General features: G+C 41.1%; 5 protein-coding genes across 5 annotated transcripts in view; 2 read left to right on the forward strand and 3 right to left on the reverse strand.

The window, feature by feature from the left end:
• The first annotated feature begins 19,574 nt into the window (after positions 1 to 19,574).
• LOC139217603 (neurexophilin-2) lies at positions 19,575 to 57,366 on the forward strand. The gene is made up of 2 exons (XM_070848974.1): positions 19,575 to 19,628; positions 56,548 to 57,366. Exons 1-2 carry the CDS (start codon positions 19,575 to 19,577, stop codon positions 57,364 to 57,366), a joined length of 873 nt encoding a protein of 290 aa, XP_070705075.1.
• A 2,722-nt stretch (positions 57,367 to 60,088) lies between these two features.
• Positions 60,089 to 82,063, forward strand: shmt2 (serine hydroxymethyltransferase 2 (mitochondrial)). The gene is made up of 12 exons (XM_070846191.1): positions 60,089 to 60,184; positions 67,603 to 67,794; positions 70,084 to 70,163; positions 71,519 to 71,719; positions 71,977 to 72,058; positions 74,218 to 74,340; positions 76,178 to 76,317; positions 76,615 to 76,777; positions 77,381 to 77,480; positions 79,165 to 79,320; positions 79,992 to 80,099; positions 80,329 to 82,063. The coding sequence occupies exons 1-12, from the start codon at positions 60,152 to 60,154 to the stop codon at positions 80,454 to 80,456; spliced, it is 1,506 nt and encodes a 501-aa protein (XP_070702292.1). The 5' UTR covers positions 60,089 to 60,151; the 3' UTR covers positions 80,457 to 82,063.
• Positions 82,064 to 90,775: 8,712 nt separating this feature from the next.
• Positions 90,776 to 96,857, reverse strand: LOC139218987 (cytochrome c oxidase subunit NDUFA4-like). The gene is made up of 4 exons (XM_070850752.1): positions 96,816 to 96,857; positions 93,872 to 93,957; positions 91,843 to 91,906; positions 90,776 to 90,832 (listed from the first exon to the last, which is right to left on the reverse strand). The coding sequence occupies exons 1-4, from the start codon at positions 96,855 to 96,857 to the stop codon at positions 90,776 to 90,778; spliced, it is 249 nt and encodes an 82-aa protein (XP_070706853.1).
• Positions 96,858 to 111,005: 14,148 nt separating this feature from the next.
• Positions 111,006 to 119,221, reverse strand: fam210b (family with sequence similarity 210 member B). The gene is made up of 3 exons (XM_070843027.1): positions 118,580 to 119,221; positions 113,818 to 114,011; positions 111,006 to 112,065 (listed from the first exon to the last, which is right to left on the reverse strand). The coding sequence occupies exons 1-3, from the start codon at positions 119,084 to 119,086 to the stop codon at positions 111,849 to 111,851; spliced, it is 918 nt and encodes a 305-aa protein (XP_070699128.1). The 5' UTR covers positions 119,087 to 119,221; the 3' UTR covers positions 111,006 to 111,848.
• A 7,156-nt stretch (positions 119,222 to 126,377) lies between these two features.
• Positions 126,378 to 132,773, reverse strand: part of ppp1r16b (protein phosphatase 1, regulatory subunit 16B) — a 54,847-nt gene continuing 48,451 nt past the window's right edge. Inside the window, exons 6-10 of the mRNA XM_070843017.1 lie at positions 130,834 to 130,959; positions 130,671 to 130,746; positions 130,158 to 130,287; positions 129,490 to 129,637; positions 126,378 to 128,516 (exon numbers count right to left, since the gene is read on the reverse strand). Coding sequence (XP_070699118.1) covers positions 128,043 to 128,516; positions 129,490 to 129,637; positions 130,158 to 130,287; positions 130,671 to 130,746; positions 130,834 to 130,959 — 954 coding nt within the window. The 3' untranslated portion in view covers positions 126,378 to 128,042. The remainder of the gene's footprint in view (positions 128,517 to 129,489; positions 129,638 to 130,157; positions 130,288 to 130,670; positions 130,747 to 130,833; positions 130,960 to 132,773) is intronic.

Here is a 132,773-nt window from a genome sequence, read left to right on the forward strand (position 1 = left end):
AAACACAGCTCATTACAGCCATAAATAAAATCACTGAATACATAAAAACACTGTAAAACACCCACTTTTCAATTCTGTCTTGCATCTAAGGAATGGCTGCTCAGTCAACTACTGCTGTGATCATGTTAAGCAATGTCCTCTCATGCCGAATAGGAATTTGAATAAAATTATGAGTTTTTTTAATTCTGCATTTCAAATCCAAATGCTCAGCGAGGCTTGTGTGATTCAGGAAGGCGATAGGGGATCAGACTAGCTTCAGTTTAAGCCGGGGGCAATCACAGAATATTTCCTACGCCATAGATCCAATTCCTTTGGTGCTGTATATGACAAGTTCATGATGACATGTAATTAGCGCACTTCAATTAGTGCCACCATTAGTGGCTCATTAAACAGGTGTGCTGTCCCTACATCAGAGACCACTTGGAAATGTCACAATATATACACACAGATCAGCTCTGTGCATGGTAGAGACCCCTCTGACTCCTCTGTTTTTTCTGCTGCTTTCTCTCTTTCTTTTCTGTCCCTATTCCTCTAATAGAGATAAAGAGAAAACGCCACCATCACGAGCTAATTCATTAAAGCCGGGGTAGGCAGTTTATTTTTGGTGTCACTGGACAAAAATTCCATAATAACCTTTCAGCATTTTGTAATTCGAGTGGTCTGAGAGAAAACTAGACTTATGCACCTCCTCTTGGCCCCTGTTTCCAGGATTTAGAAAATCTAGCCTATGACGGGATACTTTGGCCAATCACAGTCCTCTCAGAGAGAGACAGAGGGTTCCTATTGGCTGTTCTACAGTGTCCCCTTAGTAAAAGCCTGATTCACCGTCGGAGAGGTCTGCAGAAAAAGTTGCAATTCAAGCGTCAGCAGCAACTGCCAAGTGAAACACAATAGTGTTTCAGAGATGAAGCGAACTTAGCGCGGTTGTTATCACAAACAGTTTGAAGCGTGTGAAAATGCCACTATGGCTGGTCCGTGCTCGTCTGGTGGAAGGGGCTCAGGACAGAGAGGGGAGAGCTGTGTCTTTTTAATTATCGGGTTTTGTGAGAGAATGAGCTTTCACAACAGTGTCCCACACTAATTCAATATTCACACTGTATCTCTTACAGTATACGAGGGAATCAGCCTGTTATTCGATGCGATCTTTAGATTATCCCCTCATACCTTTTCAGGTCACTGTGCCTCGTTGTTGATACCATTTATGCTACATTCAGCCTGTGTGTTAAATTACTTCACTGGATGGATATAAACCAAACATGAAAGACAAATGTCCACATATGGTGAAATAGCATTTTAATCAAAATTGTATTTGCTGTCACAAATTACACATAAGTTACGGCTAACCAAATCTATAATGGCATGAAACGCATGCATTATGAGTGAGAAACTCTCGATTGAATAGGAAATCCTTAACATTTCAGTGCTTAACATTTTAACAGTTTAATTTGCAGTGTGGCACCCGTACTGTGGTGGATCTACTTGTACCACTTCAAATGCAATGTCTCAGCAGTCTTCACAGCTTCCAACCCAACCCAAGCTGTGTAGTCTACGCTCAGAGGAAACGGTCCCTCAAAATACCTCAGGACACATGGTAAAAATAGAAAAAAAAAAAAAAATTTAATGGAACAGGCAACGAAAAATCCTCCTCCTTCCAAGAATTATGGTCCCAAATTGTGACCACTGAAAAGGTACCAGGTACCAAACCTCTGTTATACATGTATGACAGGGAGTGAGATTCTGCCATTCAAGTCCCTGAACTCTGGACCCAACGTGACACCCTAATCGACATGATCTTTTTATAGAGTTATAGTGTTTAATAAGCCTGTCACCGGCCCCTGCAGCCAAACAACCAGCTGGGCCCACCAGGACTCTTCCTGTGTTTTCCAAATAGCCTCTCCATTCCTGAATGTAACATAAGACACCCACCCCCACCTCCCTCTGTCTCTGTCTGCTTGTGTGTGCATCTGCACATCTCTCTCACTCTGTTTGGACAGAACTGACATGTATTTGGAATAAGTATGTAAATTAAAAATCACTATCGCAAACAGCAGTGATACCATTTCCAATAAATATTATGGGGAAGATGGGCAGATTAGTGGGCCTCCATTTTTAGCATCTATGCCAAAGTGGGCAGTGCCTAGTTGCTGCTGTTGTTATAACTTGATAGGAAGGACTTTGATACAGTGATCTGTGACAAATGAATGTGGGGCATTAAGTGTGGGGCCAGTGGCCCTGTCCCTACTTTCTACCCCCCCCTCTACCCCCCTCTTCCTGAGGTTTCTTCCACTTTTTTCCCATTAAAGTTTTTGTGGGGGATTTTTTCCCAATTTGAATCGAAGATTGAAGGAATCAAAGGTCTAAAGATGTCGTATGTTGTACTGAAGCTCTGTGAGGAAAATTGTGCTTTCTTTCTTTATTATATTATTTATTGGACCATAAAAAATAAACCTTGAATATATATAGACATGTATGTTATCTGATCCATTCACTTTTATTTTGCACCTTTGTTAATTTATAAAGCCTTTCGGAGCTGGGGACATCTTTTGAACAGAAAGAAGGTTTTCTTACCATTGGTTGATTTTCGCTAAAGACAGGGTTGTTTGCTGATACACATCTGCTTTTACAGAAATATGGAACAAATGTGGAGAAGAATGAGAAGCTACCCTGTAGGCAAGACTAGTTGGTCTATTTATATCTGTATGTATTCATGCTGCTAAAAACATATTCAAATATCAAAATGATGGCACTAAGATAAAAGAAAAAAAAGTTACTCTTCTTAGAGTCTGGATTGGATGTAATAGATTTGTGCATGTTGCTGCTCTTAAAATACTCCCTGGCATCACATCTGTCATACAGCATACATCACTCTGACTTCCTCACAGAAGCCACTTTATTTGGAAATGTTTTGCTGTCAGGCGCCTTTATTATCATCTGGTTTAGTCTCTACAGTTTCACATTTACGCTGAGATGCTCTTTAATACGGAGCAGAAGAGGTGGGCTGCATTAACGCTTTTCAAACTTGTTAATGGTCACCCCCTTGCTCTCTGTGAAACATCCTCACACATCTCATTGATGCCACAGCTTTAATAGCCAGCCTATTCCTGTGTTAAAGGCACGACTTGAAATACAGGGAGGTAAGTAAGTAAATAAGAAAGACAACAGCAAAGTACTCAGTTTTCAAACTACCGTATTTTGTTTTCCACAACATGTACCTCAGCTAGCTTCAAATAAAAATGCACAGATTAGGTGCAACCTAACGGCAACCTTGTTGTCTGTGGCACCTGAACTTTTGTGTTCTCATAGATTTTACTTTAATTTAACAATATATTTCTCTCTCACTCACTCTCTCTGTTTCTCTCTCTCTCTTTCTTTTTAACTTCCAGTCCCATCACTGTGTATCTAGTTTCTTTTAACTCATCTCCTACATTTATGTGCAGCTGTTTCACGTTAAGAAGTCTAATCTCAAGGGAAATATAAAGCCACCTGGGTTTACTGTTTTCTTCAATGTATCAAAAACAGTATTGGATGTATCTGCATCTGTTTCCCTGCCAATATTTGTTTGCTGGATATTCCTTATTCCTTATTTGAATGGCTGACCGTCAACAACTATCTTAGCTCCAGTGACTGCACGCAGCACCCCCGATCCCATCTGCACGGTTCACATTTGTCCAACTCGGAAGAAACCCAGGCGATTCCTGAATGACTTCACTCATAAACCCCCGAGATTAGAGGACAAAACATGTTAATAAGACAATTTTGGAGTTATCAGAGAGTATATGTTTCGTCTTTTGCTGGAGGCTTTCTGCCTTCCCTCACCTCCAGGATGAACTTCACCAAACAACCACTGTCTGTCTCCTGAAGGCTCAGAGATGAAACTGATCAACCTTCCCATCTAACTAAAAACAGCAGACCACACAAGAAAGTAACAGAACTTTACTGGGATGTGCTACTGTGTTATCTCCTAGCTTTACCTGTGACAGAAAGAAGTCTTTTTCTACTCTATTTCACTATAATGTAATACCCTAGCTAACAGCTGCCTAGCTGCTTATTTGTTATGGGTTGTGGCAGCTCATAATAAAAACTGATTAGTCAGAAGTTAAACGCCCTCCCCTTTTTCTTGCTGAGGCTCTGTGTATGAAACAACACCACATATAGTAGTAAACGTGTTCGATGTCTGTGAGCATTTATGAGCAAGAAACAAAATGTCCAGACTTAAGAAATGAAGCCTGCTAAAGCTGCAAGCACAGATCCCGATATATTAAATTGTAAAACACAGTTTGCAGGTGCATGTACAACTGTACAAGGGTATAAAAAAAATATTACAAATATAGAACTCTATGTTCAGGTGCATCTTTTGGACTGATAAAATATTCCACATTTTCTCAGTAATATGATTCTGTACATGGGACACGATGTGAGCCCAGATTGCCAGGAAGGATGGCAAACACTTTTTTTCACAGCTGTCCATTACTGTGATCTTTTCATGTGATATACTTCTTACATTTGCACAGAAGCTCGCTCCTGAATATAAATCCTTAATGCAAATCCAGAATTGCGGCATATGAATGTCATTTTTAGGAGGCAAGGTTGCTGAATAAAGCCCTTGTCTTTCCCAATTCTCTGTTTTACTTTCATTTGCAAATCCATCTACTTTATTTCTTCTCCTCCACCATGTCCATCTCTCACCACCCCTCAACAGTTGAGGTGCACACTGTATGTATATACCTCTTGTGGCATTTCAGCCTGCTCTCTTCCCTTCTCCTCTTCCTGTCATTCTGATCCCTCTTAAACATGTCAGCCTCTGGATCTGCTCCCCAGGGAAGCCACCGCCACCAATCTGAATACTGAGCAAAATGCCTGAATAGCAGGTGATGTGGATGTCGGGAGCAGATAGTGAGACGAGTTGGGAAAGAGATTCATGTGAGGGGGATTAGCGAGGCTAACAGAAGAGAGAAACAGAAGATGTGACATATATTAACTTTGGAAATATAGACAGAGAAACAGGGAGGGGATGATTGCTGGCAGATTATTGTTTTAAAGTGAATGCCTTTTAACAAGCTCCCAGGATGCCATGTAAAGGGAACCCAGCACTGTGCTGATGGGGAGGCACGAAGGAGCTCATTAAGAGCCATAGCCCATCCCTGCTAACCTGCCATCTCCTGCCCTACTCTGCTCCATCCACATCTCAAAATGAAGGACAGGACCTCAGCATTGCCTCCCGCTTTGGACAATGCATGCTAATGAACTGCATGCACGCTGCGACGGAGTGTTTGGGCAGACGGTTGTTGGTAGGTTGGTCGTCTCTTTGCTCAGGCTGCAGAGACTCTGTACTGTTGGTTGTTTGCACCTGTGGTATCTGATATGTTATGTGCATCTGCTATGTTATATGTATGTGTGTGTCTTCTCTGTGAATGTTTAGGTAAGAGAGTCAGAGAGGATGCATGGTATGTGTTAACGTATAAGGTCAGGGTGCTGCAGGATGACTTCCCAAGAGGAATAGTAACATATAGGATGTGGTGACTTCCCAAGAGGGACAATTTCTATACATCCCTCCATATTAGGGCAAGACCTCTTTGGGCCTTGCTACTGAGGGAAACCATATGGTGAGGTAAGCGGTTCTAAAGGTATAAAAGATGACATTCAGAGAAGCTCGGGGAAGACGTTAATTTGGCAAGGGGATACTCTGTAAGAGACAAATAATTGGGTTACGTCTTTCCAGGCAACCATGGAGCCTGTTAGACAACTGATCTTTTTGTAATAAACCTATTTTTATGCAACAAGTCGTTGTCAGCAGACGTTTTTCCTCCCATTATCTGCACACCATCGGCATCAGAGAAGACACAACAAACACACCAAATGCTGACATTTTGAGTGAGCTGCCATCTCAGGTCGATCATGATAAATTCTATGATAAATTCATGGTACTTGCAGTGTGAAGCTCTGCCAGTGACGTGATTACTGTATGGACACTACACTGACTACACTCTTTCTGGTGGAGGCTGACAGTTGTGGCTTTTAGCTTTAACAGAGGAACAAAAATAAGATTTAGTTCATAACTGCAGCTGAAACGAAGAACTTTTTCTTCTTTCTTTACTGTCTTATTTGTTTCCTTGTTTCCTTTCTTTGGTCTTTCTGTATGCTTTACAGTTCATGGTGTAAAAAATGTCTTCTCCAGTCAAAGACTTTTTTTCACTAGTGGCTTGCAAACACATTTAATTGCTTGTGCTATGTGATGTTGAGGGCTCAAAGCCTTTGTTGTAAATAGAGAAGAGAAGAACACTGGACCATCGTTAGCTGCATTTTCTGTTGTAAATGTGCAGTGGGTGTTTTTTCCCCTTCAACCACAATACAACAGGCAGCCAAGGGCCCTTTATACAGAAGTCGTTATGTGGACCTTTCAGCTTTAAGCTGTCATGTAGAGGTCAAAGCTGCTGCTCTGAAGCTGTTGATTAGTTCTGCTGGAGGATAGTGTAACCAACTATTGTTACATGAACTCTAACTTCCATCTGTTTCACTTTCTTATTGTCTTATTACTACTGATGAAATAGCGTTTAAAGAAATCAAAACCTAAAGGTCAAAGTGACGATTGTCCAGGCAGATATATTGGCTGATATTTGCTTATTGCCAACATATTGGTTTGTATGTCTGCCAATAAGTAACAAGAAATGTTATTGCAGAAATATCAAACTCTGTTTCAGCAATTTAGAAACCATGTCTGCCTAACATTACTTGCCCACCAGAGAGCATTGAGACTTTGATTTCTATACTATAAAATGTCCCACTCACTATGCATCTGGGTCAAAAATCGAAGGGATCCCTATAAAGATTGATTGTTTATGTTAAAAAGTACAAACATTATTTGATTTTTGTTTCTTTTACCTGAAAGATCCAGTGTCAGTCGAGCCATTGCCTGCTGCAGGATATGGCAAAATAGAGAAAAGCTTTCATTTGCCATGTAGTCTCACAGACGTCATCTGGAAGCTAAACCAGCTTCACCGGCAGCAAAAACACAAAATCGAGTAATGTTTTTCAAACAAATGATTTTAACGCAGTCAGTCGGAGTTCAGCTCCCACTGACATTAATCCAGATAAGTGATCATGTTGCTCTCGAGCACTTTACCTCTGTAAGGCCAGACAGGTAGATTAATACTTTTACTTTTTTTTTTTTTTTTTTATCTCTCTCTATATTTTTTGATCAAATCTTTTTAATCAGATCTTTATAACATTGCTCAAGGATATAAAAAAAATACAGACAATATACAGCCATTGAGCACATGTGAGTCAGGCGGCATCTCTATAGTAATAAAGTATGTTTTTTTTAAATCACAGCAAAAATGTGCTATCAGTTCAACCCCAACAAAGTAAACTAAAATAGCCCGGCAGTGTATAAGTAGTACATTTATAAGGTGGACAAAAAAAAATACAGTCTCTTTCCTCCCTGCTTGAAGAGTAATAATGAGGGCCAGGATGGCACCTAAACTTGCTTCTGGCTGGCAGCCTAGGGGAGGTTCACACTAATCAGCCTGGTGTGAAGGCATTAGCCTTGCCTGTCTGCTTGGACCGCCTCATTAAACTCCTCACCTGATGGGTGCCACCAACCAGAACCTTAGCTTAAGTCCCTCAGCTTGGCCTTCTCCTCCTCTAAATGTCCCTGACAACATGTGCTCCTTGGCCACCATTCACAGTGGTGAATGGTACAGTGCTATTTAACGCACATCTGCACTATCGTGTCTTATATTTTCAGATGCAACATCTCTGTGGCTTCAAATGCAGGCCAGGTTTAATGTAAAGTGTCTGTAGGAAAGTTTAGATTCTTTGCATCACAACATTGAAATGGCTTTCTATCATTTATTGAGCTTAGTTGTTGCGAAACATTTACACCTAGAGATGCAGAGAAATCCATCTTGACTCATTGATGGCATAGGTGTTAGGCCTGTCACTTTTTTGAATGTGGAAAAAAAAATTACTATTCAAATGAATTCAAATCATTTCATTACACTACTGTATTTGTGTTTAAATTGATCTGAACCAATTAATTCAAGATAGATAGATGTGGTGTGTAGTAGCTAATAGTAGTAATAGTTGTGATAGCAAATGTTGTAGAATGACAAAAAAATGAACCATGTACAAAGGAAACACAACACTGCCCTAATACTCTCTGACCGGCCTGTATTGTTGCTATTAGATAAGCAGACTGAGGACTCATTGCCAAACTGCATGCAAAGCCTTTGCATTAGTATTAAAGGCAAGACATGCCTCCATTGTGGTAGTTATTGAAAGCTCCATGAGAGGCAAAATATGTTGGACGTAGAAAACTGTATAACGTTGTATGATTAAAGGCCTCACAGTAAATATTGTGGGATAGAACAGAGCAAGCACGGTGGCCGTCAGGCTCCTGTGGAAGACAAACATAACTTTCAACCTCTTACAAAATAATACAATCTAAGGGTAACAAGAATACCCCCCTTCCCCTTCCTCCCCCATTATAGCTGCTGTGGGGAGCTGAGTATTTGATTCAACAACATGGCGGATCAGGAGTCAAGTGGCCAGATTCATTTGTTGGAGTGCAGAGGGAGTGCTCAGAGTTAGGAGTGTCACAGAGAGAGGAGGAGGGGGAGTGAGTGTTAGAGGATAAAGAGAGTGGCAAGCCGTGGGAGGTGAGAGGTAGATAAGCCTGGAGAGAAGAAAGAAAGACAGTCAGACAGTCAGACAGTCAGACAGACAGGGCAACACAGGTAGTAAGAGGACGAGAGAGAGGGGGAAAGAGAGGCTTCAGTTCCCAGTGCACTCTTCCCCAGAGACTTTTTATCTACAGGGGGCATCTTTGACTTGATAATCCTGCTTCTCGTCACTTTTACCACCCTGAACCACCCCCCCACCACCACCACCACCACACACATACACACACACACGTACACACCTCCACCTCTGCACCCCTGCCCAGGGCCCAGGGGAGTGAAGAGCTACCTGTCACTGTGCCTATACCTCCAGGCAGCTTGTGGGGCAGGGGGGGGAGGAGTGGGGGGGGGTTGTCACTGTGCCCGACTAAGAAGTCACCTTTCGGGGATATGAATCTTAATAAGGTGGGGATGAAGGGGGGCTTGAAGAGGTGGGAGCAGATGCATGCTGCTGCTGTTACAGTGTGTGTGTGTGTGTGTGTGTGTGTGTGTGTGTGTGTGTGTGTGTGTGTGTGTGTGTGTGTGTGTGTGTGTGTGTTTGTGTATGTGCGTGTGTCTAGATGTGTGTGTGTGTGTGTATGTGTGTGACAGATGGGGAGTTGTGGAGTGCTGACAGGCCCTGTATGCTTCCTGGCTGCCAGATTATTTTTGGTAATTTATAACCATTGCTTAAAGGGGCTTTTATCTTCAATGGTTCAACACTCCAGCGACAGCAATGCAACCGGCTCCAGTAGACTGCATCTCCGGCTATGTGTTTGTTTATGCTTTCTGTGTTTCGTGCAATTGTGTGGTCGTGTTTGTACTTGTATGTGGTAGAGCACTGAGGTGAGGGTGCTCTCACTCATAGAAATGAGTCTTTGTGAGAAGGTGCACAGATAAACAAAGCAACAGGAAATGTACAGCACAGTACTGTGTGTGAGCATAGAATGGGTCAAATAACAAAACTGCTTGAGTTTATGAAAAATTGCAGGACTTGTTTGTTTTGTGATCACTGTGATTTATTGCACGGAGCATAGTGTTCATTCAGACATAGCACTGAAGTCGCTGTTTATTGGCATCAGCTGCTTCGTTCATGCATCACTCTCACTGCATCATTCGTCAGCTGCTTGGCTACCAGCTTACTAGCAACAACTATTCATATTCATACAGACGTACAGCGTAGCTATTATAACCTTATACTTCTTGCTATTACTCTGCTGATGGCTGCAGCAACGCTTCCTCACCACCCCAAGCTTCTCCTGTGCGTTAAGGTTTGGGTATCATTGATTTAACTGAGAATTTATATTATAATTATTATTATTATAATATGTATATAATGTGTTCTTTAAATCTAACCAGTTTAAAACAGTTTAAAACATTCAAAAATCAACTAACAATTTCAGACAACAAAACAATATCTTAATCTACAATAACAAAATGACAAAGACTTCTATGCACTGTGTTGCAAGGATATCTACTGAAGTTAGCATGCTAACCAGTTAGCCCTGGCTTGTATCTTCATATAATACCAGTGAGTCCCTGTAGCTTCCAGTCTGCCCTCTTTTCAACATGAGATGAAGAGGAAGTAGCCTGCCCCGGCTAAGAGCTAATGACAGACCAATTCCAACGGGCAGTGTGACCACCCCAGGAGGAGAGGACAGAGAGACAGGATAAGAGAAGACGAAATGGGACAAAGGCTGCCCAAGCAACAGGAAATCACAGGCTGCTTGTGGCCATGCAGGTAAGATGAGAGGGAGGTGAACTCTGTGTTTCAGTCAGTCAAAGTTGATGGTGCATTTTACTTTTAATGTGAAGGTGAAGACCACATTTTCATCACTGTCACTGCTGCTGTTAATAGTCCCCCGCATGGAAATTCAATTTTAAGTATTTCTTGGGAATATATGTGTGTATATATATATATGTGTATATATATATGTGTGTGAATAACTGTATATATTGTTTTTATTTCATATTTGATACTTTACACACAGATAATCAAATTTGTAAAAGGATGTTCTATGTATGCATATGTGTGTAGCACAAAAGAACTACAACTTTCAACAAACCTGTGTTGTTAATAATATAAGCAACTTTCAATGGTTAGCAGGAGGCTAAACTATTAGCAGCATTCAACATAGCCTCTCACTGCCAGCTGCCATGGTAAATCTGTGTCCATAACATATGGATGTCTTATAAGAGGTCTGATAATACATCCATGACACAACCTAACAAACCACTAAAAATGAACTCTTCAGCTTCACCATGAAGTTCTGTCCATCCCTGAAACATTTGCCAATATTGACATGTGTTTTATTGCGTTTAGTGTCAGCCTCTCATTTAGACTCTCTTCCTGTGAAGTCCCTCTACATTTGTTGTTGTTGTTTTGTAGTGTAGGCAGTTGTTGCCAGTGCTGGAAGAGCACATTTTTCTGCAGGATTTTCCACCATTGAATCAGACTTTCACCGGCATCTGAAGGGATGTCCGCACACACCTGCATTTCTAGAACAGCCAATAGGAGCACGAGCCAAGAGGAGCCAACATTGGGCAGAGAAGTGGGCAGATCATCTGTGCCCAATGCTGTGAATGTATCTGTCAAAGGGAACAGAAAACATACCGTGTGCCAAGCACAAACTGCACAGTTCAGTCTGAGAAACAGCAGCTAAGGAATTGACCATTTATAGCAAATGGTTCTCAAAGATACTAGCAGCATTATGTGGGAAAAATACCCTCCCGCCCCCCCCCCCCCCCTTCTAATGACGGCCTTGCAGATTATTTTTGGTGTCATTGGCCAAAAATTCCATAATAACCTTTCAGCATGTTGTAATTTAATTTGTCTGTAAAACTCACATATCAAACCGCTGTTTGAAAGACATCATTAAAAAGTTATTATAAAGTGCAAATACATTTGCAGTCAAAAGTTAATATAGACGTAATGACGACTGCTTACAGGCAGAACGTAAATAACGGCAGCGTCAGATTGACACATGATTGTCACTTGGAAATTGCAGACTCCCCACAGGAATCTCACACACTATAATATGTCTTTTGTTTTGATTAGTGAAACTTGTCAAAAGACAAGAGGAGAGGAGGTGGCCTCTTGTTCCAAATCACAGTTTGCATATGCATATTTATGTCTATGTGTGTGTGAAGTGTGGAAGAAGGAAAGCGATTCGTTGTAAGGGTCCTGTAGCACCAGACATTCATAGAGTCATTGTGTATATTTGGCAGAAGTACAACATGCACCTGAAACAGTTCCAATCAAATGTGGGCTCTGTAGAAACAGAAATATGTGTGTGTGGGAGAGTCCGATAGGAGAATCTGATGTATGTCTGATCAAAGTGATTTTTATATGAATTCATTTTAGATGTTTTGTCTGTAGCCTCAATGTGACTTGGTGGATTATGTGCACGTTGTCAGGTGAGTTTGATGTTGTGCATCATGTGATGCATGTGGACGCATCAGCGATGTGAACTGAGGTCACAAAGTGTTTAGGGTCTTTCAACATTAGAAGCATCCGCCCATGCCTCCAGGCTGGAATCGACCAGTTTCAAGCTTGTTTCCAAACCTTATCTGTAGTCCATGGATCAGTCTTCATTATTCATGGCCATCCTGAGGCCTTGTATACTGTATAAAGTCTGATGATATCAGTGGTAAATAAGTTAAATTCAAAAAACTAATTTCTCTACCTGCCAGAGGAAAACGGTCGTAAATCACAGCAACGTTCTTCAAAGACTTTGAAAAGGTAATGTACAAGCGCTTCTTAGTAACTCAAATGTAACAAAACTAAGGACATTGCTCAGACCAGCTTCATCTCTGCATGAAGAATAACGCAGCCCTCTCATTCATCTGTGAAAGGGCAGTCTGCTGAAAAACAACACAGGGTCGTCCTGTAAAAAAAAGATGAACTGGGCAACCGCAACTGGGACCGCAACACAATGTCATCCAGCAAGGTGCTGTGATGGCCAATAAAATACTTGCGATCCTCACGGTGATTATTGCCGCTGTGATCATTTTCCAGAGTTGTAAAATCCTGTCTCAGATCATGACAGATGGCAGTGCAATTTTTTGCTGTGAAAATGACGTTTGTACCAATTCCATGATAATCTTTCCCTAGCTGACGGTACTCAAAAGCTCAAATGTCACCCCGATGGCGGCACTAGAGGAAAAATCAGGGGATCACCCAAGTTGTACAGCCAGGCTCATCCTCTGGGCACCATGAACATGTACACAAATATTCACTGAGTCTAATTAATAGTTGTTGAGATTTTTGTGTCTGGACCAAAGAGTTGGACAGACTGACCAACAGATGGACACTGCCATCCCCAGAGCCACGCTGACAGCGAGTCAACAAATCTCACTGGAGACAATTCTCATTCTTCGCTTCGAGCCAACGTCACAAACAGTCATCCACATTGTGACACTGTCAAAATAATTCCAGCTGCATATTATGTCCTGTCCTGTTCTGACAGACAGACGTAATCAAATCCAATTATACCACTTCTCCCTTTGCTCCCCATTAACGCTCATCTCCCATTCTCCTCTCAAATTCCCTTCCTGCTATAAAACATTTGAATGACAATGGCATAGTCCGCAACACGCCCGCAACAGGCATGCCGCTCATGCTCCTCTCCTCTGCCTCTCTCACCCTCTCTCCTTTCCACACGTTCTCCTTTCTAAAATCGATAGAAAGGAAAACAAAATGACAGGGTTTCATATCACTGCTGTGATACCACGAGACTACACAGGGAAATGACTATTTCCACACACAAAAGGCTCCATTACTGCCAGGTGACCTCCTGTCATTGTGTTCCTTAACCTCCGAGGTAGACACCCCAGGATCGGCTTCTCAATGTATGTGTTAGCAGGTGTGCATCCGCGGTGTGTGTGTGTGTGTGTGTGTGAGTTGTGTAATTGTGTTTCTACTTTTTTCCTCACACTCGTTTTGCTCTCATGTTTGCATTTACTGTACCATCTTCTGTTTTTAGCATAAAAAAATTCCAGCTTTTCATAAAATATCAAGCGCATAGCGAATTATACTTTTCCTATGTCCTTTGTCCTTTTAAGGCATGCTTACTCATAATCATCCTCAATGAATGTTTTATCTTATTGAGAAGATAAGGGACTTAATTCTGGAGACTAATGATGGCAAATGTGAGTGTTTTCCAGCTCTGCAATCTAATTCTGCTTCATTATTGGAGCGTGCCTACTGCTGACTGTTTGCGGTTTAACACGTTAGCAAGCACATACTTCCACAGACAGAAGGGTTTTTTGGCATGTGTGAGTATGTTTTACCGAGATAGTGTTGATGCACTGAAATAAGCAGCGTTCCGAGTCGACCTGTCAGGCTGCCCTGTAGCTGATGCATGCCTCCTCAAAAATGTAACTGCACGTCAGTGGCTACAGAGATACCACTTGGAGACCACAAGAGCTTTGAATCAGCTTGGGCTGATTGTCTTTTGACCCACAAGTTTATGATTCCGGTGGGGAAATTGTCTCCTTTTCAGTAACACACATTTAGCAAAGCCATTTCCACGGCAAACCATTTCCTCCCCATGATTGTCACAGTCAGGGAAATAAAATGAACACGCTGATTGTTGAGTGAGGAGACAAGTTGACAGAAGTTTCCTCAATGTAACTCCGCTTAAGCTTGAACACAATCAAGAAGCGTTCAAGATGGACTTACATGCAGTAGGGATGTGCATTTCAAGCAAAAATACCATTCGATAGTCACAGTGAACTATTTGGAGATTAGTTCACCCCCCACACATGAGCATGTGTCCGCGCACGTAGACAAACACACACACACACCACACCACCACTAAGATGCAACGGGCGTAACTTCTTCACACTTCACTACATTGTTTTTTTTTATTATCGGCCAGTTTGTTTTAAACTATCCAATTTTTTCTAATTTAACGAAGATTCGAAAATCATGACCCATCCCTAAAAAGCAGCTGGTCAAACAGCGTTAGGATGAATGAGATGCATTCTGGTCAGATGTTAAAAAGAAAAGAAACATAATCTTTAAGAAATGTAAGAGAATAAAAACATGACTTTCCCCATGATCCTCCTCTCCTCCCTCTTCTTCACCTCTGACTCCTCCATTGTCCTCCTCCTTCCTCCTCCTTTTCTCCCTTTCCTCCTCCTCCTCTGTTATGGATCATTGTACTCTTTAAGTCTAACTACATTGGTAAGGTGTCTGTGAAAATAATCCCTATAGTGTTTGTCCCCTGATCTGATGAACACACCAGCTTCCTGTATGGTTGTATGTGTATATGAAAACACATACAATCATACAAGAAGCTGGTGTGTTCATCAGATCCCTGATCAGTTCAGTCACTCCGGACATTGATCTATATGTGTGAGGGAGTTATTCATCCATGTGTTTGTCTTATTAATTTATAGATAGTAGTTTATAGATAGATTAGCTCATAGATAGTTATTCAGTATGTTATTGTTGTATCCAGTGATGTGAACTTGATGTGAGTGCTGAACTTATTCTTCTTTGTAGTCACTAAACAGTGTCAGGTGTATTACCACCACTGGCACTGACCCTGAATCGTAAATTAAACTGTATTAAAAAGTCTCACAGAGACACTTGAAAGAATAAGTGTTGCAGTGATGCTAGGTGGAATAGGAATCACTGTGATCATGTATGCTTTGAATCCCCAGAACCACTTCCCTTTTTCACTTCCTTGTCTTCCTCCCTCCCCTGTATCTCCCTCCTCTCCACTCTCTCTTCCTGTGCCACCACCTCCTATTGGTCCTGCTCGTCTAATTTCTACTTTTCCTCATTTGCTGATTCTCTTGTTTCCCCTGCTGCTTTGTTGCTCCTCCATCACATTTTTGTCTTCCTCACTTACCATTCTTTTCCACCTCCTCCTCTACCTCCACCTGTTTTTTTCTCTTAATCCATCAAAGGCTATAAATGGCGTGTGTTTTAAGGGTGGTTAATGGTAAGATATGCATAAATTTATACCTGCACCTAGTATTGACTGTAATTTATCATCTATAATGGTGCATATTTCTAAATAGTTTGCAAACAAGAAGATGATAAACAGGAGCAGATTTGAAGTATGCAGTTTTGGAGATGATAAAACTTTCTCCTGACATTTGGGGAGGAAAAAGAGGAATAATAATGTGAGGATGATATTTGTGAAAGTGGATGCACTAGGCTCTTGCTTAGAGCATGCTCATTCATTTACTATAACCATGCGACGACCGAGTGACTCGGAACAGGAGCGTTGCTGCTAAGTGGAACAGAGGAGGGGAGCAGCTGGGCGAAATTCACCTGCCACTTCCAATGTGGATCAGAAATTGCACTCACACCAGCAACCTCTCTCCGGCAGTGGGAAAAAGAATTAGGGGAAACAGGGGGACAGAGAGTACTGTGGCCATACAAATCACAGACAGTAGATTGAATGGAGGGCAGTGATGGAAATGGGAAATGGTCACATTCTTTGAGACCTGCTGTGTTTGATAGACAAGGTTTCATGGTCGATGGAAGATGAAGCAATGGGTGTAACGCACTGAATTACAGCGGCTGTTAAGACTGACAGAAACCTGAAGAGGAACTTGCTCTGATGGCCGCAATTAAGCACTTTTCTTTATAGTTGAGGAAATGTTAAGTGGTGTTAGTTTTACTGGCATTGACATTGTATTAAGCTAATTCCAAGTTTACTCCTTTTAAATTACTAATACATTTTAGGTGTCATGTCTACATAAATTGTGTTTAGAGGCAACTGTTTCTGGTGTGAACAAAAGTGCTGCAGTTTTGTACTACAGCCAAGTTGTATGCAGGTGGTCCAGGTGGATGCTGGGAGTACTTTGAAACCGTATCTGGGGTTTGTCTCACATGTGGTTCGGTTCAAATAGCTTAAGTTACGTTTAGGGAACGATCATGGTCTCACTGTATTCGATACTAATGCAGTAAACACGTCATGCCTCAAGTCAAAAATACGATCTTTGCCTAATCCTGACAAAGTGCTGCGAGTTCCTAAACACAAGTATAAAAACAGCTATCCATCCATTCATTGGCTATGCTGCTTATCCTTAAGGGTCATGGGGCGGCTGGAGTCAATCCCAGCTGACATTGGGCGAGAGGAGGGGTACACCCTGGAGTGGTCTCTTCTTTATTTATCTATGTTTATTTAAATCTTTAAGCATAATTTGGGTCATATTTTGTTTCTATCAAAGCATTTTTTGTTGTTAATTAGTAGCATATACAGTATAAATATCATTTATATCAGATTTTCTCCCTGTTATACACTACTCTGAATTCCTACTGTCCTATGGAAAATGGAAATGTGACATTTCATTATAGTATAGTAGAACATTTTAAGTGTCACGTCCTGTAGAGTTGACATTGACTGACCCTGGTTCAGGTTTTAGAGTTAAAACTTTCTCGGTATCTCATGTCTTGGCCAAGCAGTACTTTCAGCGAGACTGTTGCATGTTTTAAATGTTGCTTTGACATGTATGTTATTAGAAATAACCATCTCACTGCCTCTTTTTGGCTCTGCATGTTGATCATCCAGTCTACTGCAGACTTAATGTATTTCATACTATAATTGTCTGTTCCCATTCCTGAGCTATGCACTATTAGTGCTTAGGATTCCTGGTGCTGCCTCTGCCTGCAGTGACTCTTATCCTCGCAGGGAGGCAGTGCTGTGTCATTCTCACAGTGATGAGAGACACAGACAGACTGCAAAAAGCCTGCATTTCAAACAGCGATAACAGATTGCTAAAATACAATATTTAGAGTCACACATATGCACAAAGCAGCTCATTTTACACAGACACTCCACTCCATCTGTGGCAGGGTCTCACAGGACAGGCCAGCCCAACTACGCCACCTCTGAGCCCGTCAAGATGATGCCCACTTAGGCCAGCTGTCCCAGTAACTGGTTTTGTCAATGTGAGGATACAAGCAGGAGGACGTGCGACAGGTGAGCTATCTGATATTTGAAGAAGAAGATCCTGCAGTGCGTGTGTGTGATCTGCAAACGAGCATCTCTGGGTCAAATAGTGTAGTTCTTCTGAGAGACAGACAGTGAGAAGTGGTAAAAGTTGGTGTACTGAATACATGCTGTAAATGCTCAGAAAAGCCACAGATACAAGAACATAAGAAAAACATGAAGACAGACAGGTAGCAAAGGGACAGTGGGAGAAACAAAGCATATAATAGTCATTCAGGCAGACATTTTTCCAGAAGGAACTCACTTCATCACACACAGACAGAAAGTCGAGACAGATATTACACTCATACAGAAGAGACACCCGCCAGTCACCCAGTCAGATACGTCTGACTGATTGTCACCATTATATAATAATACACAGACAGTCACGCTAACAACCCTGCAGACTGACACACTGATCTCCATACAGACAAACTCGCAACATAGGCGAGCAAACGCTGTGCATCCCAGATCAGTTTATTTTAAAGGTCCACAATCAGGCAGGCAGCAGCTGGGACCGGCCATCAGGGAGAGATGTGGAGCCACACTGCCCCAATATATCCATGCAACATTAATATTTCAAAATTGTTTTTCTGGGAATTTATAGTCTGGCCAGATTGTGCTGTTGGCCTCCATCACACACAGTCACTTAAATGAAGCAGTCATGGTTCATGTTTTGTGTAAGATAATGTTTGTTTTCCATTTGCTGAGGTATATTAGAGTCACATATTACTGTAGTTGGTGTGAAGCCTAAACATACTATTGAGTCTAACACTGGTATCTATGGTGTCCTTATTCCAGTTCAGGAGGTAGTTTGTAATGGCGTCAACATTTCAAAACACTTGTGTGTGTATCTATCTATCTATCTATCTACTGTTTAGTTGGTTTTCTCTTGTGTGTAAGATATAAAACCACATCTCTTGTTGACTTGATTTATTTTCAATTCCAAATTACACAGACTGAAGCAGATTTCATAATGAAACGTCAAATGAGAGGTGGCAGAAATAGGGCTGCAACTAATGGCCATTATTTTCATTATTGATAAATCTGCTGATTCAAATTGCTTTTTTTGTCCAGTCATCAGGAATAAAAAACCCAAATAGTAAATTTACTACGATACAGACTACTACTATGACAAAGAAATGTCGTAAATCGTCACATTTGTCAAGCTAGATCTTATGTTCTAGCTTCAAAATGATCAGTTGTCAAAATAATTGCTACTAAGTTTTCTGACTCTCTAACAATAAGTGAGAAACGATGGATGGATACAATAAGAGTAAGTCAGCTTGTAAAAGTCATGTTTTAAGCCAATCGCTTTCTTTTGTGACACCACTCGAACTTTAAGGAGTCTAAAACAGAATTCTTCGCATCCTCTCTGATTAAGTCATTTGGAGAGATTACAGTCATCTCATTATCTCATCAGTGACAAGATAAAATGTCGTGCGTGCAGTTGTGGTCAGTGTGGTTGCCAGTAAACGAGCGCTGCTTCGCGCCGTGACGCGCGCAAGGACAGAGCCTGAAAGAGAGGGAGGGAGGGAGGGAGAGAGAGAGAGAGAGAGAGAGAGAGATCTCATCTCTCTAAATCAAGCAGTCAGTATCCCAAAACACAAGAAGCGCTGATGATCCTCACTGAAACCCCCTCTTTTCTTCCGCCCTCCAAACTGACTTCGTCTCCGCGTAAACTTCGAGCAAACGTCCAGCATGAGCGGGGGCAGACACCATGGATGTGCCACATGAGGCGGACCAGACAAACTGAAGCCACCTCTCAAAGTTTGCCTGCAGAAACCACCGTGACACTGACTGAACTAACACACAACTTTACGCTTGTTTTTCTGCTCTCCTAATACTTTTTTGCTGGTCGCCTGCCTGTTGGGATTGCTTGGATTCCGCGGTGCGTCTTTATATGTTCAGCCGGGGAGACGTGTAGTTTTTCGGGGTGGTCCGCTATAAGGAAGGTGACATGCAGGTTCTCGGTTGGACCTTAGTTCTCCTCTGCCAGTGGATCCTACAGAAGGTGAGTTTATTGCCACCCCGAGAAGAAGGGGGGAAAAACAAACTAAAAATAGCCTATTTTATATATCCAGCCACAGAGACGTGGCTGGTGCTGCGTTTGGAGAGAAACACCTGCCTTCTCCGTCTCAGAGGGTCAGTTTCCTAGAAATCACTCAGCGGAAGAAATGATAAGTACAATGACGTTTTTTTTATCGGGTCACATAAAGATTTTCATCGAAATCAAACGCAGCATTAGTTTTAATTGCGCCTTATTTCAACTGTATTTGCGGGATCTCCATAAAATCTTTGTTCCCTGGAACTTGATTTAAAGTTTTTACGTCCCCACACCACCTCATTAGAGGACAATCAAACCGCAATGTGCGAATCAATGAGGTTTAATTTTGTTTTCTTAGTTTGAATAAACGGGTGTGCGACTCCTGCCCGATCTCCAAACGCGCACATTTCTGCTGTCTGAGCGTTTCCCCTTTACTCCCAGTTAAGCAGCCCCTCTTATCTATTTATCTATTTGCGCTCCCAGCAACTTCCTCTAATTTTTCTTCAGAAGTTAAACACGCCCGTGGCTTGTTTTATTATCGCAGCATCGCTGTGGCAAAGAGTTTGTACGCCTAGTTTGGCTCTGATGCTGCTGCAGCTGCTGATTATGTGTGCTTAAATGCGTGCGTGCGTGCGTGCGTGCATATGTGCGCGCACTCGTCTTTGGCTGTTTGCGCATTATATTAGAGTGCTTTCCTGATTGCTTTACACTGACAGCATTAATGCAGTTATTATGTACAAACATCCAAACATAGCAGAATGGAATAGAGTACAATAGAAGAGAATACAATAGAAGGCTGCCCGTCCCAGCAGATACACACCATCTGTACCCAGCATGCCTTTGGCCTCAGCAAGAAATGTAAGAGAATAAAAACACGACTTTCCCCATGATCCTCCTCTCCTCCCTCTTCCTCACCTCTGACTCCTCCATTGTCCTCCTCCTTCCTCCTCCTTTTCTCCCTTTCCTCCTCCTCTTCTGTTATGGATCATTTTACTCTCATAGATTTTCATCAAAAAACCCTCTCTGTGTCTTCAGTTGTGGGCAAAAATACTTGATACTGTTAATTCCTGTTGAGGTTTGACAGGAAAGTGTAAAACAAGTCTCATTAGCAGAGGAACATCACTTGATTTAGTGACAAACTGGTGTTAGGACAGTAAAAAGCAGAGGTGGAGGACGGGTGAGGAACCTTCACTGCTAACTGATGTGCTTGGTGGCCCACAGTAGCCGTCATTCTCTCCAAACACACATACACACACACACCAAAAAAAAGGTAAGAAGGGGGGGGGGGTGTTTAGTGTGTGATTTTTTAAAAAACACCCTGGCTGCTGGCAGATTGAGGTTAGGTTGTATTGTGACAGGTAATAACACATACGCTTCTTTTGAAGATTGAATGCAAATCATGGCTGCTCCGAAGTGGAGCTGCTCTGCCTCACTTCCGCATGAGAGTGCGACTCGGGTTCAAGTTTAAGACTCGACTTGGTATTAGATTATATGAGCCATGCTTTTCAGCAATGTGCCATTTGAAACGGTGTTAGAGCTTGTTTCTTTCTTTCTTTTTTTCTCTTGTCCAGGAGAAAGTGGGGATAAGAGTGTGTGCGGTGTAGATGACGCAGTGATTTGACTGGCATGAAATAACAAGTTGCATCCTTGGGAGTAGTATTAGCTTGAGGGGGTTAACAAGTGAAGAGGTGACGGAGGCAGTGAAGAAGTGAAGGCAGGTGAAAAAAATCAGTAAACAGAAGACAAGATGAAACAGTGGAATAGAGGTCAGTGGAGGGGAAGAAAGAAAAGGTAACTAACCATCTCTCTAACTTAATTTCATGGTTGCTTTGAACAAAACCCACCCTTAGTGACCATTTATAGTGACTTAGAGGCCTGTTGAAGCACATGTGAAAGTGCATAAGTGAGTGTTTGCAAGAGAAAAGGCGGAGACGGGGTGAGAAAGGACAAGAATCCTCGAATGATATTTTCAAACCATCTACATTTTGTGACTTCATTCAAAATGTAAAACTGCGTGTTTGTTTTTGCATTTTTTGTTAAGAGCGTTTTGTGGGTGGGTTCTCACCCACAGTATTTGTATGGAGGGAAAAAAAAAGTGTGTCCTGCATAAGATGTCCAATGCTGCAATATTATAATTTTTTCCACCTTGTACTTTGAAATGATATCTACAGTAACAGCACTACAAAAGAAGAAAAGATGTGTGAAAAGCTTCTTTGCTGTTTTATGCTCCCAGTAGGAACAATAGCATTAGTCGGCATCTCAACCTGACAAAATCCTCTTATCTCCCCCCATAAAACAACTAGCTATATACCCCAGGGATATTACAGCAACTGAGTCACTTTAATTTCATTATATATAGTCCTACTTCCTTTGCAATTGTGTCTCATATATTCTGCACAGCTTTGCATTTCACTACAGTCTCTTTCCCGTCAAAATGTGTGTGAGAAATACAGCTGTGCATCTCCATGCTCATGCTCATGTTCGTGCCCACATGCTATGCACTTATTCACGCCGTTGCGGGGAAAAAAAAAATCTGAGCCATCAGTACAGCAGGATCAGATGTTTTTCCACCACGGATTAAACCAGGTGGTTGGTGGTTTCCCTCCCACTCTTGCTGTCTTTTTGTCCATCCATCTGTCCGTCTGTGGACGATCTAAACTGTCAAACGGCCCAGATTCAACAAGCAGGAAGCACCACTGGCCTGTAATCAGTGTAAATTATATTCACAAACCGATTAGATATGTAATCTGTTGAATCACGATGACAGAAGCAATCACATTACTGCTATATCTATCGCCTCTGAAATTGTTCCCAGAGATCAAAGCATTCTTTAACCTAAAAAAAAAAGCACAGATTCATGCAGTATTTTAATGGATTCTAACATGGTTTGCTTAAGGTTAAGCAACAATCCGTTTTTATTTAATTTGTTTTCTCCCCTGTTCAACAGCCCTCTGCCCCATTTTTGACAAGCCATTACTTTTAAAATGAGTTATCACTGCCTCGGTGCAGCGAATAGTCCTCAGGCTTTGTATTAGCCTTAAGGAGAGGGAAATTTAATTTAAATGTGTGAAGATGTCATATATTTTAGACTAATGTAAAATAAAGCTTCATTATGGATATGTAGCTTCTGCTTTGTACAAGCATCTGTCATCGCTGCTCAGGTTATGGAGCTCATGAAGGACTTTAAACGCCAACTTAATTGCAGTTTTGGTGATTTAGTGGAAGCATTCTTTTTTACCTTTAAAGATAAAGTTGGGTTTGTATGATGTATGCCTTATAATCCAACCACTATTTTGCAGTTTCTAGATGATCCGGTTACAATAATGGAGGCAGAGAGCAGACACAGAAATGAATACTGTGGTGCCAAAATTCAATTACAAACAATGTGTGCACTCTCTGTTTGACTGACAGCTTGACTTCACCTGAAGTTCCAAGAAAAGGAGCATTATGTCTGAAATTATTGATAAGGCGATGGTGTTATTTTTAAGGCACAAAGGAACAGAAACCCAGAACATATTCAGGAGCATGAACGGAGCTGCTGCTGCTGCTGCTGCTGCTGCTGCTGCTGCTCTCACTGCTGAACAGGCCTGTGCTGGGTGGTTGGTTCTCTTCCTGTTGGAGCCACCTGTTCATGTTTGATATGTGAATGTTAAAGGTGTTCCTGGGTCAGAGATTCAGCTACTTTTCATGCATAGTAAATGTATTTCATCCCTTCTTGTTACTATTTTTCATTAATCTCTATCACATGATCACCAGTGGTGGTAGTATTTTGATCCTTTTCTCAAGTAGCAATGCCACACTGTGAGAATGCTCAATTACAAGTTGATCTCCTGCATTAAAACTATTACTCAAGTGTTGTTAATATACACAAGAAGAATTATTTATAATGCAGAAGAATTATCCTGGTGGGTAATATTCTATTGTGTAATATATCACTGGATTATTATTACTGATACGCGTGTGTAAGTAGCATTTTATCGTCGTATTTCATTGAGGAAAAGCTCATTTGAACTACTTTATGTACAGCTTGGTGTGTGAATCCATAACAGTGCATTACATTTTACAAGTTGATCAAATATTTTGTATGTAAAATCCGAGACTGCAGTGTTGTGGATTAAAAAGAACAACATTGCCCTCTGAAATCCAGTGGAGTAGAGGTATAATGCAGCATGAAATTGCAGTACTACTGTAAAGTACAAGTACCTTAAATTTGTGTACTTAGTTACATTCCACCACTGATCCTCACTCTGAGGTTGCTGCAACAGAAAATGAGCCACATTAGGGTTTTTATAGGCATATACAGAACCTGGTACTAACACATTTACTAGTTGTAGTCCTATTTTTTTGTTTTGTTTGTGTTTCATGTGATGGCCTTGTACAGCACGGGAATTTGCATTCAAACGGTGTAACGCAACAGATCTCAGGCTTAATTAATTTCAAGGGTTTTGTATTTTCTGTCACTTTCAGTGCAGATGAAACAACATGTATGGTACATGAAAACTGTATTCTGGCCTTGTATCATCTAGAGCTCACCCCTCTTCTCATTCTGGCCCTATGGAGCCTCATGACTAATAAACTGAGGTTGTTGCTGGGTGACAGACAACAGGAGACATCAGGAGTATAAAATCATGTTCATGTTGTCAAGTACATTTCATTCAAATATATCTCAAAGTTCAATTGGAAATGGTCAAAAAGCAGGAAACGCATATGTTGGAATAATTAAGGGGTGTTTTTTTTCATGTGCAGAGCTTCTTTACATTTTTCTTCAGCCAGCTCCATTTGAAGCCAGTGTGGAGCAGAGCAGATGTGCCTCAGGTTTAAATGCTGAGGCAGATCACACTTTCGGCAGTCAGGAAACAGCAGGAAACAGGCCTGTGGAGTTTTCACTGTCACACATTGAACTTTCTTTGGAAATAATTTTAAAGCTGGGTCTTTAAACTTAAATCAAGTCCTAATCTGGGACCACTGGACCATCAGACATACGTAATAAATTTGTCCGTGCCACGTTTTGGTTGTTGTCTCATATTACGAGTGTGATTAACATCAGTTTTTCATAGCTACGCCTTTTAGATGCATTGCGATGAAACAGGTCAGAAACACCATGACACAGTTTTATTGAGGCAGCGTTATCATCTTCATTTGACTTCAACACCATTTCAAACTACCCAATTTTATTTGGTTTTCATTTTATTGTGAGCAAAATAAAAAGATTAAATCTAGAATTTCAATCATTATTTTCCAAAATAATAATAACTGTCTCTTTTTGAGCTAATGAAAAGTGGCCTTTGACATATCAAATCAGCGCCCATTAGATCAGCTCAGATTATGAAATTACAGTGGTTGTGATATGCACATGGGAGCTCCTCTTTTTCATTCAGGAGATTTGGTATCCATTTGGTGCTTTTCTCCATAAGAATGAAAGAAAGATAAACAATTGATGGAAACAGCAATAAAGCGACCAGATTCCCATGTTACTATTTAACCATGAAGCAAAAAAATCATAAATTTTTTTTAATAGTTGTTTAATTAAATGCAAAACAATTAATCTCTCCATTGTTTTTTTGTTTTTGTTTTTTTGCTTTAACATTTAGTTTGCGTCAGTCTGGATTATACTGGGCCAGTGTACTAAATCATGTGACAGAACTAATTAAAAAAAATCAAACTATGATGATATAGATAATAGATGCATAAAAAGCACATTTCAATTTCATTTTGATATATAGAATGGGGATAAAACTGAACATTTTGGTGAAAAGTCATCTATTACAAGTTCAACCACTGGGTGACACAAATGTTTGTACAAAATTTCATGGCAATCCATCCTTTAAAGCGATCTATCTCAGTAATGTCAGACCAAGTGATTGACATCCTTAATAATGCCCCTGACATGCATTGCTAACAACATTAGTAAAAAGAGTAGGCCATGCAGGCTGGGCACCTAATTAATACCTCCATCATAACACCAATACATGCTGATGGAGTCATATCCAAACACAGGAATATGGGATCTGGCAAACTCATCACAGTTAAATGATCTACTGGCACCCTCCACCCTGTTAGTACCATCTCCCATTAGGCTCAGTTTTTGTTTACAGTGCTTTAATAATATAGCATAATCTTATGAGGTGTTTGCTCTCCAACTATCCCATGTTTTAGCAGTTTTTCATTGTTATTTTGAAGTAAACGCTTTTTAGAACAAGGCACTTGCAGTCAGAAAAGACCGTATTTTGTGAAAAATCAAGTTAAATTTTCTGTTTAATTTTACAAACCAGCCCCCAGCTGTCAGAACAGTCTTTTCTGGATTGACTAAACTGTGGTTGCCAGATGGTGGGCTCTCACATAACTGCAAATAACGTTGGCGATTGGTGGAGGCTTTTGGTTGTTGGTTGTTGGAAAGAAAAATATGGAAATCAGAGAAGCAGAAGCAAACAACTTGAATGAAATGTCCCCTCCTGTCTCGTCTGGGCTCTTTTTTGTTCCAGAAAGCTGAAATTAATATAAAACGGTAAACAGAATGTCTTTTCTATAGTAACAGTTTATAGCATGATGGCAGCATGGAGATACAACAAAATGCGCTTCCACTGGTTTCTTGTTCAGCGATTTACTACCTTTACTGGCCGGATTAAAAGTCTCTGAATTTGTTTTCTGTGTTATTTTGAGATCAGTGGAACCAAATGAGAGTGAAGTCATGCTGAAAACTGGAGCTTTTAAATGGCTGCATCTCTGAGAGTCGTGTCGTTACTTTAAATACCATCCCAGGCACACAAAGCCTAATTAGAATAATGCAGTGTCATGTTATTTGGACAAATTATGTGAACGCTAGTATTTTGCATAAGTATCCAAGTAAATAAGCATCCAAATAAACATGCATTAAAACCATGAACTGGTATAACTGTTATGCATATCGTGATGTGGATAATGTCATATAAAACCAATATGTAGCACTTGGGAACTGAAATAATTTGACTGGCGGGGGAGGCTGAACCTTATGTGTCACTTCAGAAACTTCAAAATCAGCCCCATCTGTGGGTGTTTATGATATTTTCTATAAACCGTTGGCTTGACTTAGAAAAGATCTGCTACTCCCTCCCCAGTGTTTTACTTTATTATATATGTTACAGTATATTATTGGATTATTATTACAGATGCACTAACATGTAAGCAACATGTTGGTTTTGCAGTTTATGGAGAGGCACACACTAGTACTTCATATAGTACTACTCAGCTATATACTATTGGGTAGTTTAATTGTAAGCAATGCGTCATATTTTCATGTAACACTTTCATCTGCAAAGTAGCTAGTAAACAGAGCTGTCAAATAAACATTGGGGAATAACAAGTATCATATTTAAACTTGAAAATTAGTGGAGTTGAAGTATAAAGTAACATTTTATATGGTAATATAAAGTGCGAGTACATCAAAATTGTACATAAGTGCGGCGCTTGATTAAATGTACTTTCCACCACTGCTAATTAAACAATAATAAGCACTCTCTAGAAGTGAAACTCTTAAGTGCCAAATGTATCATAACGCGATTGTGTCATATATCAGAGCACAATAAAACTGTGAATACTTCCACTGCTCTGTGTTTTTGAATAAAGAGCTCAGGGACAAATACAAAGCGGTTATTTCTGCCAGTGAATGAACTGGGCACAGGAAGTGGCTGAGATTATGATGTTTCAAAATGCATGTGCATCAAGTAAGGTAGGCCAGACAAATGAAACCAGCGTGACGTCTGAGTCACGTAACTGCTCTGTTCTTTGCGTGGTGGCAACATGCACCATTATGAACGATGGCGCACAAGAAAGCCGTCTTTTCAATGTAACTAATTAACTATATTCCAGAAGAAGCTTGATGAAATATGAAAAGTTCCGTTCATTCAACTTTCAACAAATGCATTAAAGGTTTCAAGTCACTGCGCAGCACAAGCTACCAACAAAAGCACAAAATATCTCTGACCTGTTGGTAAAATTAGCTCCTGAGCTACAGTGAAAACATGGCCAGACAGAGAGAGAAGCAGAACACTGGGCTCCACATCAGACCACACGACCCAGGTTTCACTGCCAGGGTAATCTGGGGAAGAAGGCCTGTGCACAGCTGTTGCCTCAATCTCAAGAGGGTCTCACATCTCACAGTCTGATCCACCGCCCAACCTCCGACACAGCTCTCTTTGCAACTGCCAGCTTGCGCAGTGAAGGAGGAAGTGGTGATGATTGAGATTTTTGGTGGGCTGGGATGACAGGGAGCAAACAGGAAGTCTAACTCTGCCCAACTCCATGTTTCTCATCGTTCCAGTTTTTGTATCGGTTATCTTTTCTGTAATTTTCCTTCTCGGGCCTTCACACTGTTTTCTCTGTATCCTCTGTTTGCTCTCTCCGTCTTTCTGTGTCTCCTTCCCCGAGTGAAGGGAAGGAGGGTGAGGGCAGAGCAGGCAAAGCACATATGGAGGTCCAGGTCAAGATAACCACACCTGATCTGTCTTGAACTGAGCTCTACTCACACTGCAGAACACACACTCACACAGCATTTTAATGCAGTCCCACCTACCTAAATTGATGGGCTACCATTATTACAATAGTACTGTGTATGACTCACCAAGCCTTATGGAGCGACTGTGGAAAATTGCTCCCTGAGAGGAATTGTGGGGGGGCAAAAAAAGGGAATGTCTGAGCATACGATAACGCCTGAAAAGGAATCAATTTGAAATTGTTACTCGTAATCTGTTTTGCCGAAAAGATATGTGAGACAGACGTACTTGTATAGAATGTAGCTATGATAAACTGAATTATCCCCGAGCACAGGCATAAACACACGTACACAACCAAGAGGTAAAATTTTGGGTACACAATTGTTCAGGTTGTCATGACTAAGGTGTGATAGATGAAGAACTTATCAATTACACAGCAATTACGATTGGGGTATTGTAACCATGATGGCAGAGGGGAGAACATGTACACTTAACTGAAGCCAATAAAGGGACATTACAGCTGGGTGTGTAACAGCTCTGTAATGCTGTCAGCTAAGAAGGCAGACATCCATCACTGCACCATGTCCTCAGCAGAGCACAAGGCTACTGGAGAGCTCAACTTCATCGATCATTTTAAACAATGACTATGAAACCAAAATCATTAAGTCAATTGTTTTAAATATTTCTGCTTTCATATTGTGTTCTGTGCATGGGTCATTGACTATAGGCAGCAGGCCCAGGTGTCGAACCTATATACTTTTTTGGTGCAAACTCAAATGTATTGAAATTATCATGAATGTCCGATTGGTTTGATTGTGTTTGATCACATCTAGCAGTCCACTGAGACTAAAACATTCATGATCTCCGGAGGATGAATCCGAATGACTTGGTGACCTGCTGATTGTCCCTACAGCTCCACCATGAGGTTATCATATCTTTTTTCTTTTTTTGTGTGTGTGTGTGAAATTTCTTAACAACTATCGGATGAACTGCCATGCAATTTGGTACCAACAGTCATGTCCCCTTCAGAATAAACTGCAGTAATTTTGGTGATTTTTGGCGACTTTTCATCTTGAGCCATCATCAGGTCACAATTGTTTCCAGCACTTGGAATATGAATAAAATCCCAGCGTACCTTAAGACATTAGTGCACATTAGCAATTAGCTATCTTGCAAAACTATGATAGTGAACATGGTAAACACACCTGCTAAACATCAGCATGCCACTGTGAGCATGTCAGCATGTGGATATCAGCAGGGTTTGGTAGAAAAACCTGCTGTGTTTTGTATTGTAATGAAACTCAGGTATCTTATTAACACTAGTATTGAAAAATGTTCAAGTTGCAAATTATTGCCAATTTTTTTTTTTTATTGCCTCTTTTTTTTTTGAGAGGCTCTACTGGGGTTTTGTTGTTGATGTTGTCCTCTTTTGCATGACTTAATAAATAACGCAGCAGAGAGAGAGACTCTGGGTGTGAAGTGGTCAGCCCTACTTTGGATTGCTCTACTGGTGTTGCTCCACTTTGAGAGGTCCCCAGTCATCTTCATGATGTGAGCAGTGTGTTAATCTCTCTCTCCCCCTCTCTATCTCGATCTCTCCCCCACTCTCTCTCTCTTTCTCACTCTTTTTCCTGGCTGGGAGGAGCAGAGTGGAGCTTTGGAAATGACTCACATCAGAATGGACGCTTGGCTCCTGATGATGGGCACAGTGTTTGTTTCATACATGCATGATGAGTAGCTCAGCTCTCGACGGGGGCCACCAGTTATGGCATAACGCCGCTGCCTGTGGTCAGTGTGTTGCCTAGTCTCAGCTCCCCCTGGGAGAAATCACACGCTGTGCTTCATACTTTTGCTATTTGATATAGCAGTGTGTATTCTGATGCATTCACGTGTGCTTACTGATGCGCGAGACAAGCATGTGAACTGAGCACGGACTCACACAGAGTGCTGAATTGTTGCAGAATCTTCAGAAATCGACAGGTTGTACGTGTGTTGGCGTATGGCTGTTTACGAGCGCAATTTATAATTACCTCCACGGTATATATGCCGTAGATGCACTTGTGTGATGTTTCTTTTCTTGTTTTTTCCACACATGCACAAAATATAAAGGTATAAGACGGCCTTGGGTTTTCACAACGTCTTGTGATTAATAGTGACAGACCTGTGGGAGATATATAGAGTGGGATTTTGTGCATGTAATGAAATATTAAAGTGTAATCCGAGCGACACCAAATATCATAACTCATGGGGCAGACGGCAGAGAATGCTCAGGGTCAGCTCAGTGTGAAGACCCTGCCACAGATGGGACTGTGGAGGACGGATTAGTTTTTATCATTTTTTAATATCTCCAGCATGGCTTGTAATGCATTAATTCAGACATGCATTGAATTTATTGGAAAACTGAAGCAGGGTGAAATGAAAAAAATAGGACATAGGTAACCCAGCTAGAATAGTGACCCCTTTGGTAATCCTCAGTATGCACCGAACCTCTGTAATCACACTATCTTAATAAATAAAAGATCCTGCGGAAATCTGCTGGACATACAAACATCTCAGGGGTTTGATGTTGTTTTTTTTTTTAAGATGACATAATAATGAAGTCTTGTTTGCTTTCTTGTTGGTCCTTCCGGGATTTCAGGAGCTACACGGGATGCATTATTGAGATGAAAAAACAATATGCTTGTAGAAGCTGTTTTTTTTTTTTTTGGATTTGTTTTCTGCGGACTGTTTTCCCATGTCAAAACTTTCTTTATATATTGTTTCCTGGACTAGAGCTTAATGGAAGAGTGGTCAGGAGATTTCGAGCACTGCTCAGAGCCATTTGGTCACAGATCCCTCGCGCCTCTCTCAGTCTATTTCTCTGTCTTTCTCTCTCACTGTCTTTCATCTTACACCTCTCTCACCTGCCACCTGCCTGTCAAAACCTTCACAATCGAGCCTCTATCTTTCACTCCATCGCCCCATGCTCTTTCCTCCTCTCCCCTGCTCCTCCCCCCCCCGCCTTGATGCTGGTCATGCCGGGCCTGCAAGTACTTTGGCAGTGTGTCTGATTAAAATGTAGCCCTGGAAGAAATAAAATATGCGAGGAGAATTTCATAGTTTCAGCTTCTAGCTCCTTGTGCTGGTGGAGACGAGATCTGCACTTTATTTTTTCCCTTTCCTCTCCCGGTGGTTTCTGGCTCCAGTCACCATGTTTCTCTCTGGGTGTTTCTGGATCAAGACATGGCAGTTCTCGCTGCTGAATTATATAAAATCTCTGCTTGGTTTTTAGTTAATTAGCCCGAGCAATGAAGAAGCAGGGGGGATGGGGAGATTGATGGCAAGAGGGAAGGAATGGTGTGTGCGGAGGCGGCGAGGGTAGACTTTCCCTCCTTTAACTTGGTCCAAGTTGGCCCAAAGGAGGCTGCTGGGGAGGGAGTCTAGGTCAGGGCTAAGGAAGGAGAGGAGGGCAGAGCAAACTGAACTTGAGGCTGTGTGGGCAAATGGGAGCATCAGAAAATCATCTCACATCTTAACTGCCCTCAATTTGGCAAATTGCATTATACTCGTCATGTGGAGCTGAACTGTCAGCGTGTGTTAGAGGAGCTTGAAATGCAAGTTTGTGACGATATTACATCTTAATGTTATTACAGATTTGGAACAAGGGAATTATATATCGAAGGGCTGTAGCTGTCACTAAGGAAGTTACTCATATGTGAGAAGCCTTGTAGAAACAGCCCACAATTTTTATTTACCCACAGCTATGTGATCAGATTGGCTATGTGTTAGTTTGGGTGAGAGGGGCTGGTGAAGACCGAAATCCCTTTGCAGGTGATTGAATGCACCTTAAATAATGGGCAGGTAATTTACAACCTGAAAGGAGGAATGCATGCTGCTCTTGGTGGTGCTTGACTAGTCAGAACCGCATTGAAGATATCCTGAATTTGTCTGTTTCGGAGAGGAGACTTGTGATTGTAGATACATATAATCAAATTCTCCTTAAACTCAAAGGTTCTTTCTAACTATGGCATGCTATAAATGCATTGTGAATATCTTAAATGTAAATCTGTCAAACCTGACATCATCATGATCATCGTCTCTCCCAAACTTTAACCAACAACCTTGTGCTGAGATTGTTTTATCAATTACTGCTGAGATGAAAAAAACTTTCTTTTGAGCTCAGAAAAATGGAAATTTCACCATGACAGCTGGGCGAACTCCATCTGCTGTGCCTCATGTGATATGATTGAAACCTCCAGAGCAGCTACTAAATAAAACTTGTGGTGAGATTATTTTGTCATCCAAGTAGTTCACGATCACAGTTGTTCCGTGGTTAAATGAAGTAGTCACAGTTAAGAAAAAAAATCCTTGTTTTCCCCTTAACAGTCATAGAAGTAAATTTGTAAAGCACTCACAAACAATGTCACACCGCCGATATATAAAAGGACCAGACCAGAAAACCTTTATGTGGGTTGTTTTGAAAGGGCAGCATTGATATGACAATTTGTTGGTTTTGTTCTATCTGAAAATGTCAAATTTTACTATTATTAACTATTCACCAAAACTGTCTCAGTCTGAGGTGATGAAAATATTGGCAATGCATCTTTTATTTTAGATCTGTTGGGCCTCCTGTAGTTTAAATTCAGAAGTGGTGCTCAGTTCAAATTCATAGTGCAGCTTTACTGCAGAAAACTTCTCTTAAGTGTCTGATCAGTCCAGAGCCCAGACTTGATTCTCAGTTAATGTTTTCAAGACTGCTGTATCATGAAAAAATGTAGCTTGTGAGATTTAGGTTAAGGTTTGTAACTGGAAGTTGCTTAAAATCAGTGTCACCATTTCAATGTAACTTAAAATAGCTTTTCTTTCCCTCATTGAAACCTTTATTTACCAACAGAATTAGCTAATTAACAACAGCCCAATAGTTTTCAATTAAGTGCATTGGAGGAAAGTTCAGGTTATGATGCAAATTCAGACTCCATCCTTAATAAAAGCATCTGGAGCTGCACTCATTCTGAGTCACAGCTGGACCACACATGCTCATGCGTTCTCTCCGTGTCCTGGTCAGAAAAGCGTAGATGGAACCAGTTTCCTGAAGCTTCAGTTCACTTCGCTCACCAGATGTCACCCTCCCCTCGGTAAACACTTGGACCAGACCCCAACCTGCATGTAGCGACATGATCAGTCAGTGACAGTGACATAATGTGGCACCTAGAGAAACAGACAGACAGAGACACAGGCGGAGAAACAGAGACCAGCGAGAGGCTGGACATCTGACTGCAGAGGGCTTCTGTACGTTCAGCCGAGGAGAGTGTGAACGCTGTAATGCAGCACAAACAAGGAGGGCAACAGCAACACAGAGTAACCCCTGAAGGAGCAACCGGGCAATGCTGATCCAACTCTTCTTCCTCTTCTCATGACTTTGGCCAGAGAAGTTGGCAGCAGCATAACCTTAAACTCTCAGCGCATGTCGGCTGTAGTGAAATAAGTTGCATGAGTGACTGCAGGAAGTTCAACTAAATACAGTTTAGGGATGAAAAGACAGTGATCGCTTGGATGAATCAAGTTAATTTGCGAGCTCTGTGATCCATCTGACTCATCCTGTACATACTACAGGGCTTTGGAAGTCTTCATTTCTTTCATTCTATTTTTATTACTAACTTTTCAGTCCTGTATTTTATATTTATTGAAAATTGTGTGGGTGTTTGTTCTGCTACAGGATACAGATCTGCTCTGTTAAGAAAAAAAAAAGTCCTGTGTTCTAGTTTGAGAGAATAAATCTGTACCCGAAAGGGAACAATTCATGTTTTACATTTTTGGTTTCATGACAATGTGCCTGGTGCCTACCTAGACAGAAATGATTTGCATATAACCAAGCAAATCATTTAACTTGAATATCTATAATCTGCTGAAGGTGACACTGCTTAACAAGAAAAGTGATATTTGCACATCTGTGTTCAGAGGGAGGAGTAGGAGAGTAAGAAGAGTCTATTAAATGTATTCAACAGCTGCATTTCAGTCAAGTGTCATCTGTCAGGCGTTTTTCCATCAAAAATAACAATCAGACTTCATATATCTCTACAGCGCATTCTTGCAAAGAAGGGAGAGTAGTACACCAATGTCTTTTCACAGGTTAGCGAATTAGCTAGTCAGCTGTAGCGCATTCAACAGTTAAATAAGTTACCTGCAAATGTCAACATCGGTCACTTTAAGTGCTAAATGGCGTTGTCCTTATTCTTCTGTATCATTGCTAATTAGACGCTGGCTGTCCTCAGCTTGTAAGCTACAGTGCTGCTAAGCTGTAAGTCAAACACACATTTCTGACGTTCTTCTTTTCTTTTGATGTTTTCAGAGATTACTGTTATTTTTTTATTTTTTTTATTTCACTGAATCCCATTAGCTCCTTGATCCACCTTGATTTTTGACTGTGAAAGGGGGCGACTTTGCTGATCTCTTATTGGCATTACTAGCTGTTCCACATGACAAACAGAGACTGGTCAGTGCTTGTTTTAGCACATGATTCATCCTAATAACTACTGGGGTTTCCTGACTCCTCTAGTACCACCATGAGGTTGATGATTGTGAGCATGTTGCCATGTTAGCATTAGCATTTAGCCAAAAGCACCAGCTGTGCAAGAGAACAGCCTCAGAAAGCTGCAAGTGTCTAGTTTTCTGCCCCATCACCTCTTCTACTCCTACTACCTCTTCTGCTCTCCAATGGTATCCCTGTTCCTCTTGTTTTCTCGGTTTTCATTTCCTTCATATTTCTTCTCCGTCACCCTGTACGGTTGGATGTTTTCTTGTAGTTGTGATAAGGAGGCCAGCGTGATCTCATGTCTTGCTACATCAGACAGCAGAGTACTGAGTGGCCAGCATCATGTCCTGATGGCCTGCTGAGCCACATAAATCAAACTCATGTGCACACAAGGACAGAAAGAAAGAGATTAAAAAGATATCTGGGAGAGATTGACTACCCTGTTGCCTTGTAAAGTTGAACTGCTAAAAGGTTAAAAAAATACTACTATATATACATACCTTTGCAGTAGTCTGGTATCACAGATCCCTGTGCAGACCTTGAATGAGTAAACCTTCTCTTCGAGCGCAACACACACCCAGAATTTATGGCGTAGTTTATCAGCCGAACATCATTCTTGAGATCGACTGGAGGACTTAACCTTAAAGTAATATCAGAAATGATGTGTCCACAAATTTTGTCCTGCCATTATTGTGTGCCTCAAGGTTTATCACATTTTACGAAATCATCATCAGGCAAAGCAATTTGTATTTAGCTGGATGTGCATTATTTGGAGATTGCCACATCCACTAAAAAGAGATTAAATTGAGATTTACAAATGAATGTTGCTGATAAATGTTTTCTTTCTAATTTTCCTGGATGTTTAATCCACAGGGTCAGTGCTTCCCACAAACCCCGCTGTGTCACCCATGTCAATTCTGTAATTCACATTCCTCCCCCTTTTCAGCATTTTTATATCAGACATACTACCTGTTCCCAGTTATTATCTTTTGCTGGAATTACAAAAAGCTTTAAAATGTAATGTTGTTGTGCTTTAAATACTATGAAAGTGAAAACTATTTTGGAAATGTGAAAAGGTCTTAAATCAAGCTACCAGCTAAATAGATGCACCAAACAGCTCTGGTGTCTTTATGCACATTGCCTCTGCAATGATTTCTATTTTGGTAAGAATTGATTTTCATCTGCGATAACAAATGTTCTTCGTTGAGATATCAACACACCCTCCCATTTTCATTTACCACATCTTGATGTAGCAAAGATTGGATTCTGTTGCCAAATGGTTTAGTTAATGATTTCATTCTTGTTCTTCATTGAGATATCAAACCCCAGTGTCTCCTTTTCATTGTAGAAAAGGAGATTACAATCTGTTGCCAAATCGTTTCCTACTTGTTTCATAGATCAGACTGAATGTCATGTTAGATAAAGAGGCGTCAATCCTTTAAGTCGCAGATGTTTTTCCATATGTACATGCAGCAGTGGATTTGTGTAGCACACTGACTTGGAATTTCTGTTTTCTTTTTTTAGACATCAGAAAAAACTGGAGACTCATCATATGCAACAGAAGTTATTAGATATGATTTTTGACATGGGCATAAGATATTTATACATTTAAATTTCATAACAAGCTCACCATTGATTTTAGTTAAAGAAACGTAATTCAGTTGACAGTTTTGTCTGCGCTTTATGTCAGTCACTTAAATTCACTTAAATTCAGTCATCTGAATTTTTCCATGGTTTGTGTGTGTGATGTTATGATTTACAGTACAAAAGCAGTTTTTCAGAAGAGCCTGTCATTTACTTTTACAACATTAGTGTCTCTTTGCAAAAGTGGAGGAACACATAACCTGTTTTTTCTCTCTAGCAATGCACCTTTAGTACCTGTTGAGGGTTATTTTTCACGTGTTCACAATGCATTTACTGCATGTTATTTTCTAACAGCTTACAAGGAGGTATCAGTGCTCAGAACCAAATGCCAAACGTATTTTGAAAATGGAAAAAAGGGAAGCTAGAAGTTACAATATTGGGATGATCCCCTGCATTATCGATTTCTATCCAACACCAAAGGGAAGTTTGAGAGGGTACAACGACAATAAAGTTCACAGTAGAAAAATATCCACACTGCATTTTATTTTGTAAAACCCTCCAAACAGTTGATGATCAGTAGAGCAGCTTGTACACACAGTATGATTTTTTTGGCTACTCATTTAAAGTAGATCTAGTCTTTGTGTGGATTTGTAATAATTCTGGCACTGTCAAGACGGCCCCATTTCAGTTTAGTTTTCAATTAGCAGCTAATTGGGATTTTCCAGAAGGCCTGTGAAAAGCTTTACCAAGACCACAAACAAAAGTGTCATGCCAAAGCCAACTGTAACAAAAAAAACTGAAGAGCTCTGACGGCCGCTGGAAAGGCAGCAAAAGGTTTTATGTTCATATGTTAGTGGTTAGCGGGGGAGAGAGAATAATATGGTCCTCACTTCTCACTGCACCTATGTAGCTCTTACACTGTGGTAGAGGTGTTCTTATTCTGAGGTACTTGTACTGCACTTCAGTATTTTATTTTATGCTTCTTTATACTTCACTGCATATAGAAAAGGGGAATGTTGTACACTACATGTATCAGCGCACTAGTTATCATCATTATACAGTAAATTAAAGTACCCAGCAGCATATAAAATCACCAAAATTCGTTTCACCTCTGCCAAGTACAGAATTAAAATTCTCCAGTTTATGTTAATGCATCAAAAATAATCATCCAAAATTGTGATATAATATTAGCACTGTGATCGAGGCCATTTGGTACTTTTATTCTGTCACTTTAACTGATAATATTTGAATTAATTACAGTTTTAAATGCAGCATTTTTATTTTATTTATTTTTTTTCAGTCTGTCTGTATAAATAGCAACTTGAACATTGTTTATGGAAAGACACTTTCAGAAGCATGTAGAAAAATGTTGATGATTTGGGTTGGTTGAATTTGAATAGAATATCACATTTCTTTAATTTTTCCAAAACAGTGTAATTTCTAAATTATATTTATGGCTATTAATCAAACAGATGAGTTGCTAAATGGCTGTTTAGTTTATTTTTGTTCACTCTGAGAAAAACAAAGATATAGGTGTTTTCACAGTGTGGATATCCCCCTTTCCAGACTCGGTGCAGTGAGGGCATAAAATCAGATTGCTAGAAGTTAGTGTTTGCTTTGCTGAGAGCTTCAGAGTGCGAAATGCATAATGTCATTACTGATTCAGTCAGCAGAGGGGGTTGTCAGGAAGGATGGAGAAAGTGGAGGAGGAGTAGGAAGGAACAAAAAAATCTCACCTAAAATTAAAAAAATGTCACAAAATGAAATAAAGATGAGTGCTCAGACCGACTGCATATAAAAGACAATCCTGTGAAATATACATGGCTGGTAGGAGAGTTGAGCAGAATGCCAAGCTCCGAACTCTACCTGTATCCCACAATACCAGCCGTGATCTTGAGCCCGATGATCATCCCAGAACATTTAGGGATCAAGCCAACCGCTGCGATCTGTCCAACGCAGCGCTTCCCTGCTCACCAAGGCAACAAGAGACAAGAAGACATAGAAGGGAAGAAACCATTTCCCATATTTAATAAGATTTGGTGTTATTTTTCCCTGTCTGTAATGCCTTTATTATTGCGAATTGGCTTAGCAGTGAAAGGTATTGATTGTGAGCCAGAGCCCCAACTGGGACTGAAGAGAAGAAAGCAGAGATGGAGGGTGTGGGCTGTTACCAGCAGGTGATTTGTATGTGTTTAAAAAGAACACTTTCCCCGTCATGTAAGGTGTTATTTTCCAGCGTACTTTACTCAGACATGCTGGGTGCATTTATGTATTTGAATAAATCAAAGCAGGACTTCAGTCCCACACAAACTACTTCTACTATATCTCTTGTATAACAGTATAACAACAGTAGCAGTATAACAATTGGTGTGTGGCACATGTAGGAGCATGACCACCGAATGCTAGCAAAATTCACAAGCTTATTGAAGGGGAAATGATTCTTTTATTCTAGTTGATTTGAGAAAAAAGAGACATTACACACATGTGCATGTGTAGTTACTGTAATGTAGTTTAATTATGTTGAATTTAGAGCGGTTCTGCTGCTCATTTGATCCCACTTAGGCCCACATGTGCTACAGCAGGACATTGTTTTAGTTTTTCCAGACACCCTTGACCAAAACGAATAAATTGGAGTTGAAAAAAGTCTGAAGGGAAAGATATATGGAGATGATGAGTGAGTGATTGTGTTCACGTTCCTATTCTTAGCCTTGCAGTGGGGAAGCAGGACTAATGATGCTTCCTGACCTTAATGCCTAGCACTCAAGGTCAGCCCTCCACTGATGCATTGTGGGCAAGGTGTCCTGGACTGCTGAGGAGCATTGCCAGATTGAGTTTGTTGTTGTTGTGGTTTTCTGTGACTTTGCCCCAGAATTTATCACTGTTCTTCCTGAAAGAATAACAGATACAATCACAGAACCAGCAATTCATTCAGCAGTGCAGCTCTGAGGGGAACCACCAGCTCTTGTTGTGCAAGTTACACACCCCATTTTTTAAAAACTTTTTTCCTGAAGTTATACACTGATAATTTCCCACTAATGCTAATGGGAAAATAATGTAAGTCAGACAAAGGATGCAGGTCTTTCAAATAGACTGAGCAAGCTGTAATTTAACTACCTGGCTAGCTTTATTCATACTTGTTTTTTGCATGGTAGAATCATTCCCTCCAAAAGAAGAGACAGATCCAGAGTCTGATTTATATTTCACGCTCTCAAGCACAGCTGCAGTGGCAGCAGAGTTCTCCCATCCAACAGTTGAAAGTAGTCTACGTGACTGTTTAAGTTATTCAGTCTCAAAGCGCTAGTCTGAAATTAATTATAAACATAATTTTAACTCAATGTTTGCTTCTGTCTGACCTTCCCAGTCTGGATGTCAAAGTGGTGTTTGGAGTTGCTTGTTAAAAGATATGCAGAGTGGTGGCTCGTCACCAACCTCATGTAAACAGAGTAGGTTCAGTCATTATGTGTCTCTGGTCGGTCCTTTATTGGCATGCCAATGGTTTAATGGAGCTTTATGAAATTAGAATTGATTTCATTGTGGCTTTTACATTCTGTGTTTTTGACCAGAGTATCTGTTTGTTTTTAATGCAGCTGATAACCACACAGAACAGAAGAGATGTCTAGTCGCCTGTTGAACTTGGACTACGTATTGCTGAAAAGCTTTTCACATTCAACCTTTATTTTAATGGCATTTGATGACTTAAACACGTAAAAACTCTCCAGAATCTCCTGGAGAGATTTCATGGAAAAATTAAAACCCTACATTCATCACAGTTATTCACAGGTTTATAAGTGAGGTGCAACCACAGTAATGGTGGCTTCCGCCTACACCCCGCATTTGTTTATAGCCCCGTTGAAACAAAACCTGAGTATGCAAATGATGTATACTTATGCCTTTTTTCTTAGATGATGAATTTGAAATAGGTTGTGTTTGCAAGCTACTCTTAGAGTGTATCTCTCACCTGTCTTGGAGGATGAGAAAGTGCATAACGAGACAAAGGGAGAAAGGATTTCTGACAAAACAAAGGGGGAGAGGAATAAGAATGAGGCAGCAATGCAGATCAAGGTGCAACTGGGAGGAAGGCTAAATGTTGTCTAGAAGGACGGAGAGTCAGCCTGTCTCACTTGCTTGGATCATTAATTTGTGTTCTAATTAGCAGGAATGCCACAGTTGGAATGTGACGCCTGCGTAAGGATGAGGAGTGTGTGTGTGTGTGTGTGTGTGTATGACCTGCCCTGGCTCCAAGTCTCCTGGCTTGTTAGAAATGACAGATTGACGCTCTCCTGCACCCCCCAACCACCAGGCCCACCCGACTCCCCTACCCAACCCACCCATCTGCTCTGGAAACACGCCAGATCCTCAGACCCTTCTTGTGTTTACACCAGGTGGGTGTTTGTTTGTGTGCGTGTCAGCCAGTTCAGTTTTGTCATTGTAGGTCTGTCTGGACCACAATGGGAGCTCAAGGAAATTGTAGTCATGGATTTGTTGCATCCATCATTTTCTTCACTGTGAATGCCAAGGCCGAGCTGGTTTTGTTGATATAAGCTGTTTTTCCTTTTAAGCGCGTGCTGTCCAAACTGAGGCTATGCTACACAGAACATAATGTCATTGACATCTGCCTAAGATGCACATTATGAGTCCTTGGATTCAAACGTGCTAAAGACTGGTTGCCAGCCGAGTTAAAGGATTCAGCTGAAACTAAGATTCCCACCCAAAAACTATCCTAAGAGTTCTGTGAAAGTGCTGGCATTGACTTCACAGGTCACTATTAATTTCCTGTGTGTTCTCTCTCATTGTGGATAAACTGCTCCAGCCAAGCTTTTCATCAGCTGTCCCCTGATTTTTAAAGACCCAGACGGTGCAGTGAGCCTTGCCTCCCCAGGGCTTGAAAAACATTCATTTAGATAGTGCCAATATCCAATCTCCCATTACGTTTCTTCTGGACATATCTTTAAGGAAAAAACGAGGGAGAGAAATGTATCAGTGTTGATATCCTTTGGTCAGTGACATCACATTTATAAAGGCTGTGTGTCTGTGTGTGTGTGTGTGTGTGTGTGTGTGTGCGCGCGCGCACATGGACTCTGGGAAGTGCTGTGTGTGTTTACTGAAGCTATTCCAGTAAAGCATCTAGCCCAGGGACAGAGGAGAGCTGGCCCACGCGGTAATTGAACCACAGATCCTGTTGGACTATCAGTCACAAGTCTTGGTCTGTCCAGAGCCTTTTATCGCTGTTGAATCAACACAAGCAATGTGAATGAGAGCAGGTCAGTAATACAAATGTAGCTATCATAGCAGTGTCACAATTTGCCTTCGTACGAATCTTCTGCTACAGGTTATCTGGACCTGAGAAAAACGGTTTTAAGTTTTTGCAGGAGTCACAAAAGTATGATGGGTTAATGTGCAATAGCAATTTGTCAACTGTCATACACTTTATCGTGTATACCAAGCAGTGTATTTAAAGACTAACATAAATGTTTTTTTTGGTTTGGTCATCGTTTTCTGTTGGTTTTGAGAACATTGTACTACACTAATCTGGGTACAGAGAGACTTTGTTAAGAAGTCAGGTGGGCAAAAAATGAGAACTTAAATGGTAAGATTAAAAAATGTAACTCAAATTTACTTGAAAAGGAAAAGGAGGGTGAACAGGTAAAATATTACACAAACCATTAAGTTTCATCACAATTCATAGATCAACTTCTTGGTTCGACAACTTTAACCTACTTTGCTGCCTTTCTATTTACAGGTCCTCGCTTTAAACCTGGCTGTAGCAGTGTCAACGTGTTCCCAGATCTCTCCAGTACAGCCAGACTAACAGCCAGGCCAATATTTCAGACAATATCATAGATTTATCTGTATCGCAGATGTTGGCTGATAAGTAAGAAAGAAATAGTAGTTTGGAAAAGCCACAGATAGAAATGTCAGCAGGACTGCTTTATGGCATTATTGTTTTTAAGGATATTTACATTGCAATAAATAATCAGCAATCAATTAATCAATCAATGAGCCATTTTAGTAATTTTTCATTATTTCTTGACTTTTTATAGACCAAATGATTAATCCATGAACTAATTTGCTGAGTAATTGGTCTTGAAAAAACTCTGTAGTTGCAGCCCTATTCATGATATAATATAACGATAATATGATAATATCCCATCATAATTATGCGAAAGTTACAACATTTTCAGATTTTTAATTCATCGGTTTTAACAAGAAGGCATCAGCATCAACACCACACATCCAGTATGAGTATCACTATATAATCCTCTCTCCATAGGGTGCACAGATGTGTTTTTCGTTGAATGTATGCATGTGGGCATCTGTGGTCAAGGATGATGCCTATGTGTGTGTGTGTGTGTGTGTGTGTGTGCACATCTGGGTGCTGACAGTGACCAAGTGATGAGCCACCAGGCAGCACCCTGCAGGTGAGATGACCTGAGCTAAAACAAAGCGACTGTCCTATCAGGTAAAGAGGGAGAGAGAGAGGAATACTGCCGACCTTGGTAATGTTTTCGGCCTGATGGAAAGACAGCAGGCAGGCAGGCAGGCAGGCGGCCCGGAGAGACATAGGCCTACTTACACTGGTGGATAGCATGACACAAATAACCGCAGTGGACACAATTGTCTGTGGAAAGACAATCCTGTGTTTCTCATTTCTGTACATTTCTACTTTGATATTGGGTCTCGGAGTGTGAAACCAAGTGAATGATGGAAGGACACCGTTTCTGAGGCAAGGCGAGTAAAGAGGAAAGACAGAGGGAGGGAGCGTGTGAATGAATACCTCGGACAGTTCTGGGTGAGCAGAGACACTGACAGCTTCTCTCTCTTTCTGTTTGTTTTTCCTGGCCTCTGTCTCTCTCTCATTCCCTCTCAAAATATCATTACTGCTCAAGTCGACTCCTCTTCATCTCCAGAGAGGTTTCTCTATGAAGTCCAGTCCACGCTAAGCAGTCGCTGGATTGATTAGGTTTCTATCTACAGTATACACCCCCCTCCGCCCCTCTTGAGCCTCATCCTGAGGAACAGAATGAGAGCAGGGCTGCTGGTCAGCACTCCGGTTTTCTGCGTCCAGATGGTGGATGTGAAAGATCCCAGTTAGGGGTCCCAATGCTGCGTCCTTGAAGCCTGGTGATTTATACACTGGCAAAGGCATCCAAAAGGCAGAAGAGGAGAAAACTAAGTATACATTGTACACTCAAAATTGTATGTGTTGTGTTATCTTCATTAAAATTTTCTATCATTTCCAGTTCCTTTTAATCAAATTACTCTCCCAGACAAAGTCATGCTGGAGCTCATCTTGTGCTTTCTATGCAAATAATACTACAGCAGCCTTGTCGCTTCAGCCTCAGTAGCAGGTGTGTGTTTTCATGTGTGTGCATAACCTTGAAGTGAACAGGGGAATGTCGTAGTGCCCTGCTGCCAGCATCTCTGAGGGGTTTTATTCATTTGGCACCTCCCACTGTTTTCTCTCCAATTAACTCTGCCATCAGCTGTGGTGAAGACAGCCCGCCCCAAGCCGGAGAGCCATGCATCCCCTCGCAGGTTTGAGCTTTGCCCCTGAACAGCCCCTCTCAGCCCCACCCGACATAGGCCCCAAACGCACAGAGAGCATCCTTCACAGCAGGGAGGGAGCAGACATGGAAACGCTTAGTCGTTTCATCTTTGTCTAATCACGCTATTACATCCCAAAAGTCAGCTGACTCCCAGAGCAGGGAGAGAGACTAGGAGGGTGGGACTTTGGCAGCAGGATGAAAGCAAAGTGGGAAGTAAGGATGAATGGGGAGATGGACTAAAGCTTGAGGGGCAGAAGAAATTAAGGAAGGATCTATCAGGAGCCAGTTACAGTTCATGGATGGGTGGATGTATGCTTGCAAGGAAGTAAGGGAAGGAAGAATGGAAGGATAAGAAAGTGAAAGAAGAAAGGGCAGAGGGATGAAAGGAGTTTATGAAGGAAAGACAAGGGAAGCTGTCAGGAGGTGGTTGTTACTAGTCGTGTCATTGTCACGGAACAGTGAAGAAATAAATGGACACCAGGAAAGAGTAAATAAAGCAAAGAAGGGTGGAGGGATGAGGACATTAAAGAAGGAAGTAAGGATGGAGGAGAGGTAGAAGTGTGAAAGAAGTTGCAATTCTAGTCATGGATGAATGAACAGGATAAGAGGAGATAGAGGAAGGAAGGGTGGGAATGAGAAAATGGATGAAGAGGTGAAGACTTGAGGGATGGATTAAGGAAGGTGGAAGGAAGTATCAGAAGCTGGTTATAACTAGTCTTGTTTTCATCAATGGATGGGAAAATGAATAGAAGGATGGAGAAAAGGAAGGGTGAATGAAATAACTAAAGAAGGGCAAGAGATTGCAGAAATCTGGGGGATGAATGAAGGAGGATGTATTCGGAGCAGGTCACAGTTCTCATAGTCATATACAGGTGGACTGATGAAAGGATGGAGATGTGGAAAGCAAGTTTGGATGGAGAAACTTTAGGAAGAAACAATGGATGAGGGATCAAAATATTGAGGAGAGTATCAGTAAGAAGTTATAATTCTAAACATGGATAAAAGGAATGGAAAGATGAAAGGAAGAATAAAGGGAGAGAGAGAGAGAGAGATGAATTAGGGAAGGAAGCATAGTGACAGGTAGTCTTTTGGCCATGGATAGATAGAAGGATGTAAACATAGCAGGACATGAGGAAGGATAGAGGGATGGAAGGTAGAGGGAATGATGAGTTGTGATGCCACTGATGGACTGAAGGATGGCAAAATGGATCAATGAAGGAAAGGAAGGAGAATGGTGGGATTAGATTGACGATGAGGAATCAAGAAACGAATAAAGGAACGAGTCATAATTTTGGTCATGTCATCATAGTTGGATGGGTGGATGAAATAACAGAGGGGAGGATAATGGAAAGAGTGAAGCAAGAATGGAGGGAGGTTGGACAGATAAGATATAGAAACTTTGGGAAGGAAAGAGGGCAGGAAGTGTCGGGATGAGGTCATAAATCAAGTTTTATGAATTGGATGGATGGATGGATGGATGAATGGATGAATGGATGCAAGAAGTAAACGAAGGAGGGATGGATGGACAAACAGGGTAGAATTAAGGAAGGAGAAATCCAGAGCTAGTCATAATTCTTGTCATGTATGGATAGATGATGGATGGATGGATAAAGACATGGAAAGATACAAGGAAGAGAAAGAGAGAGAAAGGATGGGGGGACTGAGGGGTGAAGGAAGACACAAATAAAGGCAGATTGAAATGAAATGAAATGGGTTTTAGGCAGTGGGACCGCAGGTGGCTGGTAAAAAAGGGAAGCGAATGGAAGGAAAAAGAGCAGGTCTTTATTATGGTGAGTAACTTTGACACGCTCGTGTTGTGCCCAGCGCCAGTCCATCCGTCATCCAGCACTCCTACTGATGAGCACTGGAAACAAATCTGAGGCTTTATTTTGCCGCCTGGGTGACTTGTCGGAGTCGTCACAGACCCGTGTGTCCCTGTATCCCTGTATCCCTCCCCAACTGACGTCTCCCAGGCTCGGTTTCACCCGCTGGGAATCTCTGCCTCCCCTCTCCTCCCTCCTTTGCTTCTCGTCTATTCATTATGCAGATGGTTGCCCTTTTTTCTTCTTCTTCTTTGCCAGTCCCTCGTGTTTATTTGATTCTTTATTTATCTCAAATGTTTCTGCTGTTTATCTGTTTGACAAGTGAGTGTGTATATGCGCTTGATAAGTTGCGAAACACAGAGGGCATCAATCACTGTCACTTAGTTGCTCAACACGTCGCTCATGCTGCCAGAGCCCGAGTACCCTGCACCCCCTCCCAACCTCTTTTGCTTAGTCTAACCTCGATGAATTTTAAACTCTTTCAATACATAAATCTATGAGAGAGAGAGAGAGAGAGTGAATGAGAGAAGAGGGGGGAGGGTGGATGGTGATGAGGACAAGTGCTTTTGTGCTTTTGCAATCTGAGTCAAATATATGTTTACACGTTTACAAATGAGAAATCCAGGAGTGCGACGTCAGTATTCATATTCCCCCACGCCCGTGGCAGCCCGCCTGCCGCTGCAGGCCCCCTCCACTAGCAGACTTCTGGAACAGTTATTTAGATGAATGATTAAAGTTAAGGCGCAGCCAGCAACAGTCTCACCACTCTTATATAAGGAAGAATGGGATAGCTGTCATCTTTTGATGCATTGCCTGCCATCCCGCATGCAAACGAGACGCCCTGACTCCACCGATGCCTCCCCAGTCCTTCGTCCCTCCCTTCCTCTCCAATGGGTCCCCAAAGAGTCGCCTTAGGTGATTGATCAGGTGCCATGGCATCACTGGAGACATGTGGGAAGTCTGCCCACCCAGCCAGTCAGGCAAAAACACTCCTGCATGCTGATCTGATGTGATCAGTGAGATAGGAGGAACAAGGGGGGACTTCTGCACAGTTAATCTATGGCTACTAGTAGAGTCAGCTTCCTGAGAGCAAAATCTTCAAATGACTTCATAGATAAAGTATACTGCAGTTTCTATTAAATGCCCCCCTCATCTTCCTTTGAGCAGACGGCATAGAGAGATGTTAAAGAAGATAATGCCATGACATGAGATGTTAGCTGTGATTTCAACGTCCTAACTGATTTTTAAAAAACTGATTATAGGCATACGGCAAGATTAAAATACTTCTCATTCAAGTTATGAGACTGCATTTGATGAGAATCAAGTCATTTTTAGACTTTTATAATTTTTATTGATTAAATTCCGATTTGACACTGATATATGGTTGATATACTGCAGTCATTTAAACAAAATGAGTAGCCATGACTTCATTGATACACATCATCTTAATCCAGCACATTCTGCGCTGCATAGTTCAACTTTATTGACTTTTCTTAAGGTCACGTTACCTCATTTTGAGTTGTATAGGATGCCCATATGAGTCTTACTTTCAAAGGCCAAGATAGACAGCTAACATTTTCAGGTACCAGTGCCTAGAAACCCTGGCATCCCCTTAATTAAACACAACATACCTGCCGCCGCTCGCTTTCTGGACATTTTTCTGTCTCGACAGAGAAAATATACGTGTTAAAAAGAGGGATGCACACTCCTCTTTAGTTGAAATGTAATGTTCTTAAGATGAAAAGTTGCAGTCAGGTGTTTAAAATGTCTGCGGGTGAGGAGTAGAATTGAACAGTGGCTTCAGCAACAGGTCTTTCTCGGCTGCACAGCTGGTTTCAGTGTACACTAACACTAATTGTTGTATTCAGTGCTTTGTGCTACATGTTTGCTGTTGGCTTGTATGAGCTTTTGGCTGATTTCCTCTCAGTTAAGTGGCTCCACTGCACATCTCATTGTATCATTGTACCAATGAGGACATTATTGCCAGTACCACTGAGATTTTAGGTGTTGTGCGAATGACTGATCTTCTTTAAGGTTTGTTGCTGCATTTTAATTCTTAGTTTCTTTTAGGACTGTAGCACTCCTGAGGTTTTGCTTAGGCTGTTACATTTGGGATTCACCATGTATTAATGCATCATGAGTACGTGTTTTCACTGATTTAGCTGTAACAGCATAGTTAAAACGTACATGATTGAAAACTCCCACACACAATACTGACACTGATACGCTGTGTGTTGAAACCATTGTGTGCTTATTTGGCAGTGGCTGATACTCATTGAATGATTGTGCAGTCCTGTGGGTTAATATCTTACATAGTTTCATAATCCCAGCTATTTTTTTTTTTTCACAAAAGGGGCTGTTAACAAGAGCGGTTATTCAGGGTAATCTATGTGAGTGTTTAGCCTTCATTTTTTCGCTTGTGTTATAAAGGCAGTATGTCTTCTTCCCAAAGACTTGGAAAAACAATTAATTTTATGACACCTCCAGTTTTCGGTTGTTGCTTTTAAATCTGTAATTCGCTGCACTGCGATCCTCTTGTGCACTCGAGTGGTTTACAGCTGAGTGTGACAGTTTGGACGAGTTTGGATTATGATGCAAATAGAGAAGCTGCTTCAGGTGTCGAATTTAGCTGTTTTTATCTTAATGAATAATGTTAAAAGAAAATTAGATTGTGGCAATATGTTTCTGAGTTCAGACTTGGACTGCAACATACTATAGCTGTGCTGTTTGCTGTAGACCATGTGCGGTATCATGTGACCTTATCTTACCAATACATTTCTGCATTTCCAATATTAGTGGCATCGTTCTTCGGCCAATGCAGAAAGTATGGATTCTGGACTTTTGTGTAAAACTTCTGCTCATTATCAACCAGAGTACTTTTTGCCTGATACATAAAATTGAAATAAAATTATTTCAGAGCTGAGCTGGTCTTCTTGAAACAATATTACAGATATTACTTCTCAAGAAACCTCTGATTATTCTCTATGAGGTGAAGTGATTCTTATTTTTGGCTTATTGCACTCATAATCTCACTCTGTGTCGTATATATATTGTCTTTTTACCTTCTCCCTCTTTGCACTTTCTTTTCATATTGTCTTACAGACCTTTCTGCTTTCTCTACACTAGTTCTCTTATTCGTTTTCTTCTTCTCCCTTACTGTGTTATCTGTCTCGGCTCCATTTCCTTGCTCCCTGATACTCCCTGACTCAGTAGCTTTCATTTTCATGATAATCCAGCGACACCACTGGACTGCGAAATCGCTTTTACTGCCTTTTCTTTTTCTCTTTTTCTCTCTCTCGCTCTCCCTCTCTCTCCATTTTCCCCCTGCTGGTTTATCTTTTTTCCTCCTGGCTTTATTTTGCTTTTTGTAATTAAATGTCATTTTTAGTTCTCCCATTTTTTGAAGAAGAAGAAGAAGAAAAGTTTCTTTTTTTATTATATGATCGTTGTCAAAACAGAGTGGAGTCACTGCTGGTAGAAGTGAACATGTCTGAGCCACAGCACCAACCTCCCAGCTCCTGAATATATTCAGTTCAGCTTTGCCTCTCAAATTATTACAGCAGTATTGAGAATTTTGTAAAACTACGTGATGTCCTCTAACCAAATTCATATAGGTTCAGTTATATCTATTATGTCTAATGTGTCTGTTGACAGCTCTGTCCAAAGGCAATCATCCATCCATCCATCCATCGTCATTGCTCTTCCAACTCCAGGTCATGGTGGCAGTAGACTAAGTAAACCACATCCTGTAACATTTCCACAGAGATTCTGCCGTATTCACGAGGCAGCTGGGATATCCCTGGGATGAGGCCTATGGGTCTGGCCTGAGGTGCTACAGGAGGGCAACCTGTGATGTTTGGGCACAACTGAAAAAATGCCCAAAACATCTCAACTCGCCCCTTTCAATGCAAGTAACAGCCCCCTGTCACCCTCACACACTCAAACTTAGTCTCACACTTTCAGTCCCATCTTTATACCACCTGCCCAGCAGCATCTTATCAGTAATCAGTGTCAGTTTATCTAGAGTGAAAGTTGCTCTTCATTTTGCTCTTAGGTCATATCTTCTGTGTCGTGAAAGGCATTTCTGCCCACCTGCTGCTTGGACCTGTTACCTGCTACCTGCCTAAAAACCTGCCTGTCTGTTGCCAGTTAAAGGCTTTCACATCACCAAGTCAATTTTTGGGTCCCCATTTTGTCTACCAGACACTGCAATGTCAACCACGTGTATCTGCTATTTAATGGAATTTTGTTTACACTTAGCAACATGTCTCCGCTGACAAGATCACAAATATAATTGCAATCCCTCCTGGTTTCCACAAATTACATGTAAATCCAGATTGGTCCTATTCTAGCACAGAGGGTGGTGGTAACACACTTGAAGCTGTTTTTAATTACTGCCAAAAAAAAATAACAACTGGTGAATTTTAGCAAATGAGCTAAAACTATTATCACGTAAAACACAGTTTTATCCCACTCCTTTACTGAGTAATCTGATCTCAATCGGGCTCAAATGCATCTTGGATGCATTAATACACATTTTTTGAGACTGCATGGCTATCTGCCCAAGGCGCAGGCAATGACAGTGAATTAATAAATCAGTAGAGACTGGAATGTGGATCCACAGGCAAACTGAGAGCCTCACCTTCAGCCCTCGCTCCATCATCACCACAGTGGGTTGTTCATCAATCTCCCTGTTGATCTTGCCTTCAGTTGTCACCAACACTCCAAGATAACTTGAACTCCATCATTTGGGACAGCTACTTTCTCCCAACTTGAAGAGGATGATCCACTGTTCTCTAGTACATTGACTTGGAAGTACTGAACGTCCTCGCATCCGCTTCACACTTGGCTGCAAAAAGCAGCCCCAGTGTGCACTGGACGTCATGGCCCAGTGAAGCTAACAGAACTACATCATGGATAAAAAGCAGAGGTGAAGAGGAGCTGGGAGAGGTGGAGATTTTCTTAAATAATGACCTTTTCAGCTGTTGAGTCACTGAAAGACATTCTGGATCTCGTTATCGTCTAAAAACCTGAAATGCAAAGGGGATAGCTGAAATGAAAGTCATCAGTAGGATAACCTTATTTAAATAAAGATGTTCAGTGTCCACCAGCACCTTGAACAGATTTATGGTATTTACCACTTTCAGAAATGGTAAAGGTTTTAAGGTAAATGTAAAAACTGGCACGCATTCAGTTGAACAAAATCTTACCCTCCAGTAGAATCCACTGACTGCTCATGAAGAGTTAGCGGCTTCTCTTAGAGCTCTAGAGGAAATATGAGGTAAGAAATGTGGGGAAAAGAACAAGAGCCAATTCCGCTCCCAATCACAACAAGCAATAAAATAGTAGAAACAGAAAGTTTAAAAAAAAGAAACTATCAATAGCTGGCATCAGAGTGCAGTGGGAGTGGAACTGTACATTTGACTCCTCTCTGTGACAGCAGATCAATGCAGCCTGGAGCACAGATAGAAATGAATTGATTGTCACCAATAAAACTCCAATTAAACAAAGGAACAAGCCTGGGAGAGAGCTCAGAGACAAGCAGCCCTCATCTTCTCATCAGTCCGTGGGGGGAGGTGGGGGTGGGATGGGAGGGCGGGAGGTAAGAGAGGGAGCTGTGTCCCGGGAAAGCCGGTGAGCGAGGTCCGTTTCCTCTGAATACTCTGGCTATCAAGGAGGTGTGGAAGTTGAGGATGAGTGTGAGAGTGAGCGAACTGCCGACGGAGGATCAAATACCCGATAGACAGAGAGAGTGTGAGACAGAGGGAGAGCAGAGACAGAGGCGCTACCATTGATCCAAAGCTTCCTTAATGATGAAAAGAGATCTTAATTGTGGTGGCATGTGATATATCAGGTTTCAGCAGTCAACTCTAGAGCTCATCTGACCTTCTCTTATTTAATAAGTTAGTGAGAAGCCCTTCACCACGCAGTCTGTCTTTCACTCTCTCTATCTCTCTAAGCCCTTCTCTATCTGCCGTTATGTGTCTCGTTGTCTTTTTCTGTCACTCATGTTCTCTCACTGTCGTAGCTACACTCATAATCTCCTCATTGAACAACCCCTGCATTTCATTCTTACATGTATTTCCATGTAGGTTATAGGCCTCCCATCTAAGCAGAGACTAAAGATGCTTTTCTCTCATATGAACCTCCAAATGAAGTTAAAGATGACTAATGTTCCCCGTTCCTAGAAAATGTACAATATCTCCTTACTCTCTCTTCTCCTCATCTCACTTCTCCACTAATAACATTTTCCTCACTATCTCCCTCTATCTCCCCAGCTCTGTAATCTGATTGTTCTGTCTATGATTGTGCTGTTATTGAGTTGCCTGTATCATACATATGTATAAGTCCACCACAATACTATTTCCATCTCATACTACAATTTCCCCCAGCATCCTACCAAACGGGAATCTCATTCCTAAATGGAGGAAACACTAATGCCATGTTGACACGTGTAAAGCTTCAGAAACTTTGCAGGTTGGGAGCGCAGAATAGCCACAAGAGGGAACCCATTGCATCCCACCAAAGCCAAGTTTTCTCTGGCCTTTACTTTCATGTTATTTCTAATACATTGAATCAAATGAAAGCCACACATTACAGAGATGGTTTATCTTTGTTGTAGCAGCCGTGTTCCCTGACGCGATTACGTCATATTGAATGTGTAGTAGAGAGCGAGAGGGGAAATCACTCAAATGGGTTTTGAGTGAAATGTTTTAATAGATCACCATGAAATGTGGTACAAACAGTTATGTCTCAGGATGAACTGTAATAACTTGTGTGATACCCTGACTTTTTATGTAGACCCACCATGAACATTTTTTAATACAGTATTTTGATTTATGATAAAATCCATCCATCATCTATACCGCTTATCCGTCAGGGTCGCGGGGGAGCTGGAGCCAATCCCAGCTGGCTTCGGGCGGGAGGCGGGGTCACCCTGGACTGGTCGCCAGCCAACCACAGGGCTGACACACAGAGACAGACAACCATTCACGCTCACACTCACACCTACGGGCAATTTTAGAGTCACCAGTGAACCTAACATGCATGTCTTGGGATTGTGGGAGGAAGCTGGAGAACCCGGAGAGAACCCACACAAGCACGGGGAGAACATGCAAACTCCACACAGGAAGACCCTGGAACCTTCTTGCTGTGAGGCAACAGTGTTAACCACCGCACCACCGTGCTGCCCACTTAGGACAAAATACTTATGGCATTTCTATCGGCTGCAACTGTACTTTGTGTTTAGCGCTAATTAGCATATGTTAGCATACTAATATGTTAAACAAAGATGAACATGGTAAACATATCAGCTAGACATCATCATGTTAGTACAACCTCATAGAGACGCTTGCGAACATAAACTTGACTATAGAAAGACAAGTAGGCTACTTTTTTTCTTATTATTCGTTATGCTTGCATGATTACATTCAAGCAAAATGTGATAGCATATCTCTCAAATGATTATTATTACAAAGAGAGCAGAGAGATCTAACCCTGAAATTACATATAGCCAGTCAGTGATATAGTACTTTGATACCTTATGTGCCCGAGTTAACAGGAAGATTACACCAAAATCAGATGTAGGATTAGCGTCAAACACAGTCAGATGCCTGATTATAAACCTCTAGATTAGTCTATGGAGACTATTTATGGACATAAATATGACTCAGTATATACAGAAGATAGCAGGGTGTAGAAAAAGACAACTGAGGTGATTTATGTGTCAATACAGGTTTTCATAGAATTACAGTGGATTTATAAATTACTAAATTACTAAAGTCAAATATATGCATGAAATGAACCAAAATGCGACACCATCAGCCAAGAGGCATATATCATAACGTGTATTGTTGTTATTCCTTATCTTATGATGGTTTTAGAGACAAAATTTTCTTTAGGTGTGATGATTAGTGATTACTTACAATTAGTGCATGTTTCTACTCAACTTCCTTTCAACTATAACCTACAAGCGAAGCTAGTAGAGTTGCTGAATTTGTAAATATAGTTGTAAGTATAGTATGCTTACTGTGCGTCAGTGTGTGTGTGTGTGTGTGTGTGTGTGTGTGTGTGCACCTGTGTTTAGTAAGCTCTGTCACCTCTTCATCACTCCAGCAACATCCCTCTGGCTATTACTCTAAAAGTTACCTTTCACTCATTGTTACCTAACTGAAAAGAGGCTGAGGAGGAAAAAACATTTGAAGGTGTGTTTTTCAAACCGTCAATCTTCCGCTGGTTGCGGCAGCCTGATATGACCTTATAGCAAACATCCGCTGTTTTGCAAAAAGTCTATAGCTTATGGATTTCATGTCAAGAGAAAATATCTGATATTTCTTCTAACAAATCCTCACCCTTTTAAATGGATTTACTGTCTAGAACAAAAAAAAATCATATTTATGCTAATAGAATGTCCATCTATTTATTGGTTTCTGTTGGCATTTTATTACTTTCGTGCCACAGAAGAAGCCCTCTCTCCATCCTCGTCTTTTTCCACTCAATCGATGTTAGTTAAAGTTGCTGACTGTGTACAGTTGCTTTCTGCCCCCCCTCAGAAAGACTCATGCTGACCTCAGACCCCATCGTAAAATCATTTCTGAGCTTCATACAGCTGACCCTGAAGGTTAGGTTGAGGTTCATAGCGCGATGTTGTTGCTGAAGATGGTTAAGGATTATGATGATGGTGCTAGTTCGAGCTCTGTGCCATCAGCAAGAGAAATGATTAGGACTGCACCAGCAGTGTGTTAGCCTGACAGATGGCAACACATGGAGCTAGCTGACAGCACTGCTGACAGCGCATTCACAGGAAGTCCCCATCTTGAATGCACTGTACACTCTGTTTGTTGCTGTCCGTATTCTGATGTTTTTCTGCCGTCAACTGTAGCTTATTCCTACCTGTCACATCACCAATTCACAAGCTTAGAATTGCAAGACCACAGCATGGGCCTCCAGTCGTGGCACCAAAGGGAGCCGGGATCTGTTGAAAATCTTCAGTGAGTCGTTATCGCAGACGCTGGTCATTCATTAACATCTATCTGTTTTTTGGTGATTCATTCCTCCAGTGGTCAATACACTTTCAGTTATTTTCCCCTCAATCAATCTACTTAGAAATCAGCTCTGCTGGCATGTTAATGAATGGCCAAACGACATAGATACATTAATTGAATGACTGAATACATTAGGTGCTGTATTGAGTGCTGAACTGTTGCCTCTACGAATAGAAGTATGGAGTTATTATTAGGCTCAGTGATTGATGAAAGATGAGGAGAGCTGTGGCACAAACCTGTCAGTTCCACTGCCCTGGATAGGAATGAAGGAATGAGACAGAAACTGTCCTTGCATGAGTAGTCACAAAGATCTGATCCTGTACTTGTTTTGAAATGCTGTTTTTATTTTTCTATTTTTTTTGGTTTGTTTATCCAATATGGGAATAGTTTTAAACTCCATCCAAATGCATCCTCGGGGGAAGCACATGTAACCCCTCCGAATAGTTGTAATACTTCTCCCTGTCACTTCATGACAGTTTCAACCTTGACGTTTGCATGTGAGCGAATGTGTGTGTGTGTGTGTGTGTGTGTACATATACGCACATGGATGGGAGCATGGCAGTGACGTGATTGATGAGACATGAAAGAGAGCAGAGGAAGACTTCCAGTCAATCAGCCCTGTGAATAACCACCTAAGATGTGGATTAAAGGCAGAAAGCTGTCTGAACTAACAAAAGCTCACATCCATTACCTTACACGCAGAGTTGTTTTTCTCTCTGGAGCAACAGTGACAACAAAATTAAAGTGTGTTAACAAAAATAGATGGTTTTGTTTTCTTGAATTCAGGAGATGAAACATTGCAACATCTAACAACTCGGATGCTCATGGAAATGAAAAATCATGTGAGGTAAAAAGATCTCTGCAGAAGAGTGACCTATACAACATTTAAGATTATGATAATGTGTGCAAAAATGAAATGGAACGTAATGGATTGAATTTTCTTCTGTATATTAGGTTTTGTCCCGACTGTAGCGAGGTTTGAACTGTGTGGCTTAGAGGTGAAGAGGAGAACCAGCTAGTTGTAGGTTTCTGGTTTAATGCCCAGTAGCAGTGTATTCTGGCTTTGAGACAGCAATAGAAAGAGGGCTGGTGTTAGATCTACTGTATGGTGCCCACTAATTTATGTCAAGTGCCCTTGAACGGCGTGCTGAACCTTGGACACTGCACTGTGGATGATACCACTATAGATTAAGCCAGGCTTTAATCCGGTATTGTTGCCCCCATTAAACAACATGAAGGCTCATTTTAATATTAATAGAGTTGTATTTTACATGTTGTGGCTAATGTAGGGAAAGCATATAAGTAATACGTTTTGTCAGTGTAGAAAGGCCAATAAAAAAAACATTGCAAGCTAACATAACAAGATTAATAAAAGCAGTATTTTCTCAGCATGACATTGTATTTTGACCCCTGAAAGAAATGCATATGAGTTTGGATTTATGTGTAATTCAGGAGGACAAGCCGTTCAAATTAAATGATAAAATAGATCACTTGCCCTCTAGAATGCCACGTATGTGCATTTTTTTTTTATCTGACACTCAATCTTTACCTTCCTCAATCATTACAAAAAATAAATAAATCAGTTTAATAATCTTACAACCTTATGGTTAGGCTATAGTTAAGGTTTGGCTAGATTTAGACTCAAAGTGACTTAGGTTTAGGGAAAGATCATGGTTTGGGTAAAAATGGATACTTTGTCAAAGTTAAGGGACCTTCGTCATCATGGTAACAATAATAAAGAGGTTAGGTTTCATAACCTATTATGGTTAGGGAATCATCGAAGTCCTCCATTGCTGAAACGACTGGCAACACACGTCCGGAGAATATGTGAAAATACAAGCTGAATAGCCTTTGGCTCATAGTTAATAACGTTTTTTTCTTCTTCTTTTGTCTGTTTTAATTTCTCCAGGTCCAGGGGTTGGAGAAGCAAGTGGACTTCTCAGACGTGGGCCCAGTGGGTTCGGTGATGAAGACCCTTCCATATGGCATGGGTGGAGGCACAGTGGGAGGAACGACTGGGGGAGTGGTTAAGCCTCCGTACCAAACACGCATCTTCTCCACTTCCATCGACCAGACGCCCATGAAATCCAAGCCGCCCACCTACAGTTTCTTTAACCCATACGACTCGTCCCGGAACCAGTCCCTGCTCCTGGACCAAACAGGCTACCGCTCTAAGCGCAAGCCCTCACTAAAGACAGCCATGAAGACCAAGAAGATCTTTGGCTGGGGAGACTTCTACTTCAATGTCAAGACCATGAAGTTCAGCTTGTTGGTGACAGGGAAGATTGTGGACCACATCAACGGGACGTTCACCGTTTACTTCCGCCACAACTCGTCCAGCCTGGGGAACGTGTCAGTCAGTATTGTGCCACCTACCAAAGTGGTGGAGTTTGAGGTCCTCCAGCAGCAGCAGCTGCACCCCCACACCCAGCAAAATGTCCAGATCCAGGAGACCCAGCAGTCCACCATCGACCCCAAAGAGGCAAAGACCTTTAACTGTCGGGTGGAGTATGAGAAAACCAACAGATCCAAGAAGCCCAAACCCTGCCTGTACGATCCATCTCAGACCTGCTTCACAGAGCACACCCAGTCCCACGCTGCCTGGCTCTGTGCCAAACCCTTCAAAGTGATCTGCATCTTCATCTCTTTCTTTAGCATCGATTACAAGCTGGTTCAAAAAGTCTGTCCGGACTACAACTTCCAAAGTGAGCACCCATACTTAGGATAAGTAAGAGGGACTGAACTGAAAAAATAAAGAAAAAAAAGAGACAATGTTAATGACGACGATGATTATAATGATAAAGATGGAAGTGATAGTCATATTGATTACGATGAAGAAGCAGGGGACAGTTTTTTGCCTCTAAACTGCTGTGAATTGTGGATTTAAATAAAGTATAATCGGAGTTATGGGTGGTTAGAATATGGCTGATTTCTCTGACTTATTTTCCAACTTTGTATTTGTTAACTTCAGTTTTTATTTGACTTTCTTTCTGTAAATAATGTACTCAACCTCAGCACACTTACTGTTTTTAGATATTTGTTTCTCAGTGTTATTACTTTTTGCATTGGGAGAATTCGGTTGAAAACAGCTGGAATCAGTATTATGCCCTCCGAGTACAAAGGGAGCCTCTGAGGCAGCTGTGTTGTGCCATCACTGTATGGCAGACCTAATGTTATGGTAGACTGACTGTTAATCATCCTCTCAGCTCTACATTTCAAACCCTGGATATAAGAGAGTTATATGTATGAGAAATGCTATGCTGGATATGCATACAATATACTGTATGAAAAAGCACATTAAAATCTCTTAAACTGTCTGTCTTTTACTGGGTGAATGTTTTTGTTCAGAGCTGGAAGCACAATTGAAGGGCACAAGCTGTGCAGCTTATTCATGCTATCTAAATCAGCAAGGACACTATAATGAACAAAGTTACATTTCTCTCTGATTGGGAATCCATGCCCAAGCTTTCTGTGAAGATATGTAATTTTAATTTTCTAAATATATTGAGGGAATGTTGGTGTATGGATTCAATTATAACATGAAAACTAACCACGGAGCATTCTTAAGATGGTGATAAAGTTTTAAAGGGAGTTGATATGTACAGTAAAAGAATCCGAGGGACGTATCTGTTACAATTTTTGATCACGTGTACCCTGAAACCGAAGAGAAAAATAACTATTCTATTGAAGGAAATATGATTGACAGAATTCTGCATGTTTGATCATGCAAGAAGAGGAAATATTGTACATCTGAGTAAACACTTCTTAGTTGCACCTAAACCTCCAGGTGGCCTCCTCTCATTTTATTGGCTTTTGTATTACCGGTGCCACTGTTATAATCTCAGCTACCTAATAATATTTACTTTATCATTGCTTTCTTTATGCTAAAAATACGAGCTTACAGAAAATTGAAGCGGGATAGCGTCACTATTGCAAAAAAATATGCATCAGCTTAGAGATCAATGCACCCACCTCTTCCCTGATTACATTAAACAAACACTCCTCAGACACCTCCGACTATCTCAGAATGCCTCCCCTCTGCCTTTTAAACAAAGCCCCTTTTTTCTCTTTCAGCGTTGCGTCGTAGGCTCTTTGCTCTCCACACTTTTGATCTGATGATAATGGTGCTCAGAATTTCATTAGAAAACACACAGTCGATGCTAATTGAATCTTCATCTCACTCTGGCTCGATACCCTATTATGCTCTTGATCAATTACATTGAGATGGAGGTCCAGGGAGGTCCATGTATCTTACACAAGTTGCAGCAGACAGTGGGGACATGGAGATTGATGGAGTCGCCGTGACCCAGATTCTCTGGAGTTCCCCTCTTTGTCACACAGAGTCTCTACAGTGGTTGGGTGAAAAATCACCAGACGAGTCGGTATGGACGGATCCTTGTGTACTCCTTTGGGTTTGACCATATGTGTGATTAAGAGCGTGTGTGTGATTCTAATTATCTTTATGTCTGTGTGTGTTTGTCCAGGTAACAAAAACAGCTAATGAGCTGAGAGGATATTTGTGACACGTCACATCACCAAAGCTTCTCTGGACACACTGATCATGTGGTGCGTAGCCACAGTTCATGGACTACACTAACTGAGACAGTAGAGTGTAAAGAGAGCAGCACTTTAGAGATACTGGCTAAGAGATATTTTTATTGAGATATAATATTGAGATATTTTTAGAGATAAGTAAAAATGGGCCCAAGATTATTTTGGACAAACACCAGATTTCAGATGCCTTTGGAGAAAAACTGTAGCTGGAATAAAGTAAAACTACATAAACATGCTGACAATGCGGGCAGCATGGGATTGGCTGCAGCCCCCTGGGACCCTTAAGGATAAGCGGTATAGACAATGAATGGATGGATGCTGATTATGCATCATAAGCAATCCATAGGTTTCTCTATACCTGACCTGATTTACTGGGGTTACAGAGCAAACTTGTATCTATTTGGCTAACTATTTATTATTCGGGTCATGTCAGATCAGGTCATCACTAGTGCATCTACTCACATGCACGCTCTTCATAGGTTAGCACTACACCTCTGGTTAAGACTGAGTACTAAACAAAGTACTTAATAACTTCCCTCCTCAAAATACACCCACTATGCTTTCTAGAGTGCAGTTTCCATGTCCATGAACAGTTTATTGCATCTAACTATTTTTGCTTAATATATACATTTTTGTATAAATATGTGTTGAAAATGTATATATCAGTGACAGCTGCTTTCACTCACTGTGGTCTGTTGGTCCTCTCAGTCACCTTGTGAGCATGAAACCGGTAGAAGCTATAAAGAAGACGAATGAGCCCATGAATAACAGATATAGCAGTAATTGGTTTTGTAGGCACAGTGCCGGCCTCCCTTCCTTCCCCACAAAGGCCTACGATACCCATCAACCCTTGCGACCGGATAAGCGTAACCAGCCGTTGCTAACAACTTCTCTCGGAGCCTGTCAGCGGTGTGTCGCCTGGCTGTGCTGCTTTTTCCTCCGGCCTGAGAACTGGAAACATGCTGTCCTTCGCTCTGAGACAACTCACACGGGTAAGTGTGTCATAAAGCACCGCTTTTGTGTCATTGTTTGCTTGACGGTGTGTTTCAGTTGTGGTAACTTAGCCGGTGGTTAAACTGTTAGCTAGCTTCACGTCAGAGTGGGTCAGGACCACAAGTCTTGGGGGGTTTAAATTGCCCCCCTCGCTTTAGGAAGGTGTCCAATATTCACCAAATGGGGAAATAATTGCATCAGTTATCCGCTGACTATGTTTTCTACCCTGCATGTTTTAGATCTAGGGGGCTAGGTGTTAAGCTAGCAGGCTAGTTATCAGTGCATGTTGCACAGCTGCAATTGTGTCCACGTAATGATGCAACAGTGACGGCTCAGTTTCATCATGAGGGGAAACTGGAGGAAACAACACAGCAACGTGTCCCCTGCACCCCAAAGCCTCTCAGTCCAGCCACGTCGCTTCACTTCTCATTAGGGTAACTTGATGAGATGGCGCGGCGTCTCTTTATAAAGGTATTTTGTTGTTAATAAGCTCCACACACATTGTTTTGCTTTTGCTTTAATTACGATCAAAGTGTTAGTAATGGGAGGGCTCTGTGTGTGGTTAACATACTATGATATATTAACTAGAAATGCCCCCAATAACGTTCAAAGTGCAAAATGAGGCTGAAGCAGCACCGAGCAAATATTAACCACAAACTTAGAGATAATTATGTGACTTTCACAGATAACCCTTTTTTTTCGTCAAACTCGTAACACAATGTCATTCTTTCAGCAACGTCAGCAGTTTCTTCACTTGTTGAAGTGTTTATTACTTTAGGGTAGCCGCAAAGACAATGTCAGCATAATTTTGCTGATACTGATATATCCTAATAAATGTGTATATATAAGGTCAGTGAAAACTCAAAGATCCACTTATACACTCAGCTGCCATTGAATTAGGTACACCTAGCTAAAACTAATGTTAAATCTGTAATATTTAGTCTACTGTTCATAAAATTATTGCAGGGTTGCTGTATTTGTCTGTTTCAGTCGACCTATTAGACTCACCTCGTTTACATACATATAGGAGCAAATGAATATCACAAACGTTTTACAATACTGTTTATTTAGGGCCAACATAACACTGCAAACAACAACCCTCTAATATTACCTTATACTTCAGTGAACACCTTACCCAGTGTTAATTTTTTAACTTAACCCTTTAACGCCAAGTGTATCATATTTGATACATGAGTTTTTGAGACCTCTACATCATCAGTGTGATATTTTTTGTTTTTTTGTATCTTATGTGTTTTATATGTTTCTGTTTGTTTAAGATGAACAAACAGTGAGCAATAAATTGCACAAAAATGCCGGATGTAGCAAAAACGATACAAATTAAGACTTTTTAAACTTAATTTTTTTTTTTTTTGTAATTTGTCAGAAGGTTCAACAAACACTCCAGTTTCAAAGAAATTTGAATTTTCTGGCAATGTTTTCATGGTTCAGGCATTAAAGGGTTAAAGCTGGAGCACATGACTTTGACAAATAGATGAACGTCCATTACATTCATGACCTTGCTAAACAAGTTCATACAATGCTGATGAAGCCTATCGCTGCCAAGTAAATCTCTGTATTGGTTGTATAGTTGAGACACCAGAGTGATGGAGGTGTTGGAAAAAAAAGTTTGTGTAGGCCTATTAATAGCCTAATTTTGGACTATGTCAAGTGACCCATTTTTGGAGATGGTGCAAATTGTGTGCTGTTTCTCAGAAACAACTAGGCTATGCCAAGTTTGTGCCAAAATCTTGTGGCATGTATTCAGACCTAGTTATTATAAGTCACTGTCAGTATGTTTGAAGTTTCCCATTAAACTGAGTGATTCACATGATTGCATGCTTTTCCTATTGGTCCTAATTGGTTAAGTGTGCATTTGCATTGAATTTCAATGGGACTCACAAGACTTTTTGGTTGAGGCATGCGGTGTCCTCACGCGATCTGTGTATGTGAGAGAAAAAATTCAGTCCTTGTGCGGTTATTTCTTGTCGCTGTTGACCTATTTTTTTTAAGAAGACAGTTTTAGGATTGGGCGAAAGATGGCGAATGTTGAAGGAAACTCAACTTTTGTGACTTGGGTCTTCAGAGCAGTATTTCATCTGTTGCCGTGAATATTAACATCTGCAGAGAACAGTTTACTTTGGCCATTATGGGAGTGTTTGCTCTTAAATAGACCACTGGCTGCAGGTAATGGATTCCAAAGACCCAAGTCAATACATTTTAGAATAATTATAATCTCTAATCCCATCATGAAAACCTTTCTCCCAATAAAAGAGACCAAAGAAGCAAGGTTTTCAGCTGTTTTTACACTTTTGCACTCATGAAGATCACATCTCCCAAAATAAAGGCCATTGGAGGTGTTGATGAAGCTTGGATTCAAAGTATAATGATGAAAAAAGCACACAAACAATCAATTTCAAAGCTTTTTGAGGTTCAGCATTTAATGACATTAAATGTCACAGTCTGTAGCCTTGACAGTTTAGGTTCTGCTCTGTGAGACATCTGTGGAATTAGAGAAAGGAAATGAAGATTCAGTTCAGCAGTGTGAGAACATTGAGGAGCAAACTGAGTACTGCTATTTCCACAGACTGCTGTATCTCTGTACACCCATCAGAGACTTTTTTTTCTTTCTAAACCACTGGCGTTTTGTAAGAACTGCAAGCCAGAGGTCACATAGAAGACTTAAATGCTGCTCAAATACCTTTTAACCTTTAGGGCTTGCTGTTCTAAACACTCAGTAAAAGATGTGTGCTTTCATTTTCAGTGTAAACATGCAGAAAAGTAAGGAGATTGAAAAATTGCATCACCTTCGACCACTGCTGCATAATAGTTTACTGCTGTGGCCTCTGTGTGGGCCCACCGCACTAGACAAGAAGGACAGTCAGCATGCCAGTGATGTAACCAGAAAGCTGACACCAGTTTATGGAAGAAAAGTATTAGCCTGTCTCACCAAGTATCAACGCTGGACAAAATGTTTTCTGTTTTTTTTTCTTTTTCAATGGGTATGTGGAAAGTTGCATTTTCACTGAAATTTCCCTCATAGAAAATGTAACCACGTGTATCTTTGGTTATGTTGCATAATGAAGTCACAATAAAGAGTAACTTACAAAATATAAATGAAAATGTATAAATGAATACTTAATAGTCAAAATCAATACTAAGAGTACGGGTACGTTTGTGTGCTGTGTACTGAAAGATTAGAGGGCTTTGTTTTTCGTTTGTGAGACGACCTGCTGCCCTTTGGATTTTGTTGCATAACTCCTACTCACCAGGCTTTTGTTTAAAGTTCTGAGGAAAAGATTTGCAGAAATCCTACATTTCTCAAAAGTTACAGTGAACAGAAGTTGACTCGATTTGGAGAAGAGGCAATAACATTTTTGTTTTCATCTATGTGGTGCCAACATCAACCAACAGAGTGGTGTTGGTATATTCGGTATTACTCAGCAAAAAAGATTATTTTAAACATACTTTTAAAGTTGCTTAGAAATAGTTTTGAGTGTCACCCTGAACACAGCTTGTCTCTTCACCTACCGAAACCACAAAAATTCCAATTCACACATCCGTTTTTGACATAGACAAACATAACATTGTTCCAGCAGAGGCCTGCTTTATCTTTTTTTAATTTAACAGGAGCTGAACAGAAACACATTGTTGAGCCCTGTTTCGTGCCTTCATCCATTTTTTCCTTCATCAGTGATATTTATAAGTTGCTTGGAGCTACTCTAACTCCTTTAAAGACGTTTCAAGTGTTTGTCATACCAGAACCAGCCTAAACACACAACAAACAAACAAGCATCTGCCAGTGTCTGGGGATACTCACACCATGACTGCATGCTCCCTGTGCATCTTTTAAGTTTGCTAACATATTTATGAATGTGAAAACTACACAAAAGTCCTCTGCATCCAAATAAAACGTATGCATCCTTTACAGGAGTACTGCATTTAACAAATAACATTATTATTTTATCATTCTGGTTCAGGCCTCAAATGTAAGGATGTACCACTTTTCTCTCTTAAATCATTTTAAGTTGATGCATTATGAAAATATATTTAACTGTTTGAAAATGCCAAACTGAGCTTACGGGAAATTATACCAGACCCTTTCCAGTAGCTTCTTACATTTCATAGGCAGAATGATTGATTGATTAATGAAGAAAATAATTGGAAGATTAAATGATAATGAGAATAATCATTGCAGCCCCAGCCCTTTCCACATTTTTCACATTTATAGTGAATTGAAAACTAAAACTGCCTACTTTTACTGCTTTTTGAGTACTATCACTGAAATGCATCAGTATTTATTCTCACAAATCTAGGCTTATTAAAGTAAAGTTTTTTGGACTGAGTTAACTGTATATATGTGGTTCAAAATTGCTTTTCCGTGACAGCCCAAACAGCATTTCGCAGTGCCATTTTTGATGTTTGACGGGTAGAATCAGGGTTGTGGGCACGGGCAAAAAAGAAAGGCCATGAGTCAGGCTTGACCACGACTTTGTCAATGGTGTAGTTCACAGCATGCGTCTACACTCCCTGAGGCACTGGGAAACCCACCAACACCACCCTCACCACAAGAAGAGCTGTGGGAAGATTGCAGCGTAAATGTATCGTTCCACCGCCTGAAGATTGGCTTTGTTGCAGGCGTCGCTTAAGTCTGATTGTCACCTTGACAACCCTTTGACCCGAATAGAGTGGAGTTGCCCTGGACTCTGCCTCCATCCCTTCACGCCTATTCACCCCATCCAGATTCCTCAGCTTGGTGTTATCCAGACTGAATCACAGGGCAATTTGTAACGGACAGCCCAGCTATTAGTCAGTGACAGGGAAAGAGGCAACTGCGTGTCAAACTGACGGATGCTGCTGCCCTGTTGACACTTCTTCTTTCTAACCTTGCATATCTTTTTTTTTTTTTTTTCCTTCACTGTTTCTCCACTCTAGTCTTTTCTGTTTTTCTTCTGTTACCTGGCTGATTGTTGTTTGGTATAGCCACTGATGGACAGCAGTCATCTGTAAAATTGACTTGCTTCAGGAGCTGCTTCAGGAAATGAGCAAAAATAATACAGAACTAGGATTAATGGAACGATTTTCTTTCTTCCCTTTTCTTCCTCCCTGGTATTGGTCTTTGGGCACAGATGTTTGACGGGAAAGGTAAACAGGCAACAATTACCATTGTCACGCAGATGCAGCGAATCTGTGGCTGCCAGTATTTCGTGCTTGGCGCCCATGTTGATGTGGCCTCTCCCGCCCCTTTTCTCACAGTAGAGTTTTCATCAAGTTCACCTTCAAACGACAGCGTCATCTGTCGTCTAAAAATAGTCCCACTGTGACACATTTGGTGCTTGTATCTTGGCTCTCACTTTTCTTGGATCAGTTCATCTTGTGTTTATTAATTAATCTCCTGTAATGATCAGGGCTGGCAAATGAGGCAGGAAAGTAGAGAGGCAGACTACAGGGAATGACCTGTGTATTGTTTGTTTGAGCCCTGTGCTGTCCCCGTCTGGATGCTGTGGTAGTGATATCAATGACAAGACAAGCTAATGAAAACACCACATGAGTGCTACTATGCTGCTGAGTGTGCTTAGCAGCATTGGGTGACATGATGGGGACAGGGCAAGGGTGGGAAAAGGAAAGCTGGGATGAAGGTGGAGGCGAGGAGGAGTGGGAGGGAGAGGCACCATTGTCTGTTCTGCAGTTGTCAGTAGCGCTATAACCATGCATTGCATTGGCTTGTGTTGGGTTTTTCTGCCACTCCTTTCCCCGGCCTTGGTGTGTCCCAGCAGAAACTCAGACAGCGAAGGACAGTTCCCGTCAAGATTTAATGACCCGTGTGATTTCTCAGCGAGAAACGTGTCCTCGGAGGCAGCCCGACCTGTCTCCCCAGGCCCTCATCTCTTCCAGAACCCAGGGGGGGGGCCTTATCCCCTTTTCCACCATCACCACTGCCACCAGTGACAGAAGGCCAGAGTAGGGACTGTTAGAAATCGGCCATTAATGCGCCAGACGCCTCCCCCGGTGTGTCACCGCTGTCCCCTCTTCCACCCTGGGGAGCAGATGACGAGGCGGAGTACAGAGGATGGGCCAAACAGCGTTGGAGTAGATAAACTATCTGCAAGCTGTTCCTAAGGATAAAGAGTTCCTGTTAACAAAGGATGTTGCACCACGACACCACTCATTTTTGCACTGCAGAGAAGATTCCCGTGTGGTGTTCTGCCCAACATTAACATGCTTACATTTTTTTTGTCTTAAAACTTGGTTTCTTTGTAAGATTTACAGTGCAGTATAGCCAACGAAAAAGATTAACTATCCAAACATTTTATACACCACATGGAATAAGCATAAATTGCGTTTTTTTTGTTCTTTTTTCATATTGCTGTCCTAAACCGGTCTTGAGCATTGTGTTAATTGCTTTTTAATGGTGCTATTAAAGGGAGGCAGTCCCTCACACCCCAGCACACCTGTACAGATGATAACTATATGGTGTCAGTGATGGGATTGATCTCAACACAGAGTCATCATCATATTGTTGATTAAATGATGGGAAAGAGCCAATTTGATGTGAGTGCAATCAACCTGTCAAAGATTTTTTTAACCTCTGAGTTCTCGCACACAGTGCTCTCCCTGCTGATTGAGGTTTTTAAAGGGAACTCGAGCACCGAGGGGCACACGTACAGCTGTAATGCACAACAATCATTTGATGCTGAAAACGGCTTCATATTATTGTATGCAACACCAAGCCATAGTGTTAGATATAATCTATATATATCATAGACATAAGTGCATAGAAGAACCAGGACTAAAATCAGTATAGGATTCATGTTCCATTTAGAAAAAAGACTGAGACAGTGAAAATCGCATGGACTCTGCATACGCTCACGATCAGGCATTGCAGCAGCAGCAGCAGCAGCAGCAGGACTCGCCAGCCCCAGTCCAGATTAGATAAGCAGGAAGTGCTGAATCTGTTCTCTATATGCCTCCTTCGGTACACTGAGGCTGTAAAAGTCAGTCCCTCAGTTTGTAGAAGTGCTGATAGAGGCATAATTGAACAACCATGCTGATTATTGATATCATGCAAACACGCCAGTTTCTAATTATACCAGGCTACATATTAGAGTGAGTGAGGAAAAGAGGAGGGACTTGAAATGTCTCTTTATTTATATAGGACAAATCAGAGCGTTACCTCAAATATATAAAGTGATAAAATCATTCTGCAGAAAAATAATGTTCTGTGTAGCAGCTTTGACAATGTTGTCACTGTTGGTCCTCATGAGACCCATTTTAGTGAAAAGGCCCAGTCTTGAATGGATTCTGTGTTATATCTGTTTAAAATTAACATAATCTCAAATCTTTCCGTTCCTTTCTCTGTATTCCCTCTCTCTCATCATGTCCTCATGTATCAACATCGCAACGTCTCATCTGCCTGTAGCCACTGTGCCAGCGAGCCCCAGTTCGTCTCTGTGTACGTGGCCAGCAGTCCCACGCTGCCACTCGTACAGTAGATGAAGATCGTCCATGGACAGGCCAGGAAAGCCTGGCTCAGGATGACCCTGAGATGTGGGATCTCCTGCAAAAGGAGAAGGACAGGCAGTGTCGCGGCTTGGAGCTCATTGCATCTGAGGTAAATCATCTTTCGCCGATATGAATGGTGTTTTATTTTTAACTTAATGTGTTTTTGACTGTTTGGCTAAAGTACACATCTACTTGATCAAACATTTTACAGACGGATGGGAAGAATGTAGAATATGAAGACCCATCCTGTATGACTTTGCATTGACTTTCTTTAAAAGTGAGTCAACTCGATCAATGCAAACACTTACTCGATGCCTGTAAGAACTGGCAACAGCTCCCCAGTATGTTGGCAGTGCAGGTAGCTGAAAACACCCCATCACCTCTGATTAATGGTTTGGCAAAAGGAATGAAATAATACTCTCTCTAGTCTCATGGATGTCTATTCTGGTTATACTGTGGGTTTCTCCCATGTTACTGCAGGCAGCATTGACAGAAAAGGCCTTATCAGCGGTTTATCAAGGCTCGTCCTGTAGATAAATTCAGTATGCACAGCACAGCAATACGACAAATGACGTGTCTATTAAATTAGTTACGTTCAAATATTTATTCCTAAACCATATTGTTATAGTATGTTTTAATATGTTACTGCAGTAAACTTGCTGGTTTCATGGTTTTGTGGCTAGTAAAACTGATCCTCTGGCTCTAACATACAAATAATAAAACGGATATCGTGAACTCTGACAAAAAAGAACAAATTCATATCCAGTCATTCACACTTGGCTACTTTAATAGTAAAAACATCCACAGGACAATAGCTCAGTTGTTACAGAAACATTTGTGTAACTCTTTGGCTGGATGGTGTGAAATAGAAAATTTTACTATTCAAAAGAGCAGACAAGGTTTTATCTTGTATTGCTCTTTCTCTCTCCTCCTGTTTCTTCCTCACCACAGTGGTTGTTCAGTGGAGTATATCGGCCCCCTCTCTACACAAAGCCTGACCGCTCTAGTGTGAGATAAAGGTGATATCTTCATTCTGCCTCCTCCCCGCCTCACTCTGCAAGGAGTACAGCCCAGGCAGGCATTCCTTGAATGAAAAGACATACATTTTCCCACACGTGTCCACGCACACACACACACACACACACACACACACACACACACACACACACACACACACACACACACACACACACACACACACACACACACACACACGGCCACACCCACACACACTTTCAGACGCTGAGAAGCAAATGCATTTCCTTTTCTAATATAGGCACAGTCTTCGGCATGACAGACGGACGCAGCAGAAAGCTGTTACTGGAGCTGTTATCTCCCTTGATCTCCTCTTGGCTTCTAGGTGAAGCATTAGCATAACCACACACACACACCACCACCAGAGAGTGTGAGTGTGCGTGTTTTGTGTCAGACTCTATTACCAGCCAGTGAGATAATGTAGAGTAGGAGTGTCGTGTCAGGAGGCCATATGAACACAGGGTTTCATAGTCTGTTGCAGACTTTTGTACAGTATATGAAGCAGTTTATCTTTTATAGTTTAGTATCATGGATAGTAATGGTGGGCTTACTTAAAAATTAGTAAAGCTAAATGAATGAATGTCTTCTCATTTTTAATATTTTGTATAATTTCCCATACTGTAAATAATGTATTATCAGACCACTTGTCCTTGTCTTCAGCAAGAGCAAAATGTTTAAGTTAGAATGAAGTTGTCAACCAACAGCAGCACTTTACTCCACTAAACAGGAATAGAGGAAACCTCATCTTAGAAGCTTGAACAAAGGAACGCTTGGCATTTGTACTCGAGGAAATGTAACAACATTGTTTTGGATGGATTTGATTTGATTAGTTTTAAGAAGTCCAGCAAAATAAATCCAAGGATGTTGTCTACTGAAATCAGGCTAATAAGATGTGTCAGTGAGAAGTGAATAGCACTTACTGATATTATATATATATTAAACTAAATGTTTGACATTCTTCTCCTTTCAGCTCATAGACAAGAAATAAAGGAAAACTTTAGAGCAAATTCTACCCCTTTGCAGTTTTCATTTTTCTTGGAAAATGCATTGCAAAATGATTTTAAAAAAAGGCCACACCAATGCATCTCAGCATGTGCAGAAAAGTTTATTACATTATCTTGTATCCTCCAGCAGCGAGGCGATAAGCATTGTGGAGTTCAGTGTTAGTCTATGGAAGTCCAGAGGTTCAATACTGTAATGATTGCCTTCAGCTAGAGGGGGATTTCTCACTATCACTTAACAGACTTTAATTTGCAGTCCTTGTCCCTTCTGTCCACTCACACCATTGATCTGAGTGTGCATGTTTACGTGTGTGTGTGTGTGTGTGTGTGTGTGTGTGTGTGTGTGTGTTTTCTCATCGCAGAATTTCTGCAGTCGAGCTGCTCTGGAAGCTCAGGGATCCTGTCTGAACAACAAATACTCTGAAGGCTACCCAGGGAGAAGGTGAGTGTTTTTATTCAGTCACACCCAGCTTATTAACACTGTTGATATTCTCTGCTTAAGGATATTTGTTACAAACATACACACACACATAGACACGCACTGATTCAGACTGTGTTCTCTAGCTTGCCCTATAATAGTTCACACCAACCACACAGCAAATAATCCACAGCCTCTGCCTTGCCAAAGAAGATTCCTGAGGGGATACATTGGAAGAATTTAGTGCCCAGGCTGATAGTTGCATGTTCTCTATTTTCAGTGTTCCTATTTTCTGTTATTTTCCACAGATAATTCACATTTATCAGCAGCAAACAGAGAGCTGACATGTTTCTCTTTTGATTCCTTTGATTCCTGGAATACAAGCCTACCATAAATTTCCCTCCCACCGAATCCCCCACACACAAATACATCCTACTCATCTGCTGTTTTACACTTTAATGTAATGAAACAAAAGGATGAACTCATTGAATGAGTGTTTTGTACGATAGCCATCTGTTGCTCCTTCATCTGTAATTCCACTGAAAGGGTTTGATGAGTATTTTCACCTGAGATGTCCCAGATCTGAGGTAGTTTGGAGTTAACATTGGTTTATATTACTCTAAATGTTTGGCACCAACAGTGCAGTTTGCGGCACATGTTTGATTGGTAACTGGCACTGCTGATATTGGCTATAACCAATATATTGATAATAACAATGTATCAAATGACGATGTGAAAGGGGTCACTCGTAGTGATTAACCTACATAGTATTATCAACTGAATCTGCAGCTTCCCTCAGCTTGACAGAGCTTTATAGTGACTTTCAGCTCGTTGTTTAGCTGCCTGGCATGCAGCTGTACTGTTTCACTTTAGTTTCACTGCTAGCATCTTTTTCAGATGCAGCAAGCAGCAGTTAAAACCCACTGTTCACTATCTGCTTAGCACCAAACTGCAGACAGACACAGGTGATTGATTAATCCAGTTGATCCAGTTTTAATCTGGTGATCGTGGAGCATTTAGCAGCTAAAGAGCCAAATAACTTCCCACAGGTTTGTCGTGTTATTGGAGACTAAAAATAGAGCTAAAAGAGAGTTAATATGGGGCATTTGCCCAGTGGCTAACTAAAAATTGATGATAATGTTTCTCCCCATGTGCTGGTTTTGTAAGTAGGAAACTGTTTACTGTTAACTTAAAAGGAGATGCTATGTCTGTGTTCATAACTTGTTTCAGCTGTCTCCAAGTAGCCAAAAAAAAAAGAATTATTGCGGGTTTAAATTGAATTAATATTAAAGCTGAATTCTGCAGGTTATTTGCAGGAGTGATGCATCAGTTAGGAAATGGCCTAAGGGTGTCCTTTTTTTTTTCCAACCCACCCTCAGATACTATGGTGGAGCAGAGGTGGTCGACCAAATTGAGCTGCTGTGTCAGAAACGAGCCCTGGAGGCCTTTGACCTAGACCCAGCTCTGTGGGGTGTCAACGTTCAGCCGTACTCTGGCTCCCCAGCTAACTTTGCCGTCTACACCGCCGTGCTCAACCCTCACGACCGCATCATGGGCCTGGATCTGCCCGACGGAGGACAGTCAGTAGCCACTGCTGCTTTTTATTCAGTTATTTTCCCTCACCCTCTACTTTTCTAAGCTGCCCCAGTTTTTTGTTGGTCATTTGCAGTACCTGAAAAATCAATAACAGTCAGTTTTCCTCTTTTCTTCTCCTGCACATTTGTTTACACTATAACACGTTTCTGTCATAAATCAAGTTGCTTGCAAGCTAATGTAACTGAGTGCCTGTATTTTCTTGCTTTCTTGTCTGTCTACATGTTCCTTTTTGTTACCCCAGTCTGACCCATGGCTACATGTCCGATGTGAAGAGGATCTCGGCAACCTCAATCTATTTTGAGTCCATGCCCTACAAGCTAAATGTAAGTAGAGACCCCCAGTTATGGAATGTAATTTAGTACATTTACTGAAGTGCTGTACTCAAGTAAATATTTGAGGTACTTCATGCCACTTTCTACTTCTACTCCACAACACTTCAGAGGGAAATACTGTACTTTACTACAATTATTTGACAGCTGTAGTTATTTTACAAACTAAAATTTTCACCTACAAAATGTCTGATCTTCCATTACAGCTGAAATGTTAACTTGTTAGCCAATTAATCAATTGGTTGATTGACAGAAAAGTTTCAAGTTTTCCAGAGTCAGTTGTTGACTGACCACCACATGAACCAGCACTGTTGGCCAGACCGGTCCGCGTATTTGGGTCTACAGTCTTCTCAGGTGTACTGATACTTTTTCTGCTGCAGCACTCATTGCAACATCCCTCGTGTTTCGGTTGTACTATCGGTCATCTCTTCCACTTTTTCAGTTTCTGCCCTTCATTTTACTGTTGATGGCTGAAGTAAGAAATTGTGCTGGTTTTGTGGACAAAACCACACTAGACTTCATTTTTTAACTGAATATTTTGAAGCCCAATTACTCTAATCATGAATGAGGGAGAAAACTGTGAACGATTAGTTAAAGGCCACAACGCTTTGGTCATTTTGATCAAACTGAGCAACCTTTTTAGCTCCTCTTGTTGGAGTCATTGCTTATTGAAGATTTGCTTCAAGAGTTTGTTCTTTCCTCTTGTTATACTACTCAGACATATCTAAATTTAAGACCCAAATATGTTTGACTTGGTCTTTTGCTCTAGATAGTAATGTAATAACAGGATATTCATTTAAATGAACAGAAAAGAAGAGAAAAATGTAGTAGAAACACTGTTATCCCCTTTTGGGAAATCCTGTTTGCTTTTTGCCCCCACAGGCACAGCACAAGGCCGAGTGGGTAGGGATTTCACTGTCTAACTCAAGGAACTTCAGCCCAACAAACACTTGCCAACAGCCGCTTGATGACAGAGGCGTTTAAATGCCGGTGTTTTGGTTGATGTATGGCCTCTTAACTCCCAACACAACCATAAAGTCCTATTAGTTTGGTACAATATTTAAAACATTCAAAGTGCTTTTTTTTCCACCAGTATTGAAATCGGTACTATCAGGATCCCTCAGACGTGACAAGTATTTTTTTGATTTAACATGTAGAGATGATCAGTGCATTATATCTTGGTATATAGTATTTTATTCCTGGGGTCATAGTTGTGTGGTAGTGTTGGTAGCGGCTGATGGATGGCCATGAGAGTCTGCATGTCCAGACCTGCTGATGTATGAGCAGGCAGGACCCCTCTGCGGGAGAGATAATGGGAAATCGACAGGCTGGCCAGCACCACTGGCTCTGTCTTCACAATGAGCAGCTTGATGGAGTGAGGGGGCATCCATAGATGCGCTCTGGAGATGGAGATTATCAGGTTGTCTAAATAAAGCTCTCCCTCTTCCTTTTCTCTCTGCTTTTTCTTGTCCATGTATCCCTTAGTCTCCATCCTTTCCATCCTGTCTCTTGCTTTTTTTCCTGCTCCATCCTGTTCTCTCGCCTGTATTGTCTCTCCTCTCTGATGCTTTGAGGAGGAGGAGGTAAAAGTGGAGATTCAGGCACAAGACACACTAGTCATTTGACTGGTCCAGTCTGACTCCATTTCATGTGACTGAAGTGCATCCTCTGAACAATGGATTGTCAAACATAGTTCTTGAATTGCTTATCTCAATGAAAGGAGCCAGAAGAGTCTCCAAACCAACCTCTGATGTGTTCAGCCTCATCACACCAGTTGAGTAGATCCCTAAAAGGTTGAATTAGGATAAGTAGGGGTGCATTACTGCAATTGCTCCATCTTCTTCCTTGATATATGTTGAAATGTCTCCCCTTAAATAAATCCCTTCCCCTTTTAAGGTAGCCAAAGTACTTCAAATGCAGCTGCATCAAATGATCTTCAAATGGAAAAAAATCTCTCTTCCGTGTTAATGTTTGCTCTTGATCGTCAAGATATCTGACAACTTTTTTTTCATTCTGTCATGCTCTTTCTTTTTTTCTTCTCCCCTGACCCTTACTCTCTTCTTAATATTCTCATATTCGTCCTCCACGTCTTTAGTCCCTCTCTGCCTCTTTTTTTCTCTCCTTAATCCATCTCCCTCTTGCTCTCTCTGCAGACTGCAACAGGACTCATAGACTACGACCAGATGGAGCTGACGGCCAAGCTGTTCCGGCCCAAGCTCATCATCGCTGGCACCAGCGCCTATGCCCGGCTCATTGACTACGCCCGCATCAAGAAGGTGCATGGAGAACTCTCTCTGTATTCAATCCTCACTTAGCTTTCATCCCATCTTTCCCTCTGTTTATGTGTGTGTGTTTCACTCCACCCCTTCCTCTCCTGCTACCTGTTTTCTCAACTTCTCATCCTGCGTTAGAAAGGTCGGGCCAGTTTGGTCCTTTTATTCAAAACTCAGCCAACCTTTTCCACTGAACTGTCACACACACCTGCTTCCCTTACTGATAGGTCAGACCTAGCCAGGATCACTTCCAACCATATCCTCACTAATTACTATCCCACAGCACAGATCTGTCTGCTCTAAATACCAAGCATTCCTTTTCTACCATCAACGTTTCCAAACACAAACTAATTTTTTGGGGTAGTTCACACTCGCACTCGACAGCACAGATGCTTTCTTCCTCTTTTGCCTTCTTACCTGAGCTAAACGTGGATACTCTCACTGACTCACATGTACACAGCAGCAACTTTTAACTGCACACTTCACTGCTCTCTTTGACAGTGCACAAGAGGCCCCTTTATCAGTTTTGTTATACCCACCAGCTGATTCACTTCATTCACTCCATGACTGCATCCCTTTGTTGCAGAGCTCCACTTTAGCTACTACCATCAGATGGAGTGTCCCACCATTACAGAGCTGTTTTTATTAAGCACCATAACTACTTTGCCACTAAGCCTGAAGTGGGGCCATATTTCCCCCCTGGCATGTCTCTGTGGAACTGTTCACTGTTTTATTGCAGAATCTGCCGGGCCGGGCTCCTCTCCAGATTTTCAGTGTTGTGTTACCTAGATTCGAACAGGCTTCTGTTTTTTTTAATCTGAAGTTTGTTTTACTATTTGCGTTCATCAGCTACCCAAACATCACCCTCTTGTGTTCCCTCGCCCCTCCAGTAACCCTGCCATCTATCCTGCCTTTTAATCTAATAAACATGTGCTGATCCAGTTTAGATATACGAAGAAGGGAGATTGTCATGATAATGCATATTAATTGGAGCGCTAAAAAGATTGCTTACTGCTCTGATCATTCGCCAGCAAGTCATTTGCATGTTAGCAAGCTATTTATTGTTTGTCTTTTTCAATAAATGCTGTCAGGAGACAGCCAGGATTTATTGAATTATGCTGCAATATCGCGGGCCTCTGAAGAGTGCTGAAAAGCGTAATAACACCAGCTTTGATTTTAAATATCTGCCCTTTGAGAAGATACTGAAGGTACTGCGAACAGATGTAGAGTTAGTCATCAAATCATAACCGTGAGGGGAAAAATGTAAATGCAAAAAAGAGATTTTATTTCACATTTCTTATCTCACATTTTAACATATACAGAGCACTGCCAAATAAAATACACAAGACAGTTGGGTCACTGACTCAGACTGCGTGTAGTTTAGTTTTATAGTAACTATAGTGGTCTCTGGTAGAACTCCATATATCAAGAAAAATAAATGCAAATACATAAATGCATAGATATCTGGCCAGTGCACATTTTTACTCTGTGCTCCAGGAAAACTACATTTGAATTGAGGCTTTCAGCTTTTTGGGAGTTTGAATTTGTTCACCACTACAGTGGCTTAACGTGTCAACATAACACCTTTTTTTTTTTTTTACATAATTTTAATAATGGTGAATATAGTGAAGAGGCTTTTAATCCAATGGTGGTGGTGGTGGGGTCTACTTTGAGTCTACTTTCAGCAACAAAATAATCTTTTATTTGAACTTTTCTAATTTCTCTGTCGCCTAAAAGTATGGGAATATTAATAAGAACTATAATTCCTACACTGTGTAAAGGACATTCTTAATTTTGTTTTCCCTATTCCCTTTCCCTTCCTGTTCCCTTTCACCCTCAGCTGTGTACCGACATTAAGGCTTACATGCTAGCTGACATGGCCCATATCAGTGGCCTGGTGGCAGCCAAAGGGGTCCCCTCTCCCTTTGAATATGCTGACCTGGTCACCTCTACCACACACAAATCCCTCCGAGGAGCCAGGTGAGAACTGCAGAGAAATTTCATAACAATCTCCATAGACCTGCTGCACTGTAGTGTCTGGAGCAGGCAGAGAGGCTCAGTAGAAGTACGTAATTGTTTCTCTCTGTCACATACCTTAAGAGTATCATGGGAATTATTAGTCATTTTTATCAATAGCATTTATAGTATTTTGCGATGTTGGGCAGCTGATGTGCAATAGGAGGCATGGGTGCAGACAAATGAAATTATGATGTTGGGCTTTAGAGAAAACTAAAAGGGTGAGAATTTTTTGTCAGTTAATTAATCTGTTCTGTCTAGGGCTGGCCTCATCTTCTACCGTAAAGGTGTTCGCTCAGTGGACAAGAAGGGGAAGGAGATCATGTACGCCCTCGAGGACAAGGTCAACTTCTCCGTCTTCCCCTCCCTGCAGGGTGGGCCTCATAATCACGCCATCGCTGGTGTGGCTGTGGCACTCAGACAGGTCAGCACAACATGCTAACCCCCAGTTCCACTGGAAAAGTAACTTCATTTGTATGAATGTAAAGCTTTATAACTCTGGTTATAACTGGTTTGTAATAAGAAGTTTATAACTAGTGAATCAAATTTTACAGTGAAACAATTTTACCACTGAGATGTTCGGGTGAAACTTGATTCGAGGAACTAGTTCCCTAAGCTGCTGAAGGCATCTGCTCCTTCTCTTTCTCTAGTGTGAACTGTCTGGATCTTAATGCTGTGCTAGACAGCTACTGACAGTAAAGGAGCATTGAAAGGTGATGTCTCTCACTTGCACCATAGAGGGGAAATTTTTCCTGTCCGGATGTTCTTCCTCAACTTATTTGGGTTTTAATCACTAAAATGGAGTTATGCCTTCTGTATTTCCATCCTCCAACAGGTGAACAGTTAATCACAGAAAGTACATTTTCCAAGGTTGTTTGATCAGTTATTAGTGGAAAGAATTCAACATTTTCATCACAAGATACAAACAACATTGACTATTGAGTCAAAAATAACGTGATATGTGTCTGTGTCTGTGTCTGTGTGTGTCTCTGTGCGTCTGTGTGCGTCCATCCGTCCGTTCGTCCAGGCACAGTCTCCCATGTTCAAGGAGTACATCACCCAGGTACTAAAGAACGCCAAGGCTATGGCTGCAGCACTCCTCAGCAAAGGCTACACCCTGGTATCAGGTAATGTAACTTCTATTTAAAGGAGAACTCTGGTATTTTTTTAAACCAGGCCCCCTTTTGTACATATTTGGGTGCCTAAATGACTAATAGATACAAAGGTTTTGTAATTGGTTTTATAGATCTCCTCCACCAGCAGCTCCAAACAGGCTGCAATGGCTACAATGCAATCCTTTGGGACAAAACACCCAATCAAAGCACATCCTTCTAAAAGTACTTGTTTTTGCCACTGACAGGAGCAGATTGTTAGTTGTCGTGTCTGAGAACATTATAGAGAGAAACCTTTAGGTTAAAGAGTAAGATGATATTGCTCCATTCAAAGTCACCAGACTCCACTGACAAAAATAGTCACAGCACATGAGAGTTGCAGGTCTACTGCCTCAATCAGCTAGTTTGCTTGTTTGGATCCAAGGGCCCAGGTTTAAGAATACCGGAGATCTCCTCTAAGCATTCTGTTTTTTTAATTCCCAGTGTGACAGCAGACAGCAGAAAGAAACGGAGAACACACAACACAGTCAATAAAGAGAAATGTCCTGTCACAAAATGCAAATTACGCAACAGAAAAAAAACAAAACAGAAAACCATTTAAATTCATAATGTGCAAATAGGCTGATGTCACTGTAGCAATCCTGTCAATCAAGAAAATAAAACCAGATGATAGTGGTCACTTTCTGTTTGTGAGTGAAGGCTTAAATCTTGTACTGCATTTAATTCTCTGGCCTCAGCTCTTTTTTTGATGTATAGCCTTCAGTTGATAACCTAAAAAGCACAGACTTGTCCTGTGCTTACACTGCATTGTGTCCCTACTCCCCTTTTTCAAAACCTTTTGCGGTTGTTTGTTTTAAAACAGGGACAGGGAAAACAGGGAAAAGGCTGTATACTGTTATAGTCAATAAGAAGCAGAGTGTGAACTTAAGTTGGTTTCATTAATGGCTGCTTTCTATGTACATGTATAGAGTAATAATATATGCTCAGTTTCCAGTTGAGGTACAGCAAGCTAAAACTAATGCAGTCTAATACAACAGTCCTGCAATATATCCATGACATGAAGTTTATATTATTATGTATAATAATTATATATTATTATTATGTTCAGTTTTAACTTTTAACTATTATATGGAGGAGCTGATTGAGCTTCATGGTTAATACTGGCTTGTATTATATAGAGTGGTATTCCTGGTATTTAGACTACCCTCAAAGGTTTGATGAAATAACAGATCCTCTCTGTATAATGCCATACAGTTCTTGTGTGTCATCATGATGACAGCTTTACTGTGAGGATGAGTGATGATAATCGTTCCTATATAGTTTTAATGGTATCGTCTATTAAAACAAAAAAAGTAAAGCCATCTTTTGCTCATGTTGTTCCAGGATTAATTAAAACGTATTAATGTAATGCTCAGTTTAACATAAAGCACATATGCAGATAAACATACAAAACATACAAATGCACGAGGAAGGTGAGGTGTGAAGCACTGGAGAATGCCAACTACCCAACAGTAATTTGGATTCATCATTAGCTTCAGTTTCATATCCTACAGCTAACAAATCTGGTAACGTTGCGTCATCCTTGTTAAGCCCAAGTTGAGGTGGTCTGATCAAAGGCTTAAAAATGAAGTGCGTGTCTACGGAGCCTCGGACTTTCTTCCTCTTCAAAAGTTTTTCCTAAGAATGCTGAATATTTCAGGCGGGACCGACAACCACCTGGTCCTGGTGGACCTGCGGCCTAAGGGCATCGACGGAGCTCGGGCCGAGCGGGTGCTGGAGCTCGTGTCAATCACTGCCAATAAGAACACCTGCCCCGGGGACAAGAGCGCCCTGACTCCTGGTGGCCTCAGGCTAGGTAAGAAACAGCTTCACATTACACTACATTTAACTTGACTCGTACAAGGTCTTGACATACCCACTAAAGGTGTGATTAGAAACACTTTGTCAAGATAATCTGTCTTGATGTGTAGGTCAGCTTTTCAGCATTTTATGTTCCATAATTAACTACAAGGTTTGTCGAATTTACTTGGCTCTTTTTTACTTAATCTGTTTAACTTTTTCGAAATGTAGTTCTGCATATGGAAATGAGTCAGCCACCGATTAAGCCACAAGCACTGAGCAGATCATGATTAATTAAGCGTGTTTGGGTTTTTAATCATCTTCCAGGAAGTTCAAGAGCTCCACACTTTTAGCATCGTCTTGAGGCAAAGTACTTTACCTACAGTACCATGTACTGCACTTATTACCTTCTCACTTGTTTATTATATTGAAAGTTTGACTGACTGCGCCTTAGTCACCCATCAGCATCAATACAGATTTGACACATCTGGAGTCTCTGTAGATTCATTACTGAAATTTCAAGAAACTCAGGGTTCTGTTTTTCCCCCCAAAGACCATATGGTTCCTAAGTGGGGAAAAAAACAAAAATTGATTAGAGACAGTTGGACCAGTAAAACCAAAAAGCTGCAATTACTAGTCATTACTTTGTATTCCAAGCTGCAGACTTTATGTTCTTCTCGGCCCCAGGTGCTCCGGCCCTGACCTCCAGACAGTTCAAAGAAGCTGACTTTGTGCAAGTTGTCGAGTTCATGGATGAGGGCTTCAAGATTGCCTTGGATGTCAAGAAAAAGACAGGTGAGTCTGCTGTGAGAAGGGAGGCACATTACAATGTAGCCTCACTTTTTTTTTAGATTTTAGTTTTAAAACAGAGTTTGAAACTAGGGATCTTTTTAGAAATGCAAAATAAGTACAATATGCTGAATGTTATGATAAATTATTGGAAACTGAAGCATGAGAGAAAACAAAAAGGGCAGTGGTGATAAAACAAAAGAAGCTAAATCCTGTTCCCTTTTGTGTTCTCCAGGAAAGCTCCAGGACTTCAAGGACTTCCTTCTTCACGACCCAGAGACAGTGGCTCGCATCGCCGACCTGCGCCACCGCGTTGAAGCTTATGCCAGGCCCTTTCCCATGCCAGGCTTCCACGACCATTAGGCAGGACCGTACAGAATCAGGGGGCCGTCACAGCCAGCTGGGCAGAAGTGTGCAAGGGGAGGGGAAAGCGTCACAGTGGTGAAATGGGGTTGGTGCCTGTGAGTCGGGATGATCCTTGAGTTCATGGTTTTTCCCAATCAGATCTGGGAAACAGATTTTTTTTTACACTTCTTTGCAGTCATTCATCAGTCTATTCTTATAAAATCGTGGCCTCCATGTTGAGGTAAAGAAACAATAAAATCTGACAGTTTTTGTAGAGCCGAAAGAACCTATTTTCTATTGTATATGTAAAGGTTTTTCTCAGTTGTCTTCACGCTGTTTCTTTAATGTGAGTGTGTGGGAGGGAAAAAAATTACATGTCAAATCAAAAGCACAGTCAAACAACGACCAACAGCTCTCGGTGTCACAGACTCCGTGACTTGATTTGTGTATAATTAGTTATTATAATAAGATACACTGAGGAGTCTTAATGCTTTAAAGAGGTTTACTTAATGTCACTAGCGTAGATTAATATATTCACATGGAGATGTGTGCATGATAGATTCTACTGTTCATGAAACCAGGTACAGGAGGTGGTAAAGGGCTGTTCTTCCAGTTTGTGTCGGCCTTTTCCATTTTTGTGGGAGAAATTTAGATTTAACTTAGAGATTAACCCAAAATGTTGTTAGAGTGTAATTTTGAGTGGAGATTTGTGTTTCTATAGTGGGAAGATCCCACATAGAGGAGGTGGACTAAATAGATTTAACATCTTTTAACATGCATAATCTCAGTACAGCATATACTGTTTAAAAAAAAACAAAAAAAAACACATCTCTCTTAATATAAAAGCTTCAAAACGTAGACTTTACTGGGAATTTGTATTAGATTGCATCACAATCAGTCCACCTTGTGAACACATCTATTTTTGAAACACTCATTGCATCGTCTGATTCATCTTCCAGCATATCATCTTTGTCTGTTTGTAATTGCTTTGCATTGTTTCATTACTGATAACCAAACGAAATAACAGAAATGTCATCCTGGATTATTTCATACTTTTCTTTAAGTGCGTTTACAAAGAGTATATACTTTTCTATATATTATTTAATAAGAACTAATTTCACACTCAGTATATCTTAAGGTTTCCCATATCAGCTGATATGTCGCACTAGAAGAAAGATGATTTGTCTCGCCAGTCATTTATTTAACCGAAGAGTTCAACGATGGAAACTGTGAAGCAGCTTGAGTTGATGAAACATTTCCAGCATGTTTTGTTGTCTGTCTGGTTCGCAGATTGGAACTGTTGTCATTATCACTGCATCAGTGAGGAAGCAAGATTTCCCTGTGAAATGGTCTTACAGCACAATCGAGAAAGGAGTGTTAGAAAGTGTATGGTTACGTTCTTACTTTGCACAAATCGCAGCTTCTGAAGTCCACCAAATCAAATGAATTAACAACATTACAAGTTTTTGACAGCCAATAGAGTAGATGTTGCCAAAATGTACCAATAAGTATTTTACTACTGTGTTTATAAATCTGCTGTTTGTCTGTCTGTGACATGTTGCCAGCCATTGTACATCAACACAGGTTTGAACTAACTTTCTTTTACAGAACATTTTATAAATTAACAGTTAATCAGTATTAACTGAGTCCAAATAAATTACAATAATGCAAACCTACTGCGTTGTGTCATTGATATTAATATACATCTCCACACACACACACACACACACACACATTGTCACAACCACATGTTTAATAAAAACTGTGTGGTAAGATGCCATTCTGTCAAAATGTGAGCAAGTTTATCCGGTCTGATGGCGCACGTGTGTGGAGTAACAACGCAGTCTTGATCACAAGCTTTCACCACTACTCACAAGACCTGTTTTGTATTTATGAAATGTGAAGAACATGCACTGAATACTATAGCCTACTTAAAGTGTGTACATTTCAGGTACTTGTACTTCTATTTCGAAAAACTATGTGAAATATCATAATTAACGCTCCACTTCATTTTTCGACATCTAATTACTTGACAAATACAATTTTACATACAAACATGATCAACTTGTTTTTTGTAATAATACTTCATGTACTTTTGCAATGCAGGAATTTAATACACTTTAATAAGTGTCTTCATAGGCTAGTGTTGGTGTACTTCCTCCACTGCTGTTGTTCAGACACACTGTGAGGGGTTCACAAACACCCACATTTTGTTTGGAGGATTAAATGTCGCTGTGGTGTTGTATAAATGTTTGACCTCACAACCAGTTATCTGCACTATGCAGTGATGGGAGGCAGCAAAGTATGTTTACTCAAGTACATACTTACATACTAAAGTACTGATGTACTTTTCTTGAGTACTGTATTTCCATTTTTCTGTTATTTTATACTTCTAGACCAACACAACTCCACTTCAGAGGCAAATACATTATATCACATTTCCATTCCGGTTACTTTATTTCAGATTCTGATTATTACTAAATTAGGATATATTATCATAGATGAAGATAAAACTTTAATGATCCTCTGATGGACATTCACAACATACCCATCATTAAAGTGATGAACATACTGCATCAATGCTCCATAATATAACAAGTGTTATTTTGCATGAAGCTAACTTTTACTTTTGGTCCTTTCGGTACATGTTGATGCTACCTTTGCTCTTGCTCTTGCACTCTGAATGCAGGACTTGTACTTGCAGCAGGGTATTTCTGCACTGTGCTTTTGCTACTTTTTAAGGTGCCTGAGTGCTGCTCCCACTGAGCAGGACCAAACCTCAGCCCTTACTACACCAACAGAGGGGGGGCGCTGTTGGAGACACCACCTGAAGGGGGAACAGACTTCAACACAGCACTGACACTTGGTGAAGTCCTTCCAGGTGTCTGTGGTATCTCCCAGTAAAAGCAAGCTAGCTCAGAGCTAACTCTTGTTACCGCCGCTTCCCTCACACAAGACAACCTGTGCTCGCTGTGACACAAATCAAACGCACCCTTCCCGACGGGGCGGGTTATTTAAAACCATTCAAACGTTCCACGTTGGCTCGGTTCACCTCACATATCACCTGTACACCGCTGACACACCTCTGAAGACCGGCCAGCAGCCTGATATTAAAGTTAGCTTGTCGTCAGTAGAGGCTTTGTGGAGGAAATGTTAGTTTCAGGGCTGTTTCCTGGTGCTGGTTAACTTCAGCGGCCTCCCGAAGGATCCAGTCTCTGCAGAGGAGGAGCCTCCGTGTGTCACTGCTGCTGCACCAGGTAGGTGTAGGCTGCTTGTGCTAACATGGCTGTCATTCACTCACTCGTCTGTTTTTAAGGTGCCGCAGCCTTCAGCCTTCTAATGTGCATTAACTGAATGTATTAATTGTGAATGACTTTCTCAGAGTTGTTGAAGTTACTTTTTTTTTTTTTTTTCCTGGTTGTGTTGTTTGGCAGCTTCATGGTAAAGTTGTTAACCAGTTTACAAAAGTGTTGGAATACAGATTTGACAGTAGCCTATGAGGTGTTCACTGGGCCCTTGGGTGCTTTATAAAAGTGTACAGTTCTGTGAACAGTCTGTGTTAATGTGGCTTTTGCCTTGCACATAGCACACATCATGTAATACTGGCTTCATGTGACAGAACTGTTTCAGCTGAAACTATTGTGTTTATGTGACCGCTTGCTTTGCTTTTCCTGGTATTCTCTTTTGTGGGTTATGCTTCACATCATACACCGATGCATTGGTGCTTCATGCTGCTCAGCGTTGCATAACATTTTAGAGGGGGTTTGTCTGCTAAAAGGCTTCGATTGCAGTAGTTTTAGTCTGTGTAAATGAATACTTGCACTATACGCTGCAGTGGGTCAGCCTCCTGTGTTGGGTAATGGTCAGTAGTGGACGATCTCTCTTGTGGTAGATTCCTCATAAAAGTCGTCACTAAGCTCTGTATCCAATGAAGTTTTTGTGGGAAATGCATTATTGGCGCGTCTGATCATTTGCAAGTTCTCCTGTAACAAAAAATGTATCTACTCTGCACAAAGTCTTTGTTCAAGCAGCCTGAGTTTCTTTTTGTTTGGTTTTGTCGTTATTTGAGTGATTGTAACTGGGGGTAGATGTTGCCTTTAGTGGAAACGCTCTGTTTACATACATAACTGCCTCATTTTGTTTCAAGAAAGCCTGTAAATCTTAGCTCGCCTTAGAATGGAAAACACAATCAGTAACAACCCGTAAGTGCTCATTTACTTACAGTAAATTGTTGTTGTACTTTCGTATTGCTATAAAAATCAGATCCAGATGAGGTGGCTGACTGAACTGACTGTGTGAAAAATACATTATGAATATTACGTCTTTGGGAGAGGCTGATGTTTAAGTTTTGTAAATGAAGTGGCCTGTGTTTTCCTTTTGAGATATGAAATATTTTTGTCTCATGATGGCTCCCCCAAGTTTTGCATGCATTCAGCAGGATACTGTTATGCGTCTGTGTACAGGGATGGAGACCTTACTTCGTTAAAGCTAAATTTTGCATGAAGCAGTAACGTCAGCGTGTATCATGGGCAGAACAGATGGTCACACTTAGCCAGACAGCAGCCTGCCACACAACACAAGAGTCACAGACTCTGAGCAACATCCCACATCAGCTCTCCTGCTCAAGTCCTCCTCTTCTCTAATTTAAAACGCGAGCGCAGGTCTTGTCCTGTGCTTAATCGCTTGTCGAACACCAAACAAACATTCACTGGAGAGAAGTGCATTGATAACGTTCAGTCCAGTTCGATGCTGTTGTGGTCCAACAACACACGCATGAAGGCTTCAGCACAAGTTCAGCTACTGTCTCTTTACTTTGTGGGAGTGTGCGATAATTGGGTGGCGCAATATTCGCAGAAGACAACAACGTTTTTTCTTGGACAATGCTGATAGTGGAAACAATATGTATATGAATGAACATGCAAGCAGAGTTGTATGTGCGTAGGTAGGTTAATTTTAAGCCCCCCTTTGCAGTTTTTTGTTGGTCACTTTATGTAATTTATCTTTCCCCTGTGGGGGAGTAACACAATTTTTCTGTTCCTCAGAAGCAACACAGATGAGCGATATCTTTCAGCAGTGGAACGGATCGTAAAATCACTCTGTAAAATGAATAGGTCCATAAGCAAGAAAACGTGCAATGAAAAAGTACTCTTCAGTTGTAATTGTCATAATTGTACACAGTATTACCCATCTGGTACATTTCCACATAATGTTGGTCATATATCAAAGCCTTAAAACTCCCCTCTAATCTGCCCTCTGCTGCTGTAGACACACACACACACACACACACACACACACACACACAGTTTCAAATGAAAAGATGATACAATTCAGTTCCCTCAGTTGCTGATCTGACGATAAATCATGTCTGTTTAATGGACAATGGGATAAATAACAAAGTCACCAATTAATTAGAAATGTATCTTCAGTGTGTCATATGTGTGCTGAGGTACAGTATGCATGAATGTGCCCGTGTCACTTCAATACCTGTCATAATTAAACCTGCCAGGAATTGATATGATGGTAAAAAGCTCTAAATATAGATGGGAAGAGCTGTCTGCAGGTAATGACGTTCCAGTGTATTTAGACTTCCAAGCCCCACTAATATGCTGTAATTATCATGTAAGGAAACACGATTCCTCCTCATAGTGTAAGAGGCATCACTTGAGTGTGTGTGGGTGCCTGCCTGTACAGTAATCCTAATCCCCGTCCTAATCCTTCCACACTAGCGCACCTGCTGCCACTGCTAATAACAATAAAATGTTTATTCCTGTAGCACTTGATAGGGTCTACTGTAGATACTGTAGAAATGGTTAGCCAAATGCTGCACAGTACAGTATACCAAAAATAAAGGAACGGGTAAAAAGGGGAAAAAAAATAAATAAAATGATGGAAAACGCATCAGTCACACTGGAATATTATTTAAACATGTAATATAGTCACCATGACTTAACTTTTTAATAAAACCTGAAAAAAGAACCGCAAAACCACCGGCCCAGTGTGAACATTTGATATTATGAAAAATAAATCTGAATCTTGCTGATCTCCATAAATCACACAAAGAGCATCACAAGGTCATTTTTTTAGTTTAAATACTATAATAATGTTAAATGATGATAATAATATGGAAAGGATATGTTCCTCTCTTTGCATTTACACTATGAGTGTGTGTGTGTCTTTATTTTTACCTTTACCTTAAGTAAACAAACATTTTGTCATGGCTGCAGTAAACCTACAGCAGGGAGCCAATAATTGAAACAATTTTTTTTCACCTCCTCTAACTCGATGGAAACTCTCTTCACTCCCGGAGCAGTGAGGGATTCTAGGAACGGGACTGCCAATGCAGCATAATTCTTTGTCCTGCTTCTCACACAGTGCGAGCTATTCTCATGCTGTATTATAAACATGCCGCCGGCATATTTAGCAATTCATATAGGCAGGATGTTACCTTGTACATTGTCGTATTTTTAGTGGGATGTGCTGTTGTCTGTTTTCTCTCTGCAGCTCTGTTCAAGAGTGGTTGGCTTGTGTTGTGGTTTAGCGATCTGTATTGGTCAGCTCAGCACACTGATATATATATAAATGAATGAATAAAATGAATAAAACCCCTTTTACCAGAGCCTGACTACTCCTATCACACAGATAAGATACAAAACCACGTCACCATGAAGCACCTGAAATGTCTACTTAAAACTAAAACAGTGTTTTATCTAATCTGTTAATCAATATGTTCTCATCTATTAGGTTCATTATATTCTACATTTTTTTTTTTTTAAGTAACCTGTTGACTTTATCGACACTAAAAGTAGCCTGTTCAGATGGAGGAAACTTGGCTGTGAATCTCAAGACTAACCTGAAAAAATCATTTTCAGAGCATCTGCAATAGGACAGCATAAACAGAACTCACTGCTAGGGCGCCTTGTGGACAGAATACTTTTCCAAGAGCCTGTTTGTATAAATATAATGATTAGTACTCTTAATTTAATCACAAATGAAAAAATGTTATCTGAAAAATGTGAATAGAAGCTCGTCTCGCCTTTTTTATTTTACGATAAACCGACAACTCCACCTGCTGATGAAGGCAATGTGATCAAAAAAGCTATGAAATGGACGTCAGACCTCAAATTGGGATTGTTCTGTCAAATTATTTACTCTATATGTAGAAGTATTTGTTTTTTTTTATGTTGTGTGGGCAGGTGAACAGGTTGACACACAAGAAACCTCTAAACCTGAGTGAAATATGTATAGAAAAATGCATCTTCAAAGATGTTTCAGCAATATTTAAAGACAAAAGTACTACAATAACACTCTGTAGTGTGTGTCACTGACAAAAAGGTGAGCCATACATCACAATAAGTGATGTATGCATAAATGCAGTGTGGGTGGTAGTCGTTCCTGCTAGTTAAACCAGGAAGTAGCTCTGCAGAGAAATGCACCTTTTTTACAGCTGACATTTTAGGCACAAACCTTTTATCTTTGGCATTTGAATTCACTCTCATATGTGACAAAGAAACCTAAACTTTTACTTCTAAACACTTAGTTATTTTCAGTCAAGACGTGGCAGCACATTATGACACGTCAAATCACTTGACAGTTATTCTCAAACGGTTTGATTGTCTGACGGCGTCTGAAGTTCTTGTTCTAATGAAAAACACTTTGTTGTAAACATGGACAGAATACAGACAAATTTAGTTTTTTGAGATGTGACATTTGGCCACGATGGCTGGGTATAGACACAAACTTGATTTGGGAAGTAATTTCTTTATGTTTAATGACTTATTTTTTAGGAATTGGGTGATTTTTTTTTTTTTTTTTGTCTCCCTTTTTTAAATAGTCGCAATTAAATGATGAATGTGGAAGCATCTATGCTATAAGGATACAGGAACAGTGGATACTGTACATTATGTCAGAGGTCAGCACGTGGACCTTGTTGTCTCAGAATACTTTGTTGGAAATGACCGTTTATTGTGGGAACAAAAGCACCATCCTTTACGAAAGGTCGCTCCGTTTGGATTTATGGACAAACACTGGTTTGCTCTTTGATTTTCATGTTCCACCTCTGGGAGAAAACATTAAAGGATGAAAGGCCTCACTATCTCCACTGGATCAGTGGATCTGCCCAGGGCCTCTCAACAACAGCCACACCACCCCAACGCTGCCACCGTTGCCTCCTGTTGTGCAGCATGTCCTATTTACTTATTTATTCGTCCCTCCTCCACCCCACGACTCACTTCTTATCTCACCCATTAAAATTAATCCTCATCTAAAAATATCTACTCTTGCTCGTCGCAGAGGATGTAATCGAGGAGGAGATGGCCTCTCTCAGTCTCCCTCCTTCTGCCTCGCTCTCCCTGACAAGTGCTCAAGTGTCTGCTGAGGGAGTGCTCTCACTTCAGCTTCTGAGGTAGGAAAATGGCAAACACAACCTGTGTTTGTAAAACCGAGATCTTAACCACACGCTGCCATACTTCATTGCCTACCGAGGCCTGATTGGGATTGCATGTCTGCCTTAATGTTTGCTGTTTTGGAAAAGGACTGTGAGGGTTTGTTGACACAGTTGCTAACTGGTGAAGCCATATGAACGTAGTAATTCAGCTGCACAGTCCTATTGTATCTGTAGGGTGAGCTGGGGGGGGGGGGACTAGATAAATACAGGCAAGCAAAGCATGTTCTTATATAAAGAAAGCTCAGAGCAAACATTTGTGAAGGGACGGTGTTTTTTTTTTGATGATGTCTTATTTGAAGTGTTGGAAAGTGAAGGGGAGAATATGAACACCACACAAAAGAGATAAGAAGATACAACATGAGAGGTAAAATCTCGCCATATTCTACAAGCTCTTATCCTAATAGGTAAATAGTTTGATGGCGAGCTGCTGGTGTGCGTCACCCTCCGCCTTAAACTTTTGTACTGATACTAACACGCTGAGGCAATGCAATCACAACGACCTGTGAAGCTGTTCAGGTCGGATAATAACTGTCCACCCTCTGTGTGTGTGTATGTGTGTATGTGACCTTGTGATTATGCCCCAGTGTGATGCTTTGGCCTGGCTGATTACCTGTCAGCAGGTTTTGTGCATGTGAGACATGCGCATGCACACACAGACACACATATCACACACAATCGTCACCCAGCAACAGACACCGACTGGGCAGGTCACCACACTGTTGCAGAAAGCATATTGCTGCTTTTAAAAGGAGCACTGGTGTATACACACACACACACACACACAAACAAATGGGGCCCATGCAGGGTCTGGAGCATAGATTGTCTATTAGGGAGTGTATTAGGAGAACTTAGGGGTCCAACATTGACAGTTTGTGCACCATTAGAGAGGGATTGTATGTTGTTGTCCAGTGATGCTGAGTGAGAGCACACACACACACAGACACAAACATTCATCATTCAATGAACTCTCCATCATGGGAGAGTCATGCCAGCAGGAGGCATATTTGGAGAAACTACTAATCCTGAGTCTTGTCATTTTCCTGCTCCACACCTAAGTGAAAATAATGTTTTGGTTTTTAAAGACAAGCACTGATCAAACAGTTCAGTGATTTGTCTCTTTGGACTGCATCTTTCTGGAACTGAAAACTGGTTTAAAAGGGCTCTATGACCCACACGAATATTCATCTCTCATGATTGATTTCTATTTTGGTCCTCTTCATCTGCAACTTCATATCTCAGCATGTGTGCATGTGTGACTTACTTGTCCCAGCACTGCTGGATTTGTGATGTGACGAGCTCTGTAAATAATGTTTTTTTTCCCTTGGATATTAAAAGCGAGATTTGAGTTTTGTAGCGCTCCTATGAGTTCATTAGCACAGTCAACCACAAATATTGGCTGTTCGTGGTGCGCATAGCAATGTCACAGACTTGTGTTAGTTGAGTAGCAGGGTGGCATAGTGAGCAGTGAGTCCTTATCATGTAGGACCTGGATGTGGTGTCCTCTACTGATGTGGTGTCCTGAGACTTTCCATAACATAAACTTGTAAGAACCCGCAAGATAAGATTCTCCTATATGTCTATCAATTGCCAAAATAAACATTTTGATCAGTGCAGCTTTTATTTTCATCGTTGAATTCCACCCAAATCTGATAAATGTGCAGCATATGAACAACTCTGTAGCTTGTACACCACATCAAATGTAATCATGCACCAAGGAATCAGACTTTTGTCGTATTTAATCTTTTTATAGCTTTATTTTTGTAGGTTTACAGTGTTAATTCAGAGCTGTTGCCGTGGGAAACTGTGGAAATGTTCAGGAAGACGTTTCACACCGCTGAGGCGACAGCAGGAGGTCATGCCAAACTTGCTGCTCCTGGAGTTGCCTGGAGGACCTTTAGAAGTCAGGGCCTTCTTTCTTCAGGGTCTTGTAGTCTGTGGTGATGGCAACAAACTGTGGAAGGCAGGAGGAATACATTTAAATCTGTTTTGCTTAAATTAAATTAATCAGCGCTGTCTTTAGGAGAATGCATGGGGAAGAAAGAGGCAGGGGTGAACTTTTTTCTTCTTCTTTTTTTTCCTCACCTCTCGGGTACATGCACTTTCTGCAGTCTCACCCAAATACTTATTTACCAATATACTTTCTAGTTAATTTGTTTTACCGGTTCATCAGTTTCAATGTGTCATGAATGAATGAATACATTGTGTGACACGTGTTTTGCTCTGCTTGCACCACAGCCCTCAGACTATGAACCACACATTTTTGCACTGGCAGTGATTATTTCCTCTCTGTGTATTTTCCTTATTGGGCTGCCATTAAAGCCCTATTCCCCCTCCCCTCTTTCCCACTTCCCCCCCTCCTCATTACGATCATTGTTTGGACTTCAGTGGAATTTCGATGCGAGACCTTTGCCTTGCTATCGAGAATTAAACATGCCGTGTCCTGACCTTTTGTCTGCAGCGACTTTCATTCCACTGGCAAGCAATCCAGCCTTGAAACCCCCAGAAAATGCTCTTCTCGCTGAAAAACACATCATCCAGATCTCCTCTGCTGGGACTTGTCAGTTGGTTGTTTTTCTGCTCTATTTTGGGTCAGCGTTGTTAATATTTTCATTAGTTTGACAGTGGCTCTGGCCTTGTTCAAGAGGTACGGCAAATTATTACCGACCACTAAAAGCTCCCGGTTCCATCTGCCTTAATTTGTTTTTGAAAGACACTTTGTTTTCCTGTGTTTGAACAGTTGTGAAGAAAGCCGCAACACAGCCATGTTGATCTGACATTACTTCAGCAGCATTGATTAGTCCAAATCTATTTTGCTGGTTTTTTTTTTTTTTTTTTTTTTTTTTCAGGCTGATGATGAATGTGACTCAATGAAACAATGCCATTCTTGTCTCTAGTTTTCTGGCAACATGATTGGTGTGAGCAGGCATGTGACAGCATGGTGTGCAACAGGGGAGTCGTTACCTTGTACTGGTATGTTGGGTCAAGGTTGTTCCAGGGCTCTGGGTTGTTCTTCTTGTCCCATAAGCTGCACATGTGGAAACATTCATGGCATGCAGAATAAAAAGAGGAAGAAGGAAGAGAAAAGACAGGATGTGAGAATAAGCAAGTCATCAATGATGGAGGTAAAGCTCAACATGAAGAGCAGATGCAGAGAAAAGAGAGACTTGACGAAGAGAAATGGGCAGCAGTGTAACCAAATGGGATCAAAGAGAGGACAGGAAACACGGAGACAAAGGGAGAGAAATGCATAGATGCCGGATGGAGACACAATTTGGAAAACAGAGAGGTGATTATGAGATGAGGTGAGCCCATTGACTTGGCAGTGCTCCTCTGTTCATTAACCAAAGTCTGGATTTCACAGCGCTCCACTGTGACTGTCCATCCCTCCTCCTCCCCCACTGGCAGCACGTCATGCAGCCAAAGCACAAACAAAGAGACGGAGAGACTGATGGCAGTGCGGGCATGTCTCCCCCTTCTCTCTCCATTACCACAAACACTAGATGGTTTCAGAGAGAGAGAGGCAGCCACTGGCCACAGCACTCGTCAGCAGCTGGTGATGAGGTCAGGAGTTATGGCTGACCCTCAGAACAAGTGGTTCTGTATGGCCCGAAATAGGACATGTGCAGTCACTGAGTTCAGTGTGGTTGGTGCAGCTTAACATGTGTAGGTACCAAAAAAGCTTTGTTTTCACACTGGTATTAAATTCAGTGACTCATTTTACCAAATCTGAATCCAGTGTCTGCTTATTGAATTCAAATCTTTTGAATCCCATATTGAATCTAATTAGGTTTCCCTTTCAACGTTTACATTGGGGCCCAACTGTGTAATGAGTGGGCTGAAATTATCTGCAGATTTGAACTCATCACAGTTATTTATCAGACATGTTGGCCAGTCAGTAAGGAAAAACACACTGCAGTACAGAAATGCCAATTATGTTTTCAGGTTCTGTGCGTAGTTAGTGCATCACAAAACAGTAACAAATTCATCCTTTAATCAGTCAAATGTGGCAGTCCATACATACAGGTTTTTAGTAACCAAATTTTAGCAAATCCTAATCACAATTGTTGCTCTAATTTGTTGTATTAATAAATATCAAAGATTCAGCTGAGGTATACTGAATTTTTGTTAACTGAGAAGGAGGAAACACTGTTTTCTAGTTTTGGACGGCACCAAAATTCATGTTCACAACCTGCAGTTAAAACCCGTAGAAAATGAGATGAGCAGTATAACATGAACTTTTGATTATATAGGGACCTGACACTGTAATTAAAAGGTGTAGCTCTCATATTTTGCACCCCTGACCGCTCACATACTTCCTCCAGAACAATTTAACTGAAACGATTTAAGATATGACGTAAATAAGGTTTAGCAAGTAGATTTCCCCCCCCTGAAGCTGTCATGGCACGACCAGCTTGATTGTTTCACAAAAGCTAAATCGCCACCCTGAACTACAAAAACACACCGTCCACTTGCAATTGTAGATTGGTGTTGAAGGGTACTTTTCCTGTAGCGACTCAAACACAAGCTTGCAGCACACACATTAACTTGGCCTTTGGGCAAGTTACTGGTGACGTTTATGATGATAAGGTACAACTGATAATCTGCTGTCTGTGACATTTGCCATTTTTTATGGTGAAGAACACAGACGGCACAAGCTCAAACCGAGAACCTAAATGTTTTGTGCATTGCTCTTTGCTAATGAGAACAAGTGATAAGCGATAAAAGATTCTATAAGAGATTCATTCGCCTGTAGGGTCAACGAAGCTGCCTTTATTGCCAACCTTGAACCAGATCCAAAAGGGGACCAGCTATCGGAACCCATCTCTGGCAGATTAACAGATTCTCAAATGATAGCCAGCTTTTTGCATCCAAAGTCTGGGTTCAGCTGACAACCATATAAAAAAAAGAAATAAATACAATCCTGTAAAAATCAAAAGCAACGTGGAAGTTGACTACAATAGCCAAGAGTATTGACAGATGACAGCCTTACGTGACATGAGGTCCTCTTGCCAGGCGGATCAGATAGAGCGCGGCCCCTGTAATGCCCATACCCACGAAGACAAATTGAGGGATCAACTGTGGAGAGGGAGAGGGAGAGGAGGGATGCATGAGTCCCAGACCACAGAGACATATGACGGTAAACAAACATTCTATCAAGTGGTTGGCTGTGATATGTACCATAAATAACACCTGTGTGAAATACACACACACACACACACACACACATATACACGGTCGTTGTTATTCCTGTTTTTCCTCTCCCTGCCCTCCTCCATATGCATGAGGCCCAGGCCATGTGTGAGGCAGCTCACTGTCAGCCTGGGTTGAATGGGCAAGGACGCAGTGGAAGAGAGAGCTGCGGCATCTCTGTGTGCCAGCCTCTCCTCCTCAACACTATACCTGTCAGACTGAGCGACAGCAACACTCTCACACACACACACACACACACACACACATTCACTCACACACACTGAGACCAAGACATAAGTAAACACATGCATATATTCGCATAAATGAGGTAACACGCGCACAGCGTGAGCACTCAAAACACAGGCACGAATGTGTGCTCACTGACACACTCACACACTTTTATTTGATGCTCTGAGCGTTGATGATGACGGGAATTATAACAGAAAAGCACATTAGAGGGACAGGGGGATAATGTGATATGTCATCTTAAACACCCAAAGCTTAGCTGCGCCAATCCTCTCACTGCGCTGCATCTATTCATCAACACACTACACTGCCATACATTTCCTGTCTACTTTGCAATGTGATACTCTGTGTGTGTGTGTGAAAGAGGGAGGGAGAGAGAGAGAGCGAGCGAGCGAGAGAGTCGCACCACTGGTGAACAGCTGTTCTCAGCCCACACAGATCTTGTCAAGCTGTAGAGAGATGACAGTTTGATCAGGTTGAACTGAAGGATGTCTCTACTCAGCTGTATCTAGACATCTGTCTTCTGTCTGATTGCGCTGCCACTTTCCTTGTTGTTGATTAGCAGAATGTCTGTCTGGTGATAAAACTTTGATATTCACACCTTAAAGCCGTGTTAGAGAGTTGAAGAAAATCTCGCTCCCTCGGCTCCTTCTAAGAGCACGGACCTTCTGCTTCAGACTTTTACTCAGGTGATCGCATGTCAAACGTGCGAAAGTGCAGTTTATTGTAAAGATTCATCATTACTGTAAACAACCTGAATAATGATACAACTGACAGTCATTTTATTGCCGACTAACCTGCAGAGTCGTTTCTCAATTAGTCATTAAATAATCAATGTCTATTAAATGTCCCAACCTAATGTGACATCTGTGAGGGTCAAATTGTCATTTCAGCTTGAAAAAATGATTAAGGTAAATCAATTATCAGGGTCATTGTCAACGCAATTACTTTTGAATGACTAATTAATTGACCAATCATATCCACTTTTTCTTTAGAGCTGCAAATAACAAATATTACCACCACTGATCAATGTATTTTTTTTTTTTTTTTTGCATATTGTCAATGCAGCAATGCCTCACATTTGACAGGCGGAAACCACTGGAAAATTTTAATTTTCAATTTTAATCAGCTGCTCAATGAACTATTTACTGTATTTCAGCACCAGTCTGCTGTCTTAGTCCTGCGCAGTCTGCTCACCCAGCATGGGTTTTATGTGCTCTCAATCCTTCTCCAAGTAGGTTCACAATGAACTTCTGAACTTGGGAAAAGAAGTTCATAGTATGGACCAAGTTTTCACTGCATACATACACACACACACACACACACACACACACGGACATGCAGATATATACACACAAGAGCACACTGAACACGTGCTCTACGCTGACTGAAGATGCTCAGCTTCAGTCACTTAAGTAAACACAAACCACGCACACTGAACACACAGAGGCAGGCCAGCTTTGATCTCACACACACACACACACACACACACACACAGGCACACACCAAGTGAATAATAAAGACTTAGGCCTGTCTGTAGGGAGCTGTCCACTCCCCGGTGCTGATATCTTCATATCGTGCCACACAAGTGAGTGCACCTTTTAACCATTCAGCCTGACCGATATAGGGAGTGCTTTATACTCGCTGGAGTTCGATACTGTTGCTGCCCTTATTACTTTTCTGGTGCACTGCCAAGCCAGCCGTGTCAATCCATGAATTTGGGTCACCCTCAGCATAGCTCCGAGGCAACAGGAAAAAACAAGCACAGACAGCTTCTGTGTCTTTCTTACTCGTCCTGTCTTCATTTCATTGTGACAGTTACACAGCAAATTAACATGACAAAGATACAAAGTAATAACGTGGAGTCACAGTGTACAGCTTAAATGATTCAGATGATGATATCAGTCATTTACAATTGTTTTAATGTTATATGGATCAAAAGAATCTAAACTTGAAGGTCGACTTACTAGCTTTTAGAACTTTCAGCTCCATCTCACAGTCTTCATTCAACTAATGCTGGCTAAAGTGATGATATAATATTGATGTTAATACTTATTGTGGCAGATATTTTACAGTAACTTTTACTGTCAGACCTCAGTAGCACAGCAGCTAATGTCTATTTTCATGATAAATCACATTTTTCTTATTTAATCAATAAATCATTTTGTCTGTGAAATATTAGAAAATGGTACAAAATGCTCCAGAACTCCACAGTGACATTTTGTAATTTCTCTTTTTGTATTAACAGTATTCTTATTTATTGTCCAAGATGGATACGTCGGTAGCATTCAATGAATTCAAAAACTAATTCAAATCTAAATTTGTCATAATGTTAAAACCCAATACTCAACCTCCAACAGAGAATTACGTTTTAGAAATAAAACAACTTAAGAGTCCTTTTTTTTTTTTTCTACGCCTGGTGTTTATATCGGTACACAAAAAGATCTCGATGTTAGTCACAGAAGTCTCAATAGATAAATGAATATGATGCAACCTACCCCTGGATGTTTCTTCGCATGTTCAAGCACTGTCTTAATCATGTTTATTATTCTTCAAGAATAAGAAGAACCAAATGAATCCACCAAATAAAATAAAAAAACCTAAATCATAAAAGAATTTGACAGCTAAAGTTTAACAAATACATCCATGTAAATTATTGTCTCAGTGCAAGTTTGTCTGAGCTGTTTGTTAGCTGAAGTGAAGTATGTTGGCCAGGGCAGTGAAACCTGTTGCCAATCTGTCCCTTCCGCTCTGCCTCCCTCCCTCCCTGATGAATGAGACGGAGAAGGAGGGAGAGAGGGAGAGACTGTCCTAATCCTCATAATCTGCTGAGGACACTGTATGTTTCCACTGAGGCTCATTGGGTACTCAGTGTCCTAAAGTGTTTTGTTATACAAGAACAAAATGACAAGTAGTGAAACTCAGTCTGTATCTGTTGTGTCAGTAAAAATCTGACATTTTCCAAACATTTCCTCCTGGAACTGCAGTCGTAGTGCAGCCTACTCCTATAATGGCTCCATGTTTAGACCTCACACCCAGAGTGCAGACGTAGGCTTGGATAGTTTCATGCTATATTGTTATTTCTAAAATGACAAGCCACTGTTTTCATGGATAGCCATCACTCTAAAACTTAAAATTATCCCACAGGGGCCATTATATGGTGCTGTTTTTGCAGAGTGTCTTGTTCAGTGTAAAGGGAAGTAATAGCAGTGTCCAACATGTCCCTTGGGTCGAGACCTTTGTACCAGGCATGATAATGGCAATTGATTAGTCAGTGATGCAGCGCCTGCAGACCTTTCAGGTTCCTTAACAGCATTTTGCAACCTAATGTAATTAACACCAAAATGCTATGCTGTGCAAAATGCACAGGTCATTACTATTCCTTACTTAAGGTTGCCATTGTGTCCTCACCATTTATCATGCTTAAGTGAATCAGGCAAAGGGGTTGCATTTTTTTTCCCTTTTCTTTTTAAAGGCATGCTCGTCGTGGCTCTAGGGATGGCACTGTCATTTTGTCAGTCGAATCAGACTGAAATGGCTCAGCAACAACTGGACACATTGCCATTCAAGCTCCCCAGAGGATGAATCCCACTGAGTTTGGTGATCTTCTCCTGAAAAATTCCTCCAGCCCCACCATGAGGGTGACATGTATTGGGTGTATTGCCATGAAATTTGGTGCCGACATCCATGGTGCCCAGATGATGAATCCCACTGGTGTTAGTGTTATACCTGCTTAACATTAGCATGCTAGCAGCGTCATTGTGAGCATGTTAGCAGGCTGACATTACCATTTAGCTCAAAGCAACACTGTGCAGCCTCACAGGGCCACTAGCATACCTGTAAACTCCAAACCAAATACCTCCTTTTTCTTAAAAAAAAAAAAAAAGTATAAGCAAGATAACAAATCTTCACCCATGTGTAGAGACTCGGTTTCCACAGTACAGCCCGCATTATTTGGGATGTGCACCCATTTTCCGAACTCAGTTGGCCAATATTTGGGATTGATTTATGCCGCGGTGCCTTGGTCCTGCAGTCTTCTGAGCCACCGTAAGTTGTTTTACCTGACGTTTGTCAGTGGGAAGAATGCTATTTCTGTATACCACATGACAAAGGTAATGGGTGCAATTTTTCACCCAGCAAGGATGGAGAGATTGATGAGGGTTGATGGGGAAGGAAAGGTGTTCAACAAAAGAGGATGGGGTGGGGTGGGGGGTGAGATGCATTAAGACGAAAGAGGAGAGAGAAAAAGTCAATACATGCTCCCCCTCCCTCATCGGTCTCCTCCATTGTTCCCCTTAACAGATCGCCGAGTGTTTAAAAGAAGAAACAGAGTGCAATATCCAAATCTGTTTCCCACTGGTGATGTAGCTAAGAGGAAGAGTGGCTTTAATGAGATTTTCTGTGTAAGAATGGATACAGTGGGCTGGGCCTGTCTTGAGTCGTGACCCCGCCCCCAACTAATCCTCCACCATTCATACACGTTCATACTGCATAAACACACAATGGGACTGCATCTTTTTGTGGTTGTTGTATACTCAATGCTGCTATAGTCAATATTTTGTTATTTCTATATATATATATTGAAAGCTGTTAGTATCAATATTTCAATATTAAGAATAGATCAGTTGAAGAGAATTATCGCTTTATGGAGCATTTTTGTGTCTTTCAGCTTATTTAGTTTTTTCCAGCCCCCAACATTATTGTTTTGGTTCACTCTCACCGCTCTCATATGAAGTTTTCGGCTACAGAAGGCAGCTGTTTTCTGCAAAAACAAAAAACGAAAACACATTATGCTCCCTGCCCAGCAGACAAATTCGCTGCCAGACATTCACACACACTTGTGTAAATATACACGGTTGTAAAAATTCACAACTCACTACAGCGAGGTCATGCAACCTGCTGTATTGCAGAAATCCGTCACATGATCTAACACGCACTCAGAACTGCTATTAGTTTTCAAGTTTTCCTTTAATTCCTTAGTGAGCAGTGAGCTGTTGCGAATCCCTTCAGTGACACGACTTTGAAATGTCCAGGGAATAAAGCGGCATAATCCAAACTCAGCCTGGCCCCCTGTACAAATAAGTGGTGACCCCAACATGTGATCCCACCAGGATCGCTTCCAAATAATAGATGGCTGTGTTATTGATTTCTCTATTTATAACTGTAACTAGCTGGCTCATGATCCTAGAGATTGAACCAGGGCTACCACTGCTAAATTCTATGTCCAAAACAATGATTCATGTAATTTATACTGAATACACAAAATACTAGGGACAGCTTCCTGATTTTAATTGTTTGATTTTGATTGTTATATTCTATAAATTAAAAACCTTTTGTGCATATGAATCAATAAGAGACAATCGCCTTTTACCTGCATTTACCTCAGGAAAAGAGTAAATGTTACTAATATTCATGTCATGCAGTGTAACCTCCTTACATTGACCCCAAGGAAGTATTTTCCCCTTTGTCCTCTCACCACAGGAACAGGATCTAAAATGGTGATGTATAGTAAGGATGCATAGATACAATACTAACTCAAACAATGTCATGCATCAGCAGTGCACCTGTAGAGTCACTCTGATCAGAAATTTGTTGTAAATTTATTTTACAACTTTTGGAAGGCAGCCCAATCAAGTCAAACCCAATGTTGCCTTACACATAAAGGAGCCCAGTCTCTTCCAGACAGGGATGCATACAGCTTATTAATGAAACAGTGGGATCAGAACCGTACTCTGTATCCCAAAGCCCAGGTTTCAGAATAGGCATCGGGATTGGTGCGCTGTGTTTTTAATTCACTTATAATCAGGTGCTATATCTCTATATCTCTATCTAGACTGGCAAAGTTTTGTTGTAAAGATGTTGCACTTGTTAGTTTCCTGTTTGCTTAGACAAAACAAAGGAGGTTGGAGTGGATTGGTCCATTCTTAAGGAAAAACTCTGGTGCCTGTCTGTCTGCAGTGTATACTACTAAACAAGGTTTATACTTTGTGTATGTAAAGACATACAAAGCATGTCCTTTTGGAATGGGCAATGTTTGGTCTTGCTTTTCATTGTTTATTCAGGTTTAGTATGAAGTCAATAACCTTCCACAGAGCGTGATAGCTACATACCAATTTCTACATCTGTGGCTGCATACCACGTTGAAAACAGAATAGTCTGAATTACCATATGGAACAACAATATAATAAATGACATGCAGCGAGCGCTGCAAAATCCTCCAGTGGGTTTACTTTAGAAAACAAGACTGCTGGCTATAAATGAAGCAAAAAAAAGAGTGAGAACCATAATAATTGTCCAACCTACACATCAGCATGGCTGATATTATCAGCTGATTTTAGCTCCTCATATTGCAGGAATATGATTTGAGGTAATATAGTAGTTTTTTTTTTTTTCTAATTAGTTTGTGTTAAGTACGACATCCTGCTGATTACATCATGATTACTATTCTTTAATAAACAAATTTAAGAGATCTTTAAGACCTGTAACAATTGGTTGACTCATCAGTAAGTCAATCAAAAGTAAATAAATCAGAAACTTCTTAGATAATCTGTTGTTTCAAGCAGAAAGACCACACATGATCTGTTTCCAGCCTCTCAAATGAAGAGGCTAGTTCCTTTTTATTTTTCCTATATGGTTGTGAACTGAATATGAATGAGTTTTGGCCTGTTAATTGGATTAAACACCAATTTGAGTTGTTGTCGTGGGCTCTGGGTTGCTGGTTATAATGTTTATTAATTGCAGTTTTCTGACATTTTCTATAAAAAGCACAATTAACAGATTGATTGACAATTTGCAGATGAATCGATAGTGAAAAAAAAATCTTTTTTTCAGCCCTGACTCAATCAGTATTGCTGATATTTCGCCCTACGATGAAATATCAATATTGGTTTCTACTCTAAAAATCCATTATTAGTCAGGCTTTACTTGGAATCACTTTAATATGTGTCACATCTTCACAGAAAATGTCGCGTGTAGGCCTACTTACAAGAAACAGAGCAGAATTAATAATAGTAGCTCTACTGGTGACAGCATGAGCTTTGATGCTTTAACCACACAGAGAGATTAACTTCTCTTTTTCCCTTTTTTAGAAAAGTCTTGGCTAAGAATTACAAAGCAGAAGATGAGTGGAGAGTACGACATTAGAATAATATATAATTATATAATATAATTATCCATCTGCGAGTGATCTCATTTCAATTCCTAACCATCAGTGCACATGTAAGAAAGTCATAGTTAGACTGTGGCCGTCGTTATTTGCGATTTCTCAGAGCAGAAGGTGGAAGAGAGAGTCGTTCTTAAAGCAGAAGGCATTTCAGCTAATAGCCATGTGTGAATGTAAGCATGAAAAACAACACAATCTGTTTCCAAGTTTTTCAAGAGGCATGAAAAATACCAGTCACCCCCACTGACAAATTGTTTCTGTGCAGAGCAGCATGACAAGCGCACACACACACACACACACACACACACACACACACATATTTTACATCTGAACAGGCACATCCACAAAAATTACAGGAATCTATGTTACCATGGTCTGGCAGGGTGCTTGTTTTTATTATTAAGTGGCACCATAGCGTATTTCAAACCCTCCACTACAACCAGCAGATCCCTTCCTTCCTCACCACTGAGGCTTGGATGATGGTCACGACTTTGTGTGCCCAAACCCGGTCCCACGAGTTCTGCTATTGCTTTGATGCATTTTTCAAAAGGGCTGTGACATGAATGCCAAAAACACATAGCTTCCAATTCCTCCAGACAGCACACAGTATCCTCACCATTTCTCCTTTGTCACATTTTTCTTTTGCTGTACTGGAATTTTTGTAACAATAATATAAGTTCTGTAGAGAGCCCCATACTGTACCTGCACACTGCCAGCTGACAGAATCGTGGCAGTGCTGAAGTTCTGTTTTGGTACACTTTGTAATGAAGCTCTCCTTCTCCACCTCTCCTCTTTCTCTCTTTCTCTTTGTCTCTTTCTCTATAATGTTTTGTAGGTTAGACCAGAATTTCTGTGGGTTTGTGTTGATCCAGACCTGGGCAAAAATACAATTGGAATATCTGGATATTGTATCATCACAATATCCAACTTTTATTAATATTGGTGTTTTTGTTTTCACTGCTGGGTAGCTGATTATTATTATTTTTTTAATGATGCACCCGTCAATAACTTATTATCAACAATGGATCAAATGACTTTGTGTAATGTAAAAGGTGTTTCTTGTACTGATTAGCCCACAAAGAATTGTTGCCCAGCTACAGAGATTTTTTTAGCATGCAACTCATTATTTTGGTTTTCTTGCCGACAAACTCTGCTCTCACTTATTTAAAAAAATAAATAAAAAATTAAGAAACAAACAAAATTGGCCTGCTGCCTACATCCCTGATTTCCTTTTTTTTTTGCAGTTCAAACAAGTTTTGTGTGTGCGCTCATTGACAGCTGTTTTCCTGGAAAAACAAATTTCCTACTTCAGGATAAAAAGGATGTCTTTCCTCTTACCATGTGTTGAAAATGTAAGAGTTATTATCACGTGAAGAGAGGTGAATCCACACTTTCTAATGGGAAACTTTTACACTTTTCTAGTTTTACAGGTTCCACACGTTCTTGCAAATTCATATTTGCATGTTTAATGCACGCTTTAGGTTTATTACGGCAAAAACGCATGCAAGGTTGAAGGATGGAAGAGGTACCATACAATAGGGTTGGGTTTACAATACCCCAGTGTTTGAATTCCTGAATCATTGGGTTTCTCTCTTAATTAAAGAGTTTGGTCTAGACCTGCCCTTTATGAACCGCGTCTTGAGATTACACTTGTTATGAATTGGAGCTATATGAATAAAGATTGTTTTTTATTGTGTGTGACTTCTAACACAACAAATTATTAGCTCTCCACGGGTGCAGCAGGGGGCACGTTAAAACTGTCTGGTATTGTCAGTGGGGAAACTCCCCACAAGCATTATGGATTGACACGAGTGTCATAAATTCTGCCAAATAGCCTAATATCATAATATTAGAGGCAACGTCATATCTCAATATGAGAGGAATAATAGCTTTTCCTCCTTCTGTCTGCGGGTCTTGATGAAAACCTCATTTTATTGCCACAATCATAATGGAATTATCTCCAGGTGTGATGAGGGCATTTAATGAAATCATTACAAAGGATTACTTGCTCTTTTTCATGGGCTTATTAAAGGGCCCTTGTGATAGGAGGCTGAGTAAGAGAGGCTGTGTTATTTTTTTTTTTTTTTCCTTTTTCCTCACCACTCTGAGTGATTGTGTGTTTGTCAGTCTGGCAGTCGCACCATTTGTGGCTGGCATAAAAGCCTGCAGGGAGCCACAAGATCTGATTGGGAATCTTGGGGAAAAGAAGAAGGAGAAGAGGAAGAAAAAATACATTGGCTGCTGCAGTGTTGTATTGATGTGTTTGAACACAGGGCTCTCATTTTCATGCCCTCAAAGCACACATAAAAATGGTTTTTCAATAAACGCTATACTTTGATGCATAGTTTATCTGTTCAGGCTATAATAATGGCGTTCGCTCTTTCTCTCTCCCTCTCCGTTTTGCTTTTTTTGTGCACATCCTCCTTTCTTTTTTCCTTGTCCTCCTTTTCTATCCGTTCCCCTTCCTCTCCGTTTTCCCCTCTTCCTTGCTCACCCTCATTGCATTGTTTCTGACAACCTCTTCCACCTTTTATTAGCCATCGTGTGACTTCACCTCTCAAGTATTGAACTGTATTTAACCTACCTCTGTAAATCTTATTCCTACGTTGCCAGGGGGGAGACATACACCATGGATGTTAAGCTTAATGAGCAGCACAGGCAAATCACAGTGGTATTGCCATCCATAATTCTCTTTGATTGAGTCCTGAATTGTAAAATCGATGTCTCCTTGCCCCCTGTTCACTTGTAGTTAATATTTCTCTCTATGACAAAGCAACTTTGTTTCTTCCCCCATCAACCAGCGGTGGCCTGAGGGTTTCCCATACATCAGCATTTGATGGCAAATATCCCTCAAATTATTCATCTTTATTGTTGTTATTGGCATTGCTGTTATGTCCGCTTTTTTTTTTTTTTTTTTTTTTTTCAAGAAGGGAAAGAGAAAAGTCTACCAGGATTTTTATTTCTAATGGTTTTCTCATCTTACTTTAAATAAAACCACTCAGTAAAGTCCACTGATGGAAAATAATATCTTCTCCACTTTATTTACTTTACTTATTACAGGTAATCAGCCTAAAAAATATTTATAAACTATATACAACTGTAAAGTGTGACTTACACATAAGTCTGAGGAATTAAAACAATCTATAATGATATAATCCTCATGGGCCATTTTCTTCCTCATAAGTACATACTTTTGATACTTTTTTCAGCAAGTCCCCTTATTTACCACTAAAACAGTATAGAAATATTTACTACATTAATAAAAAAAAGCACTATAATGTAGTTGTAAGTACATGTAAGTGTTTAATGTTATCAACAACTTTAATTCCTCCTGTGTGCACCCAAAAGTGGCAGCATGTAAAACAGAGTTGTAGTAATATTAGTGTATTATTTTGTTATATCGCTAACTTATACTGTACATTAAGGAACAGATAATATGTCCTTTATAGCTGCATACACCAACTTTACAGGGTGTTTAAAGACCATTTATAAAATGTTTGTTAGTAAAAATACAGTATAGCTAATATAAGAGCAGGACTTTTACTTGCACTTCTGAATCTGAGTACTTCTCCCACCGACTGGTTAAGTCAACAGCCCTTTGGCAGTGACACAGTCTTAAAGATGTTGAACTACTCACTGGCCCATTTTGAACAGCCCCCAAAATATTCTGTTTTAATTATAGCTCTAAATTCCCATAAAACATGCTGTATATTTCTTAAAGAAAAAAAAAAAAACACGAAGTAATTCAGTAGGCAGCTGAGTGGCTGAGTCGCACTCTGCAGGCCATCACTTGAGCTGACACCGAGGGTGAACAATGGTTACGTTCACGGCTGTTGTCAAGCTGTGATGAATAGCTCCGTCTAACTACTAAGGAATAATGCTTAAAACAGAAAATGAATCCAAGTCGTGAATAAATGTATTAAACATTCGTGTTGTGCCTGGTCAGCATTGATTCCAGTTAGCTCAAGGAAGGAGGGAAGGCCATGGGGAAAAAAAAAACCCAGCATGGAGTGTATAGTATAGTGGCGCAAAATCAAGCACTCAGCAGCTCCACAATACCCCATTAGTCTTCATTTTCAGCGGGACATGCAACAGGGCCCTTATGTCTTGAGGAACAAACTAAAATTTATTGGGTCGGCCAGTTCAGGCTAATTGAAAGAAATTGTCTGTCTGTTTGCTTTCCATTAGGGTTGTAGAGGGTGGTGGATTGGGGCGGGGTGATGATCTTGGGCCTGAGCTTGTTGCCCTCCGCTCGTCACCCCGGCCTGGTTTCCCATTAATGGTTTGATCCATGAGCGCCCTCCACCGAGAAGACAGTCTGAGCTGTGGGAATCATTTAAGGAGGAATCGTTTAGGGAGGATTTATGAGATGCATTCATTATGAAGTGTGTACCGGCAAACGGACTTCGATCGGTAATGGCAGCTCAGTGGTTTACGCCACTGTTTCTGCACTTGCTGTAGTTTAGGTTCACTCCTGATCCAGAGTGCAAACGCAGTGATTATGACTGATCATCTCTGCCCTGTTGTTTTAAAGTATTGTTTTAGATCTTCCATAAATGTTGATTTGGGATTATAGCTGGTTTAACTGGAAGTTGTTAAGTTATTGGTGTGTTGTGTGTTATTATAATGATCAAGCAATTTGGATGCAACTGTGAATTTTTTGTCTTTTCAATCTGATGGTTCTGATTTAGTTTCCATCTTTGTCCTCATGCAGCAGCCACTTTACTACTACTACTACTACTACTACTACTACTGATGATGATGATAATGATGATTTCAACAGCCTGGGTAGTACTATTTGCATACTTTTGACTCTAGAATAACATTTTAGTCACCAACCGTATAACTGAGATATACTGACTGTATTGCAAATGGGTGTTTTTCCATTAGATCTTTTGGAGCTACTTTCTTATTCAAATCTGACCAAACTTACTTGCTGTAGTTGTGCATAAAGAGTTTTGACTATAATTAAACTAATCTGAACGCAACTCAATAAGAGTCACTGTTTTTAGTCGGGCTGAATGACTCATCAAATATGGTGGTCGGGTATTGTGCAGAACTTGCCTTGGCTACCTTAGCTACAACACAAGTCAACACTACAAAACTGCTCCAGCATCCAGTGCTATATGACTGTATGATGACTGCACGGCTAAAAATCAGACTACCAGTCCATCAAGTAGCACCCAGCAGGGCTCACTGAACGAAGCATTACTCCTTATGAACAAGATTCAAAGCAGCGCTGCCAAAGTACCCAGGAAGAGTCATCCTGGTTGTGCTTTTTAGTCTGTGATTTCTTACTGTAACTGATACTAATGATCACAACAGGCCTGTTGCTCTGCAGTGCTTTTTTTTTTTTAGAATTTATTAAATGAAGTCATGATAATACAAGACCTAAAGTTATCAATAGTCTACTGCGAGGAAGGTTTTTACAATTCAATAGCTTAATATGTTCTATATATCAATTGATGCATCACTTCATTTCATATCATCATAACACGGGCCTAGCCCACAGGAAAGACTTGGCTATTGACTGTATCCAATGTCGTGTTGGTCCTACTAAAGAATGATTTACTGCTTCTGTATAGTGAATAATACAGAAGATAAAGAACTTTAAAGAAATCGCATACTGAATTGTAATAATGGTCTAAAAACTTGCAATGGATTTATTGTTCCATATCATTCAGCCATGGGTTTTTCGTATTCTCCAGAGATGATTTAAGAGGAAATGAGGGGGGTGGTAAAGCTTTCCACCAGCAACAACCAACACAATTCATGCTTATCAAATGCATCCTCACTGTTCAGATTTTTACCGTCAGGGTTAAATTATTTCTTGGCTCAACATCCCCGTTGCCAAATGTCAGTGTACAGTTATGTGTAGGAAGGAGACTGAATGGAATAAACTAGATAGAAACGCAGAGCATCTATGAAAACTCTACCTGGATGCCAATCATTTATAGGTCAACAAATCAAACTAGCAACATGTTAGCATTACACAGTGTGGGATATTAGGATTACAGTTGCTCTCTACCAATTGTTTATGAATAACCATATGAAATGTAGGAGGGCTGGTTGTATGTCATTTTGTATTCAGTCTGGCAGCAAATGCTGAATATGTTTATGCTTATTGTGAATGAATCTTAATGAGGAAATCTTCTGTGGAAATCCCATTAGCCCTTTAGCCAAATCAACATTTTGATGCCCAGTATGTCTATGTACTTCTTTAAGACAATGTTGTGAATCTGCTGCAGACAAACACAGTTGATTAAAAAGGGGAGCTGTGGCATTAATTGGACTGAGAAAAGACGAAGGATCTCATTGTCATTACACACTGCATTTTGAAGTATTGCATTAGTGAAATGCAAACTGAATGACCCACCTGCCTGTTAGACAAGTGACAGGCACTCAGCTAAGTTACAGTAACAGACAGTCAAAAACATAATCCACAAATGCCAAAAACACTCTGACAACTTATGCCTGCTGCGCCGTCTCCCTCCTCGTCTCTGTCACTGGCTAGATAAACTCTCTGCCTCTCCATCTCCAACCTTGCTTCCCCCTCTGCTCGATTATAATTGCTCACATTTAACAGCTGAGCTTCTGAATCCTGAGGAGCGATGACAATGAGGAGGAGGAGGTGGAGGCGGCATGCACAGAAAAATAAAATAATAAAATAAATGCACGTATCTCTGGTGGAAATTGACTGGCACCGGTGTTTAAAATAATAAGATGCAGCTGTTGATAGTAGCGACTGTCTCCTGGTTTACTTCCCCGTGGCCCCTGTGGCAGCAGAGGAGCCGTGATGAAGGCAGACAGCTGACAGGTGCTCCAGGATGATGCTGCCATCAGGTGCACCTGCTAAACTTAACTCAGAGACAGGAGAGGAGAGAAAACAGAGCGAAAGAAAAAGATGCTCTGGCGAGAGAGAGTGACTGGGGGAGAAGGGGAGGAGTGGCCAAAAAATATGAGGAACAGAGGGTTAAAGCGAAAAAAGAGAGGAAGGCAGAGAATGGTGGGAAGGCAAGAGAGAGAGAGAATAAGTGTGTGTTTGTGTAGGGTACGCCGTGTGTATGATTGCACGCACCTTTAAAACTTTATGGCAGCCCTTCCTGTAAAGAAATTCACAGGATGTCTTTGAACCTGTGGGGTTGACGGAATAGGTGCCTCTCTGTCTAGACACTGCCACTCTGAAGGGCTAACAAGTTTACAGAGCAGGTCAGGAGACGGCGAGATGGTGGGGGAAAGGTAATAAGGGAGAGATAATGAGCAGGTGCAGAAAATGATGGAGAGGAAATAATAAGAATGAAGAAATTAAATAAAAGGTGCAAGGGGGGGAAAAAGGCAGCTTGTCAGGAGGGAGTGTGTGTGTGTGTGTGTGACAGAGAGGGAGAGAAAGAGGGTATGTGCTGTTGCCATATGTTTATATATCACTGCATGCATCAGCACTTTGCAACTACTATACAAACACACCCTCCAACTCTTGTGTCAGAAATGCAGCCTGGGTCTGAATATACAGCCATAATGGATTCACTCTGTGTGCGGCTCTGACAGTGGTGACGCTGACGGTGTATCTGACTTTAATAAAAGGTGCAGCAGGCACAAGTCAGGAGCCGAGGCAGCGATTTGAACCTCTCATGCTGGGGAAGGGGCCCCACATCAAACTCGAGGCCAACCACATGAAGTGTTCACTCGTAGCACGACTCAGTTGTGGGCCGAGCAAAAGGTGGCAGGGAGGGTAACCAAGGAGCTGCTCTGCCTTCTCTTCTTTTTGTAGTGTGTGTCTAGCTTCCTCTCCACACACACACACACACATACACACATGCAAATGCACAGCAGTGTGGAGGGAGAGGAGTCTGACAGAGCCCAGTGTATCGCAGGTAGCCCGACAGAGTGGCTGGGAGCGCTGTCACCAATTTGTTCCTAGCCATGGGGGACATGCAGGGGATGGAGAGGCGATGGCAGCTCCCTGTCCTCATCATGGCTAATGAGGCCCAGGCTTCTCCGTCTTCCTCCGTGTTTGTGTGTGTGTGCGTGAGATCGGTTTGTATCAGTTGGTGTCACAGTGCTGCCATAGCTCCTATTCCTGAAGAAAAGGGGAAAAAAAAAACAAGGTTGATATCTGGCACAGACCACTGTGCGCTTTTAGTTCTCCTTATACAACTCCCCTGACTGAATTATTTACCAGGCCAAGAAACACACTCACACACACACACACACACACACAAAGAGGAGATAAGGTCTTGTTCAGGGCAGCTACCATTCAGTATATTATAGATCTTCAGGGACCCCACACCAGCTGAGGCTTGCTTGCTTGCTGTGCTGACTGACCCATCAAACCTTCAAGGAAAGATAGAGGGAGAACAGGAGGAAAGAGACGGCCAGAAATAATTAATTCTTATGAGGACTAAAACTGGTGTGCATATGCTGACCTGACCCCTCAGGAAACATATGGTATATCACATGCCAGTGCTCTTCGTGCAGCTTCTTTCAGTAGTAGCATTATCCAGTTATCATGCGCTTATGACAAACTGGTGTACAATCATTTTGAGTGTTTTTGAATTTCACAAGATTTGTTCACTGACTTTATCATCGCTTTGTAGACACCGATCTGTCGCACTGAACCAACAGTGAAGAAGTTTGAGTGTGAGGAGTGAACCTCCTTCTTGTGATATACTGCTGGTATCTATTTTGAAGATATTAAGAATACAACAGCATTCAATCTTATGAGATATGAGAACTGTATGACGTGGTTGTATTAGAGGAATGAAAAAAAAAAAAAACAGCAGCACTGTATTTGTAGTTCAGGAGCTCCCCAGAGTGGTAAAAAAGGAGAAGTGCAATTTAAACTGCTTTATTCCCCCCCCTCTCTTCACATTCACCTCTCCATATGTGAACACAATAATTAGTTGGGTTAAACTAGAAAGCTGAAATCAGTAAAGTCCAAAGAAAATCAAGCTGGTTGTGGAAGAACTTATACTGCATTCAAAATAATTTTACAATAACAAGTTTGGACATCTGATGCAAACTTGCTTTTATTTATCGCGTCAGATTTGTGCTTACAGCTTGTTTATCACTTTTTGATATCGCTGACATGGAAGCAAAGGGGTGCTTATCACCCCCCCCATGATATATATGCAGCAACTTTGTATTCTTAGTATGGAGGTGTGTTTCTCCCCAGTGTTCACCTTTTTAGTATTCAGTCATAGTCACTTACCAGGTATGTGGGCAGGTAGTGTACAGTAGGTTTTTACTGCTGTTTGTTGACAACAGCTGTGTGCTGCAGCCAGAAATGCTGCTGAGTGGTGAGAATGACTCAAAATATTTAAGGTGTGTTTAAAAAAAAAAAAAAAAGAGATAATTCTCTGTGGGTTTGTCACTTCAAGTGATTCCATTTACATTAGTCATTTGATCCACTGTTAGTACAAAAATATTGATTATGGCAGCTTTAAACTGGGAAAAAAGAGGCCAACAAGTGATCAAATGTAACCTAAATGAGCGATGATGGTATTTCATAACAAAAACACACCGGATATAAAAGAAAATCCCCTTTTAATAGTTAAATACAGTCCATTCAATCACAAAAAAATAACTCTCAAACCAACATTCTTCATCTAAAGCTTGCAATGAACTACAGTCAGATTCACTCAGATTAATGTTCATCAAATTACTACTTGGGCAGTGGCATCAGCAAAACAAAAGAACAAGAGGGAGAAAAGAGAGGAACAGCAAAGGGATCCGAGGGGATGAAAATGGACGCCGGAGGGAAGCTGAGAGGAAAAATAGCAAAACAATAGCAGAAAAAAAAGTGTAGTAGGGAAAGTCTGAGCCAAGTGTGGAGAGAGAAAAGGATGGTGAGGTAGGAGACGGAGAACCAGACTTATTCTGCTGATTCACATAACACCAGAACATGGCCTAGTCAGCTAACAGTGGAGGAGAGAACAGATTTTTCCACTTGTCCCCCCCCGGGGAACCTTCACAGCATCAGGAGACAAACCTGCCTACTGACAGAGCTTATGACTAAAACTTAAAATCCCTGATCTTACCTCTGATTGTAAATAAATATTTGAGCTTTTTCAGCCTTTGTTTCTGGTTTTTGGAATGCACACATATTAAGGCATGACTCCAAATACACTTTTTTTGGAGAGCCGTTACACTTTTAGGACTTTTTAATCCTACAGAAAGACATTGATTCAGTTACAGCTGGAACTAGAGTAGAAAACGTTTTACCTGAATTCACAACAACAACTGAGAATAGATGAGGCATTTCTAGATGAAGGCAAATGAGTAAGGATATATACAGGCGTTTTTAATTATGGCCATCAACAGTCAGGATGTTTGTCGCTTAATGAGGCAGCAGAGGAACGGAGAGGGGTCATCAGGGTGCAGGTGTGGGTGGCTTAAAGAGACCAGTCTTTCTGAAATAGCGCACGATGAGAGGCACGGACACCAGAGTGATGCTGATGCGAACCGGAGCGAAGAGCTTGTGGATGGCATAGGCCAGGACAAACGTGCTCGTCCCCGCTGCCATTTTAGAGCGAACGACTGCCTCGCTGAAGCCCAGTTTGCAAAGCACGGCAGCCATATCGATCCCACTGTGGAGACGAACCACACAGAAAACTGGTTAGGAGAACATACGATTCACATATTAGGTGATCACTCAGAAATGCTCCTCTTACTTTTACTTCAGAGCCCCCAACATTAAGTCCTAAAAAACCTCACACTACATATAACAATTTCTGTGTTACTGCCTGGCTTTTGGTCCGGGCTGGCCACATCCGCAAAGATTTCAAGAGATTATATAAAGTGGAGTCTTTTCCTCGCTTTTTGTGTCTTTGTGGTTAAACATGCAAGTCACCTTAATCTCCACCAGAGGGAGCCGTCTTCAACAAAGTGTTGTATAATAGTTTATTTTGCAGCCTCTTGACCCACTTACAGTGATGACATTAGCATACGATGCACTGCAAGCTGAAATGCGTGAAGTCACACAAATCAGAGAAGGTTTAACAAGCTACATGTATCACTGCCTTTGTGAGACAGCTTTGTAGAGTCATGGCATTTTCATCTGAGCTATTCAGGGAAATAAATATGTAAAGAATGTGCAAACACGAAGCTTAGAGCTGCTTCAATCAATACAGCAGCTCCCCCCTCCCTCTCTCACATTAACGGCTCTGTTGCACTCAGCAAACTTTAGTCAGCTAAATATAAAGATCCATCTGCACCCTGATGACTGTTTACCCAGCATGCAGCCCTGTATTAGCGGGCCACATGCCTGGGCTCTGTGGCAGCACAGTGATAATGCTCAAGCTACAGAGTCAGTTTTCACTTCAAGGGTCATTATCGGCAGTACAAGGAAATTTCCAAGCCTTCAGATAATCTCTGCCAAGTCTCTCTGGTATTCAAGCCCCTGGCTTGTGGCCAGTCTTACTGACAAGAGGCTGAAAATTGTCTGGACTGATACTCTGGCTGAAACTAAAGTTTTGCTGTGCTGCTTTTCACCGTCTGTTGCCATCAACAACTTACAAAATGCATAAACACAGTTGAATGTATTGTCAAGGATTTTAAACGCTGCGTGTGTTGTTGTTGTTGTTGTTGTGGATAACAAAAAAAACACCTGCAAGATGAGAAAATGAACTCATGTTTTATTCAAGCCGTTCAACATGATTAAGGTAATTCAGCCAGTATTAGTATTTCAACAGCAGCAGGGCCCGTATAATGTGGCTGACTGAGTGGACATTTTCAAGAGCCTGTACTCTGCTTTCTCTCATAACGGGTCCTATTTGCTGCCAATTTGTGCCAGACATTTTGCATTCCTCTGTGTGAAAGCAGCCCACGGGGTCAGTAATTTCCTGTGCCCATCTTTGGGTTTAAAGGAAATGCTACACTCAAATGCTCTCAGACTGCGAGATGATATCAGTAAGTGATGTTTGATGCACTGCAGAGTTATTTTATAATATGTTGAGTGTGTTGCCTTTTACTTTTTTCTCATGTCCTCTCCTTTGAGCCTGCTTCATCTCCTTTTACTTTGGTCAGTGATTTCCTACATTTCCCCAAATACTTGGGGAGAATTACAATGTGGACTATTATGGTTTCTGGTGAAAAGAGGAATTTCTCAAGTATTTTCTTCCACTGCTGATAATCCGTACATCTAGAGAGACTATCGTACTATTTCATTCTAATTCTAATTCAAAAAGTACTTCTGTCATACTGCAGCCACACTTGACATATTGTGGCTTTACAGCAAATGATCTATATTTAGACAGGCCCAAAAATACTCATCTAGCTGCTAACAGGTTCTGCTGTGTGTTGCCACCTGTAGAAAAAGCAATAATGTGTTGTATTGTTACCTGGATACAAGGAGGTAGAACATTCCCAGGGACATGAGGGAGATGCAGATGTGAAATGAAACTCCCACTGCTCCATACTCCTTGAAGACTTTCTTTAGTTGCTGGGTTTTGGTGGGTTTTCCTCCCTCTGGTTCCCCTGAGACCATCTCAGTAGATGAGGAGGTGCTAGAGGCCTCCTTTAAATTCTGCTCCTCCTGGAGCAAAAAAAAGAGGAAAGTAGGAGAACATGAGCAGGACAAAATGAATCAGAAGGATGAATGGAGAATGAGTCGCTGGTGAGTCCAGACAAAAATGGAGAGAAGACATGAATAGTCGGGGGGAAGTGAATAAAATGTGTGGTGATAGTTTCCAGTCTGCATAAAACAAGGTGAAATTTTTAACATTCATATTCCAAGGACTCCCGCAAACTACCAAAACCACCAAGATGGAGGCTTCACCTCTGGTTCTGCTGATGTCACTGCTACTCACCATTTTTTTGGAAATCTCAAATAACCAACCATTTATTATTACCTTTTAAAGGAAAACTCCAGTATTTTTGAACCAGGGCCATATTTTCACATGTTTTGGACTAGTAGGTGCAAAAAGTTTTGGACTTGGTCTCAGCCGTCAGCAGAGGACACGCTGTGAACTACAGCTGTGACAGGCTCATTTTGTTATTCTAAGTAACATTACAGCGAGGATCCTTATAGAGACAGATTTGTAATGTCCTTTTTATCTAACAACAAATAGACATTATATCACTCTGTTCAAAGCCACCAGACTCCATTGAAAGGTCTGAATGTGTCACTGGCAAAAACGAGAACTTTTAGTGCACGAACTGTAATCCGATGCAATTACCCCAAAAGGATTATGTTACAGACGCTGTAGCTCGTTCAGAGTTATCCTTTAATATCCACTCGACATCAGTGACACAGTGTGTTAGGTGTTGGTTTTCTTTATACTTAACTACCAAAAGACTTTATAACATATCTAATAGCATTTCCTGATGCAAAAATTCCAGTCATGACCTTTGACCTTAATTTCAGTGTTATTGAAGTTTCTCAGAGTAGTTCAGAGTCACTGAGTGCTAAAACAACAATTTATCAAAAATAAAAACCCCAATTAACTTATCTTATATCCGATATCCTCCTCTTACATCTTATATCCAGAATTTTCTTTTTCTGATTGTCTGCAGAATCACTGAATCACCAAACAAAAGTGTATGTTGGGGACATCTTGTTCTTTGTGTTGTTAAGTCTAGCATAGAAATGCATCATCATAATATAGGACAAAAACACTGTACTGTGATTGTGTGTCATCTATGTAAAGAGACTCGATTCAGTGTATCATGCTTCACTGCGCTTCATTTCAAATGCAAAATCTCTCACACACCACTGTATTCTCTATGAATTGGTTGGCTGGACATCACTAAGCATTCGTAGAAAACAACACTGGTATATGTTCACCAATAAAGCTCTGCTGGGCAAACTCCCAGAATACCTTAACACCCTTCTCACTATCAGCTCTAGTAGTTACCATCTGCGTGCCTCCAAGTGGTTGCTTTTGAAAGTCCCCCGGATTTGAACAGACTTTGGCAAAACAGCGTTCTCCTATCATGCACCATGGTCATGGAATAACCTTCAAAAAACTCTTAAACTACAAACATTCATATCCATTAATGAGCTTAAGAGTATCATAAAGAATGCAGTGAAGGAGGAATGTCACTGTTTTTCTTGAGAGACCACTATCCTTAAATAGGTGTCAATCTGTTTTATTGTTTATTTTCTATTTGTGTGTCATGTATTTGTGTATCATGTATCTGGCTTTTGATTTTGTATGGCTGCTTCCTTGGCCAGGTCTCCCTTGTAAAGGAGATTTCTGATCTCAATGGGACTTCCTGGTTAAATAAAGGTTAAAAAAAAAAAAAAAAAGTTGAGAACGTTCATGTAGGTCAAACGATGCCTGGATTTTTACTAGCTTCCTCTATTTGTCAGCTGATTTAACAAACTGCTGCTGTGTGGTTTAGGTAATTCACTTTATCATTCAGCCTTTCACACACTCTCTCTCTCACACACACACACACACACGACTGAAGTCTGTCACTCTCTCTCACAAAGAGTCAGTCACACACACGATACTCTGCGTTTGTGACCTCCAGACAAAACGCTCTCCAAGATGAACAAGCACCAGACACGAACCAGCCGTCGACGTGTAGCGGGGAGCGGGCTGGTCACACTGGTGAACTACAACAGACTCAACAATGAGACCACCACAGCAGACAGCAGAGCATGAACGGTATAGACGTGAGTCACAGATCAGTTGGGGAAGCAGGAGTTTTAAACAGAGAGAGAGAGAGGCAGTAGTATGTAAACAGTACACAATGCAAATACACATTGTCCTCCCTCTGACTAAGGCCTCCAGGGCTGCATTCTTTGTGCTCTTGCTTAATGCAGCAGAACCTGTTTGGGGGGTTCAACAAGTGTACAAAGATCGAAATTCAAGATGAAAGAGCTTTCTAACCTCTTCTAGTTTTTGAAATGCAAGACTTTAAAATTTGACATATATGTAAAAAGGAAAATCCCTTCCAAGATCTGACCAAACAAAGTGTTGTGGCGTTATACAGTCATTTTGCAGTTGTTGTCAAATGGGAAAACCTCATTATATCCCTCAAAACCAAACTCAGTTGCAGCAAAATATCTTTAATGAAGCCCTTTCAGGTTAATTAGAAGTTCCATTATGATTAACGAAACTAGGGGAAAATAATTTCATCTTTATCACCATTTCCAACTTTTCTTCCTTTTGATGTTTAGTGTTGTTACACTGGAATTGAAGCGGTAAAACGTGCAGCTGGCAGGAGGCCATCGTGTTTCATTTGAAGTCACATTATTCAAATATATTTTCTGCGGAGAGGAAACCCAATCCTTGTCTGAGAAAACAGGAAGTAGCTCAGGCCTGTATGGTATGAATCTATTTTAGACATAACATTGACATTGCACAGAGAGAAAGCTGAGGCAACTCAGTATGTACACAGTTAACAGCCTGCAGTGACCTCTTTAATGGGCATACTACAGTAGACAAGGGCGACATGACCAGTGCAAAGGACAAAAGGTAGGCTGCTGGACGAAATGTGTGAAGTTATCTATGCCGATAATATGCATAATTAGAATATGCAAATGTGGCATTCAGTTGAAAAAAAAAAAAAAAATCAGAAATTGAACAGTTTCTGAAAGCAAAAGCAGTGAGAGGCAGATGCAGCCTGCTGTCCATTTGTTGCCATGTTTGACATTTGTCCCAACAAACAGTAACTTTCATTCATACGTTGCTTCGCCTCATTTATTGCCCTGACATTCTGCCTCCTTCAGGTCAGTCAGACAATTAATCAAGAGGGCAGAAACAATGAAGAAGAAGAAGAAGAAGAAGGAGTAAGGGGACAGAGGAAAAACAATCTGAGCTTTTCTCCTCAGTGCAATTTGTCTTGCTAAATTTTGGCCCGAGCCCCCCGGATGAAGCCACAGTCTTGGTGACGTATTCACTGGCCTGCCAACAATGGACAATAGGAAGCCCAGAGTGGGTGAGGGAGCTGGCCTTTGCCTTTCAGAGGAGAGTCAGGCCGAGCTAAAAGTAAAGGGAGGCAGCAGTGTGGGAGGGTCATGTGAGCGAGCGGCCAAAGGGAGTTGTGCCAGGGAGGGTGTGTGGGAGGGGAACAGTGGGACTGCTGTGTCTGATAACAGCTTTTCAGTGGCATGACAACGTATGCAGATATACAAAGTCACAGTGGCGTGCAAACACAAAGACACACTGACCCAGGTGGCGTGGGAGGGAAAGTCAAACTGAACCTGTAACCTGTATCTCCTCATTACAGGGGACATTTTAGACATTAGTCTGTTTACAGGTAAAGTCGTATAAAGCCGTCTGTGGCTCTAGAGGGAGCTGCAGAAGTTAGTTGGGTCTGAAGGATAAACATTTGAAAATAAATTTAAAAAACTGGGGATGTGGAGTTTGAAATGATTGAGATTAGTAGACCTTACTAGACCTCTGGAACCCACTCTTCATCTCTGCTTGAGAGTAGCGTCTAGAGGCTACATGAGTAGTCAGTGGTTGAATTGCATTGTGGGTAATGTAGGCACCAGGTTTTGACAAAGAAGAATTTGCCCATCTTGAGACAGTGTTATAGGAGTGCAATGCTAAATCTGTGGAATATTCTTTTAAGGGACCTGAACGAAAATCTGCCTGAATCCAGTTATTGATTTACCTGCATTTGCTGCTTGTTTAATTAATAATAATTAGCCTACATTACAAGTGCATATGGAGCAGAAGATGAATATTGGCCATAATCTATTTTTGTATACCAGCAAGACTCATCACCATCTGCAGGAGATTTTGTTTATTTATTAGGCCGAGCCCCATCTGAAACACAGTTTTTGGCTTTTTCTGGTTATGGTTTTTGACCAAACATTAGTCTTAAAGTTAAAGTAGCATCAACATGAAGCAGATGCACTGCTATGATATTTGGTCATGTGTGATCATGTGTGTGTGGTTTGAACAGGCACGTGTCTGTCAGCTCTGTAACTCTTCAGCTGGGTCCCATCCTAAAGTGCTCAGACTTCCCTGCACATGTAAATAAACACACAGCAGCCTTGTATAACAACCTGCCCGCTGTCAGGACTGTCAGGCTCTTACTGAGGAGGCCTCTGACTTCAGACCCACACGGTTGAACCCTGTGGACCTGTGTGCTCCTGTTAACCGGGGTTAGACAAACACTACAGCTGAATGGTTAAATTACCCCTTTGTTGCTGGCAGTCCGCTCCTCGTCGGCTGTGCTCCTCTTCGCGGCCGCCGCTGTGGAGGAGGATCTGGTCTGCATGGTCCCGACTGGACCGGAAACCCTCCAGGTCCGTGTGAGCACACCATCGGCCACCGGCTCTCCTCCTCCTCTGCTGCTGCTGCAGCGTCTGTTCGCTCGGACGAGCGGCTGCCTGCTGATATCTGAACCAGCGCCTTCGCTTCTGCACAGACTCGCATCAAAGTGTCCCCAGTCCGAGGTTACAAACCCGGACGGCGGGTCCCAGGTCCGGACGGGCTGCGGGTCCGGCTGCTGCTGCTGCTGCTGCTGCCTCAGAGTCGAAACGCACACGCAGACACACCGGTGAAACGTGCGGCCCTTGCGTAATGTCAAAGTGACGTCTGAGAGTCTGTTTGCTTTAACTTGCGCCAAAAACGAGCCTTGACTTGACTTGAGAGCCTGATCCAGGACTGCTGCAGACAGCCTCCCCGTGCGACACAGGAACATGGTCCAGCTCGGTGCCTCCGAAGTCAGACCAGACGAGGCGGGCGGATCGTTCAGATCGGCTGATTATGAAAGCTGGAGGCTGTAAACATGCTGCCCCGTGTCCTCCTGCCTCCCTCCGCTCCTCTGGTTCACAGATTATCCCCACAGCCAATGGGAGCCGGCGCAGTCGCAGATAGTAAAGGCTTCAGAGGAGGGAGGGGGTATTTAAAGGTGTAACCGTGTTAGTGCATACAATTAGGTTATCTCATGAATCGTCCCCAGAGCACCAGTAACTGAGCCCAGAGCCCATGTTTCTGTTTTTTAAAGCTGTTTCACAGTATTCCTTCTATCAATACAGCTGTCAGCAGGTGCAGGCTAGTAAACATGTGTAAAATACAAGTTTGGCCCATTTGTTATTTCCTCCAGTTCAATCCCTTCATTCATTAACTTTATTCATTAACTTTATTCATTAACGTTGACATGGTAGGTTGTTTTCTGGAAAGGAGGTCAAAGTTTGAAGCCTCATAAAGAAATAGGAAAACAAATAAACTTAAGGAAACGATTTTACAATTATGCAAAATCGGACACAAACAGCCCATAAAAAAAAAAGAAAGCATGCATATATGTAGATATGTGTGAGCATGCTGAAGGTACGACAAAACACATCAGCAAAACTGAGTTAACAAAACAACATAATTACACATAATTCTCATGATGAACAACACAGGATATCCTGATTTTCACTGTCTGCCCTTATCTCTGGTCTTTGGATGTTACTGTATGTTGGCGGGAGATAAAACTGTTCAACTGGTAGAAGGGAAAAAATATCAAAAGTCAATTTTAACTGTCAGCAGGATGTTTTCTAGACACCTCGCATGGGAAAAAAAAAAAAGATGCATCAGTACTTTAAACGTTGCAATTTTTTCCCTTAAAGTGAAGCCGAAACAGTTCTCTCCTCTTCTTGCAGATGAAGTGTGAAGTAACACATTTTACTTAGAGAAACGTAGCATAACCACATGACAAACACAGAAAAGTATAAAAGAAAAGGGCCAAAATGTACCTGATCACATCATGTCACGCCATATATTATTTGGTTATCACTCATGCATTACTGCAGAATTTAAATGTTTCAACCAATTAAAGTGAAGCTAATTTAAATAAATGTATATTACTGTGGAGTAGTTAAATCTATAAAAATAGTTTAAAAGATGATCATCTGCTTTTTTTAAATGTAAAATACAAATGACAGTAGCTGTCAAATGTAGAGGAGGCTTCCCTCTGAGGCTTAATGGGGTAGAAGAACAAAGAACCTCAAAATTACACTGATGCACAGCTCTTTAGTGACTGTAGCCTATGTAGTACTTCTGTAGCACCACTAGGCTTTATGGTTCTCATGTAAATTCACACGCCAATGCAAAACCAGTTAGAAGTGTTTACAAAATCCTGGCCTAAAAATGAAGAGGTAGGAAAGCAGAGGATCAGAAATCCCACTTATTTGGCTCAACATGAAAAAGTGAAACATAATTCCTGAAACATTTCAGCTTTGTGTGACAGAGAAGGCTGAGTCATGTCTGTGGTAATTGTTGTCATGTGATAAACAGGATCTCCTTTCAGGTGCAGATAAGTTCTTCTTTCCTGTGACATTTACAGCTTTTTATTCAGCACGCATTACAGTTAGAGGTGCATCCACACACACACACACACACACACACACACACACACACACACACACGTGACAGAGTGAGTAGGAGGTGAGATAAAGACGAGGGTGGGATGTTTGGCAGGAAGCCATGAAAAACGGCTCACAGTCAGTGGAGCAACGACACCTCTGAACTTTCCTCAGCAAAGCCACAAGATCAACATGTGGGCTGATTTTAAAATAGCTATTATTTTAAACCCCCTCTTCATATTTGTGGTCGGGTAAAAACAGCCCAAAGAATTAAACAATTTGCCAGTAGGGGACATCACTGACTGTGAGCGGTAAAACGCCATAGTGACATATCTGAGTTTTAATCAGGTTTAGGCTACAGTTATTGTGAAGGTCTACTGCCTCCCACAGCCAGAAGGAAGGGGAAGAAGTTCACCGTGGTTCCTTATCTGTGACGGCACATGGCAGCTGAAGACAGACAGCACATCCCACATAGAGAATGAGATGGAAAAGGTGATGAATATTCACATTTTAGGGCAGAACAATATCTTTACAGCCTAAAATGGGCGCTAAGGTTCAGACAGAGAGTTAATCTCCCATATGTTCTTTGAGGGGCTCCTGGGTGACATCTGTATTCACAAATTTAGTGATTTTTTTTTTTTTTTTTCAGGTCAGAAGACATTGGGATTAAAATGGGTTTAAAGTAGGTTGAAAGCTAGTTATTTAGATGTCAGGGTTCTATGGTATAATCATTGTTTTAACAGCAATCAGGGACTATATTTTGATGTGTACCATAGCTGTAAACACATTAAGTCACTGAAATGCTGTTAAAACTATGATTATACAGCTGCAGGGGTTTCCAGGGTAAATCTCATGGGTCAGAAGATGATTAACGAAGTGAGAAAGACATTTGTTTAAATTTACATTTTTTTTCAGTCATTTATATTTTTCATGTGAAGATTAGATACTTTTACCTCTTCGTGCCTTAAAAAGGACACTTCAGAGTGCACTGAGCTCCTGTATGTAACCTAGACTTTCACTTTTCAGCTAAATCTAACTGTGTGCTCATTTTAATGGTTTCTCTCTCAGAGAATAAGCTGTTCATTCAGCTTTCAAGGTGGTTCATCCGTTTTAAACTCTCTCTATAGGAAAATGTTCTCATTCAAACAGTACAAGGCTTTCATCCCTCCACTGCATGTATTGGAAATGGTGTGTCAAAGGACAGATAGTGGACAAAATAATATGACAGTCTTTGTCACATTTTAGTTGTGACTGTGTCAGCGAGGTCATTTCTCGGGTACATTTTTATCCTCCCCTCTGCAGGCGATGTTCCTTTTTCAGAAGTAAACCAGTCAGGACTGTGCTGTCAGTCTACTGCCTGGAAGATTTCATAATCACTTAGTTACAGACACAGACGCATTTTTACCGACGAAGCTGAAGCAAACGTCCAAACTTACTGCTCATCTCTCATCTTTCCTTCCCATAATTCTTTGTTCCATCATATTTCCTATAAATTATTTTCCACCAACGTTGTGACTGCAGGGTGCTGAGTGTTGTTGTGAATATCTGGGGCACCCTGACCTGACATCAGGCCACATAACTAAGGGACTGATGCAGAGGGAGACGTATTAAGACCTGATGAGCCGCGGTTGGTAAACTATCAACTGTAGCTTTGTTACAGGTGGACATTTTCCACTGAAGTGAGGAAGTGTCACAGCTGTGGTGACACACTCAGAAAACCAGTTAATCGGGTTTATTGAAACAAGCGTAATAGTTTGTGGACTGTAACATTTTTTCCTTTTGTTTAAACTTAAATTGTTTGAAGGTTTATGCTGTAGGGCCGTTGGTGTGTGACCCCAACAGGTGGATCCCTTCAGTAGCGTCTTCCCTTCCCACAGTGTGCAGTGTATTCCTGAGGGGAATGATTCATGATTCAATACGTGCAGGCCCTAAAAAAACAAGTAAAAATAAAACACAGAGAGTTAAAGCTTCATGATTTGACTTTTACTTAAATTGTATTGTGATGATTAAAGCATTGTGTTAGTTTGAATGACTAAATTAGCCGTTAAAGTTTTAGTTTTACACATGTGAAGAGGTTTATGGGATATAACAGTGGAGCGCACTTCATTTCATCAAACATTCATTGGATTATTTTCTGTGATTTTGCTTGTATTTAGTATTAAACTATATATATATATGAACAGAGTCTGCAGCCAGCCACAGCGCTGTGAAGCTGTACTTGGGGACGGCGGTGCTTTTGGCCAAAATTAAAGCTCAAAGTAATTAATATGGTGATTTTATGATTTCAGCTATATCGCTCAGCTTCGGTTTGACTGTCAGTAGCTGTGGCACGGTGTCTCATGTCTGAGAGGGAGAAGCAGACTTTGATCTCGCGCTGTAAATTCCTTTACTTTTATCATCCATCAGACAGACAGATATCGACTCATGGAGACATCTTCAATTCAGGTCAGACAGGACGCTGCTGCCCTGTTTAAGTCCAGCAGATCCTGGGAACCAGGCAGACGTTCTGACCCACTGAGCCATCCCTCCATCCATCCATCCATCCTTTTTGTGCAGCGTCTTTTCTATCCATCTTTGAACAAGCTGGCAGGATTGCAGCACTTTCTGCACCCTTCATTTGCATGCAGTCTTTATTTCATCAGTGCAAATGTCCCTCCTTTCCATCCATCCCTCCATCGTGGTGCTCAGTGTTTTTAGCGACTCCTGGCATTGGTTCATTTTCCGTCTTTATCCTCCACACTGCCGATTGCTCCTCAGTGCCTTCCATCATCATCATCATCATCATCCCTCCATTTATGTGTCTAGCGTGGTGGTCAGTATGTGCCTGTATGCTGTCTCTGGCACAGCTCCACTTCGCCCTTCAGTGAAGAGGACTGAAGGACTGGGACTGGAGCCAGCTGGCCTGGACTCAGTGAAGCTCGTGCACAAAAGCAAAGCAGGGCCACACAAAGGAGGTTAATGCAGTCTGGATCATGTGTTTTCAGCACCATTGTCCTCCGCTCTGTCTATATGCCTTAGACATACTGACTGTGCCCACAGGGAGCTCTGATGAAAGGGGGATTTCTCCTGAGATTTGCTCAAGACAAATTAAAGACTGAAACCTGATGTAGAAATTAGCTGGTGTTTGTACTCGGGGTTTGTTTTTGAAATCACTAAATCAACATATTAACCAGAAGGTGCTATTTTATGACAACCTATGCCCTATAACCACTGATAAGCTTCTCCACAAACTGCAATGTCTGTGCCAAAATCAACAGCAGTGAAAACTGAAAACAGGGATGAACAAACAACCATGTCAGCCGATGGCTGTTGTAAAGTACAGAAAGTACAGTTTTGCAGGAAGAAAAGGCCAGACACGTTCAAAAATCCCCAAAATGTGACCTACAATAAACTTTAAGAAACATAAAATGTACTGTTACAAGCTGTCTTCTTCACTTGTCTCTCTAACCCAACGGCTCTGTGACCCTGCTGACCCCACAGCCAGTGAATGGGAGGAAGGTCAGAAAGAGAGACTGGGGGGAAAAAAGACAGGGAATCATTGAAGGACGCAGTTGGTGCTGGGCCAAGACCGTGACAGCTGTGCAGTGAAGGACGCTCCAGCGTCTGCCTGTGCCAGAACCAAAAAGGACTGTAGAAGTAGGGCAAAGAAAGCAGACATCTCAGGGTGACATGAATCATGGTCTCGATAGATTTGGAGGAAAATAATGATGCTTTTAAAAGATGAGCAACAGTAAGAGTGCTCAGCATGTCAGTGATGTATCCACTTTTGAGGCTGTTTTTCGTGTCTGGCCAAAATGCATGCTGCTAGAGCTGCAACTAATTATTATTTTTTTATCAATTAATCATTTAGTCTGTGAAAATGCCTGTGGTGATGTCTTCAAATGTCTTGTTTTATCCAACCAACAGTCCAGAGTCCAAAGATATTCAGTCTACAGTGATAAGACAGTCTGCAGGGTGCACTCTAATTAAAATGATAAGAAATCCATTGTACCTGATTACACAGAGGAGACGATGTAAAATTCTCAAAATATACAATTTATTCAAAATATGTTAATGCAACCATCAATATATTCCAGTAATTACAAAATCAGTAGTTTTTCGTCTTTATAATCTTATCCGTATAGACAACAAGGCTTGCAGAGACAAACACAAGCTTTGATCTTTACATACCAGGAGAACACAGGGTGACTGTTCCTTTCTGGCTACTGCTGACCAGCTCGTAGTTCAGAATTACAAATCAATGGGAGTGGATTTCATTGGTAAAGGAGGCAGAGTTGAAATCTGAAAACTTGACTTGATTGCAACAGCTAGACAGACGTGAACCGGAGTAACCTCAGATGAATTTCAGCTGAATGACAACAACATGATGTCACTGCCGTGGGCACTTCTTGAAAAACAAGAAGGAACCAAAATAAGGGATATAGAAACCTTTGCTTTCAACTCATTTTGAAGAAGTACACATTAAGTCATAGTCGAACTGCTTCCTATGAGAGAGCAACATTAAAAACTGACCTTTGCAGAAAATTGCACAGAAAAAAAACAACAACAACAACAACAGATACTGGTCACTGCCACAGCAGGGAGAAAATATTGAGCATGACAATGACACCTGGGTGCATTTTAAAGGTTTTAGCCTCTAAGGGGGTCTACACAGACTCACAGTTTCCCCCTCCAACCAAGTGTCTGCTAACACTGCTCATCAATGTGTAATCGTATTTTCCTACATGTTCCTCAACAGTAACAACACAGACATGTAAATGCAGTTCATGGGAACAGATAAAGGGATACTAACACAAACATATTTACAAACACACCTGTACAAATATTTGACACTGTACAGCTGATGTTATGGGGATAAAGGTGATAGTGGCATTGTGGGTAATCACATGTTTAAAAGGGTTGGTCATCAGAAACACACAAATCTCTAACGGCAGAGAAAGCCTTCCCCCAAAGTTTTTTTTGTTTTTGTTAATCGTGGAAGACCCTTTGGCACTCACAAGGAGATTAGTGGAGCTGTAATTAGATAAAAGGGGTAGTTTAGCATTTTGGGAAATACGCTTATTTGAATTCTTGCCAAGAGTTAGATGAAGCGGCTGAACGTGCCCGCAGCAAAACCTGATGCAGAGAGAGAAAGGTTAAAAAAAAAAGAGCTCACTTTTTAACAGCAGATATTAAATATGTCAAAGCAGGAAAAGCACAGGTGTAATTAATAACATTAACAATGACCATATTCCATTTAGGAGAGCCAGGTCCAAGGTTTAGTATTGTACATTTTGGCTCTCTAGAGAGGCGTCCATAAGGGTTAGTAGTTCCACCTGTGCACTTCCTGCAATCTGCTGTGAAAAAGGTCTATTAACATGTTATGACTACTTTGTTTAATCAGTACGAACACTGAATGTCATGCTTTTATCACAGGGTATGTGTTGGACTGGTTGCCAGGCTACGAGCGGAGACTCCAGGAAGTTACTGTACAGAAGCACCCGGCCATGAAATCGTCCGAAGCTGGTAGGCAGATTTTGTTAGCTTTGGACAGAAACAAGCTAACTAGCTGTTTGCTCCCGCTACATTTTAAACATACAATCATGAAAGTGCTACCAATCTTTTCTTGTAACTCTTGGCAAGAAGGCAAACAACCATATTTCCCTAAATGTCAAACTATTCCTTTAGTTAAGCAGAGAAGCTACTTCTAGTACTTGTTTCTGGGCTGTAAAGTTAATATTTTGTGTTGAACCTGTTAAAAGACACCTGACATAGTGGTGTGGGCTCGCTACATAACAAATCCATATGTGGATTACTGTTCACAAAAAACTGAGGCGAGCACAGAGTCCATGTGTATCTTCAGAAAACTCATACTATACTTACAGTAATTAATTACATAACATTTACGTTTATGTTAATGAGACAAATACAGTGACTGGGAGAAGATAAAGCCACACAATGGCCACCAGAAAAACAAACAAAAAACAAACAAACAAATAACAGTGTTATTTGTAGTGACACAAATATGAATTCCACCCCAATAGGATGCCTTGTTTGTGATTTTAATAACATGTACATATAGCAGACAGTAACCCTCACTTCACTTTACCACTTGAACGTTTCCATGTCAGAAGGTGCTTTGCTGGAAGTCTCCCCAGCTCATCTTATATTGCATTCACACTCTCCACACACCATCCAAATAATAAATACACTCAACTTTCAGAACCGTAATGTTTTCTTTTTTTTTTTTCTTTTTTTTTTTTTTTAACAAATTACATTAATGTCATAAATAAAGAAATGTACAGTAATTTTCAACATGTTTGCTTAAATTATCTTAATGAGAGAGCACAAAGTGGATTATGCATAAAACATGCATGACCTGTCAGTTCAGGTTTGATGTGAGGGGACGGTGAGGTGAAGTATAGTTGACAGAATCTAGTGACAGTTTCACCACTTTCCTGGTATCTCTTACTGTAGAAGTACACTTCCTGAATATTGTAACACTGTTTTATGGCGTTCCTTCCCTTTACTTATGCAGGCAGCATTTTAACACTTCAAAAGAGATGTCACAGATCTCTCTTTTTGCTACGTTTTGCTGTTTCTGATATGTTGTGGTACAGCACGGTGTAATGCCGTACATCTGGACAGTTCTGCCATGGCCTTCCTGCACATTTGAAAATGACAAGAATATGACAAAAAAAGAACAAAGACTGTGTGACAACAATATGAGTCTGTCCTGCAGTAAATGCTGTTTGATTACATGATGGCCATCCATGTGTGGGGTACAAAAAACTCCTTTCCTTCTTCATCTCTGAGGGCAGAACATGCACCTTTGTACCTTGAATCGTCTCTGCTTTCCTGATTCAAAATGTGTGATCCTTTCTTCATGAAAAGCTTAAAAAACTGCCTTCACCTTGATTTTTAAAAGTGCACAGGGGCAGCAGGGCTGGAGTGACAGCTTCCTGCACTCTTTCTAACCATTAGGCATGTCTTGTACAGAGACTCCATTTATGAAAAGGAACTTTAATCCAAGTGATGTCTGGAGGGAAAAAAGTGGCACTGCTCAGTTCCTGTCCTCTTTTCTGCTACACTTGAAACATTCCCACATTTGCAGAAGGCGTCTCCAATCGTAGCAGGAGTCACATGACGGGGAGGTGCAGGGATAGGTTTCTACGCTTTCTTCAGGCCAAGATGGGAGGAAAGGGACCTTTAAAAGACAGGAACACTCCCCTCTTTCTTTCCTTCCTTCCTCTCCTCCCTCCAGCAGCACATTCCTCGCTTCCCTCCTCTCTGTGCAAACACTTCCCATTCAGTCACGTGACCAGGGCGCTATGACACGCAGCAGCAGGTCCGCACCTTCGGCTGCTCCTCCTCCATTGGCTGCTTCAGCTTGAGCAGGGGCGGGTCCCCGCTGGCTGGCGTGTAGTAAACTGCGCTGCCATTAGAGGAGACCAGCGGCATGCGGGGGTCCTCGGAGTTGGTTTTGGCATCAGTGAAGGAGTCCGTGGAGCCGTTACCTAGGTGACCGTTGAACAAGGGGTGATTCAACAGTTTGGCGGCAGCTCTCTGTTTCTTGAGCTCCGACAGCGTCTGAGCGCGCTCTCTCGGCCAGGCTTCTTCCTGGGCGGGCTGGGTGGTGATGACCCCGCCCTTATCAGACGATGTTGTGCTGCCATTGGAGGGCGATTGCGGCGGGATGGACGCCGTCGTGGAGATGAGGCCGTTCTGCTTGTTGCTGCCATCTTTGAGGATGGTGGGGAGCTTGGGCTTGTCTGGCAGCTCCACAGCTACAACTGGCTTCACCTACAGGACATCAATAAAGATTAGTTTAATCCCTCTATACATAGAGGCCTCGCTCTGTACGGGGCACATCACACACCTCTGATCTGGTGCCAAAGCTATCAAGCTCAAATAAAATGACACGTGAAGCCAATTTATTCTCTATAAAGAGAAAGACTCCCCTCAGAAATTGTTCGGTGTATTCCAGGTTTTTTTTTTTTAATCTGGCCCATTCTGTAACCTGGTTCAACAGTTGTTTGTTCACATCCCTGGAGTAAATACTGAGTTAAGAAAAACTACATTTAGTTATTATGTTCTTACACCGTAGAATGCATTTCAAAAATGAGATAAAGAAATTTGAACTGGAGGTGTGTGTATGCTTTAAATTATGTTGCAATGACATTATACATGTGTGACATTATATGTAGATTAATGCAATATTGTATATTGTTTAAGATGATGTTTTTATGAATATTTTGTTATACTAGTAACCAGGGCAGTATCCAGGCAGGTAGTAGTGCGTGAAAACTTAATAATGTTAACAATAGTGTGAGGGCAAGACAGCTGGTTTTTTTCCAGTAGAGGAAACAAACGTGGCGCTCCTTACTTCACGTGCTATATGCAGCATTCATATCTACTGGCTGCACCACTGGTGGAGGACTGTATTTCAGCTTTTTCCATTGTGGGTTTCTTCCTGTTTAACCTCTTTAACTCTGTGACACACCTACATGAAAATCTGACATTTAGACTCCTGATGTGTAGAAGAGATCATTATATTTGTGATATTATTAAACACCTTTCTAGCTGTGCTTAAAAAAAACATCTCATTCTTGCCAGGTGGTATATATCTTGTGTGCAGGAATTTAAAATAATACACAGACAAATGGAATGAATTCTCAAATGCTATATTTAAAACTGTAACAAATGTAATGTATAACTGAGTAAAGGCTTACCTAAAAACTAGCCGTGAGAATATAATAATAACCCCATGACTTACATTAACCACCTGGTGATTCTCCTGATCAGACTCTTTTTCTTTCTCGTCCTCCTCCTCCCTCCCTCCCCTCCACACGATGGCCTCCGTCTCGTATTCTTTGCGGCACAGGTTGTGTCTGTCTGACAGGCTGGCTCGCCGCACCACTTTACTGTGGACGCAGGACACAGGAGTTCCCAGTGAGATGGTGCAAGTAGGAAAGAAACATGCCAGCAAATATGCATATGCAAATATGTATGCAAGTGTATACAATACTCACAACTACATTATACTTTTACTACTTTGTTCTTGTTCTTGTTCTTATTGTTGTAGTTTATTTCTTATTTTTTTACTGTACATAGAGAGAGAAGTTTCACCGGAGTCAATTTCCTTGTTCGCTTGTACAAACTTGGCCAATAAAGTTGATTCTGATTCTGTCGGGAATTGCTTGGAGTTTTACATTAATTGAAATGACGATTAATGTTAGATGAGCATGTCGGCCCCCTTTCAAAGTCAGACTGTGCAGATCCATTTACAAAAACTCTACAGAAGGCAAAAACGGCGCCTTCATTCACAGTGTGCAGGTTTTGCCTCGATCTGTTGATCTCTCCTGTCTCTCTGTGAGGGGAAAAAGTGAGAGAAAAAAAACATTTGGAGTAGCAGCGGCACCACCAGCAGATGTCAGCACTTACCCACGACTGCCCGCACTAGATGTTCGCCTACACAGTGAGGTCTTGTGTTTGAGCTGTGACTTCATGATAATGTCGTGTTTGTGTTTCAGGTCCAGCAGGATGGCTCTGAACTCCTCATCCTCACACAGATCTGAATATGAGATTGATGAAGGTCAGGAAATGTGAATTATTATTTTTTTTAAATACAAGTATTTTGTGCTTTGTTATCCTCTTAGAAATACAGGAACAAAATCAGGATAATAAAATGGGCTTATTTTAGATAATCACTATCTACTAGGCTCTCATACTAACATGTACTTCAGTTGTAAGATGTTAGCATTTTACGATTTCCCAACCATTAAGACTGCTGGAACAAAAACGTTTAAATTTGCCTTAACAAGATTTAAATTGACATTTAAAGAGAACAAACGCACGATGTAAAACTTGCATTGACTGAACAAGCTGGAAATGAGATAAGACATTTGTTTTCTTAACAGGGTGTATTGATGAGGGAGCACTGAGGTGTAAATATACCGATGGGGGTCTCCTCTAGGAAGGTCTTGGCATTGAGACTGGCTCCATGAGACACCAACAGCTCTGCCACATGCATCTGAAACAACAGCATCACATTATATTAACGGTTTCGGAAACCTTTTGTGTGTGTGTGCTTATCTGTTTCTTGTTGTGGTTACCTTACCTGACCCCAGCACGCTGCAGCATGAAGAGGCTGCCATCCATCTGAATCTCTCAGGTCCATGCGAGCTCCCCCCTCCAGCAGCAGCTCTGCAGCCTGCACGTAGCCATTTGCTGCTGCAATGTGGAGCTGCAAGGACAGAGGAGGAACCATTTTTGCAGTGCACATAATTAATATCTATAAGTATCCTCTGGCATCTAAAGTGTGGTTGTAGTGTGAAATTCTCAGTGTATTTTATGCACAAAGAATGATGTACTAACTCAAGAATGCTGACTATATAAGACATCACACTACACTTTGGGGATGTGGGCGTGTCACTGGGGACCGCCGATCATTAACGTTTTGTTAAATTAGGTCCACAAGATTGTAAAAACCCTCCAGCATGTTTTGAAATTGGTGGGGTGCTGCACACTGCTGGAACAGCTCTTCTGCAGTTACTAAACTGAACAGCAGTGACAGTCAAAAGATAAAAACTGGTCCCGTTTGTCTGAGAGTGAATCACTGAACTATGTCTGCACAAATTCTGATCTATCGGGGTATTAACTACAAACTCACAGTTCTCAAAGTTTCCACCAAATATGCCGTTTTGAATGAGTTAATTGTGAAATGCCTATCACAAGTTCCCAGAGCCACATGTGACAACCTCAAATAGCTTGCTTTTTCTAAAAAGCAGCTCAGAAACTCAAAGGCATTAGATTAGCCATCATAGAGGACACTGCAGCCCACTAAATACTGACATCTGACACAAGTAGGACGTTTTTTTTGGCATTTATGCCTGGGAAAAAAGAGATTAATGATTATTAAAACTGTCAATATTTATAGCGAGTAATTGATTAATAAATTATTTGTTTTAGCTCTACACATATTTGATGAAGAGCTGCAGAACCTGATACAAGAATATGAATAACGGATGATGTCAAAGAAAGTGGTATAAGATTTAACAACATTAAAGCTACTTTAAGGGGACACAAAAGGAGAAACCTGTACAAGCTCAACTTTAATATTGTGTGTCTGGAATGCTAGGACTCAGTATGTTAAATGGTTGATCATAGGAGTAACAGTGTTTTTCAGTGGGGTTTTCTATGTTCTTTAATTTCCCTGGCAGGGTTACCTAATTATATCAATAACCTTATACTCGAACTCTGACCAGTGAGAAGGAAAATGTCTCAGTCTGAACATAACTGGTCTGAAATAACAAGCCTGTTGGTGAGACTTCCCTCACTGGAGAGGACTGAGTTTGAGCAACTGGTGATGAAGTGAGCTTACACACAGGAGTGTTACAGGAGTGTGTGTGAGAGAGAGACAGAGAGAGAGACAGAGAGAGAGGGAGAGAGAGAGACAGGGAGAGAGAGAGAGAGATGCACACTACATAAGAACCACTGTTATTGATCCTCATGCGGAAATTAGGAAGTACTGTAACTGGCAGAGGAAAATCACAGCCTTGTGCACTGCAGAGGTTCTGACACATGCACTTGATATGCTGATCATTTTGTAACGACTCACTGAGTTAAACAAATGCCACTGCTGCAGGAGGACAGCAAAATGCCAAGAGAAATAAAGACTTTGAGGAGAAACAAATGAATTGATGGAATTAAAACAGTGACATATAAAAAGTAATTGCAGGCTTCTATTCTTTCTTTTTTTTTCACAAACCGCAGCAACTGTGGTACAAAGGTGTTCTTTTTGTTTCCTAGCAGAGCGTGCTGCTACATGTATATAGAGCAAAGTCGCCTAAAAATTGCAGAATTTTAGACATATCTAGATGTCTTTTTAAAATCCACTTCACACAGTTCACAATGTCTGTAACCCACAGCAAATGTATCTACAACAAAACATCTATAAATATTGGAAAAGCAGAAACTGACGGATTAATTCAGGCTCCGTGGCACATCCCTTATGTCAGTGGCTCCCTGATCTTCCAGTAACAGGCATGTTGAAGGAGA

Source organism: Pempheris klunzingeri, chromosome 2 (assembly GCF_042242105.1).
Source record: "Pempheris klunzingeri isolate RE-2024b chromosome 2, fPemKlu1.hap1, whole genome shotgun sequence".
In the NCBI taxonomy this organism is placed as follows: Eukaryota; Metazoa; Chordata; class Actinopteri; order Acropomatiformes; family Pempheridae; genus Pempheris; species Pempheris klunzingeri.

What these genes read in the sequence shown, in the direction of transcription:
- shmt2 (XM_070846191.1), top strand. Translation starts at nt 60,152, where the DNA reads ATGCTGTCCTTCGCTCTGAGACAACTCACACGG. An exon ending in CTCTGAGACAACTCACACGG is followed by an intron (nt 60,185 to 67,602) that starts GTAAGTGTGTCA and finishes ATCTGCCTGTAG; the next exon opens with CCACTGTGCCAGCGAGCCCC. An exon ending in ACTACGCCCGCATCAAGAAG is followed by an intron (nt 74,341 to 76,177) that starts GTGCATGGAGAA and finishes TTTCACCCTCAG; the next exon opens with CTGTGTACCGACATTAAGGC.
- fam210b (XM_070843027.1), bottom strand. Translation starts at nt 119,086, where the DNA reads ATGTTCCTGTGTCGCACGGGGAGGCTGTCTGCAGCAGTCCTGGATCAG. An exon ending in GGACTGCCAGCAACAAAGGG is followed by an intron (nt 114,012 to 118,579) that starts GTAATTTAACCA and finishes TTTTTGCTCCAG; the next exon opens with GAGGAGCAGAATTTAAAGGA. An exon ending in TTCTACCTCCTTGTATCCAG is followed by an intron (nt 112,066 to 113,817) that starts GTAACAATACAA and finishes TCGTCTCCACAG; the next exon opens with TGGGATCGATATGGCTGCCG.
- LOC139218987 (XM_070850752.1), bottom strand. Translation starts at nt 96,857, where the DNA reads ATGATTAAGACAGTGCTTGAACATGCGAAGAAACATCCAGGG. An exon ending in GCAAGAGGACCTCATGTCAC is followed by an intron (nt 91,907 to 93,871) that starts GTAAGGCTGTCA and finishes CCACATGTGCAG; the next exon opens with CTTATGGGACAAGAAGAACA. An exon ending in ACCCAACATACCAGTACAAG is followed by an intron (nt 90,833 to 91,842) that starts GTAACGACTCCC and finishes TGCCTTCCACAG; the next exon opens with TTTGTTGCCATCACCACAGA.
- LOC139217603 (XM_070848974.1), top strand. Translation starts at nt 19,575, where the DNA reads ATGCAGGTTCTCGGTTGGACCTTAGTTCTCCTCTGCCAGTGGATCCTA. An exon ending in GCCAGTGGATCCTACAGAAG is followed by an intron (nt 19,629 to 56,547) that starts GTGAGTTTATTG and finishes TAATTTCTCCAG; the next exon opens with GTCCAGGGGTTGGAGAAGCA.